The 107,925-nt window shown below is 47.8% G+C and overlaps 6 protein-coding genes across 9 annotated transcripts; 3 read left to right on the top strand and 3 right to left on the bottom strand.

Annotated features, from left to right (window-relative positions):
- Positions 1-9,103: 9,103 nt before the first annotated feature.
- Positions 9,104-14,056, top strand: GSC2 (goosecoid homeobox 2). The gene is made up of 3 exons (XM_044440849.1): positions 9,104-9,461; positions 12,843-13,090; positions 13,572-14,056. The coding sequence occupies exons 1-3, from the start codon at positions 9,158-9,160 to the stop codon at positions 13,671-13,673; spliced, it is 654 nt and encodes a 217-aa protein (XP_044296784.1). The 5' UTR covers positions 9,104-9,157; the 3' UTR covers positions 13,674-14,056.
- A 2,259-nt stretch (positions 14,057-16,315) lies between these two features.
- ESS2 (ess-2 splicing factor homolog) lies at positions 16,316-27,791 on the top strand. Its single transcript, XM_044440884.1, has 10 exons — positions 16,316-16,480; positions 18,498-18,666; positions 19,215-19,310; positions 20,669-20,838; positions 21,403-21,523; positions 22,245-22,381; positions 22,795-22,897; positions 23,902-24,011; positions 26,204-26,319; positions 27,091-27,791. Exons 1-10 carry the CDS (start codon positions 16,331-16,333, stop codon positions 27,374-27,376), a joined length of 1,458 nt encoding a protein of 485 aa, XP_044296819.1. The 5' UTR covers positions 16,316-16,330; the 3' UTR covers positions 27,377-27,791.
- A 2,700-nt stretch (positions 27,792-30,491) lies between these two features.
- LOC123028666 (testis-specific serine/threonine-protein kinase 1-like) lies at positions 30,492-31,547 on the bottom strand. The gene has a single exon (XM_044440769.1). It carries the CDS (start codon positions 31,545-31,547, stop codon positions 30,492-30,494), a length of 1,056 nt encoding a protein of 351 aa, XP_044296704.1.
- Positions 31,548-37,333: 5,786 nt separating this feature from the next.
- LOC123028665 (testis-specific serine/threonine-protein kinase 1-like) lies at positions 37,334-38,347 on the bottom strand. Its single transcript, XM_044440768.1, has one exon. It carries the CDS (start codon positions 38,345-38,347, stop codon positions 37,334-37,336), a length of 1,014 nt encoding a protein of 337 aa, XP_044296703.1.
- A 3,251-nt stretch (positions 38,348-41,598) lies between these two features.
- Positions 41,599-42,438, bottom strand: LOC123028720 (testis-specific serine/threonine-protein kinase 1-like). The gene has a single exon (XM_044440933.1). It carries the CDS (start codon positions 42,436-42,438, stop codon positions 41,599-41,601), a length of 840 nt encoding a protein of 279 aa, XP_044296868.1.
- Positions 42,439-52,452: 10,014 nt separating this feature from the next.
- DGCR2 (DiGeorge syndrome critical region gene 2) lies at positions 52,453-101,457 on the top strand. 4 transcript variants are annotated; one of them, XM_044440659.1, is made up of 10 exons: positions 52,453-52,597; positions 77,393-77,515; positions 89,523-89,648; positions 90,533-90,743; positions 91,607-91,683; positions 94,873-95,049; positions 96,009-96,212; positions 98,932-99,084; positions 99,546-99,782; positions 100,933-101,457. In XM_044440659.1, the coding sequence occupies exons 1-10, from the start codon at positions 52,519-52,521 to the stop codon at positions 101,172-101,174; spliced, it is 1,629 nt and encodes a 542-aa protein (XP_044296594.1). In that variant the 5' UTR covers positions 52,453-52,518; the 3' UTR covers positions 101,175-101,457. The 4 variants fall into 4 exon arrangements, with proteins under 4 accessions (XP_044296594.1, XP_044296593.1, XP_044296596.1 ...); XM_044440658.1 differs by having other exon boundaries at positions 52,454-52,597; positions 90,524-90,743; XM_044440661.1 differs by lacking the exon at positions 77,393-77,515 and having other exon boundaries at positions 52,454-52,597.
- The last annotated feature ends 6,468 nt before the right edge of the window (positions 101,458-107,925 follow it).

Genomic DNA, 107,925 nt, shown 5'->3' with positions numbered 1-107,925 from the left:
GCATCATTCTGAACAATGGCGTGGGACGGGCACCGTTTGCTTGGCAGGCAGGCAGGCAGGCAGGCAGGCATGCAGATCCTGGGTTCGGACAGCGCATGGAAACACAGAAACGGAGCGAGTCAGAAGGGGGCTCCCGGGCCATCTAGCCTGACCCCTGGCTCCAGCTGGCTCCGCTCACGATATTTTATTTATTTAAAACATTTCTATGCCGCCCCATCGCAATAAGCCTCGGTGCAGCTCACAACATTAAAAAAAAAAAAAACCCATACATTAAAACCCCAATACAATAAAACCCCAGTGCCATAAAACCTCAATAAAACCTCAGTGCAATCTCGGCTAAAAAAAAAAAAAAAAAAAACCTAGTTAAATAAATAACTTAACAATTAAAATAAGTTTTAAATAAAAAGGTCTTAGCCTGGCGCCGAAAAACAAATAACGACAGTGCCAGGCGGACCTCTCTGGGGAGCGCATTCCATAAATGGGGCGCCACCGTTGAGAAAGCCCTCCTCCGGGTACTCACCCTCCTGATGTCATTCACAGATGGTTCCCGGAGAGGGGCATCTGCTGCTGACCTCAAGGGGCGGGAGGGCATATATGGGAGCAAGCGTTCCGTTAAGTATCCAGGTCCCAAGCCGTTTAGGGCTTTATAGGTGATAACCAACACCTTGAATTGGGCCCGGACTTCAATCGGGAGCCAGTGGAGCTGACGAAGAACTGGGGTTATATGAGAACAACACCCAGTCCCCGTCAGCAACCTGGCAGCTCTATTCTGCACCAACTGAAGTATCCGGACCGTCTTCAAGGGTAGCCCCACGTAGAGCGCGTTACAGAAATCTAATCGGGAAGTTACCAGCGCGTGTGTCACTGTCACCAGGCAGTCATGCTCTAGGAAGGGACGCAGCTGATGGATCAGCCGAAGCTGAAGGAAGGCGCTCCTCACCACCGCTGTCACCTGGGCTTCCAGAGACAGCTCCGGGTGGAGGAGCACTCCTAAGCTGCGAACCCTTTCCCTCAGAGGGAGTGCAACCCCATTTAGGACAAGTCCCCCATCCCAAGGTCCGAGCCATCCACCAACAGGACCTCCGTCTTGTCTGGATTGAACTTCAGTTTATTGGTCACTGGTCTATAATTGGCGGCCACCTCTGGATCCAGGGATGCCTTCTTTAGGACTGGCCGGGTATGCCCACCATGTGCATGTCTGGCCTATCCTTGAACAACCTCACCAATGGGGCCTCAACCACCTCCCGTGGAAGCCCATTCCACACCCTCGGGGTCCTACAATACAATAACCTGCACTTGAGATCTCAGTGTGGGTTGCCATTAAACCAGGGCTTCTTGCCAAAAGAGGGATTATCTTGTTGTGGGAACCCAGCCGAGATAGCGAACCGTGGTGAAAAGCCCAGAGTTCACAGCTCAACAATAAATGGCTGGGTTTGGACAACCAAGTTACCCACTTTTCAACAGCAGCTCTTGCTTCCATGACAACCCATACTCACCACTCTCTGACAAATTTTACTAGGTCGTATGGCAATGACAAGCATGATTCGAGTGTGGAAAAACAAGAACATCAGCTTGGCAACCAAGTGCAGATTGGTCCATGTCATCGTTTTCCTTATAAGTTGGACAATGAAAAAGTTAGACAAGAGGAAAATGGACTCATTCAAACTGTAGTTTTGGTGGAAGCTCCTGTGCATTCCGTGGACAGTGGGAGTCACGAAAGAGACGGTTCTAGGGCGCATTAAACCAGCCGTGTCCCTGGTCAGCAAGAGAGCAAAACTGAGACTTGCGCATTTTGGCCACGTCATGCGGTTATTTTATTTATTTATTTATTTATTTATTTATTTAGTAAACTTCTATGCCGCCCCATTCGCTGAAGCCTTGGGGCGGCTTACAACAATAAATAAATACATATGATCATATAAAAACAATATAATTGGAAACGCCCTGGCCAAAGATATGAAATCAATAAATAAGCTAACAAAATGCCGTTTAAATAAAAGGGTCTTGGCCTGGCGCCGAAAAACGAATAATGACGGCGCCAGGCGGACCTCTCTGGGGAGCGCATTCCATAGATTGGGCGCCACCACAGAGAAAGCCCTCCTTCGGGTACTTACCCTCCTAATATCCTTCACGGAGGGTTCCCAGAGAAGGGCCTCTCCCGCTGATCTCAAGGAGCAAGAGGGTATGTATGGACATAAGCGCTCCTTTAGGAAACCAGGACCCAAGCTGTTAAGGGCTTTATAGGTGATAACCAACACCTTAAGCTCACCAGGAAAAGAGACAATGCTTGGAATGCTCAGTGGCAAGAGAAAACCAGGTCGCCAAAGAGCAAGGTGGTTGGACTCCATCAAAGAGGATGCAGGCGAGAGCATCATTCAGCTGAAAGAGGTGGCGTGGGATCAGAAAGTGTGGCGAGATTTTGCCTGCGATCGCTTACAGTTGGACACAACTGAACAGCTGAACAACAATGCTGTCTGAACCCGCTTGCAGTGCACCAAAGAAATATCCGCAGAACGTGTCTACTCAGATGCAAGTCCCATGGCTGTCAGGTGTTGCAGCGCCCCCTAGCGACGAGTAGCACAGCTCACCTTGCCGTGTCTGCAGGAGAAGAGCTTGGACGTACCCGCAAGGCTGGAGCTGGTGAAGGTTCTGGAAAGGAAGGTTCTTTCCCAGTTGTCTGTGCTGGAATTCCAGAGGTTCTGCTGGACAACAAGGCATGCCCGGGGAACATTCTTTTTCACTTTACACGTTATATCTGTCCTTTCTTTCTCGTAGCTTGCCTTTTGGTTTCCTTGTTATGCAAGTTGCTCAGGGCAGCTCTCATGGTTCTCCTGTTCTCCGATTTGTCCGCACAACAGCCCTGTGACATAGACTAGGCTGAGTCAGTAGCCAGTTTTGCCTGGCTGTGGTGGAGGAGATAAGCCACAGTGACGTATTTCCCCCGCCACATGTGCTGGGGGATTTGTGTTGTGACCTTCATCAGCCTAGTTTGCCATATTATGTGAACCCAGCAAAGGTGGCTTGTTGTCTGGGTTAGGAAGCCACCCCAGTATGCTAAAATACTTCATGGGTTCTGGCTGGCTTCTTGACCAGAGCAACGAGCCAGCCTTGCATGACGAAGCTCAGTGGGAAGGATAATTATGCAAGTCCTCTCATTAGTGTGGGAGTGAATGCCTAAACTCACACCCGAGGGGGCTGTGGAGGGCACCTTTATTAGTGAGGACTAAATGCTTTCCTCTAGAATCTTTAATTTGTTTGGTGAAATATAGGCTGCACTTGTAGCAATCTGGATCCAGTTCCAAAGGCAACAGTAGAAATGAGAGCTTCTCTGAGCGTGTGAGAAGTGCCTTCCCCTTGAACATGGCATATATCTGGAATTAGGAGAGCGGCCTCCTCAGCAGGTGGATTTATGGCTTCTGGCCGTGTTACTAAAATAGGGCCTTCATGTTGAGAGATACTGTGTCTATGCATATCGGATCCGAGCCACAAAGCACAGAAGGTGTCCATAGGATTATGGTTTGCTTGTGTATTCTCAGAGGCACTCTTGGAAATGGACTACTGGACCAGCCAGGTGGATTCTTGCTCTGATGGAGCAAGGAGAACCTGGCCTCCATGGATGGACAGAAGTGATGTTTAGAAGTACTCTTGTTCCACCTGAACCCTTTAGCTGGATGTGGGTCCTAAAACCTGGAACTCCAATTCTACCCCACCAAGTTATGGGAAATGGAAACACTAATGACCTTTGAGAACCAAAGGTTCTTGAGTAGCTGGATAAAGAACATCCTAGCAGCCCCATCCATTGGCCGGAGAAGGAACAGCTGCTGGGAGCTTGTTTCACCTCACCCTGCCAGAAAGAAGACCTAGAAGAACTTGAAGCTAAGAACTAGTCCCTGAGTTTGCTCTTTTCCTCCTCCCTTCCAATCCCCTTTCCTTTTTTGTTGTGCCTTTTAGATCACAACCCTGCCTTATTATTAAACCTTTTATTCGGTGATCTTCACGTCTGGAGATGGTGTAAATAAATAAAAGCCACAGCAAAGTGCCCAGATAGGTTAGTAATGTGCTGGTTCTGTTCTGGAGCAACTGCCATTTCTGGATGGACTCATAAAGTCTCAGTGGCCTGACCTGTAAAATGGAACACTCTGTATGAGGCACTGTGGGTGAAACTGAGAACAAAGTTTTAGGCTGGATTCTGCAGTTCAAAAGGGCCATGGGAACTGATAGGTTGAGTGAACAGTTTTCAGGTGATGGTTTGGTTCTTTTTAAATTAATTCTTCCCAACCCAACTGTCTTTGCGTTCTTTATCTCTCCCCACCCTCCGTACAGATCTCCCTTTTGCTGGCAAGTAAAGGCAAGTGGCGGGGGGGGGGGGGCTTTTTCCTCCTGCTTCAGCACAGGAAAGATTTTCCAAACCTAGAAATTTACTTTTGACAAATGAACAGCTAAAGCAGATTAGCCTCTTTTTTTGGTGGTTAATCCTTATAATGGTTTTAGAATCTCTTTACCCAATGAGAAAATGATAAAGGCTTCTTTCTATTCTCTTCATCCATATCTCTCACATTGTCTACGGCTTGTCTACATTTTTTCTGCCACTTCTCTTGTTTTATTTTCCTCCTTTTCTTTTCTTTTCCCATATAGAATTGCCCAGAGATCTTATCTTGGTAAACACAACATCGATAAATCCCCTCTTTTTATTTGTCCTGTTCAGGAACCGGGTTCGAAGCAGTGCCTGGCCGATGGGGGATTTGATTACCAGCCGTTATCAAAAGTCCTCTTTGTGAAATCTGGGTCTTCAATCCTATAATTCTTTGATAAAAGAAGCATTACCAGTCTATTTTCCCCAAAGTGAAAGGTACGGGGAGGATGAAAGAAAGCAATCAGCCCTTGGGCTCATAGGCTAAGTGCATGGACCCCTGTTAGAGAGGAGGGGTGGCGGGGAGCAGGGGTGGGGGGCCCTGGAGGGGAGGAAAGCTTTTGTTGTAGACCCGCATTGTGTATGTGGCAGTGGAAGAATTAATCTGCTTCAGCCTTCTGATTGCGGCTGCTAACCCCCACCGCTCCTCCCCTGCCGTCCAGCTCCAGCCTGAAAAAGTGCCAGAGTTGGGCGAATGGAGGGCTGCAACTTTATTTAATGAAGGACAAGCCCGACTGGCAGGCCAGCAAGCCATGGAGCCAGGGTGGAAGGAGGCCAGGCGCACCCGGCAACGGCCTTCTCGTCCGCATCGCACGATCCTTGCCCGGCTCGTGGCCCCCGTCCTCGGGTCTTCTGGGGTGCTGCAGGGCAGGGGATGAGGGGAGCGTGGCTTATTCACAGCCAGAGGATGCAACCCCCACATTGCCCTCTGGCTCAAGGGATGGGCCTCCAGCAAAGGGTGAGGACTCCCCAGCTGCAAAAGCAGGCAAGGGCCCTCTAGCTGTGCACCCAACTCCAGCAGGAGCAGGGCCCACTACCCTACCACTCTTATCAGCCTGGAGAAGCTGTCAGCTCCCTGCTGAGACAATGTCCTCCTAGAATCATAGTCGGAGAACAATCCAGCCATCAGGACCTGCTCGGAGCTATTGGGCCCTGTTCCCATCTTGCTCTACCATCCTGTTTTGAGCTCTCTCAGCTTGAAGGGATCACAGGACTGGGTGGCAAGCTGCATGTCTCCTGCTTGGGGCCAACCAGCGGGCTTTTGGTTGAGAGAAGTCTTCTGGTTCCAAGTCTTTAGCTGCTTTATGCTGTTTTATCGTGTGAGCTGCCTAGGGAGGACATTCTGGCAGTTAGAGGTGGCGGATAAGTCCACCGCCCTCCGAAGCCCCATGGATATCAGTGCGTGCTGTGAGCAGGCCTCCAAGAACGTTCTTCCACTGTTTCTACGGAATCCGCTTGCTGCTGGTAGTTGGTCTCCAGGTGTAGGTGGGTGATCCCTGCTCCATTTTTCATGCACCTGCGTCCAAGGACTTGGAACAACACTACGCATTCTGCTCCCCACAGTTCCCCGACTGGGTCAGAACCCTCCTGTTACTGCCCCACTCCTTTGGCGGAAGGGCAAAAAGTTCTCATAATGACCACCCAGCCTCAGCTTTCAGACGGAGGGATGGTTTGCCCTTCTGAGACAATCTGTTCAAAGGACAAACCCTCATATCTATATAGTCCTCCAAATGCGTCATCAAAACAGCTCCTCTTATCATTGGACCACATTGGAACAAACTTCCCCATCTTTTCTGTGACAGCCCGTCAGATCTTTGGACTCCATGTTTTTTGTTCCAGATTACCCCTACCCAGATCCTTCAAACTTCCCTTGCAGGACTTGGTCCACACACCTTCGACGTCTTGGTAATCTTCCACTCAAACTGCAGATAGAGGATCGCTTTTCTGTGCCTAAACTCATTTGATACAGCATTGTGAGTGTACTAGCGCTGATACAATTCTCTCCAGTGGACTAAGACTAACATAGTTTAAGGTATTTATTTTATTTATTTATTAAAACATTTCTATGCCGCCCCATTCGCCGAAGTCTCGGGGCGGCTCACAACATAAAGTTAAAATACAAAAAATAACAATATAAGAAAATAACAATATGAAATAAGTAAGTAACAATATAAAACAAGTCACCCTGGCCAGATAAAATAAGCAAATACTATTAACAATTAAAATGACGTTTAAATAAAAAGCGTACATCTTGTTCTAGGGAGATCGGAGCTTTCCTCCTCTAGCATAGGCATCTTCAGAAAATGTTCTACGTGGCGCTGCACGCTGGTGTTATTTCTTTATTTATTGGTGAGAAGTGATGTGAGTTGGGGTGAAAAACTCCAACTCCAAGCATAAACTAAGGGAAGGGAGCTAGAAGGGCCTGACCAAGAAAGGGTCTGGAGGTTGTGGTGGGCAGCTTGACCAAGACGTTGACCCTGTATGCAACTCCATATGTGGCATAATTAGGAAAGAAAACAGAATTGCAATATCATACTGCCTTGATCAAAGTCTTTCTGCAAGGTGTGATGCATTTGGAATAGTGCAAACAGTTCTTGTCACTGCGGCTAAAAGATACTGTAAAATTGCAAAAGGTGCGAAGAAGGGCAGCAAAAATGAGCAAGGAGTTGGAGTATTTCCCCTAGGAGGAAATGTCGCAGCCACTGAGTTGTTTAGTTTAGAGGAAGGTGAGTAATGGGAGACAGGATGGAGCTGTTCTCTGGGTGGAGAAAGCAGAGAGGGAGACATTGTTCTTCCCTTCCCATAATATGAGAATCCAGGGTCATCTCATGAAGCTTAATTAGATGGTGTTTCAGGACAGATAAAAGGAAGCACTTCTTTTCATGCTGCATAAGTAAACTTGCTTCCATCTGGGCAAAATCAAGGCGAACCAGGAGGGTGGATTCGTGGTGGAGGGAATTTGCCCATGCGGCCAATGCTGAGCTGGCACACTTCCCTGCTTGCTTTTTTATTTACCCTCTTGTTGACTCCACGGGAAGGGAAAGTCAAGGCTGCAGCTTCAGTGCTGCTGTGGGTTTTCTCCCTTGCTGGGTCCATGTCAGAAGAGGTGCAGCAATTGGCCGGAGAAGGGGGCGAATCCGGTGGATCTTATTTCTTAAATACCACCTTTTCCTGCACTGCTACCAGGACACTGCTATGGCCCATGTGCCAGTTCTTGGACCTGCTGCTTCAGCCCTGGGATGTTGAGCCTCTAATTCTACTTCAGGGAAGGGCTCCTTGGAGAGGTCAAAATACTCCCAGTACCAGCATCTCTTAGTTGAAGACCTCCATGACAATACCTAACCTTCAGAGAGAGACCCCCAAATGTTGGTGGTTGGGGAAGAGAAGGGATTGTGACCACCTGGGACCATATTGGGAATTCTAAGCATCCTCTTAGTTCTTCTCTAGTCCACTGGAAGGCCATGGACAGGCTATAGGATTGCAGTTTTGATGCACAGGCCAACTCAGCAGACCCATTGAGTTCAATGGGACCAATGCCTGGGAAAGTAAGCATGGGACTGCGGTTTTAGTTTAGTATTCATACTGAATATGTATGACTATACTTTCAATCATTCCAAAGCCTCCTTTTCATACAACCCCTCTTTGTGATGTGCCTTCTTTCCCTTTTAGCTGGCATTAATTTAGGGTGAAAATTGTCCCGATGAAATGTTACTTAGCGAGGTCTATTTGATATTTCATTTCATGTCATTTTGAAGAGGTCTCCCTAATTCCAGGATGCTACAATCCATTGGACCCCAATAGGTATCTAATTCTGATAATCTCACATCTGGCCAGCACTGTCTTTCGTGTATCGTTATGCTTAAATTTAATTAAGTACCTCAATCGGTGGTTGGGGAGGCTTACTAGAAGAGGGCTGGTATTAAAACTTCGGAACTTTCCTTGTCCTCTGAATAGCAAATAAATTGGCTTTCAGGAAACGTCCTCAGTTTGCAGAGGACGTTGCCTCTCTGGGTTATTTTCTGTTTTCTATTATCAAGCTAAACTCCCCCATCGCTCTTCCCCCCACCGCCCCCTGTACCCTCATCCCGATATTGTGCAATATGACAGTTCTCTTTTGATGGGAAGACTTTCATTTGGTCAAAGAAAAGGATAATTTGCTTCTCTTTAAAAAAGGAAAAAAAGCAAAAAGAGAAAGAGAGAGGAGTTAATCCTTCTGGGCCATTTCTGGGCCTGAGAAATGGCTTTTCTCCCTCGGTCTTGAACTAGGGGGCTTCAGATACAATGGGGATCATAACCACTTCAAATCTACACTCGAGATAGAGAAATCAGATTTCTTTCCAGAGTCATTTCTGAAGGATTAGCTAAATCTTAGATCCACACTAACCCTTCACAAAGCTGTCAAGATTAGTTGGAATTTATCCTATTCCGGCAGAGGGGTTTTATGGTTTTCTTTCCAAGGAGGATTATAGAGAGAGATATATACGTATAAATTTAGGATACCCTTGCAGGTAAAGCAGCTGAGCTTCGGTGGGCGGAGAGTGTATGTGTCTTCGTGTTCGTCTGTGAGTATATAAACCAAAAAGGCACGGGGAGCGTGGAACGAGAAGGGTTGGCCACCCCAAGTCTTTGGGCTGTGAGTTCTGCTGGGTGCCACTGCTCTGGCGGGCTTGCTTCCTTTTCTTAAACAAGATTTCTAGTTCCGTCTCTGCAGGGCTGGGGCTCTCCCGAGAAGCAGCCGAGGCCAGGATGTCCGCCGGCCCTCCTGACGCGGATCTGGGGAAGAGAACCCTCCAGGCGCCCTGCTCCTTCACCATCGAAAGCATCCTCTCCAGCTCGGCCGAGAGAAGGCCGCCGGTCCTGCTGCCCTTGTGCTTCCGAGGGGTCTTGGACTGCGAGCCCAAAGGGCTTTGCGCGCTGGGCAGCATCGTCACCGGCTCTCTGCGGGAAGAGGAGGAGGCGGGAGAGCTCGAGATGGACGCGGGGCAGTGGGGCTCCTGCTGCTGCTCCCACGGCTCGGCTCACTTGTGGCAGGAGGCCGCGAGCTGGCTTGGTGAGTCCCATCCGGTTGACCTTCCGGGGGGTCTGATGGGACTCCCGATGGAGGGAGGGTCTCGGTTTTGTGGCTGGCTGCGTTGCTATTGTGGCCTGTGGGCCACAGAGCCAGCCTCCCTCCAACCCTGATGCTCCTGGACTATGACTCCCATCGACGCTGAGCACTGGCCACGCTGGCTGAGGGGGATGGGACCTCTAGGTCAGCTCGGCGACATCCAGAGAGGGCTGCACTGGGCATGGCTGACCGACACGTAGCCTGGTGCTTTTCCCGGCAAGCGTGGGGCATTTCTTGCAGGCCGCTCTCCTCCGTGCAGCTCAGGGAAGAGCATACCGGGCCCCCAGGAAGCCCAGCTTCCATGCCCTGATGCGACCCAGCCATCCTCGACTTCGACTGGGTTGCAGCACCGGGCGGCACGCGGCTGGCGTGCTGGGTTTCTTTCACTTCGAGGGCTGGATTACATCTCGGGGAAGCTCTTGTGAGCAACGATGCAGTCATGTAGTCAACATGCTCATTGGAGCATCGGCTACTGGGTGGTATAAAAATGAAACCACGGAATACATAACGGCAAAGGGGTGGGGCAGTGGATGGAGGCTGGGCTGGGCTGCGGTTGGGTATCCACTCCGTTTTTCAGCCTGAATGTCTACGGAGCTATTCTTGGTGCAGAACCGGAGCGTGCCCTCACCCTGCTAGGCCCAACATCCTGGGGAGGTGAGTTGTGTTGCAGGCTCAGATGAAATGCCTTCCCCTTCTCCGTAACATTCTCATCTGCTTCTCTGATGAAACTGACAGCTTTGGAGGGTGGAGGAAACCTTGGCACTTTTAGAGAGCAGAGAAGGTGAAACTGACCAGCTTTTTCCACTTAGGAATGAGAGATTAAAGTGTCCGTGGGGCGGTGGGGGGGGCAGGATGAAGAAGAGGGAGAGCTCTCCCCAGTTGTGTTGCATGCACTGAAAAAAGGGGTGTAGAGAATCAAAAGGGCTCATCAGAGAGAACACACCTGCTCACCGATGCCATAAAAGCTGCAGGAAGGTTAAAATGCCCGTGTCAATCCGCCTTGGGTGCGTGCTGATAAATTAATTTAAAGCCCAGCAACAAGCTCATCATCTTAACCCATTTATGCCTTCCACACAAATCTGCAGTAGCAGAGAGATTCGGAAGTGCTTCAGGCGGTACATGTGCAGTGCTCTCTCTCCATATGGGTGGTTTCATTTATCTGTCGACATTTATTTATTTATAGCGGATGGGTAACAGCTAACGTAAGCATGCCTTTGAAGCCCTTGTTGCAGCCTCTTAATAGCAAACTTAGCTCTCCCAGGGTGAAAACTTAAGCCAGCGAAATGATGCAAGCTGCCCACAAGGAGGCGGGTTCAGCGGGGCTAGGAAAACAATGCCGGGGTGAGGCTCCATGTAACCCTTACCCTCACATTTCTTCCCTTGGCAAGCTTGGAGCTACAAAAAAACCTGACGACAAAGATGCTCCAACAACTCAACAAGGCCGAAGTGTTCTCAGTGGGCATAGGAGGCTGATCCAACTTTTGGGGAAATAAAACAGACCCCTTTCGAGGGAATGGGTGGGAAAAGAACCTGGCTGGAAGCACTTCACACTGCAATATTTTGTTGTAGCTCCCACTTGGTATTATTTGGTATTTGACTCTTCCTTCACAAAGCTCGAGATGCTGAAACTAGCTAGACAGCTCCTGCACTAATCCAAAGGGACTGCACCTCTGTTCTATCCCTTTTCCCCCTTAACCTTCAATGGTTAATTTTATATACTTATTTATTTGTGTCGGTGTTAAGGAGGGGAAAAATCTTTTTTGGTGTGAGGGTTATAAGCAAAAGAAGTTGGTGATGACAGCTGGTCCCCACCCTTGGTCAATCAAAAGTTTTTTAGTTTACATTTTATAGTATATGCTATGTTATCCTTTATGGTTTGAGCCACCCAGAAAGCATCATCTAAGGGGCGTGATAGAAATAAATGCACAAAGTTAAATAGTCTCTGTAAGGAAGATTCATGATGGCTGAATGAGAGCCCCTACGCCTTCAGCTGACCCTGCATTGGCGTCCGAGTTACTACAAGTCACAAAATCCCAAAGACGGCCAAAAGAGCTGTCGAAAGACCTGGCCAAAGGCAGATAATCCACACAGAAGCTTCACAGGTGAGGAACGGTAAGGCAAAGAGATGAGCATTACACAGAGCCGATGAGAAAGCTTCAAACACAAACCAAAACACTTAAACGACTAAGCATCAGAAACCCTTACTGGTTTTCTGCAGATCAGTCAGAGAATTTTCAGTAGATCCCAAATGACCTTCTGCCCCCAAAGGGAGCAGCCCCGCCAAAAATACTCAGCGCTCCAGGCACAAAAATCAGAGCTGGAAGGTACCTTAAAGGCCATCTAGTCCAGCTCCCAGCATATGTGGAGCCTTGATGCATTGGCACCCATGATAGGTAGCTACCGACCCTTAATAAACTCCATCTTCATTTTCATCTTCTTCATTTCTGTACTGCCTGGTAGCTGAAGCTTTCCCTAATAAAAGGATGTGTGTCAGAGATACCTGCTGGACTTGAAGTCTTGAGCATTCAACACCAGCCAGCCCAGGGACCAAGTTCCCGGTTTGGGGCAGCCTTCCAATGGAGAATAGGGCCAGAAATACAACTCCCTCTGGCATTTCAGCTTTTTAGAATGGCGAGAAGGCTTCACAGAGGCTGAGAAGCCCCTGAAGAATGGGAATCTAGCGGAAAGCAGGTGGGAAGTGGGGATGGCCAGGGCTGGCTGGGGAACTGGGACCCCTGGTGGGCTGGAGTTACCTCCCAGCCTTGACGTTCTGCCTCCTTGCTTTAAGGCATTACATGTCACTAACAGCCTGACACAGCTGCTGGGACTTATTTGTGCTGCTGTTTGACTCATTACTCAGTGGAATAATCCTGAATTATTCTGCGAGAGCCAGTGTGGTGTGGTGGTTAGAGGGCTGGACCAGGGACCTGAGGGATGCGGGTTCTAGTCGCCGCTCAGCCCTGAAGCTCACTGGGTGCTGTTGGGCCAATCACTCACCCTCAGCCCATCCTACCTCACAGGGCTGCTGTTGGGAGGATATAATGGAGCTATGTAAGCCACCTTGGCTCACAAGGGGAAAAGAGTCAGAATATAAAAGCAGAAAATAACAGTAACAACTTCACCCGAATGTGGTTAAGTACAAAACACAAGAGTATCTGCAGATTTGGGGGAAGCTTCCCAGATGTAAGGAGAAAAAGATCCTTCGTGTTGACCCTCAAGGCGCATGCCATGTCCTCACTTTTGGCGGACGGAGTGGGACCATCTTGTTTTGCTTGTGTATCGAAGGCACAGCCAGTGAACTCCAAGCCTTCTTTTTAATAACAGACGCCCGCGTTCCCTGGCCCATGAGACTCTTCCATCCTGTCGGCAGGCCGTACAGGAACACGCGCGGAAGCCCGAGCGAGCTGCAGACCTTCCACCAGGCCCAGCGCCGCACCCGCCGGCACCGCACGATCTTCACCGAGGACCAGCTGCAGGCCTTGGAAGCCCTCTTCCACCAGAACCAGTATCCCGATGTCATTACCAGAGAACACCTGGCCAGCCGCATCCACCTGAAGGAAGAGAGAGTCGAGGTAACGATCTGGCTAGGTTGTGGTTGGTTTGTTTAGGATATTTGTATCCCGTCCTATACCAATTGTCTCTGGATGGCTTACAACATAATAAATAAGAAATACAACAATAACAAGATAAAATATGATGGAGCTTTTGTGGCTGCAGAGATAGGACTTTGCAAGGGACTGTAAATTTGCTACTCAAGCATCAGTTTAAGGAATGACTGATACACATTTTAAGACAGAACTAAATTGGACAAATTAATAATTTGGAAGAGAAATGGTTATCCTCCGTTTTTAATAATGACTCAAATACCAACTGTCCATTGTTTTGCTCTGTAGAAGTGCTGTTTTGTAAATATAACGTAATATTTATTCCAAATAAGCTTGGATGTTTTCCTGCCTTGAGTAACATGGTTTGCAGGGTAACAGTTGTTTTCCTGATTCTGTGTTGGACTGCAGACAAAATGTGCCTTTACAAAAATGCTTTCTAAATGCATAGGTTTGGTTTAAAAACCGTCGTGCCAAGTGGCGGCACCAGAAGAGAGCTTCGGCACTCCTCCTCCAAGGTCCGAAAAAATCTTCCGAGGGGAACTGCTCATGACACTGGCTGGAAAAAACAAAAATGAAAAGGCACACATCCTTCGGTTGCTGCTCAGAAAAGTGCGCTAAGAGTTAAGAGAGAAAGAATGGCAATGATTGTCCAAAGTTGGTCTAAACGTGTATTTGGGGGTAGGTGGGTGGGTGGGGAACTATAAGCTCTATGCTGAGACAAGCATTAAAATCCCTCTCATTCAACATCCAATTTAAGGAGGAAAAGATGGAAGAGCTGCAGAGTGTCTTTTGCTTGGTAGCACTAGAAATCCTTGTACTGGAAGGACCCCTACAGTTTGGGACAAATAATACTTTGCAAAATTCAAACCAAACACCTTCTGCTCTTCTTCCTGGCTGCTGTTTGCATTTGCTGTTTGCATTTTGGGGGAAAACTGTATGGGAGGGGGAAGGTTTGACAAGCAGCTGGAAGGGGGTCTTATTTGGATGAAACTGTTTTCTCTTCAAAATAAAAACATCTAATTTAAGCACCTCTTAAAAGTATTTAACCTACTGTGTTCCTTGGGGCTTAGCAGGCAAAATCTCATGCATGTTTAGGCAGGAAAAAGCCCTGCGATGTGTGTGGGTTTCCTCCGTCTTAATGAACAGACAATTACACCCTGATGCTCTGAACTCAGACTGTGAGAGCATGGAAAGAATCATGCTCTGGCCTTTCCGAGGTCAGGAACTTTTTAGCAAATGTTTCTTGGCTCTCAGGACATATTCAGGCATGATCTCTACCAGTACAAAACTGAAAACATTTGGTTTGATTTTCTTGCATAACGAGAGAAGCAAAAATGATGGAGAATGAACAGACCTAACGCTGCAACTTTGTACACACTTCCGGGAGCCAACGTCAAGGATGTCAAGGTTGGGACATGTGTCAAGGGCCTACAACTCAGCAGAGCCTCACTAACTAGCATGCCCTGGACTGACTTCTCTTCCTTCTGCCCTCAAGTTGGTTCTTGCTCTGGTGCAGAGCTGCACTTTGAGGCTGCAGTCCTGTATACACGTCCCTGGAAGAGAGCTCCCTTGAACCGTGCTTCCTGGAAAAGAGCAACCACTTTGGGGCATGGTTAGATATTGCCATGCTGTCTTAGTATGTTTTATACTGTAACGTTTAAGTTTTATTTTGGGAACTGCCCAGAAAGCTTTAGCAAAACGGGCAGGGAAGGATTGTAAATATTAAATAAATTCCAAGACCACAGTCTGGCTTATGTTCAAACTAGCCCTGATTTCTGGTTCCAGTCCTTCACCTTTGGGTTTGGTCTGTTTGATTTACTTTGTGGAATGCTGTAGGTTGAAATTTTGTGGGAAGGAAGGTTGTCAGGAACTGAAGAGACTCCCTTGTGTTGGATCAAGACCTTTATCATTTCAGCCATACTCTGCTGATTCTCATATAAGAAGGCCGATGGGTGGGACATTCAGGACAGATAAAAGGGCTTCTTCATACAGCATATAGTTAATTTATGGAATTCACTGTCGCAGGAAGTAACTTGGATGGCTTTAAAATGGGATCGGACAATCACATGGAGGACACTATCAATGGCTCCTGGTCTTGATGGCTGTGTGCTTCCTCCACTATCAGAAGCAGTATGCTTACATACACCAGTTGCTGGGGAACATGGGCTGGAGGGTGCTGTGGCACTCATGACCGGGTTGAGAGATCTTGTGGACAGCTGGTCGGCCACTGTATGAACAAATGCTGGACTAGATGGGGGCCTGGCCTGATCCAGCACGGCTCTTAGGTGAAGTAGTTGATGGGACCCTTTATTTGAGGAGCTGTTTTGTTCAATTCCACTTCAAACAGAACAAATAACTTGCATCTAGTGCAGGGGTGGGCAGAAGGTAGATCGCTAGGTGTTTTGGACATCAGCTCCTAGAAGTCTGTGCCAGCATGGCCAATGGTCAGGAATCCTGGGAACTGAAGTCCAAGACATCAGGCAATCTACGTTTTGCCCACCCAGTTTGGTAGTATTAACCCCATTGTATAGGAAGGCACACTGAGTCAATGGTTTCGGACAACACTGCAATAGATTGTCCATATAACTTGCACCACAGAGGGGTGGATGGGTCGTACCGAGGATGAAGGGGTTCACAACAATCTTGCAGTGCAGCCTTGTTGGCTTTCAATGAGTTGTTCTCACCGGCACTCACATTCACAGAGCCACGTTAATGTTGATGTGGCCTTTTTAGCCATTACAGCTTTAATGCTGAGCTTTGGGAACTGTCCGTGGTGCTGAACGCACCCTCAGCACAAGTTCATGAGCATGGAACACGCTCGCCAGCTCCTGCAAAGCTCAGAGTGAACACTGGAATGGATACGGGGCCCCCTCGTCTCTCATTGTCACGTGGCAACTGCACAACTCTCAGGGAGGCTCGAAACATGTCCAGAATTTACGGGGCGCTCGTTCCGCCTTGACCTTGACCTAACTCTATGGCGCGGCTTGTGCGACGTAATGCTCGGTCGGAGGAGGGGCTGCGGCCAAGACTGCAACTCCCGTCAGGCCCTGCGCGCTTCCTTCGCGCGGGGCGCGGGAAGGGGCGGGGCCTGGGGATCAACTTCCGGGCCTCGTCGCTTTTATTTCCGGAAGCGCTCGCGCGCCCGCGCGTCTTGCGGGGGTCTGTCGCCCCGGTGCCAGGGCCGCTGGGACCCTCTGTCTAGCGGGGATGGAGCAGGCCGGGCCCGCGGTGGGCTCCGCCGCCTCGGCCAGGGCGCTGGTGCCCGTCCAGGCCACCGCCGTGGCGGTGGTGGAGGAGGCCGCCCGGGAGGCCCCCAAGAGCCGCAAGAGGATCCTGGACGAGGACAGCTACATCCAGGCGAGTGGGCGAGGCGGTGTCTGGCTGGGCTGGCTTCTGTCAGGCCGAGATGCCGCACGGTGGCTGCTTCGTTCCGTCTGTCTGTCTGTCAATTTATATCCTTCCCTTTTCCTTCGTAAAGCTCTCAAAGCGGCTTCCATCATTCTCTCCCTGCTCTCAGTGTTTCCCCACAACAACAGCAACCCTCTGAGGTAGGAAGGACTGAGGGTCTACCTGGAGCAAAGCTCCTTGGCTGAGTGAGGACCGCAATCCAGATCGCCTGAGCCCCAGTCCCGTGCTCTTAACCACACACCGCACTGGCTCTCAGGCCTGGGAAGACCCGGGTTCACACTTTCACTCAGTTCTTGTGGGGTGACCAAGTCATGAGCTCGTAAGAGGAGCCCTGCTGGATCCTGCCCAAGGTCTATCCAGGCCAGCATTTTTTGTTGTACTTAGTTGCCAGCGCACAGAAAACTCACAAGCTGAGTGTAGTAGCACCCTCCCACCCATGTTCCCCAGCAGGTGTGCCCATGTCCATACAGCCTTTGGGGATGGAAGTAGTGTAGGGCCAACAGGACTTTCCTTCTCTGCGAATTTGCCCCCTTTGCTTTTAGCGTGGTCCAAATCGGTGGTCAATGCTAGATTTACATGAGAGAAGAACCTTGTAAGCTGTGCTGGTTTCCTTGTGAGATGAAGGGCTGATTATAACTGCAGCATAGTAGTAATAGCCTCCTGGAAGTGTCTTGCATGGTTTAAATGCACTGAAGAGCTTTCCTTGATCTGGAAGAGGAGCTTTCCTTGATCTGTCCTGAGTTTGCTACCCATCAGCTTCGTGGGAAGACTGCACCAGCTTCTGCTACTATTGGAAAGGGCGAAAAGAGTCTCCCTATCCACTTTTCCCCCACCATGTGTAATTCTGTACACTAATGTCCCATCTCTGTTTACTTATTCTATGCCAACCTGCAACATTCCAGCTCTGACTTTTCCAAGAGGAGTTGTTCTGGCCCCTTGATCATTTTAATTGCCCTTTTTCGACTCTGCAATATCCTCCTTTAGCTGTGGTGACTAGACTGGTTGAGCTATCCTCTCCTTCTCACACAGTTGCTGTAAGGTTAGGCTATTTGTTATATTTATGGCTTGCCTTTTTTCCTCTTGGAAAGCAGTTTATATAATTGTCTTCCAGGTTTTATTCTAATGGTATCCCTGTGAGGTGCAGGCTGAGAGGCAGTGATAAGCTCAAAATCGCCCAGTAAGGCCTTGTGAGGACCAGAACCTGAGTGCTACCTCCTTTGCATACAAAACATCCCAGGGTCAATTAGAATGATATAGTGGTTGAAGGGAAAGGCCTTTTTCAGTCTAAGAGCTTAGAGAATTGCTGCCAGCTAGAGTAAGCTGTGCTGGGCTAGGTGAATAAATAGGGAAGTTTCTGGTGTTCTTATAAAATGCGTCATTTTAATTAAAAGTGTGTATTTCAAAGGTTGAGTCAAGGGCATTCAGCATAAAAGTGTCTTTGAGCTACCAAAGAAGGTGTTTGAGTACTTTGCAAAATGGATGGGGAACCTTTCCACTCCAAGGGTTGAATTGCATTGTGGAAAAGCTTTTAGTGGGCTCTGAGCCCGTGGTGTTCAGGACTGAAGGAAACAGAAATGTGGACAAAAACATAGTTACAGCATACCTCAGTGTATTGTACCTTGATGTGTTTCTTGAGAATCTCCTGCTAAGCCATCCTGAATGGGTGGGAACTACATAACAGCTAGGAAAGCACTGAATTATTGATGGTCAGGAGGAAGGGGGTGGATCATGGAAAGGGATCATGGCCTGCTTGGCTGTAGCCCCCCACCCCCCCATGTAATAATGCATCACTGATGTGCCATGTGCAGTGCACAACTCAAGTGATTGACAGGTCTCCGTTCACACATGGTGATGGTGAAGTCCTTTCCCCAGAATCTACAAAATTGTATCTTATTGCTTTAAACCTAGCACCTCCCCCACACCCCAAGGGTATCAGAAATAATTATAGTAAATTTCTATCTTGCAGAGCTTGGAGAAAATAATCCAAAGGGATTTTTTCCCTGACGTTGAGAAGTTGCGTGCTCAGAAGGACTATCTGGAGGCTGAAGAGAGCGGTGACTTGGAGAAAATGAGGCAAATAGCTATCAAATTTGGCTCTTCCTTGGGCAAATCTTCCAAAGACACCCCTGCACCATGTAAGAATAGGTGCTTGCGCCATTTGGTTTATTGACCTTTATTGCAGAGTTCTGAATATTTACTTTGTGTGTGTGTGTGTAACTTGGAATAGAATCCTTTCTAGAGAGTATGCGCTTCTAATGGTGGCCTTGATACATGCAGCTTTCCGAACATGCAGTTCTGCTTGCGCAGGGAGCACACTTACTTTGTAGCTTGTTTGCTTGCAGAATCTTTGGGGGTTTTGTTACTGCCACTGCAGCGATGTTGGTGGTAGAATATGATGCAGCCCCAGGAGCTTCTGGAGGAGGAGGTCAGTACAGCCTGCCTGACCCCCCCCCCCCACAGTTGTTCCTCAGGTCCGATGTCCATATTGCAATGTGCTTTTTGCCCTGGGAATAGCCTACCTGATTCACCCACTTTGATCCCCACAATCACCCCAAGGTGGTAAAATAGCGTGAGAGAAAACAGCCTCCTCAAGGTTGCTTGGTGGGGAACTGCACCTGGGCACAAGTCCAGCAAGGGTGGCTCTCTGAGCTTGGCCGATCTTCTTTTTTGCCCTTTTGGATAGATGTTACTCCAGCAACTTTTGAAACGCCCGAGGTCCATCCTGGAGACCCCTCTGTGATGAATAAGTCCAAGCTTACAGTGAAAGCCCGAGAAGAAGGTGAGAATTGCGGATGTTTTCACTTCATAATGTTGCCGTTTGTGTTAAGTGTGGAATTTTACAGGAGGAACTATAGGTGAGAGACAGAATGCTCTCTGCGTGCAAAGGCGCCCAGATTCAGAGGCTGGTGTCTCTGCTGAAAGGCTCTTGGGCAGCAGGGCAGGGAAGGATTGCCAACAGAGGCCGTCCTCCATTTTCATTGTAGCGAATGAATAACGATACCTATGCGCAGAGGAGGCTGAATGTTAAGAGGACCAAATCAGGAGTAACTTGAGCCTGTATTGCACTTATGCATATAATTTTGCTATATCATGGCATGTTCAATAGATATCTCTCGACATCTGGCTGTCTTTGCACTTAAATTAAAAAAAAATCCTGTAACTAAATCACTGCTCAAAGCAGCACATACCCCCTGCCTTTTCCCTTGTAGTGAGGAAGAAGAGACATCAAGAAACTTATAGGAATACGGAGAAGGGAAGTCAGTCCTGGAAATGTTTTCTTATTTTAGGCTTGGTGACTGGAATGGAAAAGACACGTAGGGAAAGTAAATTCAGTGGCAACATAAGGAGACGTGTCAGCCCTTAAATTTGAGCATTTTCTTAAAGGAGCATAAATTTGACTATATCTGTGTGTGTTACGGTTTTCTGTTAAGTCACTGTGCAGGATTCTGACATTACCCCAAAGTTGTAGGTTGGCATTATGAGCACAAGAAGCCTCTGGCATGTGTGGTGCCCCCCACCCCCACACACGGGGTCATTCCTTCCCTCTCTTCTTTCCAGGTTGGGGGCAGGCCAATACTTGTGTTCTCTGAACTTGTGTACACTTGTCTTGCAAACTAGGTTTGGGCAGTGAAGGTCTGTTTGTAATGTCCAGGTCTGGAAATCATGGTTTCCATGCCACTTTGGAAGAAGGTACAAAGAGGGAGGGGCCACATGTAAGGCCTGAGGCTCTTTGAAGCCTCACTGGGTCATCCCATGGCTTGGTGCTACATCTGGATTGGCCCATTGTTACCCACCGCAAGGCTTCCGGATGGGGGATGACAGTACTGAGTGCTGATGAAACTTTTCATATTTAAACTTCTAGTCATTTTTGCTTCGAGGCCATGACTTGTTTTTGTTTTGTTTTTTTTGGAACGGGCTTCCTAGAATTGTTCTATATCCAAAGCCACTCAAGTGTCTCAAGGCCCAGTGAAGGCCAGACCTGGATTGATGTCTCCACAGTAACAAAAACTCAAGCGTCAGAGCATCTGATGCCATTCTTGGTGCCCTGTTGGGGAATCTGGCCTTTTGAAGAACCAAGGCTGGACATTGTGTGCTGTCTTTCGGTGTGCCTCTTAATTACCCCCCTGTTTCCATCAGGAGAAACGGAGGAAGATGAGAGCAAAGATGCTTTGCCCAGCCTGGACAACTTCTTGGCAAAACACACTAGTGAGGATAATGCTTCGTTTGAGCAGATCATGGAAGTCGCTGAAGAGAAGGAGAAAGCAAGGCATTCGTGGCTGTACGAAGCTGAGGAGGCATATTCCCAGGTGGGTGGAAGAGATTGTGTTTCTGATCTCCTGAAACGGCTCCGTGCTGCAGGCTTCTCTTCTGTTGGCCAAAGAAAAGTTGCTTTATTAACCTCCCTCCTTTAGGAAAGAGCTTTCAGATGGCATTCTCTCTGGAAGGCTAGCTTGTTAACTCTACCTTGAAGCATTGTACCCTGAAGCATATGGGGTGAAACAGGTCAGGGTCTGGTTGTGGGTTATACCTGAATAGGAAACTGTCTGAGACCTCTAGAGTGGGGTGAGCAGGGGGTAAAGTTCCAGATGTTTGGGCTTTCAGCTCCCAGAAGCCCTTGCCAGCATGGTCAGTGGCCAGAAATGCTGAGAGATGGAGTGCAAAACGACTGGACCTTCCACCTTAGATCTACATAAGGGGCAAACCAGTGACATCTCCTTGATTTCTGTTGAAGGAGGTAGGATATAAATAGAATCCAGGAACAACTGAGGATGTATCTTTGCCATACCAAAGTGTTATTTTATACCCTCTCTGCATTCTGAACTTTGCTTGCATGTGCCCAGAATTGAAGATGGTTCTCAAATCTGTTTCAGAGACATCGGGAGCAGCTGGCACTTCCGTCAGCGGAAGAGCAGCAGGCGTTGACCAGTGGCAAAGCTGGGGTGGAGACATGGGAGTACAAGGCCAGGAATTCCCTGATGTACTACCCGCCAGGTGAGACACGCGCTCTCAGCAGGTGGAGGCTCCCCGATGAACTGGAGTGTGCTGAGCCCTTGCCATGTGCGCATTAATCTTGCAGGGCCATCTTAAGTACCATCTTTGTGTGCATAATCGGTATTTACTGGATAACATTGTCCCTGTTCACAGCTAACAACTGTCCATGGGCAGATCATGGTCCACAGAATGGCAAATCCACCCCCCGCCCCCCAAGCTGTACAGGGCAGCTTTGGGGTCGTTTCCCCAGCAACAAGCCATGCTGCCTGGCTTGGGAGGGCACAAGAAGCTGAGCTTGGCCTGGTGATTAGGCAAACAGTGCTACAGCTTAAACAAGCTGCGGCTAAAACATTCTCCTGTGTTGAGTGGCTTAAAGCAAACATACTCTGAATAACAACATGCCCCTCTGGCTGCTTTAAGCTGCCAGGATCATTTGAGCCTCGTCTATGCAACCAGGCACTTTCTTGCTCTGTCCTAAGCTTCCTGCCCCCTGCTTTTATTGGGCTTCCCTGAGTGCTAATATTTTAAAGGAGGAAGTGGGGAGGAGAATTCTCTGCTTGATCCACAAGGTGATGTCAGGTCAGATGGGCAATGAAAGTCTGATTGCTCAAATGCAGGTGGGCTAACACTTTCTGTGTTTTTTTGCCATAACTATGTAAAAAGAAGAAGAAGAATTAGACACAGCAGCTGCCTCTTCTCTGATCACTTTCCCCCTTTCCAGGTGTTCCTGAGGAGGAGGAGGATGTCTTTAAAAAGCCACGGGAAGTTGTCCACAGAAACACGCGCTTCCTGAAGGACCCGTTCAGCCAAGCCGTGAGCAAGTCCCAGCTCCAGCAGGCAGCAGCCCTCAATGCTCAGGTAGGCCCTGAGGCGCCTGGGGTCTCATGCAGCCTTCTCCACAGCCAGTTCCAGGGACACATGGGGGTCAAAATGGCCTCCTTCATGTCCAGTGTTTAAACTTAAACACACCTTCACTCTCACTTTTACAATTGCATCAAAACAAATCAGACCAAACCAAGCAGAAAAAAGTAATTCAATCTTACAGGTGGAAAGCAGGCATTCTTAAAACACCCCTGTCTTTTAGGAGCATTTAAACAAGAAAGAGAAGCTGAGCTGGGTCAGTTCTGCCTCTGGTTTTGAGGGTTTTCAGTGGGGTTGGTTTTTTAAAAATTGAAAGCCTGAAAACAGTTTCAAAAATTACCCTTAAACGCTGAGTTTTTAAACTGTTAAGTGATTGTTGCTAAGCAATATTCCCTCTCTATTCGATCTAGTACAAGCAGGGGAAAGTAGGCCCTGATGGGAAGGAGCTGATCCCCCAGGAGTCTCCGAAGGTGAATGGATATGGATTTGTGGCCACCCCTTCCCCTGCTCCTGGTAAGAAGGAAGAACAAAGAGAAATGCGGGTGTCTCCTGTTGTGAGAAAGGTTGGGTTGTGGCTTGGTAAAGCACCACGGCCTGAATGGCAAGCCCTGGGGCCGTGCACAAGATCAAGAAATGGGTAGTGGGCAGTTGTGCAGGAGGAGGGGGTAATATTGCAGTGGGGTGATGGTGGGTGGAGCAAAAGATTGTTTATGGGGTAATTATTTACCTAGTCAGTCCTGATACACGATGGTAATAATATGGATGAACTTGAGGGGAAGCTTCAGGTTAGGTCCAGCTTGAATGGTGGTTTGTTTAAGGTGCTTGGCGGTAAGGTTGCTGATTGCCCCGAGCAACTGGACTCTGCAGAGGCGCTGGCATCGCTGAGATGGCACCCCCTTTGGTGGCTCCTTGCACTGCCGGTTTCAGGAGGTTACATCAGGGTGCGCATGCAAAAATAAGGGGAGCATCCTGATGGAACGGCCTCTGGGCACTGGAACAGGCGGCCTTAGTGGGTGGGGGATTCTCTTTTGCTGCCGAGGGAAAGAAGTAGAGAGTAGAGACTTACAGCCATTTGGCAGAGATGCTGCAGCTGCGTTGCCCATTCGGCCTTGAGCAGGGTTTGGACTAGATGACCTCTAAGTTCAAACTTTATGAATTGGCTAAAAGCAGGAGGGGTTCCTATCCAAGCCCTGCGCAGGCTTTCTTACTCCATTTCTCTCTTGCCTTGGTTCCTCCTGTAGGGAACCCCAAGCTGCTTACACAGTCCTCCTCCTCACACTGTATTTTCACAACAGCTCCCGGAGGCCAGCTAGCCTGGGAGGTGGTGGCTGGCCTGATTGCCTCGCAGCCCCCCAGGGAGTCTCATGGCTGAGTGAGGACTCGAACCCGGGTTTCCCGAGTCCTGGTTCAGCCCTCGAACCGCCGTGGTGCACAAGCTCTTTCCAGCGCCAGGGCTTATCAGTGAGCCTGCGCTCTGCTCATTTCACGGGAACTGATCGGCAGCGCTCCTTTTGCAGGTGTGAATGACTCTCCTCTCATGACATGGGGCGAGATAGAGAGCACCCCTTTGCGGTTAGAAGGCTCAGACACGCCGTACGTGGACAGGACTCCTGGACCCGCCTTCAAGGTAATTGGAAGAACCAAGTCACTGAACTGGGGCGCAGAGTGGCCAATGAGGGGCTGAAGGAGCTGATTGCGCAGGGGGATTTGTAAACTTCCTCCCCTTTGGGTAGGAAGACCATGTTTGGGCCACGGAGTCACCTGTTTGCTGCTCTAGCTTCTGAAATACTTGCTTTTCTTGCTCAGCTCAGGCTGGATCAAAGCCCAGAACTGACTGGGCCACTGTACGTAAGCAACGGAACCTCACGCAGGTAGCCAGAGGGGAGGGAGTGGCTCTCGCTGCACAGCAAGCGCTTGACTCAGGCTCTTGGTCCTGTGATAAGTGCGTGTGCGGGGTTTACACGGTGTAGCAGATCGCGCGTCGTTGTGCTCGATGCTGAGCTTCTGGAGTTCCTTCGCTGCTGAAATCCCAGCAGTCGCTGCCCCACAACCTCGAAGCCGCCTCGCTGTTCTCATGCTCTCGCTGTGCTCACTGCAGCAGGCAGGCAACGGGTAGAGCAGAATAGTGTCCCAGACTCTCAAGGGCACATGGCAGGAAAGCCGCTGTTGGAGCTTTCCAGTAACGCCCGTCCTGTGCCTAGAGGAGCGTGTCTCCCCTTCGCCTTGATATGCTTCCTTCCAGCAATCCCAGTTTTCCTCCAGCAGCTCTTGGGCGCAGGCTCAATGTCAGGGTTGTATTTCACGGTTATGTTCTGCAGTCCTCATTTTTGTGATTTGCAGGGAGATGTATGACTCTTGGGTGGTATAGAAGTGAAATGAATGGGATGTTTTAATTTCTTGCCCTTCGAGTCGGCTGAGTTCTTACGTGTTTAAACAAGACAAAGTGTTTGTGCCATCTTCTTATTTCCATTTCTCCTGGTTATTAAGTTTTCATTCCACCTTTGCTCCAAGAAAAGGGCCTTTATTTTCACAATGACCCTGGAGATAGATCATCCTTGAGAGAGATGGTGACTAGTTCAGGTGAGATTGAGAATCCAAGCCTCCCTCTTCCATGTCCCAGCATTCTATCCCAGGTACCCTCTGGATTTTACAGTTCCCATCATCCCTGGATGTCTGTTGTGCTGGCTAGAATTGATGGAAGTTGAAATCCACCAGAATCTAGAGGGAATTATGTTAGGGAAGGTTGCTGTCTACACCATCCCAATTTTTTGCTGCCTGGTTTCGGGCAGCACTGTTGAAAGGTTCAGAATACATGTTTGAATACACGTGTCCATTTTAGCGCTCCAAAGCGCTAACTAGCTCATTCTTTGCTGGGAGTCCTTTTGGCTGCTGTCGAATGTGACAGTGCTGGAGCGGCAGATTCATTGTCCTTCCCTGTTCTAGAGCTCTAGAGTCGGTCTGGAAATGTTAAATGGCTTTCATAGTGCTCATGCTTACTGCCTTGAGACACCATGAAAGGTGGGGTATAAAAGCTATGAATAATAATAGTTTCCATGTGTTTAACTGTAGGCCACCTCAATAGAACCAACATAGAATAAAATTTAAAGAAACAAGTGAAGCAGACATGTATTCCTTAGAAAGCAGCTTTGTAGTTTCCTTGTGGCCGTAGTGAACAGGGTTCTTCATGGGAATAATAGAAGTTTAATCCTCATGCAGGAGTTCCATTGGGATTTCTTGAGGTGGGTTTCTCGGGCGCTGGGAGATGATATATGAAAGTCATGTCCCCCGTTGTTCACTATAACCCAACGGAGCACAAGGAGCAAGGGCGGAAACGCAGCCAGAGATAAATGCAGAGCCATTCTGACTGTGTGCAGCTGGATCTCTTGCCTTGAGAGAGCCCAGTGAAAGCCCTGCACATCTGAGGGCGAGTCAGTATTTGAAAATCACGTGCCCCAAGATGATTCCTTGTGGTCCTGCCAAACTAGTGTGAGAGCCAGGGTCTTAATCAAAGGCCCAGTTCCTCAGGACTTCATAGATTGGCCTGTGAGCCAGTCACTGACTCTCAGCCTATCCTGCCTTGCAGGGCTGCTATGAGGATAAAATGGAAAGGAAGATTATATAAGCTGCCTTGGGGTTTTTGCCAGAGGAAAAGAAAGGGCAGGATATAAAGGGATAAACAAACAAACAAAGGATGCATGTTTTCCATCAACCTCAGCCCGCATCCTCCCTCCCAAAACACAGAAGGGGGAGCTCTGAAGCATGGTAGGGAAGGGTCTTCCACGCACGTGACGGTAACCAAATTGGCTGCTGTTCTCGCAGATCCTGGAGCCCGGGCGGAGGGAGCGGCTAGGGCTCAAGATGGCCAACGAGGCGGCTGCCAAAAACCGAGCGAAGAAGCAGGAAGCTTTAAGAAGAGTCACAGAGAACCTTGCCAGGTAAGCCATTTCAAGCTCGGGTGCCAGGCGAGGAAGAGGTCTAGAATTTTGGTAGCAGGTTTTAGCAACAGCACCTCATGTGGTTTTAGGTGTGCTGCTTCCTCCTCCTTTCTGGCTAAGCTCTGGAGGAAAATGAATGTCCTGCACTCGGGGGGGGGGGCAGCTAGTGGACACTAAAAGGAAAGGGTGCAATTAGGGGTACCTATTCTATTCAGTGAAGAGTATTTCATTTCTTTTTGTACAGAACAGGCACCTGAAGCTGCCATACATGGGTCCTGTTTAGACACAGTGCTGGGCTATTCAGGGAGCTACAAGGGGCACAGCCCCCAGTGTAGCTGAGGGGACGCTTGGAGCCCTTCCCTTTGGATCACAGCCTGCCTTTCATCTGAACCCAGCAAGCTCTGCTTCTTTATGGCCCAGTAGAAAAAAACACAAAAACACAACATCGCAAACTGTGACGGATGACGCCGTCAGAGTATCCACTGCCAAAAGGCGTACGAAATTAATCTTTCATGATAAAACACATTTCCAGCAGTGTGTTTCATGAAAAGCATTTAGAAATAGGCATTTTATCAGCCCATGCCCAAAAAAACACATTTCAATATGAATGCTCATGGATTATTTTAAAATGTGAAAACGGAATGGAACAGGGCTAGACCGTTTAACCCTGCGTGTAGTGCCTCTTAACGAACTCTTCCACACCTCAAATGTCCAACCACTCTAGCACCTGAAATCCTGTTAAACATTTAAGAAATGCTTCTTTTCTTTCAGCCTTACCCCCAAAGGATTAAGCCCAGCGATGACTCCCGCCATGCAGCGCTTAGTAAACAGGACTGCCAGCAAATTCACTGACAAAGCTCTCCGAGCCAGTTACACCCCATCCCCCGCGCACCTGGGAACACCTGGCTACAAGACTCCGGCTGGCGGGTCCCAGACGCCCACAGGCACCCCGGCGCCCAGCACGCTCTCCCACACACCGGTGACGCAGGACCCCGCGTCCATCACAGACAATCTGCTGCAGTTGCCCAAAAGACGCAAAGCCTCTGACTTCTTCTGAGCGGCATGCGCTTCTCTCTTCTCCCACAGGGCCCTGCGTAGCTGAATATGCAGGCAGTGCTGTATTGGCAAGGAGCAGCGAGAAGGGCTGGCTGGATTTCAGAGTGCTTTCTGCCGTGCAGTCTTGCCTTATGCCAGCACTTCACACGCAGCGGGGTGAATGGGAATGGGCTCCGCTTTTGCTGAGCAAGAAACCTCTCGCTGTTTTTCTCTGTACCAGACACACCTGGTACACAAAGAAGGGATAGCCAGGCCAGCAAATACAGCACAGACCTTCTGAAATCCTTTTGGATCGATGGTTTTTACAAAGTGGGGACAGCCCTGGTTGTGTTCGGGGGGCGTCTGATTTAATCTGTACATGTTTTTATTTATTCACTACAACACATCTTTGAATAAAGGGCTGGCACAAGTTTGAATACGTGGGTGGGCCTGCGCTCCGATCGTAACTGAAGGCAGATCCTGGGGAGTGCGTGAGAGAGAGTTTTCAGATTATGCTTTCGATCCACAAAATGGCTGTTCGGGGGCATGATGAGCATCTGTGGATAGTGGGGGAATTCGCATGCTTGGCCAGGGAGGGTATATCCAAAGGGGCATACAACATAATGGGAAACCATATCATACGCATTAGACTGAAGCTATGCCATGCTAAAGCCTTCAGGTACAAAGTCTCACGCCTGGGGCCCAAGTCCAGCCTTCTGGAGTTCCGCTGATGGCCACAGCCCTTCTCTGGACCCCCCCCCCTTTTCCCCAGTTGTATGGTTTAGTTCCTGTATGGTTCGTTCGTATGGTTTCATTTGTTTGTATGGTTTCCATCCCCAAACAAATAGCCAGGCATGCTCAGTCCCCAGAATGCAGTTGGGGGCAAGGGACTGAAAAGGGTGGAGATGAAGCAGAGTGTCTTGGGGTGGTGTACGTGATCAGCCAGTCGTACTTCGTAGTCCAATCTCTTGTTCCAAGGCCTGCTTGTAATTTTTGATCAGGATGTACAATGTGTAGTCGATAAGAGTGGGGCTGGGGCGGGAGAATGCTGTGCCTGCCCCCCCCCCCACGGCCCCCTGGCCTGTTGTGAAGGGTGCAGCAAGGGGGGAACTGCAAAAAGCAAGCCTGCTCGTGGCTGAGGAACACTGTGCCGCTCTCCACCCGTGTGAGCGAGGAGAGTATCAACTTTTTGCTGCGTGAGGTGATGTTCCCCTTGGGACATTCAGCTCTCAGGCCCTGCTCATTCATTGTGAATGGAGTGCTATTGATTCCAGGCTTGGAGAAAAAGGCAGAAGTCATAGATCATCGCAGGCAAGGCCAGACATGGCTATGGGCAGTGTGCTAATGAGGCCCCCTGACTTTCTGAAGCAGGAGTTAGCAACTCGGGGTAGCATAGCTCAGATCACTATTTGATGCCTGAGTAAGTTGCGATTCTTGCCAGTTATGCTGTGGAGCAGAAGGAGAAGGCATTTATGAACCCGTCGGTTGTGTGTTTGCCTTGGTGAGCAGGGCAGGATGGCTTTCAAAGGAAAGGGCCCTAAACATTTGAGTTGCTCTCCTTGATTCACCACACGATAAATATTGGGCAGCCATTGGTGGACCTGCATTTCCAGAAAATGCTGACCCATCCAGCATGCTGGTTGAGGATGATGGGCCCTAGGCTGGAGAAACTGTGGTGTGTGAAGTTACTCTTACCAGAGAAAGTATCTGAGAAGCTGCCCTAAGGGAATGTAAAGCAGAATAGAAACCTTTTGTACCAGTCATTTCCACATGATTGTGCATTCCGACTGAGTGTGTTTTGGACATGAATTTGCTCCTGAAGACCTTGGTGGGGGAAAAATTATGCCTTCAACAGGCATTATATTGCAAAACCAACTTTCTCAGCTATCACTGCAGATCACAGAACCAAAATTGCCTCTGTGCTTGGGGTTAAAATGAACCATTGAGCAATTGAGAACGTTTCAGTCGAATCTTTTCTAGGAAGCAAAATGGCAAATTCTGCTGTGTGAATTGATCTGTTTTGAAAGGGATATCTTCCGAAAATGAGATGCAACGGAAGCACTTGGCATTCTTGTATGCAGCAGCTTTACCCAACCTGGCCAGGGATGGTGATCACTGTAGTCAACACATCTAAGGGTGTGTCAGGTTGGGGGTGATTCTTGTATTCTGCTCAGCAGGCTGGGATCCATTGGCCTGTGGCCATTGGTCATGATAGCTGGGGATGATGGAAAGTGGAATTCAAAAACAACTGGGGCACTACAGTCTTCCCAAACCTTGTAGTGTGAAACATCCTTCAGGAAAATGGTGTGTCAATTAGATGCTGAGCGAGTAGGTAGAAACTGACTCGGCAAGCCCCAAACTTCCCGTATTGAACCCCACTGAGCTGTTCAGCAGATGCTCATGTTCGGTTTAGGGACAGACCCATCAGGGCCTTTGCTGGTTGAGAGGTTTGCTATGCAAGTGACATTAAGGAAGCCATTGCCTTTGAAAAGCTTGGGTTGCCCATTGATACCTCAACATTTTGGTGAGGTGGTAGGAGGCTGGTCACTTGGAGGCCCACAGTTCTCTGGTTAGCACCCACTGAAGTTCACAAACTTTACCTGAAAGGGCTTTTCGGGAGGGACGTTGCAATTTTTTGCAGTTACCTGTCCCTTTCTCATGTGACTTTGCTCCTCCTCCCTTCGAGATGTTAGCCTCTTTTCAAAGGCTGCTCTGCTGGAAACCCAAGTTGGGTGGGCAGAAAGTAGATGCCTAGCTCTTTCAGACTTCAATTCCCAGTATCCCTGACCTCAAGCTGGCAGGAGCTTCTGGAGGTTAACCTCCAAAACATCTGGTGACCTACTTTCTCTCCACTGTTGGTTTAAACAGTTTATGCTTTATGCTTCGCAGGGCTCCTCATAGGCAACTGGTGATTACGGCAAAAAACACCAATTGAGAAAATATTTAATAGAATCGCTTTTCCAAAGTGCTTATAAAGCCCTTTTCCATTTTAGTCTTGCTCCTTTTCCAATAGTGGGCTCCATCCCTCTCTCACCAAGACCTCTGCACCCACTGCCCAGACCTTTGTCCATTGGGTTGCTCAGCTGACCTGTTGCCTCCTTGCTCGCACTGATGGATGTCCTGCAGTCGAGCTGGTGTTAGAGCTCAGATTCAAACTGGGCGATGACCTTATCAATGTCATCATGCTTTTCTGGTTCCGCATGCTCCTCTACTTCTTCTACTGCTTCCAGCCGGGCTGCTGCTATTGACTTGGACTCAACTTTTGGGTTTAGTTCTGCCTCTGTCCTTGGCTCTGGCTTCTGCTCAGCTGCAGTCCGGGAGGACTCTCCGTTTTTCACAATGGACGTTACCGAAATAGCCCTGGACTTAGGAGGCTGCATCCAGATGTGACTCAAAACCTCTTCGATGCGCAGCCGCCGGGCAACATCGGGTTGGAGCATGCGATAAATCAGATCTTTACATTCCAGGGTCAGGTTTTTTGACTTGGGGAAATGCACTCTGTGTTCCTTCTGCAGCCGTAGCATTTTCCGAATGTTCGAGTCGTCGTAAGGCATGGAGCCACAGACCATTATGTACAGGATGACTCCTAGACTCCACATGTCGTAAATCTTGGGCTCATAGGGGATGCCTTGGAGGACTTCAGGGGCTGCATAAGCGGCTGACCCACAGAAGGTTTTGCTGTGGATGACTTTGCCTTCGTCGTCGCGGGACAAGCGTTTGGAGAAGCCGAAGTCTGAGAGCTTGATGTGGTAATCTTTGTCCAGAAGGAGGTTTTCACATTTCAAGTCCCGGTGGACAATATCAGCATCATGGCAATATTTGATGGCAGAACATAACTGGCGGAACATCTTGCGAGCGATGTCTTCCGGCATCGCTCCTTTGGTCTTGATGAACTCCAAAAGGTCCCCTTGGACCCCAAGCTCCATCACAATGTACACTTTGCCATCAGATGTTTCAAAAATCTCGTAGGTTTTGATGATGGACCGGTGATTCACTTTGGCTAAGATTTCTATTTCTCTCGGAAGAAACCTCTCCAGAAAGTCAGAAGGTGCTTTCTTCCGGTCAATGATTTTTACTGCCACATCAAATTTCAGGCGTTCAGAAAAGGCAGATTTCACCTTTGCATAAGACCCTTCTCCTAAATTCCCTCCCATGACGTAGCCTCTTTTTTTAAGGACGGCTGCATCATCCATGACGCTATAGGCAGCTGCTAGGATAAGTTCGGCCACATGGTTGACGTATGTGTTCAGCCACGTGGCGTGCGTTCCATGGCTGGTTGTCATCTGGGGATTGCCTTGTGCTCGGAAGCTGAGCACTGTGGAACTCTGAGCATTGTTTAATGGGTGATGTCTCCGTGTGATGTCACAAAACAGAGCTGCGAGGAATAGTTAGTGAATTAATCTGTCACGTTCAGAGCTCGGACAACACAACCAGAAGCCAGAGACAACCTCATCCTAGATTAACTTCACTGAAAAATATTTTCTACTAGAATATTACTATTTTTAAGAACCCAATGCCTGCTCTTGTTCTGAAGCACCACAAGAGAGGAAAGGAAGGGTTTCCTAAATGGTTTATGGGAAAGGGCATTTGATTCTTGCAGGTAGAAGTTACGTACGTACGTACTTATTTATTTGCGACTTCCTAACAGCAGCAAACAACCCTAAAATTATTTGAATAAGGGGTCCCCCCTCCACATTGCTCAAATGTTGAATTACTTTTCTTAAAGCTTGTTTGGATTACTGATGAAGGTTGACAATCCAGAAGGAATTTGATGGACTACATGCAAATTAAGTACAGAAAATTTCTTCCACCCTTGAGTTGGCATTTCCATTGCAGAATGCATCGGTTTTACATGAGTAACAGTTTCTGTGGATGAGGTAAGTTCTGACTTGGGCTGGCTCCAAACTCCAAATGGTCCTGTGATGCATTGGAATTCCAAGGGGCCCATATGACAACATTCACAGAATTCTATCTCTCATAAAATATGATGCATAGCAGAATAAACAAGGTGTCAAATCCCAGTTTTTCAAGGTCAAGGGAACCAACAGAAGTTAGAATCTCCATCAATATTAGACATCAATACAGGCTGTGATTGTTTACTTCTACCTTAGATAGAAATAAACTCTGGAATACAGATCCACATACACTAAAACAGTTTTTTCGGTCTGGATCTACCCTATATAAATGTGTACATATAAAATATACCTGCCACATGTATTGTCAACAAATTTATTTCCTGACTTATGCCAGTAATGACAGCACTTGTGTTAAGGGTTTGCTAAACTCATGATAAAAATTCCATTTTATCCTTCGACTGTAATCATCCTCAACATCTGAAAACCAATCTTCCCTCTAGCCAATTCATACACTGAAGGAGAAACAGCACTTTTGACCAAATGTAGAATACAGATGCGGATCCTTTTGCTATGAAATTGATCTTAATGCATTTTCCAAAATGTGTCATCTCTTTATTGAAGTCTAGAGCCAAGAGCATTAATCTACAGTTTGTTTGATTTTCACATTGAGGCAAGGACCTTACCTAGCCAATCCTTGCACAGATTGTTCTAGTCTCTGGAACTTAATTATCTTTCCCAGAAAATTAAGAACAGCAGAGATAAGCACGGACACCTGGTCCAGGCTGTAGCCGCTAGCCACTCGTGGGATTTTGCAGGGCTTCCAGTTTTGGCAACAGATTAATTTATACAGTTTTGGAACATAGAACGCCCTTTACTCTTACTCTGTACTCCCAACTTATCAGCATGGGCACAGCATGAGCTGCTCGCACTCCTTGCAAATCAGAGTGTTCAACCCTGTGGATTGCAAACTGTTTCCTTTAAAATCACTTGCACCACAGATCAGCTTATGGATGCTGTAAGTTGTCCTTGTCCCGTAGTATGTCTAGGACAATCTTCTGGACCATTCAGATTAAGAATTAGAGAACACAAACATTACCGTTTGCACCCAGAATTTGAAAGCCTCCCTGACCATTCATTCATTCATTCATTCATTCATTCATTCATTCATTCTTGTTTGCTTTTGGATGTGTCTACTGCATCCCTCTGAAAAATATTTATTTCCCTGAGACGGGGATGAGGGACGCCTTCTGGATGGCACGTGTTAGAATCCAGGTCTCCTTCCCCAGCCTGGTGGCCTTCAGAGGCATTTGGAGAGCAACTCCCAAAATTCCCATCCAGCAGGGCCATTGACTGGGAATTCTGAGTGTTGCAGAGTCTGGAAGGCACAAGGATGGGGAGGGCTGGTTTAAACAACAAATTAGAACTGTTCTGTTTAAAATAAATAACATGTCTTAATTGCAACTGTTACATCCTTGCAGCTGTGCTATTTCTGAGGCTCTTACATATCGGCTACATCCTTTCTTCCTGTTCAGTTGATTTATAGGATTTAGGGTGCCATCGTATGGTCTCCACTCCTAATGCACATGAGTTTCCAGACTAGGAGGGTTTGTGTGTTTCTCGAGTGTGGAAAACAGCACAGCAGCCAGTGTTGGTTGCTGCTCCCACTCTTCATGCCCTGGCTTTTAAAATCTAGATGGCCATTTTTGGCTGTCCAGAAGAAGCATGAAGGACGGGAAGTGCAGGGGATGCCGATAGGAATTTGGGTGAGCCCTGAGCCCCAGGACACCTCCCCTTCCTGCTGTCACACCCCTTTTTCTTCCCACCAAGGGGCAACCCTGTCAAGCAGGACAGGCCGAGAGTCGAGGACAGGCCGAAAGTCACCCAATGAACTCCATGGCCGAGCGGGGACTCGAACCCGGATCTCCTGAGACCCAGTCCAGGCTTCTTAACCGCTACATCACATTGGCCCTCCAGTGTCCATAGTGGAGTATTTCCTTTAAAATCCTGACTCTGTAATTATCATACTAACTTCAAGGCAGGCGATCTTAATTTTGTTATATAAAGTTTCTGATGGCGTTATGGTGGCTTCTTTCTGGAAGCAGGGGCTTGCTCCTTCTTAGGGGCTTGGGCTTTGTTTCGTGGGTTAGGAGCAAGATTTGAAACATGGTTAGTAATAATAAAGATATTTGTATGAATTATATGTGTATGTATACAAATATTTGTAATGAAGAAAAGGGACTGCAACCAGAAGGGGCTTTTAATCATTTGCTGTGTTACAAGCGACTGTTTGGTCCCCTCCAGACCTGGTACTGTTTTTGATCAATGGCTTCATTGAAGACTTCCGTATTTTCAAGCTCTCGGGTAACAGCTAATGAGGAAACTGATATTTGTTATGCTTGCGTTGGACTTCCTAGGCAAGGTGTCCAATCCCCTTCCTAGAGCCTTGTGGAGCATTAAGAGAAATGAGTTTAGCTGCTCTGAGTGGCAAAGAAGGAACCTTGAAAAAGGGGTCTGTCATTCCGGAAAGGTTCAGAAGCAACGTCGCAATTTGGTTAGTCTAGCAACCATTTATTGGTGTTGTGTAGAGGCACCCCCACATTCCAGTGAGGCTTCCGTAACCTCCTGAATTTAGAACATCGCCGGCACCCTGTGCACCGGCCGAGGAGTGCAAAGGTTGCCTCTGTGTGAAACACTTCGGTGGCTGCTTAAGGAAGCATTTTTTGATCCGTCGTCGTGCTGGGGCAGGCCCATGCATCTTTTCATGTGTCTTTAAAAAAAAAACACAGTCCGTGAGTAGCTAGTTGGGTATTCACATGATTACTGAAGTAAACGGCATTAAAATGCATGATTCTATGTGCTAGGTCCCACATAGAAGTGTTTGGCATTAAGGCCACCTAGGTAAATGTATTTTGTGCATATAGTTATGATGGTGCTCTGAAATACGCGGCTTTAAAGTGTCAAAGTGTCCATGCTCAGAAGTTCTGATTTTCTTTTCTGTTTTTAAACATCAGGATCGACAAACAGCTCTCTCTTTCCTGATCCTTTTTCTCTCTCACAGCCGCCTTCAACCTGGTGCAAAACGGGGGCAGTTAGTTGTGTGATCACCAGCAGAGCCCACACAGGAGATTTCAGTCCGGGCTTTGAAGTTACCTAACCACGCTCCTTCACCTGTTTTTCCCCCACCTATTTCATTCCTTCCTATGAAGAGAGTAGGTGAGCCTTCTTAATGTACCTAATGAAAGATAAGTGGTCTCAGGCAAAGGAAAAATCATTTTCCAAAGTGCCTTGAGTGACCATCAAAGTCTTTTCTGTAGGCACCCGAAACCCATTTCTATTCTCATGAGTTTTTGTTTCACGCACCTTCCTCCCTTCTTGTTTTCTTTCTTGGATCTCCACGGGTGGTGGAGCATTCTCAGAGATCTGCTGTCAGATCCTGGGTGGTTGCTTCTTGGAGGTGTTTCTTGTGCTGGAACTGTTGCAGGTGGCACAGCCAGCTCATTCTGCTTCTCCACCCTTGGCCCTTCCACGTCAGGGGCATGCTAGTCTGTCTCTTCATTTCAGGAAGAGCAAGAGGGATTCAAATCCACTTTCTCTGGCTGCACCCCCTTTCAATCAATCAGTTGCTGGTTGCATGGCTTTTTATGTCCTTCCTCCCTCCTGCCCCCTTGTAAAAGGTTGAACCACCTCTCCAAAGATTGTGTATCTGGCAGCATGAGCTTTCTTTGCCACCTTTTGGGCCCATCTAAGTCGCCCTTGGGCAATGGAATAGCTCTCTGGAGAACTCTGAGAGATCAAGAGGAACTTGGGTTGAAAATGTTGGATACCTCTGCAAATGTTTGATAAGGTGGAGCAGTTTGGGGGAAGGACGTTTCACCCTGCATGTGGAATAGGGATGCCAGCCAGCGTGTGAGCCATGCAGATGAGGCAGCGGGTGCCCATCACCCCGTTTCTCCAAGGGTTGTCTTGTAGTTTCTGTCCTGTGCGAAGACGTGCGGTTTTATTTATTTCAGGGCAGCTCCGGATTTGAGGAGGGGCCCATGAAGAAGAGCCCCTTGGAGCGATTTCTCCTCCTCACCCTTGCCGCCTGATCATTCTCCTGCCCTGGCCCAGGCAATGGAGGAGGAGGAGGAGGAGCTGGAGATGCCCTGCCCCTTGCTCCCTGGCTCTCTGCTCATCGAACAAGCAAGCGGTACCCATGCTGAGAAAGAGGAAGAGGAGCAGTTGCAGCTGGGGACCATGGTGCTGAGAGGGCAGACTCATCAAGAGAAAGGACCCACCAAGGGCATCTTGCCCAGGAGCCTAGAAAATGCAGAGCTGGCACTGGCTGACACTCTGTTGGGCACTCCCAGGGCATTGTGGGAGGTTTAAAATAGCAGCCTGTTGCTAGTGTGATCCTCCAGGGCAGCCGACTCTCAGAGGCCCAATCGATTTGTTGGCCTATAGGAATTTAGGGACCCCATCTGCATGCTTTGATCAGAAAATCCTTTTTAAAAAAACCCCCACACACATTTATACTTTTAGATCATAGTTTTAGTTGATCTGGATCTTCTTAAACCTTAATTTCACTGGTATTGCCGTCTTGTTTGGAAGCACCAGCTCATTCATACCCAGGTGTACCTTTTCTGGCAGAAGCTGGCATCGCAAAGAGGCAGTCAACTCAAAAGGGTGCTACCTTTTTGCAGTGTGTCTTTGTCACCGAAAGTGGAATGACAGTATAACAGAGAGGCCTCTCGTGTGTTAGATGTTGCAGAGTAGATCTCGTGGTATAGCACAATGCCAACCCAAAAGGTGGAGCAGGCCAAGCCTCTGATCATGGCAGGATCAACCTACAATTATCTTTCATCTGGAGAAGACGAGCAAGGCAGGCACAAGAAATCCATTTTCTCTCCTTCCAATTGTGTGCATCCGACCAATACTGGGAATTGCAGGGGGATGTTATCAGCTCTTGTGGCTTCCGAGACAGAAATCTGAAAGGACATGATGATGGGCAAGCCGTCCCTCCCTGCTCACCCTGCTTGACTTCAACCTCTCCAAAGGCTTTGAGAACATTTGACTTTAAAGAAGTTATTGGAACTGGTGCTACATAAAGTCACGATTCTTCTGTTGTAGGATTATGGTCTCTTTCAGAGAGCAGTCCTTTGCATCTGGTCAGAGAGCTTGTCCATGTCGGCATGTCTTTCTTCTTGAAGAACTTGCTCATTGTGAGAGGGCTCTGGACCGGATTCTTTCCCATACACCATCCTTATCTGATTGGCGGGGCGGTGGTGGGAGCATTCACCTGGCTTCATCAGCATGGTGTCCGAAACGGATTTGGGATTCTGCATCCAAGTGTGCATGAGAACTTCGTCAATGCACAGCCTCCGGGAGACGTCAGGCTGGAGCATCTGATAAATGAGATCTTTGCATTCGACTGTGAGCACTTTCGATCGGGGGAAATGCACCCGGTGCTCTTTCTGCAGCTTGAGCATTTTTTTGATGTTCGAATCATCATAGGGCATGGAGCCACAGACCATGATGAACAGGACCACGCCCAGACTCCATATGTCGTAAACCTTGGGCTGGTAGGGGATGCCTTGCAGGACTTCAGGAGCTGCATAGGCAGCAGAGCCGCAGAACGTCTTACTGAGGACCACCCTGCCGTCTTCGTCACGAGTCAACCGCTTGGAAAAGCCAAAGTCGGTCAACTTGATGTTGAACTCTTTGTCAAGGAGCAGGTTCTCACATTTCAGATCTCGGTGGACAATGTCCAGCTCGTGGCAGTACTTGATGGCACTGGCTAGTTGGTGGAACATCTTACAAGCCACTTCCTCAGGGATGGCCCCTCTCCTCTTGATGAATTCCAGGAGGTCTCCTTGGACACCGAGTTCAGTCACAATGTAGACTTTCCCGTCAGAGGTCTCAAAGATTTCGTAGGTTTTGATGATGGCGTGGTGCTTCACTCGTGCCAGCATCTCAATCTCTCTGGGAAGGAACCTCTCCAGGAAGTCACGGGGCGCTTTCCTCTTATCGATAATCTTGACGGCCACGTTGCATTTCAGTCGGTCCGAGTAGGCTGATTTGACCTTGGCGTAGGACCCTTCTCCGAGATTGATTCCCATAATGTAGCCTCTCTTCTTCAGGACCTCAGCATCGTCCATGGTACCTCCGGCAGCCTCTAAGTGCTGAGTTCACGTTGGCTGAGCATCGTGCGTCCTCGCTCCTGCCGCCCCATTTGTGCGCCTTCCAGGGTGTTCCTCTGAAATGGCCCGGCTTCTCCGAGGCTGGATGCCACGGAACTCCCTGCATTCCTTTGTGATGTCACAGAGCGGAACCGTTGTGGGTGTGAGTAAACATGCGCTAGGTGGGCGTAGGTGAAAACCAACGCTGATAGACGGCGGGGGCAGAGATGTAGCGTTCCTATGTGTCATCTGAAAATGGGGTAGTGCCTTGCCTTCGGGAGCTTTGGAGAGGGTCGTGTGATTCTCCCCTACGAAGAAAACAGGTTGGTATCAATAAGAGGAAAGCATTTCATCTTTTCTCCACGTCTTCCAGTCCCCAGTACTGTAGCCTCCAGTGTCCCAGGCCACCAATTTGGAGGGCTTTAAAAAGGGGGCGGAGCCAATGAAATGGAAAATCAGGCCATCAAGGGCTACTAGTCCTCATGGTGATATGCTTCATTCTGCATTAGAAACGGTATGTTTACACAAGCCAATTGCTGGGAAACACAACAGGGAGGGTCCTCATTGTACCCAGGTCCTTCCTGGGGATGGCTGGTTGGCCACTGTGTGAACGGGATGCCCGATGAGGTGTATCCGGGTCTGATTCTGCATGGCTGGCATGAAATCCAGGCTGACCTAGGCTTGGGAGGACCAGGCTGTCCCTTCCCTCTGCTGACCGCTGCAGCACTCCTTGTACACAAGCAGGGGAAGGTGAAGCTGAAGAGTCAGCCTGAAGTATGTAGAGGTGTACCTTAGACTGGCCATGATCTTTGCTGGAAGGTGTTTCTAGAAAGACGGGATGGGGGTGAGGGGGTGGGAACCGCACGCTGGTCTCGCTCGGTCTGATCCAGAACAGTTTCTCTTGTCACCTTAGCGGGAGAGCAGGACCAAGAGGCTTTCTGCTTTCATTACAGGTGCATCAATCTGGCAGCACACTATAATTTTAGAAGGCATTGCGGTACAGTAAGATGCACGAGAGCACAAATGACGATGCGTTCCCTGTTCCATTTCTTCCCGGTCTTAAGGTACCCTTGAGTGAAGGAGAAGACGCCCAGCTGAATGTGTGCAGCATGCAGATAGCCTGCTCTGTGTCTCTGGGGGCTCGTATCGTGTCGCGTCTGGGTGGAACATCAAAGCTTTGATAAACAAGGAGTTTTTGTGGCGATTCTTATTAATGGAAGCAACTCTTTCAAGCTCCAAAAGTTGCCAAGAGCCCTTGGGAGATGCTGCCTTTGAGAAATCCACAGATGAAGAGGAAGGTTATATTCCTCTCCAGTGGATGGTGCTAAATCTTTCCCACCAAAGCGGATCTTTCTTCTCCATTAAGCTTCAGGAAGGTCTTTCAGGAGAACCTTGGGCCAAATTTAGAGTTCTGCTTGGCCCAGCTCTGTGTTTTTCTGATACAAAAATCCCTAGACTGGCAAAACAATCCCCAACTGTAACAAAATCTTAAGGAGAACTGGTGGTGGAGCAGTATTGTATAGTGGTTAGAGCATGGACCTTAGACTTGGGGAGACTGTGGCTCAGATTATTCTTCCTTATATCCGTTCCAGCAGGTTGCACATAAGAGGAAGAGATGCAAAGGAAAACCTTCCCATCAGTCTGGCTGAAAAGCTAGCCAACTTTTCCTTCCATCCCATCCTTTGTTCCTTGCTTACAGGCTATCTACCTGCCCAGCAGGTAAATGGTAGCCATGAGGAAAAAGAAAAGAGGTTTAGGAGCTGCCCAGCTGGTGGCAATGGTGGTGAGGAGAAAAACTCGCTGATGGAAGAGGCTCAGTTTATTATCCTCTATTCCGTGTACATCCACTCTTCTTTCTTGGAAGGAACCCAATGTGACTTACATCATTCCCTTCCTCTGTACTTTATCTTTGCAACAACCCTGTGAGGTAGGCCAGGCTGGGAGACAGGGTCCGGCTCCAATCATCCAGTGCTTTGCTAGGCACAGTTCTGTGTTTGCATAAGAACTGCAACCCCGATCTCTGGAGTCCCAGTCCACACTGGCGCTCTCACTGGACAGGTCTTATTCAAAGGGCCCTCAAGGCATGGATTCACCAGCACCGGTCTTGCCCGAGGGGTGTTTTCCCACCTGTGCCAGACGTCTAGTCTTGCAGCTGTGCAGCGCTCAGCATGCGTGAGAGGCACGACTCCGCGAGCTCCTACAGGGCTCCCCCTTCTGCCCTGCGTGGGCGAGCCCGTGCCTCTGGATCCTCGGAGGACTCTGCAGCTGCCCCCTTGCCTTCTGGCGCCACTGTGCTTCCTGAGCCTCCACCCACACGCCTCCCGTGCCAACTTACCCTCCAAGTGAACTCCCCTGCAGCCTTCAACCAGTTTGAGTCATGGCAACATTTCGTCATGACTCTGCAAGTGCATCTCTCGAACTCCCCTTGGGGCTGCGCAAGAGATGAACTGGGCAGGCGAGGCGTGGAATTCGAAGAGGCTTGGAGGGGCTGCTTCTGATCGCAGGCGCTGGGCAGGTGGGTGGAGGGTCTCTCTGGTGGAAGAGGAAAATCCAAGTGGGCCTCATGAAGAAAAGGAACGGGAAGGAAAGCAGCCCTTCGCACTGCAGGAACAACTTGCGTTGCCGCATCTCAAAAGAGATACTTTAGAGGGGGAAGCGTGGCAGGAATGGGCAACCCAGATGACTGGGAGACCTGGGCAGCACAGATCCTCCGAGGCGTGATTGCAGGATTGTGGCTTTGCAAGGGGCAGAACGGGCCAGGAGGGGGAGGCATGGCAGAAATAGGCAAAATTATGCATGCTCTGGGCATGTCCTTGTGTTGTTTGCCCCCAATCAGTGAAAGGGTTGCTACTTGCATCTGCTGGGTTTTCTCTTTCTCACCATTTCGTTTTCTTTTTACACTGAATAGGCTCTTCGGGTGGTGTCGGACTGTAACTCTCTGGGGCTGGTGGGACTTGGAGTCCAATGGCAGATGTCACCCTCCACCCGCTTTCATAATGACTTGCTTAGAATACACACCGTTTAAAACATGGCAATGACCTCGAGTGCTTTGGCAAAAAGGCAACACAGAAGCATCATAAATAAATATATCCAACAGTAAATAAATACAGATCTCATCAGGAGAGCTGTGCCGTGTAGCTCAAGGAAAAGAAATTCACTTTTACTGCACTCTGCAAAGCAATAGGTACTCCTGGTACATTTCATGTGTGCTCTTTACCACCCAGTTATTCTCACAGTCTGTGTGACTTCAGGCGCTTTCCCTGCACCCAAACATGGTTCAGCACGTCTTCAATCCGTAACCGATGAGAAACATCAGGCTGAAGCATGCGGAAAATTAGATCTTTGCACTCGATGCTCAAATACTCTGGGAAGAGCACTCGGTGTTCCTTCTGCAGCCGGAGCATCCGCTTGACGTTGGAGTCATCGTACGGCATGTACCCGGAGACCATGACGTACAGGATAACACCCAAGCTCCACATATCATAAACTTTGGGGTGGTAAGGTATCCCCTGGATGACCTCTGGAGCAGCATAAGCTGCAGAACCACAGAAGGTCTGGCTGGGAATGATTTTGCCGTTCCCATCCCGGAAGCACCGCTTGGAAAACCCAAAATCGGACAATTTGACGTTCATGTCCTTGTCCAGCAGGACGTTGTCACATTTGAGGTCCCGATGCACCACGTCTAAGTCATGGCAGTATTTCACAGCACAGCACAGCTGGCGAAACATCCTGCGAGCCACTTCCTCCGGAAGCCCGCGGTTGCTCTTGATAAATTCCAGCAGGTCTCCCTGCACCGCGAGCTCCATCACGATGTACACTTTCCCAGAGGTCTCGAAGATTTCGTAGATCTTGATGATTGAGCAGTGGTTCACAGTGGACAAAATCTCCAGCTCCCGGGGCAGAAATTTTTCTAAGAACTCCGTCGGAACTTTCCTCCTGTCTGTGATTTTTACAGCCACGTTGAATTTTAGGCGTTCCGAGTAGGCCGATTTCACTTTAGCAAAGGAGCTCTCCCCAAGAATACCTCCCAAAATATAACCTTTTTTCTTAAGAACAGCAGCGTCATCCATAACGCCAAGGATGGGCATGCCAATGTCCCATTGGAATGTTATTCAGTGGCTCATTCCTTTGTCGGCTGTGATGGTCCTTTCAGAGGTGTTTAGTCTGGCTGCTGGTGTCTCACTAGCGGGATTATTATTGTTGTTGTTGTTATTGCTGATGTCATTGGTGATGTCATAAGGCAGCACTGTAAGGGGCTTGGATATGTGATTCAGGGATCTGAAGGAAGAGCAGGGTTGGGCCCAAGGCATCTTGCTGAGTCAAAGGTAAGGTGGCTCCTCTCTTATTGCATGTGCAGAAGCTAGAGAGCTTGTTGGCCCTTATTTCCATCCTGATGACAGGGAAAAATCTTCCACTGCACCTGAGTGATGGTTTGACGGGACGTTTCAAAGTCCTGGTCCAGCATCCATTATGACCATACGCAAGTCCAAGAGTCTAAGCACGCAGGCAGCTGAGTTGATCTTCAGACTTCCCCGACCTTGTGCCTTCCAGACCTGTTTCAGCTGTAGCACCCAGAAGCCCCACTCAATGGCCCTTGCCGGATGGGAGTTCTGGGAGTTGGGGTCCACTGCTTCTGAAGGCCACCAGGTTGGGGAAGGCTGACCTGTATTAACTGAGCTGTTCTGCTCATTTTTAGCTGTCCAGAGCAGGGTTTTGGGAAAGCTCATGGAGCTTGGTTGCCCATTCAGGACCCAAACCATTCCAAAGTGTGGGCAAAAACAGTTCCAGAAAATAGAAACCCAAACACGTGGTTGAGATTCAGACTGCCAGTCCTTCATGCCGCGGTGCTGTGGGAAAGACCCCTTGCGTGTTTGCCAGCAGGAAAATGTCTCTCTTTCTACATCTTACACAGGCTGAGAATATAGAGCAAATTTGGGAGACATACAAAGTTAGTTTGCAAGCATAAAAAGGAGACATTCTTATAAAACAGGAAAGCAAGCTTGACATTCAGTTACTCAATGTCTTATAATTTACTGAAAATTTATTTTTGTTGATCTCTCTGCGTGACTAAGCACAAAACATAGAAACAGAGTGAGTCAGAAGGGACCTAGATGGCAGAAGGGCCATCTAGTCTGACCCCCGGCTCCAGCTGCCTCTGCTCACAACATGCCCTTACTAGACCCCTGCACTTTTTGCCCCTTTGCCCTTTATTTTTTTTTAGCAAGCCATTCTTCAGCCATCCCATCCTGCTGGCTCTTTATTTAGGCCTCATTCAGTCTATCCACTTAATCAACATTGACTTGTATTATGTTTTGCAAAGTTTGTTCCCACAAAAATATTTTTTTCATCACAGCACGGAAGAAAGCAAAACAGGCTTGATGGCGATGATGATGATGAATAGAACAGCTGCAGGAGCAAGGACCTTGCACGCCCCAGTTGCAGAATATGTCGCATAATGATTCATCCAGATGAAGGGATTCAGGAAGTTTTCGTGTGGCTTTGAAATCATCCCTGTCAGGAGACCAATTCTTGGTGAAGGACATACTTGATTACTCTCAGGAGAGACCAGCAAATTGTTTATGTGTGTATTTAGAAAGGGGGTGATTTATATTTTGTTTCCTCACGGCTGTTGCTTTTTTATCGAGGCTGCAGAAGCTTTGCTTGGCCAGCTGGCTGAGGAAGTAACCAACTTGACCCCGACCATCTAACTGCCAAACGAGGGGTGTATTATTAAGAGGCGGTGAATCTTAGGTCAGCCTCTCTCCTGTTCCTTATAAGTCGTAATCATCCATCACAGAGAAGGATGCAGAAATGATAAGATACACACAGGAGCGTGGCAAACTAGAAGGGATGGGAACATAGAAATGCATGCTGTTGATTAACCAGGCAATCTCCGTGCGTTCTTTGACCCTGGGCTCTGGATTGGGGATCCTGGCAGAGACCTCTTTCTCCGGCCCCAAAAGGCATATCCCCAAGCAGTCTGAGTCTCCAAGGGTGCCAGTCTAAGATTTTCTTTTGCGCCTCATTGCATGGGTCGGGGGCAATTTTCCTGCAGGAGGGAAATTGAGAGAAGCACGGAAAAGCACAAGGGAAGAATGATGTGGGAATGGAAACGGGAGAATGCACATTAATTCTGATGGAGTGGGAGTGATTTTTGCCATGGTGCAAATTAAGGAATGGCTTTTAAGTTGCTTGAGTGAGAAATGATTTGGCCTTGCGCTAAGTGAAATTTAAATAAGGCCTATTTGTTCCTTTCTCATTTTGCATGGAACTATAAATTAGCATATTCAAACTGTAGGTAGATTGTGTCTTGGGCCCCAAATCTTTTAAAAATGCCTAGCAACATCTCTGCTCTGCACACGCTGATGTGACGATTCAGCCATAGTGCTCCTTATGAGGATAATGCGTCAACGATATATTTATGGATCTTATTTATATGTATTGATTTGCCGGAGCACAAATCATTCTGACTGTCTTTATCAACCTTTCTTGTTTGGATATCTGTCACTGAGAAATCATTGGGTTGGATCTGGGTTTGGCATGCTTAAAGTGGACACACCAAAATAGGTAGGTTTAAATTTGTGGTTACTAACTAAGGTCTTACTGAGGATGCTAATTTAGGTATGGCTAAGGAAAGGCAGGGTTAGGAGCTGGCTCCCCAAGGCTGCAGCTCCCCATCTTTCATCTGAAGCTGTGGGAGGCCAACAGCCCCATATTCCTCCTGTCTATGGGTTCCTGTTCAACTTCAGGGTCCCTGGTTTTTTTAATTTTTATTTTTATCTAAAACATTTATGTCCCATCCTTTCCAACGAGCGGCTCAGGGTGGCTTACAATGATTTAAAATATAATATTACAATAAGACAATAATTAAAATGGTAGATATTAAATCAACACAAAACACTTCATAAACTAAGAAAAAGAAAAGCAAGGAAGAAAAAGAATAGAAGATGCCAACTGTGGAAAAAGATCTTAAAACATCTAAACCCCTTAATTATTAAAAGGATGGCTAAATAAAAAGGTCTTTACCTGGTGCCAAAAAGAGTATCAAGTTGGCGCCAGATGAGCCTCTCTGGGGAGCGCATCCCATAGTCAGGAGAAGGCCCTCCTCCGTGTAGAGACCCTCTGTACCTCCTCCAGGGAGGGTTCCTGGAGTGAGGCAATCTTAAGGGCCACGAGGGCATATAGGGAAGGAGACATTCCTTCAGGTATCCTGGTCTCACGCCGTTTAGGGTTTTATAGGTTAATACCAGCATCTTGAATTGGGCCTGGCCTTCAACTGTGGGAGCCAGTGTAGCTGATACGAGAATAACGGCCGTCCCCCGTCACCAACCTGGCACTCTGTTTTGTACCAATTGAAGTATCCGGAGCATTTTCAAGGGCAGCTCCACCTAGAGCGCGTTACAGTAATCCAGCTTTACAGTTTATAGTAACGCAACTGTTGCTCTTGGTTGCATCCGATTCCCCGGCTTACCCAGCTTTTTGCCCACACAGGTTTCCTCTCTTCCTAGCTTAATGAATCTTGCTGCACGCGGGTTTTTCCTGCAATCGGATGCTCTGTTCCCTCCTGCCTATATATCCCTTTTAACAAATAATGCTGTCTTTACAGACACACTCTTGTAAACACACACACTTCAGAGCATATGTAAAGCAGCACTCGCACATCTGTGACGAAACCTGGAATGAACTCGCTGTCTATTTTCATCCTGTCTTTGCCCTTTTGGAATATCAGTTATTGTGAAGCATTAATGGCGTTTGGGGTCCTTCTTTAGGGTCTCAGCTCTCTGATTGCGGACTGGATGCATCTTATCTCGACCATGCATGCAAATGCACCTGCACAAAAGGTATTATGGGATACCCACTCTCAGGTATCACTTTCACCTAATGAGCAAAGCAAGCATAAGCTTGGCTCTTAAACTGGCAAAGGGCAAGCTATTACGGAGGAAATGTACACCCTGTGCAAGACACGGGGTTGAGCCGTCAGCAATGCCTGAACATTGATCTTTGGCACAAGAGCAGAAGTGTTACAAGCATGTCTCGGAAATGTTAGAGCGGAAGCCACTGCTCACGATTTCAAGGCAGCTAAACATTTCAAAACATTTGCAAGAGGAGTATAAGAACCAGCAGTGGCAAATGCCTTGAGATTCAAATAAACCCCCCACTCCTTACAAAAAAAATCATGACAGGGCAAAATGCGGGGAAGCAGCAGAGAAAAGTATAACACACCTGAATTAGGCAAGCTGGGAAAAGAATGAAGCCGGGTGCCAAAAACTAAGACCCGGGGGGTGGCAGCTGGAAAACCCAAGCGAAGGCATTCCACAACGGTCCTTCCTTCAGCCTCTAGTCATGTTGGACTTCAACTCCCAATACCCTCTTCCAGCCACGCCTAACATATCTGCTCCAGGCATGGCTATTCGGCCTTTGTTTTGGGCTGCTGTTTCCACATTTGCTGGCCACTGGCAGGTGGCTAGGATGGCAGAAGCTGGAATTCATGCCAACTGTCCAGGCAGGCTGGCACAACAGCCTTCGAACTAGAGCTTTATTAACTTTGTGCGAGCCATTCAGACTTGCTTTACAGTACGAATGCAGCAACCGCAACAAAAAATCAAACGTAGTTCGAATACTAGCCGTTCAGGCCGTGTGATTGTTGGAAAGAAGCTGATTTCAAAAGCGAGAAAGTCTTTTCTCCTAAACTCATGCTATGCATCTATGCCTCTACGTTCCCTAGAAGACTCTTTTGCTGGAGAAATAGGCCCAATCCTGTAAGTGGCTAAGGAAATGGCAGTCCAGCAAGACAGTGTGTTGAGGCAGGCTGGGTAGGGGTGTTGGAGAAATCCTCAGTGGATTCAGACGTTTGGAGTTCTGTGAATCTGCCCTGTGGATTCTGCAGCAGTCTGACTTTTCCCGAGTCCAGTTTTTAAATGTTATTTTATTTTTTTATTAGAACATTTCTATGCCGCCCCTTGGAGTTTGTGCTATAATTCACATTAGTATTCACAAATGCACATGGACAACCAGGGCGGTGTAGTGGTTGGATTACTGGATGGAAAACCCGGGGGATCTGGGTTCTAGTGCCCCTACAGCCATGGAGCTCACTGGATGACCTTGGGTTAGTCACTGACTCTCAGCCTAACCTACCTCACAGGGTTGTTGTTGCAGGGATAACTGAAGAGGAGGCGAACCATGCAAGCTGCCTTGAATACCTTACAGGAGGACGGAATGTGGGGCTTGATGTGCTGTAATAATGATACCACATCTGTGCCCTTGTGCGTTGGCACTTTTTGTATTTTTGTATTTATTGGTAATTTATTATGTTCTATTGTATTTCAATGTATCTTATTGTGTTGTAAGCCGCCTCGAGGCTTCGGCAAGGGGCGGCATAGAAATGTTATAATAATAATGATAATAATAATAATAATCGGAATCAGTGCAAGAAGAATGACATTCTAATTGAAAATACCATTGATTCCATCAATAAGTAGTCAGTGGAAGAAAGTGACAGCCAGGAATCCATGAAAATGAGGCCAAAGATATTTTGGAAAATCTGTATATCCTTAATACTGAATTGGATGGACAGACAGAGCAGGTTCGATGCAGTGGAGGTCATTGTGCCATGGCTGAGAACAGACTTTGTGTGCAAAATGTTCCATCCATGCATATTCGGTTCCCAGTGTCTTCTGTTTAAAAGGAAGCAGGTAGCCCTTCATGGGACAGAGCTTTGCTTGTGATCCTGCAGAATTCCTACAACCCTTTTCCAGCCTCTCCAGATGACAGCTCCCAGAAGCCTGGCCTCCTTGGCTAATAGCCAAGGTTTTCCGGAACTGTAATCTAAAACATCCATGGAGCACCATGTTGGGGAAGGCTGGAGCAGATAACAATGGGATGGAGGAACAAATGCTCCTTCCTAATTCACTTAGAATAAGAAAGAGGATGTCTGTCTTTCTGTGTGTCCATCCGTACTGCAACATCAAGACTGGAAAAGCAAGAGATGTGGCATGCATATGAAGGAGACCCTGGCAGGCTGCACTTGGTGTGAATTTTGTTTTGTTTTTTCTGCACATAGTGATTCATTTTAATTTAAGTGTATCCGTGGCCTGGGCTGGAAGAGGGCAGTAAGGTCTTCGGTCACTAGGGGGCAGGTTTTCCTAACGACCCCATCGCTTGGAAGTCCATTCTGTTTGGACCCCGCTGCAGTGGGCATCCCTTCCTCCAGGGACAGACCCCTTCTGCAGCAGACTCTGGGCCCACCAGGGTGAGGGGTTTGCCTAGGAGCGCCCTTGGCCCATGGCTGCCCTTGGTGTGGGCAACAGTTCCCACTCTGAGCTGTGTAACTTTGTCTTGAGGGCTTAACTGTCCAAAATATTCAACCTGGGCAAAGCTCGGTCTGTTTGTTAGCATCTGTATGTTTTCAAAGCCTGAAACTCAGAATCAGAAAAAGCCTGTTGAAAACAAAAACAGAACACCACCTGCAAGCCTGGTGCTTTCCTTTGTTCCTTGCTTTGCTTCGTTATCAGTGCGCCCAGTGTTGCTGTTCTCTCCTACTCTGTGGGGACGGTTTCATAGCCACAGGGGAAGCCAAGCTCTGAGACGCAACAGCCAATAAGCAGCTGTTGGCCCGTGCTTAGGAGGCGGCAGTGGCCACGGGTTGGTAACACCTGTGGGGCTCAGAGAGGCACTTGTTTCGGAAGGCGCACGAGATAAAGCACGCAGCTTGATGCGTGTGGGAGCTTGGAGTTTTGAGATATCGTTGGCTGGCCGTGGGGGTGGGGAAGCGGCTGTTTTGAACATCTGCATGCCATTTTGGTGGCCGGTGGGAGATGCTGCGCCTAGGTGCAGAGCCAAGGGGTTGCATGACTCTGTGCATCAAGGGTAGGCAAGGTTGGCCCCCCACGCCTCAGCGGGGGCCCAATGACAAGAGCCCCTGGAATGCCAGCAATGCTTAAGGGTTGTTTTGCCCAAGGTCCTTCAAAAAAACTGAAGCTGGCATTGTTTTTGCAGCCCCAGAAAGTGACACTGAGGGGCTGAAAAACTGAAAATCCACAGGATTCAGGAGACCCTCCCTGCCAAAGTCTGGAGGCATCGTGGCAAGCGTAAAACCATAGACTCTTGAAACAGTTGCACGGCTTCTGGGATCCTGTGGGCACCTGGTTGGCCATCATGTCAACAGACTGCAAGGCTAAATGGACCCTGGACTGCATCCAGCATGGCTCTTACGTTCTGCTGTCAAGGTTGCACATTAGTAAATAAACAGAAGAGCCAATCCAAGATCCTACTAGTGCAGATCCGACTAAACCTATTGCTGAAATCCCTGAGAAATGCACATCTGGCCTTGCACTCATTCCTGTAATGTTTGAAAGGTCCCCAAGAATGGTGCAGAGAACAGGATCACTGGCCGTTAGATGTTTGGAACCCTCCTTGCCTGTAGAAGGGCAGCATGTCTGGGAGAAATGTCTTCGCCTCATGTTCTCCCGTTTTGCTAGCTTTCTCTCTGCAGAATGTTTTTTAGGCAATGGAGCAGGAAAACATGCCACCGTCTGCTTTTATTCTGTGCCTGGAGGTTGCCTGCTCCTTCGTGGGTTAGCACAGGTGTGGGCCACACCTCAGAGGCAAAGAGCAGGTGTAAGCAAGTAGGGATTTAACACAGTGTGGTCCTGAGGCACTGGGTGCATCAACCCTATGGCAGCCAAGCAGGTCTGTGTCTTATCAGTGTCTGCATGGAACTGCCTTCAACTCAGGTTCCTAGAAGTACTGTGGGGCAGAAGTATTATTTCCCATAGAAAATAGGGAGCATGTTGTTCTGTCTTTCTGTCCATCAGCAGCAAAACCATAGAATCTGGACACCTGAAGCTTGGTAGACATACCAAAGGGACCTTCTTGGTTTTGAATGTATGGGTTATTTATTTCCAGGCAAAATGGTTTCATTTCATATGTGGGTGACGTCTTCAGCTGCTCTGCTCTGGGAAAGCTCTCCCCTTTGTTCCTGCTTTCTGTGGCTCTCTTGGACGGAGCCCTTGGAGGTTGCCTGTTGCTTCTGGGTAGGCAGTTGCTGTGCTCCCAAAGAAGGCAGGTGCCCAGTCGCAATCTGGGCTGTTAAAATCCCTGGCTGATAATAAGGTGCATGGATTGAAAGCCTGAGCCATTTCTGCTCTGATGTTTTAGTGCAAGGGTATGCTTACAGCCCGCACCATGCCCTGGCAGGCCCCCTTGTTGATTCCCCCCCCCCCCACACAGTTTTTTGGTCCAGCTCTCTGAGGAGTACTAGGAGATGAAATGCAACTACTCTTGCTGTTTCCCACAATGCCCCCAGCCTAGCATGATGCCCATGGCATGGTGGGAAATTGAAATGATGGCTAGACTCAGCTACCCAGCACCGCTTGGAGTAATCCTGGCACAGGCAGCTCAGTCTTCAAAGCTCGTTGGCAGGGGAAGGGGCGTCTTGGACAGCCAAATCCCCAGCGAGCATTCACAGAGGGGTGCCTCCGAAGATGTTCCAAGCACCCTCAAACCTGCATCCTGCATGTACTGGCATGCCTGATCCTGCTTACATGTCTTTGGCGTGTTGGATGCATTGTCTAATTTGAGCGTCTAATTCTTGCATCCTCTGCTGTATCAAAGAAGTTCTACCATCTCCATGGCTACAACCCACAACCAGCCCACACATGTTAAGGCGAGTGGAGGCAGGGACTCCTTTGAGCTGCAGAGTTGTCTCAGAGAAGCCTCTTGGCCCAGGGTGTCGGTTCCCCTTCCCCCAGTCTGGAGCCCTCCAGGCCTGTGGGATTCCCAGCAGCCCCCCGCTAGAATCAACCCCCATTTTCTCTGGATTGACAGTTCCCTGCCCCCTTGCCTGTGGGCTGTGGGAGCCCTGGACTTCGGCTCGGAGCTCCAGCCCCTTTCGAATGCCCAGGACTGCACGGAACCTCTGGAGAGCTGTGTGCGCGTATGCCGGTGGAGATTTGCTGGAAACAAGCACTACATTAGCTAAAATATTATGCCTAGATGGGTTTTGGTTTATGTATAATCTGGAGAAAGCCGCACACAAACTGTTCACATACATGCATTTTCCTTTCAGCTTCTTTTGTTCTGTGGAAATTTTAGCACTGGCCTGGGATGGGAGAGCCCAGTAAAAGCAAGCCAGTGAGCACCAGTATGGTGTGGTTAAAAGAACTGGTTGCACTGGGGACCCAGGTGATCAAGGTTCTAGTCTGCACCCAGCCATGAGTGACCTTGGGCCAGTTCCTAATTATTAGGTTAAGCTACCTCACAAGGCTGTTGTTGGGATTAAATGGAGACGAGAAAGACCAGGACAGCTGCTTTGGTTTCCTTGCAAGAGGGAAAAAGTGGGATATAAATGCAATAACAACCATTTAAACCATAGGCGTGATTTCCCGCCATATTTTGGCCGTATTTTCACATAACAACCAATGCTTTCTGTTCTCTTTGTTGCACTCCAGCATGCCTGAAGATGGAACTGAGGATTTCTCACTTTGGGCCAGTTGCTGACTCTCAGCCTCGCCTACCTCACAGGGTTGTTGTGAGAAAAGATGGAGGAGAATGATGCGAGCTCCTTTGGGCACCTTGCAGGAACAAGGTAGGATATATGCGTGTGTGCATAGTAGAATTATAACACCTTAATAATATAGCAACCATTTAATTAGCAAGAATATTTATGACAGTCCTATCCTGCTTCCTTTTCGCTGAGGTAGCTTACAAGCAGCTGCCGCCGCTAATAATAGCATTAGCGATAATAGTAATAATAATCAGGTGTGGGTTCCGCCAGCCCAGGACGCGCCGCGCTCCGCCCCTCATTAGCGATGCGCCCATGCAAATTCGCCGCCGCGGAGCTCCTCCCCCGCCGCCCCATTGGCCGCAGGCTCGGCGGCGCGGGGCGGGGCGGCGCTCGCGAGCAGCCAGGCGGGGGAGGGGCGCGCGGCCGCCATCTTGTGCGTGCAGCGACAGCCGGGCGGGCAGGCGGGCGGACGTGCCCCTTGGCCGAAGCGGGTGGCTTGCGGCGCCGACCCCGCGCGCTTCCCCGCGGCCCCGGACGGAGCAGCGCAGCCCGCGGAGAGACGAGAGCCGCCGCCCCCCGGCGCCGCCGCCGCCGCCCCTCCGCGGGGCTTTATGCTGCTGCGCTGCGGAGGATGCACGGAGGATAAATGGTGCCCAAGGCGGACAGCGGCACCTTCCTCCTCCTCTTCCTCCTCGTGCTCAGCATCACCGAGCCGCTGCGGCCAGGTACGGGGGCGCGGGGGGCCCCGCCGCGGGGCCGCCTTTGCAGCGGGGCATGGCGGTGCGAGGGGGCGCCGGGGCAGCCGCGGGGGCCGCGTGGGGGGCGGCGGGGGGCCCCGCGCGGCGCGCGTCCTCCTCTCTGGTGGGGGGGCTCTCTCCGGGGGGGGTGGGGCCAGGGTTGGGGGGGGGGCTCGCCTGCCTCTCTCCTCTCCCGAATGCGCTGCCGGAGGGTTGCGCTGCTCTGAAAGGGGGCGAGCGTGACCTCCAAGGGGGGGGGCGGCTTTTGTGTCCCGGCTGGAGAGAGCAGGCGCCCTCGGTGGTGGTTTTTGGGGAGCTGTGGAATAGTCTGCCTATGCAGGGTTGTGCCTCGGGGGGGGAGTCGAGGTCTGCGAGGAGTTGTTGCTATTATTGCGCTGCGTTTCTGCCCTGCCTGCTTTGCTCTTGTGGGGAACGCAGCCGGCTTACAGAGCTCCAGTTTGCCCTCCCAACAACAGCCCTGCAAGGTAGGGGAGGCAGAGTGGCAGTAGCTGGTCCAAAGTCACCCAGTGAGCTCCGTAGCTGGGTGGGCTCTAGAACCGGATCTCCAGGGTCCCCAGTCCAACACTATTAACCAGCATACAGTACTGGCACTCACTGGCGTGCTTTTATTGAAAAGGGGGTGGGCGTCCCCCCCACAATAGTGGGAAGCCCCCTGATAATGGTGGGAATAGTAGCTAGTACTCAGGGATGAGGAGGGGAAGGTAGGTCCTTCTCATGGTTGAGGAACCTAAGAGTTGTCCTCACTGGTGAGGGTGAAGGTTTGTTGCTACCTATTATGGGACCATGTGTGTCCGCATGGAACCAAAATTTGGGCAAAGCATGTGGAGACATTCCCTAAACTGGTGTATGATAGTTCCTCTTGCCTTTTTATCGGAGTTTGTTTGAATAAGAGTTCGAGACCTATCTGTTGATTGCAATAAAGGCAGTGGAATGCCACTCATTTTGGAAACGAACTGTGCTGACATTAGAAAAAATGTCTCCAAATGTCAGGGCAAAGGTATGGTCTCCTGAGGGTTGTTCAAGAGATGAAGGGGTAGGAGAATTTTCCCACTGCTTGGGACATGGCAACTTGTTGGTTTTGTGCTGGTGCATCTTTAACAGGTGAGGAGGGAGGTAAAGATTACCTAGGAAGAGAAGAATTGGAGCTTTGTTCAGGTGAAGGGGAGGAAATTGAGCTGCTGGTGTTTCAGGGGCTTGGGTTCTGGTTAAGAAGTGTGCCCTCAGAAGAAAGATATTTCTTAATGCTGTGTGGTGATGGACGCCAGGGTAGCTGGAGATGAGCCTATGTTTCTTGGCTATATGAGAATACAAAAGGGGGCCTTCCAAGTTCTGTATTGTGGAAGTAACAGGTCATCCTAGCCTTTTCCCTGTTGCAGTGCTATTTTCAGGCTAGCTGTGCTGCATTGTGGTTTGGAGTTTGAAAGCTTCAGAATTGGCATATTTGTTTCCAGTGCCAGTAGGTTGGGGAGCCGTGGAAGGGTGCTGAGCCCTTCGTTGCATCTTAACAGTTGGGGTGAGGGGGAAACAGCGATTCTTGTAGCAGTGCTTTGGGTGTAACACTCAGTTGCTGCATCTGTTCCCCTCCCCAACAAATTTATCTTCAGAGTACAGCACAAGCCAAAAGCTAAAAGTGTATTTTTTCAGGTAGCCAGGTTAGGGGGAAAACTGCCAGTTCTGTCCACCCATCAGTGTAAACCGAAATGGTCTGGCAGAGGAATGCAGAAAGAGCTTTGTGTTGCAGTGGGATTTTAATTGACTGATTAAACTGGCTTCTGTCGCTTCCTTTTTCTGTAATGCAATTTGGCAGCTTTTGGAACTTGTGGCTGTGAAATTCTCAACCAAATTTGCTCCTAGGTGGTGAGAAAAATCATACTGTATATAGAAGAAATTAGTTGGATGGCATTGCCTCTCTTGCAAAGATACGCTGCTTTGAAAGAGGCTTGTATCAGGAGAGGATGTAAAGGCTTTGATGTAGCATTTCCTGAGTAATGTGGCAGAGTTACATAAGTGTTCATTGCGTGTGCCTTGTTGGCATAACCAGGAACTGGGTGAAGCTTCAGGTTGCCATCATTTCAGAACTTCAGGAGCATTTTGAAAATTAACGTGCATTGTGAAAATGCTTTGCTGTATTATGTAACCTTGCTGCATGCAGAATGTAATAGGTTTTTATTGTTTGTACTCTTGTGAATAAGAATACTGGCTAGAACTTGGCTGACAATCTTGGTGAAGCCTAGCTGTGGCTTGTTCGTTACTCTATTGCATCAGTAGTCTAACGCTTAGCATAATCATAACATCGGGAATCTTTGCAACAGACTCTTGTCTTCAGGTAGTTTGTTTTGAAAGAGCCTTGTGTATAGTTGCAATAAGAACTTGGTCGCAGCATATATTGGATTGTGAGTTTAATGCTTGAGACAGCCAAAACAGTAAGGGAAGATAATTTCTACAGAAACACAGAATGTCTACAGAGCTTCCTTTCTTGTGTCTGACAGCTAGCTATATGTGGAAAAGGGAATTTTGAACCCACAAACTTTGTGTATTGGGGAGAATTATGCAGCAGTTTTGTTGAAGATGCCGCTGCAACTGTTCTTTCTACCAAAGAGACAGTCTGGCTTTTAAACTGAGAATGGCTTTGCCTCTTTAGCTGTACAAGGGCTGAAAACTCCAAAGCAACCTCTGGCAACTTGCAGGATTCGTGTAATATTAGACCAGGATTTTCATTAGATCAGGACCTGGGTCCTCGATAAGTGTGTTATATTTCGTTATAGGCAAAATCATTGTTTAGCTTGTGTCATTAATGTGATTTTGCTGCCCTAAGTTAATTGCTTTTTTAGTGTTCATAGCTAATATCTGCCTTTCCCAGCCTGGTGCCTGGCAGATGTGCCAAACTAGAACTCCCATCTTCTGTAGGGACTGTGGGCAATACCCATGTTGGCTGAATTTGATGGATTAAAGTTGCAGTTGAGCACAGCCGGGGTTGTATGATGGGCCGGGGTCGGCTGAACTAAAGAAAGCAGGGGCAAAAGTAAAGAAGTCTTGTTATCTCTTCTCTGTGGTGCTCTTGGAGTTTCTTAACTGACAAGGTTTTGCGTCCTTTCTCCCCAGTCCTTCTGCTCTTACATGAAAAATACTGTTATCTAACTCATCAGCTGGACCAATCAAGACCTTTGTTTTTGATTTGATGGAGGAGCCCTTTCTCGAAGAACTTTCTCCAGCAAAGTTCTGGTACCAAAGGTCCAAGGATGTTGTGTTTTTACTGGTATCTTTAAATGACTTGTACAGTGATATCTGGATTGGCATTTGTCAGTTCCTGGTAAGATAAGCTGTCAGGTCCTCTTTTGTGTTCTATTAGCACTGAAAGTCTCTTGTTTTCTAGATGGGGTTGTTAAAGTGGAGGTAAAGATCTGATTGAAGTAAAGTGGCTGTTAAAACCATTAGTCCTCCAGAATTGCAAAAATGTGGAATGTGGTCATTCTTTTAAAATAAAAGTTTATGTGCTCTGTCACAACTCCACAACATTCTTGTATTATTGCCTCATGGTGCCGTATAAAATAAACTGTCCGACCTCTGTAAAACTATTGGAATCTTTTTGTTGATGGAGAGCTGAGCTTAGGAATTAAGAGCAGCATTGCTTTGGAATGGAACGGCCTTCCATTCAAGTAACTGTTGTAGTATGGCTGCCATGTGAATCCCCTTTCTATACAAGGCCTTGAATTCAACTCATCTTCTGTGTCCACTCACCTACTTTTGGCATGACTATCCTACAGAAATCATCTTGGTGTATCCTCTGGTGAAAGTCTGCTATGATTCCAGGAGTTTTGAATCCCACAGCATGAGGTGTGCAGCCCAGTCCGTGTGTTTACTCTGAAGTCGATTGTGTTTTATTCAGCAGTGTGTATCGAGGACAAACTTTGGTTGATGCCTCTGGTGCAGAACTCTTTGTGCTGCTGAGCAGCACCTTGCGAAGCCCAGTGGGGTGCTGAGATCTTTCTCAGCTAGGCTGCCTATGTTTCCTTGAGCTAAGATGCCAGAGGATGAAGCTTGGACCTTCTCTGTACAAGCACATGCTTGCTCCCTGAGCTGTAACCTTGGTCATGATTAACTCGCCTCCATGGTCCTCCCTGAGATGGCTCATCTGGGTTATAAACACAGTCCTTGCCTACTTAGCATCAGCTGCTCATGGCCAGCCAAGCAGGTATAGGATTGCATTCTTGTGCTCTTAACCTCCTGTTTCCTGCAATGCAGGTTTGCTTGAGGGTGTAAGATTCAGTGCTATGTTCTTGGCATAATTAAATATGAACCATGAATGGACATCAAACACAAAATGATTCAAACCTCTTATTCATTGGGCTTCAAGCGTAAATGGGCAGGATCCGCAAGTCCTTGACATAAGGAGTTTGGTCCCCCTTGCACGATCATGTCTGTGTGCTTTCCCCTGCTTTGCTGGGGCATTCGGCAAGGGGCGGCATAGAAATGTTATAATAATAATAATATAATTCTTGAGAGAGGAGAGAATGAGAGGCTGACCAAATGAAAAGTAGGCTGGACATCTTTTACGGTTGCATAGAAGGTACTTTTGGTTAACCTTATAAATAAGTCCACAAAAGTTAACTAGCCCACAAAAAGATTTACTGGCCTGCGAGAGTGCGGCACGGGAGGGGCATGGCCCTTCCAGGGACATGGCTGCTTTTCTCTGCTGAGCTCCTACATGGCAGGCTTCCCTTTGCTGGCGGTTGTCTTGGTTTTCTGTGTGGGTGCAGAGCCGGGTCAGGACATCCTGTTCCTCCGTTTTGCTCTCCTGCCTGCATGCGATTCCCGGTTGCCTTTGGCTACCAGGTGAGTGGCTTAAATATAAGGGCACTTTAGGAGAGGAAAGGTTTTTTCACTGAGGCAGGAAAAGCTGCACTCAAGAAGAAGGCTTTGCCTTCCTCTGGTCACCTGCAACACAGGTGAAAGAAGAGGCTCATGTGCTAAATCAGTGTGAAGGGGGCTCCATGTTGGATGTTTAGATAACAGATGGAACCTGCATCTGAAAGGTTTGAAGGCTGCCAACCTAAATGCCTATTGACTTGCGGCTCAGCCACTCACTCTGGATTCAGCACATCCATTCCAAGAAATTGAAAAAAGCATCTCTCAGGAGGGAACCTCCTGTGGGTTCTTGCCGAAATGCCCTTCTTGTCTCTCTCTCACTCCAGATGATGCTGCAGAACTTTCTTTGTGGGTGGTGCCGTAGTTCCACCCCGCATTTTCATCTGTCATCAGCTTAATGATCTGCATCCTTCTTTTCATGAAACTCTGTACCTTTGCTAAGCCACTCCTAGAAAGCAGTGGGCATTATTTATTGGGGGGGGGGGAGAGATGCCTTGGAGAGGACCCCTGCCAACGTGGGGGCGGCTCTTCTTTGGTGAAGGGCAGCATGAGTGAGGTAGCAGTCTTGGGGGGGGGGGGAACTGGCGTGCCTCCTCTCTGAGCCTCGGAAGAGCTCAGTTGCTGCAGGGTGTTGCATCATACGGTGTCTCCTGGGGTATATTTGCAGTGAGATAAACTGTCCTGCCGCACTTACATCATGATAATTCCCCCCCCCCCCGGTCCCCCGTGCGCAAAAAATGTCCCATCAGGCTTCTCATTACGGCAGAAGAGAGACAAATAGGTTGTGTCAAATGCACAAGAAAAATGCAGATCAGAGGGGCCTTGTTGCTGGCTTGCACGGCGGTGTTTGGTGCGGTCGAGCTGTCCATGGTGACACAGTTCACCATTTGTCCACCCTGAGGCAGAGATGTTGGTTGTTCACTTTGCTGCCAGGGCTTTCTGCAGGAAATATCTTCTAGGTAAACTGCATAATTAGTAAAGTGATCATGCTTCTCCAAGTTTAATAAGTCCAGAGATATCTTAGTGTGTGAACTCATTCAAAGAAAAAAGTACTCAGAAGTAAACTTTATTTTGAACTATTGGGAAAGTCACAGCAGTTTCTGAAGTGCATGTAATTTGAATTCCCCCACCCTTCTTAAAAGTCAGATTTCTCACTGGTTTTTCAAGACCAGGGTGAAAGATCATTTGATTAAACAGGCATTTGATTAAGGTTTCTGTCTTGTTTGTGAGCCTCTTCTGGCTGATAGAAGAGAATGAGAAGTTACCTTCTATTGAGTTACACCCTTGGTCCATCTAGCTCAATACAGGCAGGAATTTTTCCAGCCCTGCCTTGAGATGCCAAGGATTGAACCTGGTGCTTTCTGTATGCGGCGCATGCATTCTGTCATTGAGCTGTGGTTTCTCCTTAAATTGTAATAAATGACATTTAAATACTGTTAAATGCTGTCCTTCCTGCATAGCTGTAATTCGAGTCACCTTTGCTGACCTGGAAAGGTGCAGGCCTGCAGCTGGATGGGTGACCAGATGTGGAAGCCGAGCATGGGTTGGGCTCAGCAGCCTTCTGTCCCCTCCCCTCCAGAGAAATGGCTCTGCAGTGTGTGGTTTTGGCCTGGGTCCTTGTATACTCCATTTCTGTTTGGGAGTAAAACATTCCTATTCAGCCTTTTCTTTAATCTGTGCTAACCTTATTATATTTTTGTGTGTATTTCTTTTTCTTTCTTTCTGGGATTAGTGTCCTTTTTATCTCCCGCTATTTTTTACAAATGTATATATAGTATGTGACTCTGAATAGTGGATATATTTTGCTGCGCCAGCTGTAGGTTTGTCTCACTGAGAGTAAATCCTTGCAAATTTGGAGACTGCACGTTTGTTAGGCTGTGCACGTAGGATATAGTTTGCCACATCTGTCTCATTTCAAATGATTCCTGGAATCATTCGATTAATAACGGGATGTTGCAACTTATTTATTTGATTGGCAGAGCTTTGCACAGTTCACAGCAAAGCATAGCAAATAGTGCTACCTTCTGAAAAGGGTGGGCCATTGGCTACAGCTTTCTTAGGATAATCTGGCCCTAGGGAAAATGGCTGCTCTCTCCGCCTTAGGAGATGGGCGGGCATGGGGAAGTCGAAGGGCCAGCTGTGGATGCTCTGGACCGTCCTTCGTCCTTCTTATGGGCCACCTGAAGGAAGCTTGGTGGATCATCATTTGGGGATCTGTGGCATACATGGTACCAAAATGGATAGACCAAGCGGCAGGTTGGTGCCTTATAAAGCAGCAAGGAATTGTCAGGTAAATAGAGAGGTTAGCTCACAACCAATCCTTTGTGTGCAAGTTGTCACAGGAAATATTTTTGTGTTTGCCTTCCTTACACTGCAGCCTTTGCTTATGGTAATTAATATTGGCTTTAACTAGTTTCAGTGAGAGACACATCTTTTTCCCCCTTGAAGTTTCTTCCTGTAAGATTAATGGGGCTTGAGAATGCTGACAAGTTTGATTCAGTGCCTAAAGTGATCAGGGCAAAGCCGTCTTTCATCAGTCGATTGTGTAGAACTTTCAATCAGATTATTATAGCTAAGGGCAAATGAATGTTTTACATATTTCTTCGGAGAGCTATTAGAATTCAATAAGGATTTTGGAACAGGCCAGCTTTTAAAAATATTAATCTTATTAGCAGCTTGCAGCACTAGGACACTCATGGAGGGTCACTTGGCATTTTTAGTAAGCTTTTCATAAGGCTGTTTAATAGCCCATTGATCTCTCATTTTTATGGCTTTGCCCCACAACGTGGGTAATCAAGGTTACCTGGAGGAAATAATTTGATGTTGTTAAAAAATCGTGTGTCTCAGCTAATCATCATTAGCTACACGGTTTGCCATTGCAGGTATAATTAAACATCGATTTCAATCTCGTTTTCTTGTTAATCTGGATATATTTTGGGTTCCGTTTTATGTGCACTTTGCAACATTAGGTTCACAGAGGCCCACAATTATTGGCTTGTTTACCAGTCAGAGACAATTTAGGGTTTCTGTCATCCCCCTTCCCTTTTGTTTTTTGCCATTCTAGGAGTGCTGGGGGGGGGGGGGAGAAGCGGGGTTGACTATTTGTGCATGATAAAGGAAATGCAGGGGATCCTTATTGCTTGGAAGGGGGTCCTGGGGTTCCTCACCTGCCTAAAAGCACAAAAGCAGCAAGACCAATGGGACAGGCAGGGGTCTTGTGCAGCGCTGTATCTTCCTCTCACCAGAGAGCAGGGGGCATTTACCTCTGGAAAGCTAGCGTGTGGATGTGTGTTGCTGTTAGTCGCAAAGTTGTGTCTGACCCATTGCGACCCCAGGGACAACATTCCTCCAGGCCTTTCTGTGTATGTGTAGTTGCTGTGGCTGTGTCGTTGCTTCTAAATGCAAACTAGACTAGGAGCTGACCCTCACTCTTGTGCTTTCCCTTCTTTCCAAACTATATAGCTCTGCCATCTTTATCCTGACTTTTAAAATTATTTGCTCAGATGAATGTGACTAGATTGTATAACTTGATTTTCCAAAACCGGCAACTGCCACATATTTGAAGAATTCTTAAGTGCACAGCAACTGTTGTGTGCTGAACAGAACTGTAAAATAGAATATTTATTATACTGGGGTATTTTCCCCTCTCACTGTATTGTTCTTCCAAAAAATTTTCAAGTTCTGTACATGTGGTCTTTCAGAAAATTAATTAGCAACATCGTGCAGTATCACTCACATTTTCAAAGACGTAATTAACTTTTCCTAGCTGACTCACCCTACAAAGGGAATTTGTGAATACGTACATGTGTAGCGCATGAACGCAGATCTCTGTATCTGTAAGTCAGTGTCTGGTTGCATTCAGATAATCTTCCAGCGATGCTTCAGAAGTGTGGGTGGTTAAGGCTTTGACTCGCGGGTTATCTGCTTCGTGCCATCTCCTTACGGTAAGAGGAGATTGGGAGCTTCTGGTTCACAGATCTGCAAACTAGGATTTGTTCAAATGGTAGATTCCTTGAAACAAGGATGCCAATCCAGTGTCTGACTTTTCTTATGAGCAGCCCTGTTTTGCTTCCTAAGCCTATTTTGGTGCAAACCATGGCATACCTGCTAACCAAAAGCAGAAGTTTCTAATCTCCTTCCCCTGCGCAGAAAGGAAGATGGAAGACAGGGAGTTCCTGGGTCTTAAATGGAGCAATCCCCCCTCCCCATAAAGTAGGGCAGAAGGGTCTAAATGTGGCACATCACTGGAAATTAAAGTATTCTGAACAACCCAAGCATGCCAAATGATATCCCAGGCAGTTTTAGGGCACTGGAGAATTTCTTCATCATTTCCCTTGCTCTCTGTGTCATAACATGGGGTATTTTGAGTCAACAGTTTACAAAGCATGTTAAAGGATACAGTAGCTGGTGCTGGATCTTCAAGCAGAAGCCAAAGCAGCATTTCATGCTATTTTTTTGGCAGGACTTTTTTGTGTGTGCTTCTGCTCCAGCTTTTTTGTTATGTTAAAAATATATTAAACTTTATTTGCCAGGTATGGTGTATAGTGCAGCCGAGGGACTCGAGCAGTTTTCACTCTTGCCAAAATATGTATATTCATCTGGGCCAGAATGGCTTCTCAGGCGTCGTCATCACATCTCCCCTTTTCATCGGAGCCCTTCTCGCAGGCCGTAAAGATTTATCCTTTAATTGTGTTAGCCTGTTGGGTGCTGTTGTATACACGGTGTTAGCTTGTAATTGTTAAAATGGGATGTTTTATTGTTTTATTAGTACGCCATTTTAGGAAGGTTTGTTCTGAAAGGTGGCCCAGACAACATTTTAAATAGCACCGAAATACGAAGATGATTATTCAAGATGCTTTTGTTTTTTAAAGAGAGCCGGTAAAGCATGCACACACCCGTTTTTGTATTGCAGCATGATATTAAAACAGGATTTAAACTCTATCAACAATGGGTGGTAATTGCAGATGCCTCTTCTAAGCAGATGCTTGTTGGAAATTGCACCGACCTGGGTCTGCATTGTGAGAGGCTCTCCACAGACGCAGGAAAAGATTTGCTTTTGTCGAGGTGTTGGCTTGCACAAAGTGACCCTGAGTTCAGTGGGTGCATTGAGTGCTGAGAAGTATTCCAAGTGTGTGGCGAGTCCTGCCGAAGCAGACTTGGATGGGTTCCAGGGCTGCCTCGTCCTGACCACCCACGCCGTGCCCGAGAGGCAGGTGTCAGCTTGCCTCCTCCCCTTAGTGATAGAACAGGACGTAGTTACAGGCCGTCCTTAATGGCTCTTCCATGCTAAACCTGAGCTGGTTTGCTTTTTCTCTCTCCCATTGCAAAATAGGCAGGGATAGTAAGCATTAGGGCGACGCGGCCGTCCACAGAGAACCTTCGGCCACCATCTGCCCCGTGTGAGGGATCACGGGGAGCTGGGTGAAGCTGTCCTTTGGCCTCCTCTGCTACCAGGTGTCCTGTGGGCAGGATTCTGACTTTCCGTGCACTGATATTGCAGCGCTTTCTTAAAACAAGCATTCTGGTGTCCCTTCTGAGCTTCTAAGGATGTGTTTATCCTGGAAGGCAGAATGCAATTGTAATAAGAAACTACAGCAGGGTACAAAGCATAAGAGATGGGGTCTGTGCCCTGAGGAGAGTACAGTGCAAACTGTGACTCAAGTGAATGTGGCAGATGAGATGTGGTTAGGGAAGGAAGGCCTGTTTGTTTATTTTGGTAAGGACCAGTAATGCCTGTACAGTTCTTAGTAGTTGTTCAGTCTGTTTCTTATTCCGTTGTCTTTCCCTCACTCTGCTCCCAGCTTGCAAGAAACCTTGCCCTTCTAGTGTCTTGTCAGGAGAAGTGGGTGTTGGGAGATTAGCTTTGTGCAGCTTGGTCCTACACACACTTGCTAGGATTTTAAGTCAAGAGTTTAGCTTTCACCAAAGCATGTATGCATTGAATTGCACCTTTCCTGATTCCTCAAGGCTGCTGCTTTTGAGGAATTTAAATGCTACAACTGTGGCCATTATCCCAGGTTGTGTTTAAGTCACACCTCCAGCGCTGTGACATCTCAAAACCTGGAAGCTGAGACTGAAGAGGGTGAATTTGGTTGAAATCATGCAACTGTTCTCTCGCCTCCTGCATAAGTGCACCTGCAGCCTTTTGGCTCCTGCTGAGCGTCAGCAGTTTTTAAGGGTCAGGAATTTCGTTTATTAAATGAAAACGAACAAACAAATGTGGACTGAAGAAACAAGCTAGATTCGTGCTTCCTCTAATATGCGGCATCAAACGTGCATATTCTAATCTAACTTGACCAGTAGATTTTCAGCCATGGAGTGTTTGCTCATCGGTTGTCGGCTAACTAATCCTCGGTGCTGTGGGTTGACATTCTTTGCGTAGCCCTGTGCTTAGCATGGATTTCTGCAGTCCTGTCAAAATGGATTTATTTAACCAAATACTCCATAGGGAATGCATGCAAAAGAAGAAAACTGTTGACAAGCATCACTGTTTACTGTGCTGGAATCTAGGAGGATGCCCTGTGGCAGTGGTGGCGAACCCATGGCACGCACGCCACAGGGGGCACGCTGAGCCCTATCTGGCCACGCAAGCCAATTTGCGCCAGCATTGCTCCAGCAGCCGAGCATCGGATAACGGCGCCCATAGGGGCCATGCGCGTTCTCAGAAAGGAGTAGCAGCGCCAGGCGATGACGTCACAAGGTGTGGCTCATTAGCTGCCACTTGTCCGAGCTTTCGCATGGCCTGTAAATGCCAAGGAGAGAGAGAGAGAGAGAGAGAGAGAGAGAGAGAGAGAGAGAGAGAGAGAGAGATGTTTGTATCATTGAAAGCTCTGTTACTGTGTTTTTCTTTTAAGACAGATGTTAATGTATGAATTGTTTTTTCTAAACTAAAACCTCAGCATCATGTTTTACTGCAGTGTTCGCACTTTGCCATAAATGAGTGGGTTTTGGGTTGCAGTTTGGACACTCGGTCTCTAAAAGGTTCGCCGTCATTGTCCTATGGTAAGGAAATAACTTAATTTGACATGTTGTCCCTTTGCTGAGGGAACCATGTTTGTTGCCTCTTCGCTGCGAGGACGGGGATTATGGTTTTGGGATTAGTCTATAAAGTGCTAAACAGTATGGATCCAAAGGAACTTGAAGGAGTGCCTTTCCTCTTAACCGGTCTGCCCAGTCAGTGGAAACATTTAATGGCATGCTGCTGGTGATTCCACATGGACTTGTAACCTGATTGGCACCCACCTGGAGAAGAGTCTTAACTGTGGTGGCCCCTGTTTCTTTCCAATTCACTGCCTCTCTAGGTTTAGGTTCTTTGCAATTCCCTGCCTCTGACACTGTGTTGTTTTGGGCACTTTATTTCAAGAAGCATTCTTGGACTGACCAGGCATGTTTTTTTTTTTTTTTTTGGTTGCTGATATTATGTTTGAATACAATATGATATTCTTTTTATCCTTTTATTGATCACTGTTTTGCAGTGTGTTTAGATGTGAGGCAGTATAACAAAGTGTAAAAAAATAATAACTGAATTGTAAAAAGGCAGCTTTGTTGTATGTCTCCCTCCTGAATAACCGAGAAACATAATACAGGTGTCTAATTTGAGATCAATAGAAGCATTTGAGGAGTGCTTAACAAAGCCAGGAGAAAGAATACGAGGTTTATCAATATTCAGGTTTGCTGATGTACATTGTGAAAGTGGCAACAGTAGCTTTGCCCTGATGTTTGATGTCAGTAGCTAAAGCGCACACGCGAAAAGAAAAAAAGAAAACAAAAACCAAGGCTCACAAATTACTGCTATAATTTAAGTATGCTCATGGTTGTGTTTGGAGATCTTTTTTCCCCTGTATTGACATACCGTAAGGAGACGTTCTAAACTGTTCGTTGGTTTCAATGGGGAAAAATTCACCCAAGGATGAACTTTTTAGGTATAACTGTTGCAAATAAGAATGGATAAATTTATTAATTTGCAAGTTCAAATTGGCTGGCTAATTTGAACAAGAGCATCCACGCATATCTTCCATTTCTTCTTGAGTAAACACCACGGGGCTGCGGTTGAGGATTATCTGTTGCCTTCTTCAGGGAAATTGCTTTGTAGAACCAGTAAGATAATTCCTTTTGATTAAGGCCAGCTTGATGTGGTTTTAACATCTCGAGCAAGCTTTTGTGTTCAGTGGAGCCATTCTCTGGCCTGAATATTGTGCCTGGAGGCAGTGGGCAACTGGGAAAGGTGCCGGTGGGTATAAAGGGCGAACCCAAGTCTGCAGGCCAGAACAGCTTTTAGCTGGGATGCAGAAGCTCTTGTGACTTTTGAGAGCTGATCTTGAAGGATTGCCTTTCAATATGGGCTTGGAAATTGGCGCCCTCTCTCTGTCTTTTGCATGGGTGGATGGAGAAAATACCTAGTTTTTTAAATGAGAATTCGCCTGGATGGGCATCTTGCGGTCTAGAGAAGTAGCTTCTCCCCTCTCTCCCCTTGCACCAGTTCCTTCCTCTTTTCCTTCTCCCTGACCTCTTCTGAAGTACTCTCCAGGGGACCTTAGGATTGCTCTGTTCATTAGATGAAAAGATCTGTGTGCAAGGCATGCTGAGGTGGAGGTCCAGTGAACATTCTGCTTTTCAGAAGTGCCGTCAGGTATTCAAAACAGATCCTCCCAACCTGCTCCCATTTCCCCAAGGAGCTGTCCCATGATGGCAGCATTGAAGCCACCTCCCAGTGGGCCAGAGTAGAACTAAAGCTCCTTATAGATGCCCATCCAACCAGCCTCCCACAGCATAGTTAGATGCTCTTGAAGGGCAACATTCTTTGGCAGTGAGAATGCTGCTTAGATGAGAAGCTTCTCATTGGAGGGAAGGGTCTTTCTTACCGTGCTTAGACCTCAGAGGTAGTCCAGTGAGGTCGGGCAGTGCCATACCTTTCTGCATGATCTTTGGTCGTGTAGATCTCTTGCAGCACAACTTCTTGAGAAGATGGTTCTCAAGAAGTCTCCTGCCCATGGAGCTGGTCTTCCTTCCTGCTCTTGGAATAGCTGCTAATGTTAACCTCGGGTCAAGGCCACCAGCTTTTCTTACCAGAAACTGATCCTGCAACGTTTTGTTGTAGCATTCCCTTATTAGATTGAGAATACGGATGGTAGAATCTGTCCATTTCAGTCATGAGCCCTTGTTAAATGTAGCTGGGCCAGTAAGAACCCTTTGCCAAAGTATAAAGCAAAGCCATTTTTTTTAATTACATTTCATGGAGGGAGGTAATGGAATGAGTGTGAAAGTGTGTAATTCTGATTCCCTCATGGTTGGGGTTAGTGATTCTGGATCAAAGCTGAATCTAGATTGCTCTCCCTTGGCTTTTTCTCTCTCTTGTCAGCTCTTTGCTCAAATTTTTTTCCTTTGTTTGTTTGGTGAAATGGCATGAGGTAATAGCTTCTCAGTGATGCAAAGTAAGCAGTTCATTTTGTGAGCTGTACTGGCATTTTGGAAGGAAGGGTAGTGTTTGATCGAGGATTCTTGTGTTGCATAACCTGCTGTGCTGTTTAATTTGGGCAGCTGTGGCTTATTTCTTTTTTCTTCCCTTGTACTTGGGGATCTTTAAAAGCTTAGAAAATCCTGCCCTCTTTCAGCGTGAGAAAAGGTCTCTTTGTTCAAACCCACGGCAAGCCTTCGGCAGTGGAGGGGGCAGCCTGAGGAATTCTGCACTAGGGATTCAGTGCACACAGCTAAAAATGTCCTTGCCAGTCCTGATGTTCCGCCAAAATGACAGATTTCTTTAGCTTCTTGTGTGGATCTTACTGGTGCTGCGTCCAGTCAGAACAAAAAGCAAAATTGCAAATGCTGAGTTGAAACTGGGAACTTGCAAGAACAGGGCAGAACCGGGGCAAATCCAGATTCGTTTGTGTCCTTTTAACTCCTTTGGACTATGTTCCTTGGATAACTTTGCTGGAGGAAGCTGTTGCTCAGGATTTGTTCAGGGTTCATTTGGAAGGCAAATAGAGACTTCTGCATTTTCCGTGAATAGTGCAGAGGCAAGACTGAGCAAACTCTTCCAAGATTGTATTTAATTTATATTTTATTTTTGTTCTGTTTATTTTATAAGTTATTTAATACTTAATGTTGCTCTGCTGTGCAGTAGTTGAAATGCTCTGGGCAGTTCTCAGGCTAGAATTTAAAACCATAAACTATAAGAACATAATAAAACGCATACCTGGATCTTTTTTGTAAAAAGAAGACAGTGTGGTATGCAGGTTAGAGTACTGGTCTGGGACTCAAGAGAGGTCCCAGACCAGGTAGGCCAGTTACTAATGCTGCCCAGCCTACCTCACAGGGTTGTGAAGAGGAGGAAGGGGACTACGTGAATTGCCCTGGGTTTCTTGCAAGTGGAGAAAAGGTAGAATGCCAAGTGCAATAAATAATCTACCACACAAAACTGACTCCAGTACTAGGGTTTGAAAAACTCAAGTGCAGTTTTAGAAAATTGAAGGTCTAAAACATGTAAGAGAATAAAAAAGTCTTCATTTGCCCCTGAAAAGCTCTTTTGTTATACTATTCCTGTACATGGCTGGAAAGTCAAATTCATAATTAACAGTATCATAGTTGAATTTTTTAAAAGCACCTAATGCAGTGAAATTGCTTAAGGAAAAACAACAACCTTGTATATTTGACCTGTGTCAAATTAATCAAACAGAATGCCAGACCTTTAACAGTGTCATGTTTACATTTTGGATTTTTTTGTGGTGTTTTACTCTACTACCTTTTCCATGAAATTCTTCTGTAAAACTGCCCAGAGAGTTTCATCTATTTGGCAGGATAGACATGAAATGGATGGCAGGGATCCTTTGCTTTTGCACATGAACATAATAGATTGCCTTCTTCCGTAGGTGTCAGTTGTGCGTGTCAGATCCTAGCCATCCTAGTTCACCTGAAACATGATGTTTATGCGACGTTTGGTATGATGCGTTGCTGCAGTGGCTGATTGCTCCTTGGAGGACACAGCCCGGCAGAGTGGCCTGTCTGAGCATCGCACCGCACCGCACTGCAATGAGTCTGAGCAGATCTTGTGCATCACATCGTGGGTTTCCGGGCGTTTTAGACTCCTACAAAGGAGTCCCCTTACATTGCTGGATCTTTTGAAATCGACCCCGGGATTAGCAGTGGTGTTGCAAGTTTTCCAAGCTGTGTGTTTGTGCACTTGGAGCAGATGAGCTAGGCAGCAAGAGAGCATGGCCTACCTTCTGAGGTGTGTTTCTTGGAAGGTAACCCTGCCAAGATGTGGAGCACTGGCGGATTTGTGTGCCTTTTGTGTGCATTTCAGATGTTCCCATCCTTGTCCTGGGTAATCCTTGCAACACTTCTGTGAACTAGGGCAGTGTGATTAAGCTCCACATTGCAGAATGCAAAGCGGTGCTGAGGCGGAGAAGCGTCTTGTTCGGTGCTGCCGCATGATTTGGTCGACTCCATGTGCACTTTGTGCTGGTGGTTGGAACCTCGCAGGCGGCTTTGCCTCTGAACACCGGTTTGCTGATGGAGCAGCACCATTTCCACCTTTGTTCCAGACTTCTGGAGACATCTGCTGGAAGCAGGATGCTGCTTCAGTTCAGTTGTTTGCTGATCAGCAGCTGCGGTGCGATAGGGTTCTGCTGGTGCTGCAGAGCAAGGGGTCAGTGGAGCTGTTCAGCGCATTGCGGTGTAGTCCGCAGGCCTGCTCGTGCTCAGTCTTTTGGCGGGTGGCTTTCCATGCTCCCCCTGCTGCCTGGGACAGTTGGTGCGTGTGCTCCTTACCCACACAAGGAGGCTTGCCACTGGCATGTAGAAATGGAAACAACCGGAAACCTTTCTGAAACCATGCAGAGGCTGATACCAATGCAGCTGAGTTTTGGATGGCACTGGTTGGGACTAGGTGTAGGGACCCTAAGCGGCCCTTGCTTCTCTACCCAAATAAGTGAGCTTTCTTTTAATCTGGAATGTCTTGGTTTGCTTATGAGGAATGCTTGGTTCTGAAGATGAACAGCTAGTTGCTCCTTGTGGTTAAAATAGATGAATACTCTGGTTTTGCTTGTTTGTTCCTTGTTTTGCTTCAAATCGAAGGACAGTTGACCTTTCTGGTACTGACGCATTTAAGTCTCCTGCTCTTTTTCCTTTTGCATTTCAGTTTGCAGGTAACTGACTAGCTCTGGTGAGACTTCTTTCAGGTGAAGTGTCTGAACTGGGGAGATTTGTTATAGGGTCTAATGACTTGTTCAGCAGCTCCTTCTCCTCTGTGCTTTTGGATTTAATTTTTTTGTTATGGTTTCCCCTTTTTAACCTTCCTTCCTTCCTTCCTTCCTTCCTTCCTTCCTTCCTTCCTTCCTTCCTTCTGTTAAACACTATTTTGGAATATAGCTGAGGGCTGTGAGAAATGTGTATGTCACTGGATAGATCTCCCTTTCTCCTTTAGGCTTTGGTAAACAGCACTGTTGCATATTTTGAAAACTTGGAATGCATACAGGTTTGTTTTTAAACATACTGTTTTTATATGGCTAAAATGAGCCCATGTGTCTCCTATTTCTAGACAAAAGGCATATATTGGAATGGAGAATTCTAGAGAACAGGGTGTTTTGAGCATCTAAATGGCTTCCAGGAGCCTGGAAGGATGTTCCTGTTTTTCATTACCTAGCTTTGCCCAGGATGACACTGGCTGTAGGTACCTGGCATTTCAGGGATGATGGATGTTTAGGAAATGATGTGTTGGGGTGGAGAAAGTTAATAGCGCATCTCCATAATGCTTGAACTCTGGGTTATCTGATGAAAGAGTTGCACAATGCGCTGCCTGCCATTCATTTATGGGACGCCTTGCAGCAGGATGTGATCACTAGAAATAGGCGGCACTCAAATAGTTCAGATTCAACTCTGTCCATGAGCAGATCCCTCTCCCTCAACTACGGTAGAAGGTCTGTTTAGGAGTTCATAGAGTTCTGCTCTCTCGAGTTTCAATAAAAGAGCTTCAGAGGGTTGGCTTGAATTTGCCAGCCAGAAGGAAAGAGGGAAGGGACTCACAGCAGAAATTTATTTATTAATTAAATTTATCTCCTGCTAATCAGTAGTCCAGCAGGACTCTCTAAACAGGTGTCTGCTTCGCAGGTGTGTTGGCGTCACAGGACTGTTTGCATGTGGGGCTGCAAGACAAGTTCTGGTAACTGAAGAGGCAGAAGTCCTGGCAGAAGGCTGCTCCCAGCATTGCTGTTGGATGAGAGAGGCCTCAGGCTGCTTATTGCTTGGCTTCCCAGTTCAGGAAGAACATGAATGTCTTGGTGAGGGAAGCCTCATTCCTGCAGGCAGGGGTGGTCTTGTGTTGAATCTCTCACCGAACTTGGAAAACGTTACGCATGTTATAAGCAATAAATAGTCCACCGGGGTTTGTTTTAACTCTTATGCAAGCTTCCCCAGCCTGGCGTCTCAGATGTCTTGGACTTCAACTCCCATGGGCCATAGCCAGCCTGGCCAGTAGTCAGAAATGCAGAATGTTGTCGTCCAGAACTTGTATCTCAACTTCACAGCAGCAGCTGAATTGCAGGGTTCAGGGGATTTTGTGGCAAGGGCAGCAGTGGAAAACCGAGCGTGTGGGAGACATCCCATTTCTTGCTCCTTATCCTCTTAATTGCCTAATCGTTTCTTTTTTTCCATATATGCTTGCTTCATATAGTTTTTCAGCTCATTCCTGAACAAATCCTGAAGGCCTAGGTATATTGGGTTACCCCCTGAGGTAATCTTATGTGGGCCAAAAGAACTCCTTGTACATCAGTTAAACAAAGCTGGAAGAATTTAGAAATCTGTCTTAAACTCAGCAAGCAAGCCCTCAGTTCTCATACTGTGGGTTGACATTTGGCTTGATGCAACCTGCCTAGAATGCTGAGCTGCCTTTCATAAAACCTGCTGGCAGGAGATCTGCCAAAAACTCTCTACACAATCCACACACCTTGGGCATGGAACTAGTTAGAAATCCAGCCTTTGACTGAAAAGGAGTTGACTTTTCAGTTGACTTCCTCAGGCTTGCCCGTTTTCCTAACTATGCGGTTGTTCAACAGGCATGTTGTTGGGTTTGGGAAGCTTCCCCTTTTCTGAAGGGATCACATGGACCTTCTGGAATAGCTCAGAATATGCATGTATTTTATTTATTATCTGATTTCTAACCCGCCCTATTAGGCTTGCTGGGCAGGTTATGACAATACAATGATATAAAGCAGTATGAAAACAATAACACTCCAAGGTGGATCCTAGTATCAGATGCTAGGGCTGATAATCACTGGGGTTCTGTACCTTTCCAGAGTCTCCAAAAATTAAAATCTCAGAATCGGAAAGTAGTAGCTAGCATCTTTCTCCAGCAAATAAGCACGGACACCGAAGAGTGTTCTGCCATTTATCACAATGCAGCTGCTAAAGTATATTTTTCAACTGTCAACGTCCTGTTGAAAGACAATGATCGTTTTTGTTTCCTGGTTTATCTTTAACCAAACAAACATGGCCTCTCCTGGCTTTTAAATCAATGGATTAAGTTCTGGAGTAAATGAATACTGCATAAACCAGGCAAGAGTGCAGCGTTCAGCAAAGTAAAATCGTGGGTTGCTGAGATACAGGAGTCCTCTTCCATACGGCATTTGTGGCATCCTCTTTGTCCCTGTTTTCTGTTGTGAAATTCAGAGCATACGCCCCTGATAGCAGCTACCTGTTTCCTTTTCATCTCCCTCTGGTCCTGCAGAGGCTGCATTGCAGTGCGTGTCTTGCTCATAGGCCACGCTGGGGGATTGGAAGGAGGTAGGCAGAAAGAAGCGGTACCTAGAAGGGGCTGAAACGAAGCCTTGTTCAGCAAGAGCTTGACTCTAGGGATGTTTTGGTCACAGCTTTGGTCTGGGTTTTCTGCCCAAATGGCCAGCCCTAGCTTGATTACTTGCTATGGCTGGAAGAGTTTTCTCGCCTTCTCTGTTTCAGTAAACAGGTCATGTCTCTCTTCACAGGTGAAATTCATGGCATGATCTCTGAGATACAGAGGTGGGAATGCGTGGGGTAGATTTATGCTTGCATCTTACACACTTCTCTCTCTTTCTCTTTGTGTGCATGTACAGGAATCAAATTTAGGTTTATAAAATTGTTAGACGTATAAAATGTGTGTTTATGGGTGTGCCATGTACACACATGTACAACAAAACATTTTAATATCCACCCTGAACCATGGGATAGAGTGGGGCAGAATATAAAACATGCTTCGTTTGTAGTTCCCTTTGTGGCACGCTCTAGTTTACATAAAGTAGGATGCTCGGGATAATGTGGGGAGAGACAATAGGCTCTGGAGAACATTTTAATGGCAAGCCAAGCCTGCACAAAAGGGCCCCTGGAACCGGAATGGAACCCGGCTTATGGTCCTTAACCTAAGACATGATGACCGAGCAGCTTTGAGGCTGAACTGTGAGGCAAGTCAATAGGAGCTGGGAATTAGGTGCTTTATGTTGCATCATCCCTCAGAGATGAAGGGGCAAAGCTTTGGATTGCCCAAATGGGGGTGGGAGGGAAATGCGGCATGAGCGCAAGAGGAAATACGATAGGCAAAGATGTGCAGGAGCCATAGCCAGAGACTTCTGGGGAAGGGCCCCATGGATAAGTGCTGCTGTGCTGATATTAGAAGTCAGAACGGGTTTGGTTTTAAGGGAGAACTTGCACATACGAAACTAGGTGGCAGGAATGGCAGGAACCTTCGGATGTGGGTATTTCTGACTTCGTGCTGTTAAGGACCTTTCTGGGCATGGAATTTCTCTGTTACTCAGGGCATTATGTCAAGAAAGCTAGGAGTGCCGAAAGGTTCAGATTCTTCCCACCAAATGGCTGTGGGTTCCTTGTGTTAGGCTCCAGAATTAACATAAAATAAACTGCAGATTGCCTGGTGTTCTAAGTAAATCTCAGTTTCCTTTCCGTTGGCCCTTGGGTGCAAGGAGGGAGACGTGGGTTTTGTGAGGCTGGAAGGCTTGGGCAAAAAAGGGGTAGCAACCGACTTGGAGGACTGTACCAGAGTGGCAGAGTTAAATAGACACTTCCCACTTTCATAGTTGGAACTTTTGGTATCCATCGTTTTAGGCCCTGCCGTACGTTACAAGGAATACGGGGGTGAATAGCTATGAATTTAATAAACATCAAAGTGCCCTCATTTAGAAGTTATTTCAAATCCCCCTGGAAGTGATGATGATAGACTTTCAGCGTGGATTGGACATTGTCTGACGTAAGTGGTGGTGGTCCATAACATTTGCCTTTCTTCCCACTTGTGGCGCATTATTTACCAACAACCTGTTCTCTAAACTTTGCATTTCGGCTTTTCCTTGCCCATGGAAGTGAATGAGATTTCTCACCTCATTTTATTGTGGGAGGAATATGACCATTTTGGGAAGAAGCACACATGTGCACACGCCCCTAAATGGGTCAAAGGTGTTTGGGCCTCGCGGAAACATCTGTCATTGTATAGAGCAGTCTAGCAGGTCTGAGTTCTTAGTGTCTTCGTGACCTCAATGTTCATTCTGAGTAGGTGGCATGTCAAGCAGGATAGGCCTATTTTTAATTCCCTCCTCCAGCTTGAGCAGCTTTGATGCTCCTCAGGACAAAACACTTGGCAATATCACAGAAACAATGTCTTAGTATAGATTTTAAGTTTGAGTGTGTCCTGTTCCATCTGGGGATTTTGCGAGGGCTCTTCTGTCCCGCAGCAGATCACGTTGAAGCGTAATCACTTAAAAATTCATTTTAGTTTTGGGGAAGGGGGAACTGAGATGATGCCACAGTTAGAAAGCTCCTTCTGTAATTAAAAAAAAAAAAAAATCCCCTGTTGCCACAGGGCAAGGATTGCATGTGACTAGAACAAGAACACTGTACGCTTAAGCAGCACCTCACTGATTGGCATGAATCTGTATTTGATCAATTCCTTCTTAGGAAACTCACAGTGCGCTTTGGAGAAGGGTAACAGTGCTGGTCCCACAAGCTTTAATTGATGTGAACTGTAATGAGATAAGCCTTCAGTGCTTTGCTGTGAGCCATGGTCTTGGCAAGTTTAATGAAAGCAGTGGCTCTCCTGGATGGCCACCAAAGGCTGACTGCAGAAACTACCTTTTTGCAGTCCTGGCCTTTGTTTTCTCAGCATTTCTTTTTATTCCTGCATTAACCAACATTACAGAAATAATGTTGATTATGTGTGTCTCTTTTGCAGTTAGACAGATAGACCAGTTAAGAATACTCAATAGTTAACTGCACTGAGTTCTGTTTTTACATGTTCATAGTCTAGGTTAAAACAAAGCATCATGAGCTTCTTTCAGAATAAATTACAAGTCTCTGGGCTCATATTGTATCCTGATAATTTGACATCGATGTCAGCAGCCCCGTTGATTCTATACATTCCAGGCGTTGCTTTATTAAGCCATTCTGCCTGCTTTGGAGTCATTTCCAATATTTGTTAATGGGAAAACTAGCAATCATGCCTGCCTTTCGGCTCTGTCCATCTGGCTCGCTACTAAGGACAGCCTGATTTAAATGCTTTCAGAATGCATGTAATGAAGCATTCCCTTGCTTAAGAACTCAGCTGCTTGCAAGAGCTGACACAAAATTGCATGCGGAGGAGTGTATGCCCACTATGGTTATATATGGAAAGCGTTTTATTTTTAAATTAAATGCATATTGTTTGTTTTAGTAGATTAAGGCTCCATATTCTGCCTGTCTTCCAAAGAGCTCAAGACCAGAGCAAGGTCTTCTCATTGCCCTCCCCTCTGATCTGCACAGAAACAGGCTGAGTTTGGTTAGCTTGAAGGATGTCGCCTCACGTGTGTCATGGCTGGAACTTCACTTCCTGGCTCAGGCTGTACTGCAGCAGCCACTGAAATCACAAGTCGTGTGTTTTGGGAGCAAAGTTAACACATGCACTTGGAATTTCTGAAAGTGTTAACTCTCTCAGCATCCAGGGCTGCATCCAGGCTGAGTCACTTTGACTTATGACTAACTGAATTCCTGTTGATTTCAGTGGCACTAGAACAAACTTAGTCTGGATCCAGCCTCGAGAATAGTATATGTCACATCATTTACTCCTGTCGTCATGGCTTTAGAGAACGAGGTGAGACGCTCTAGTTCCGTAGTTTGCATTCAGAAATAAGTTTGGGCACATGGATGCCTCTCACTGGATGCATGGAGAGAGACTAGTGAACAGTGCGCACACCTGTTCCATAGAGATCCTTGTGCACCCCAAGATCATGTGCTGAGTGCAGCTATATGTGCATGGAGAGGGTTTTTTTAAAATGTTTGGCTGTCCTTATCTTGCCTTGACTCATGGCTGGTGTAGTGCAAGCCCAGTTTGTATTGATCCCTAAAGGAACTGCTGGACTAAATGTGTGGCAATTGCTTGGCTGCCATGTTCGCGGAACCCTGGACTAGAGGCGCCCCGGTGACGTAGAGTAGGAAGCAGGAAGGCAAACAGGGTGCCCTTTTTTCAGGGCACCCTGTCCTGAAAGGGCTGTCCTATCCGTGTCTGATTTCAAGTGAGAACCTCAAGAAGAGAGGGCAGGCATGTGACTGCTTTCACTTCCTCACTGCGGTGCATCGCCATTCCATTCAAGATTAGGCTTCTCTGTGCAAGATTAGCTGTGTGGTTTTCCCCCCTTTTTTGGGGAAAAGGTGAGGTTGTTTCTTCTTTGGGAGAAGGCCACACTTCTGAAAAATCAATCTCCTTTCTGCAGTTTGTCCTCTGGACCTCCAGCCTGTAGCATTCTGTTGACCTCTGTTTGATTTTCCGTATTTAATTTAGAACTGTTTGCTCCCTTTGCCTTGCTTGGAAAATCCCTTCTATAATGCTTGGCAAGCTTTTTATTTTTTTCTCTGCAAAGGGTGTGGCTTCAGATAGTTTCCTCTTAGAAAGCACTCGCAAACTGCACAACTTCTGCACACATTTACAGAGTCGCAGATAAGTCGCTTTTGCAGACTGATGTTCTGTGTGTTCTTCACGCAAGATATGCCTGTGGAAAGGCACTGGGCTTTGTTCTAAATAAACGCGGTTAAGATTTCGCTGAGTGTGTGTTGTGCGGTACGTGCATTAACACAGGGCTAGAAAAGCACTTCAGGCTTTGTGCTAGCCTAAACACGCAGTTCTTAAACGGGCAATCTCAGCTCCCCACAACCCAAGCCCTGCTGTGGAATATTTTCATTATGAGCGTGTAGCAACATTTCTGTGGAGGAAAAACCAGGAGCCGCATTTTCCCTCTGAGTCTTGCTTCAACACAAACGAGGGCTCTTTCCACCAGGTACTGATTGCATTTCGATGCTGCTGCTCCTTCTCCAAGGAGCTTTAGAGCACGTGAGTGGGTTCTTGATTTTATTCTCACAACAACCCTGTGAGGTAGGTGAGCCAGTGTGTGCACGCTTGTGACTCCCTGAGTAGGTTTCTAAACCCTGATCTCCCCAGTCCAGTTCTAATCACACCACCTTGGCTCGTATTACTGCAGGTAGTAATCACAGGTGTGTGATTGAATGTTCAAGGTGCTTCATATGCAGTAGGCCAATTTTACAATATCTTCAACCAGAGCTTTGTCTCTTAGTCATGTGCCATATATATTTGTTCCCATGAACATGGTGTTTGGGAAAAGCTACTAAAACTGTCCGGGGTAATTTTAATATCTGTTTGAGGAGGAGCTACACCGGTTTTTCCAACTATATTTGAAAAACAAAAAAATGGATAAACTTTTATCCTAGTGGTGTCGCATCAAGACCGAAGTGCCGTTTTCCTCTTAGGCATCACATACATTAGCAGGGATACAATTTGGACTCCTACCAGTTCTGGGAGACCTGGGTTTCCAAGGAGAGGCCTCTTTTAGGTACCGTTCAGTCTGCAGTCTTCAGCAATCTTCTCCTTGTTTCTTGCAGAGCTGCGCTGCATCCCAGGGCAATTTACCTGCCGCAGTGGCTCCATCCAGTGCATCCCATTGAACTGGCAGTGTGATGGATGGCCCACCTGTGAGGATGAGAGTGATGAGATTGACTGTCCAAGTAAGTGCCCCCCGAACAAACCGTGAGAGCCGTCCAAGCAGGGGAGTCTCAGCTGGGCTTGATAGGGGGGAGAGAATGAAGAACTCAATATTAGCTGGGATTTCTGCAAGCCAGAGCTGGCTCAGGAAGGTTGCTTGAGAATTTTTATCCAGCATTTTGCAGCTTTAACCCGAAGGGCTGTTTCTGCTAGCCCCTCGACCACACCTTATATTCAGGAACTTGACCTGAAAAAGGTAAGTTGCCTTTTTTCTGGGGCTTTTTACCCAGCCTGTGTTTAGGTTTATGAACGAGCCAGGCTCTTATCTATATTTCTGGGATGGATGTGCTGCTTATATAGAAAACTACATTAGATGAATCAATGTTTAATATCAAGTCTGAAAGTCTGCAAACATGCACAGTTGCCTATTGGTTTACTTCAACTGCAGTTGTAGCTGGAAAACCCAAATGTTGAGTAGATTCTTGGCAGGGAGCAAGTACGCAGCCTAGAGTTTAGTGTAACCAAAGAGTCTGGTAAAATTACATAACAGACGTGCTATTTTATCCTTGGCACAGACTTGGCTGCTATTTTCTTGTATGCAGCATTTGCGTTGTGCTGTCTGTACAGATGGAGAACTCTGTTTGTCTTGGCATAATGATTTCAGGCTCAGTTTGTAGTAACACAGCCGTTTCTGGGTATCCTGGTTTAAGTAGAACATATTTGCATGTATATATGCGTAATAACGCAATCTGAGGAGAGTGGACGAGGAATAGAGAACCTCTGCGTATGTGACAGTGGTAAGGCTGTTAGTATCGGGTGGCGCATATGATGAGAAGGTAAATAAGAACTTGACAGACAGACAGTGAGGATGTATCAGAACACAGCAATCTGGCTTGACGGATTTCCTGCCTGTTTCTAATCCGTTGATGAGCAGTGGACAGACTTGGCTTTTTTTGTGGAGTTCTCGAAGATGGATTACAATTGTACTTTTCTAAACCGCTGATGAAATTTATGCAGAACATGGTGCTAGCACATTCTGTGCTAAAAATTGCATAAATTGTAATTTGCAAGCATCTGTCAAATTGTGTGACTCATGCTGGAGCCACAAAGTCTTTTGCACGCTTGTTCGTGTGGCTGTTCTTAGTGGGTCACAAATGTGCAAATTGCGGACTTCCATGGACCGCGAGTTTGTTCGACTTACATGAGTCAGCAGCAGCCATGGGGGTTAAAAAACCGGTATCTGGGAGGTAGAATTGGATTTCGCACATCCATGTAGGTGGATTTTGAGAAAAACCTGAATCACGTCTTGGGTTAGGAAAGCAGAATTGTGTTGTCTTGAAATGTACAAGCTAGATATGCCACAAATACACCTAGTTGCACAACAGTATTTTTCTCTCAGCTGAACAACTGCCCCTTTTAAATCACGAGATTCAGAGCGTAATCCATTGGTCAGCGTGAAGTGAATGAGCCAGGATGGTTCAGTGGAGTTAACCACCTGAAAGTTAACCGCTCTGGCACGCTTAACTGGAACTGATTTGCCGGAACTGACAAGCTCCTAGTCAGTGATACCAGTTTTGTTTGCAACAGTTCAAGGCGAAACCATGGTTCAGACAGAACATAATGTCACCCAGCTGTTGGCTTGGCCAAAATGGCAAACTTTGGTGACACACTTTCCAGCTGTGTGGGAGGAGGATAGAGGATGGAAAGTTCCTCTTTTTACCCTGTTTTCTGCACGGTAAGAAAACGGGGTAGAAAGGGTGCTTTTCATGCAGGAAATGGGGAACCTGCAAGCTGAAACATCGGCAGAGCCGTCGGTTGCACTCTCTTGTTTGTGTTTCAGTCCGGGATACCGGCTATATTGGTTTTTGTTGCAGTAAACTGGAAGAATGTTGAACATTAAGAATAACGTTGCCATTTTATGTTTATCTTTTAACTCTGATTCAGTTCTATTTATGTTAAAGGACCACATAGTGTCAAGTTTTGGTGGCATGACATTGCATGATTTCACTTGTCTCTAAAACTCAGGATGAAGGGTGCAAGATAACCTTTTTGGTCCTGTCGGCTTCAGAATGTCCGGAAATCTTTAATCTATTTAGGTAACAGCTTCTCAAGCCGAATGTGGTCACATTCAAAGCCCGTGGGAAACTTTTTCTGAGGGACGTTGGTTGCTCCAGAAAACCCGCTGTGTCATCTGCGTGGCTTTTGATGATTTTGCAGCAGTTGGTTGTAGGTGTGCGGTCCAGTGGTTGGCATTTCAAACATCTGTATTGGAGAGTTCAGAAATGCCAAACTGTTCCACCTGTTCTGTTTGCCAGACCAGAGCGATCTTAAAAATATATTTCTTTCTACGTTGTCGTCCCAACCTCTCTGCCGTGCTGCAGTTGAGGGTTTAATGACATGCTAGCAGTGGAGGCCGAATGGTTGTGGGTGTGTGATCATATTCATTTTTCAGTTGAGTGCTAAGTGCTGTTCATTATTTCTCTCCCCACCGTCTCTCACTACTCCAAATGCATTTTTAACAACCCCATTATATTACATTTCAGCTTAACGTGAAGCCCTGACACTCAGATACTGCTTTTGGTTGGCTCCTCCCTTTCGCCAATACCCGGTAGTGTCTGGTCCAGCGATTCCGTTTCGTTGGCTGCTGCTGACTGGATCGTGTGCTCGTCATTACTGGAGGGGCTTTCACAGCATGTGCACACGACCCCTTGTCACTCCTAAGTCTTGCTGCTCCGCTGCTTCTTGGGAACGAGTGAGTTTGCCAGTCCAAACAAGCTAATTGCAGTGTGTGTACTCTCAGACCCAGCGGTTGTGTATTAATACGCGGGCTGTATCGTCTCATCTTCCTTTGACGCTGCAGATGGTGATCCAAGTCCTCTGGCCCATTCGCTTGGCCAAGGCATCTCAGCTGCCTGCAGTTTGAAGCGGCATCCTCAGGGTCAGGCTGGTGTTAAGTACTGTTTGGCCGGACATGTTTTCTCCCCAAAGGTCCTGCGTTTCCCCATCCACCTTGGCTAGCTCTTTGGTTTGTTAATTCCAAGGGGGTCTCCATTACTTACAAGGCCCCCCCCCCCCCGTGTGGTTTCGAAACCTTTTATCTCCAGCTACCAATTATGGCCTCTCAGCTGTGTCTTAGGCCCGGATCTTTGTCCAGTTTTTTGCCTGACAGATGACATGGCCTGCCCGTGTGCTTTCTTGTGTCACCTACGATACCAGGGCCCTCCTTTTTCCTTTACTTCCCCTGCTCCTGAGGAGAAGCCATGTATTCTTCCTAGCATCAGTGGCAGATGGGCAGATCCCTCCTGTGTACTGCTAGGGTGATTCCTGTTGTTCTTGATGGGCTTATAATGCATAACCAACTTGATGGGCCAATGGAGGACAGAATTGGGTTTTTGTTTTTGGCTCCTGTTAAACAGCTGGAAATATTTGTGCAAATTTGGAGCAGAGAAGTAGCTTTAGTACAGTCTGCAAACTGTGTAAATTTTGCAAACCTCAGCCAACTTGTTCTTGCTGTTATTATTACCACTGAATATGACATTACACTTGCACACACGCTTCTTTGAATATTCTGATAGTTAATTTCAGATTTGTGCAAAACTCGCACCTCCACTCTGCAATTGGTGCAAATTTATGCCGTTCTTATGCGAATTGTGGCCTGTTTTAGTAATGGGACACTGTTTCCTGGCTTGATTTGAGACAGACTGAGTTGGTGGGAATCAGTGCTGACAGAATGAAATCCTTGGGGCTGAGTGAGAAAAAGTATTAGATTTTCACTCTGTATTGGATTCCTTTTTGCTTGGTGCCACTGTAAGCACAACTGCAGCCCTTGTAATTCTATTACAGTGGAACTTTTGAATGTAGGACTCTTGGTGAGATGTGGAACAGGTCTAAATTTCTCTTCACCCTCTGATTGCTGCAAAAACTAACAACAAAGGGTCTACCCTGTTTGGATGAGATGCCTGTCTCCAGGCTGTAGCATTTATTCGAGTCTTTTTCATGAGAATCTTTGCCATCAATGTTTTTGCCCGTCACGCGAGCTGGTTGGGAAGAGGCAGCTTGGGGCTTGCAAGAAACTCGGGCAGAGATGGCTCTGCTTGGATCTGCTTATTATTGGTTTTGCAGGTTTTTTTTCACCTGTCTTTTCAGCCAGGAAAGGCTGTTGGGCAGCTTTCAAAGATGCATAGTGGGATGGTCCCTGCTCTCAAGCTTATAATCCAAAAGGCACAAGACAGAAGAAAAAGAACTTGGGTGGAAGGTGGAAACCAGGAAACTTGGGCATCAATTCATAGTTTCAGAGTTCATATATTTTACTTCAGTATGAAAATTTTGGGTCTAAGAGGTCAATGAATCCATCTTGAACAGTGTTAGCTTTGTCAAGCTACGGAGACCTTGTTAAAAATTATTGTTATAAACAGCTGGGGGGGATGTACTATATCAATCCCCCCCCCAAATCCTCTGTTCTACCAAGTACTAATGCTAATCAAGAATGCACCCCTATGAAAGGAATAGAGGCAAATGGTTTTTGGGAGGGTGAGGCAGAAGAAAAGAAAAGGGGAAAGGTGGAGGAACCAGAACTTTTGGGCTTTGGATTGTTCTGGTGAAGTGTGAGTTTGGGGAACTTCATTGGGAGAGTTGGCTTTAAAAAAGTATTTATTTGGAGAAAGACTCTAGGCAGTTTAACAGCTCTCAAATGGGGACTTGGGTTATCTGAGTGCTAGTCTCTAGTTGGCCGTGAAGCTCACAGGATGACTTTGGCCAAGTCGCCTACCTCACAGGGTTGTTGTCATGAGGTTCAAATGGAGAGGAGGAGAATCTTGCAAGCTGCCCTGGGTTCCTTGCAAAAGCAAGATCATTGGGATGTAAATGCCAACAATGCCAGCCCAGGCTGCTGAGCATTTTTCCAGGGTTTTCGGTTCTGGGTTTCCCCAGTGTAAATTAAACGGCTAAAGTGGGGACAAAAGGAAGATGTCATCAGCACCTTCTACAGACCAGGGAAAATTTAACTGGCGTTCCCTTCCCTCCTTTGCCCACCACTGTCTGCCCGATGGCTTTCTTCCGACGTGCCGCTGCTCTCATAAGCAGCCTGCTTGCATGCGCTCTCTGTTGGAGGGCTGAGCTGCAGAAGGAGGAGCAGGCAGAAGGTGCCTGGAATGCTCCCCTGTTCCTCCAGGAGTCAGGCAGGCGCTCCGCTTGGAACGCAGGCCTTCCGTTTAGGCAGGGCCCGGCTCTACCCCTCTGCCAGTGGGAACTTGTGGAGGGCATTCCAGCGAGCCGCGGGCAGCCCTGCCACGGTAGCCGAAGAGCCGCCATGTTAATTGTCCACAACAGTGCTGGCATAGCGTGTTCCTGGAACAGGGGCACTTGATTTGGTCTTCCTGACCGCCAGACATGTTCCTTGATGCCAGCCAAGGCAGCCTCTCCCTCTCGCTCCTAGTTTTCCTTCTGAGTGCTGGAATTCCTTTGGTGCCAAGTGGGAGCCCCTGCCTCCTGCCGTCTCAGTTTCCCACGAGTGCCTCCGGGCAGGTGACTTATCCCTCGGGACCTGCCAAAACCATCAAATGGCAGCCACTTTGTGGCAGTGCCCAAGGCAGCCTCCGAAACGTCCAGAGTTACCCATAGCTGCAAGTGCTCTGTAATCCCACTCTGGAGCATTGTGGGAACTTTAAATGGCGGCTCACAGACTTAGCTGCTCTGAGCCATCAGGAAGCAGTGTTTGAAGGCACGTGGCAGCTGGGTGGGGTCAGGGACCAGCCGATGCTTGAGAGATGGACCTCTCCTGGGTTCCTTCTTGGAAGGGCTGTCATCACAGAAAGCTGCCTTTCTACCTGAGTCAGGCTCTGGGTCATTCTAGGCAGTCTCAGCAGTGGCTGTCTAAGATCTCTGCCCGGGGTCTCTCCAAGCCCCTGCTGCAGCTGCAGGGTACTTTTGCTTGGGCCGTGACCTCTCTTCCCTTCCTGCAAAAGGAGGAAACGCAGCCGTGCCCTGCCTTTGTCCTGCAGCAGCTGATAAAGGTATCTTTCAGGCAGCCTTCCAGGTCCTGTCCCTGTGGAAGTTCTGTGAAGCTGGGCTTTTTGTTATGTTTTGTAGGAACTGCAAGCCAGGCAGAAGGCATGTGGTTTGACTCTTCAGGTGAAGCCGCATCCTGAGAGCTGCTCTTTCATTTCTGGTTCAAGTGGCGTGGAAACCGCAGCATCTCCTGGTTGTCAGATTTGGAATCCTTGCAGCAGAGCCTCAAGCGGCTGCTTCTGGGTTTGCAATGCTTGCATTCGAGGGGAGGAAGCAAAGCTGTATTAGCAAAATATGGGAATATCTCATTGCGGCTACATTTCCAACTCCACCTTCCTCAATCTGCAGCAGAGGCACCAGGAGAAGTGGGTACAGCCATCCCCAGGAGAAGGGGATGGTCCGATTGGGCCTGAGGTTCGGCACCCCTGGCAGGGAGTGTCAGCCTCGGAGCTGAGAGACCCATGTTCAAATCCTCACTCAGCCCTTAAACAAGTGTTTGCTGTTTACTTGCTGTGCATGGAGGACCTTTAAGGGTTTTTTTCCTTACTCTGTAAAAATCAAAGACCTTTGATGAGAGGTGTAGGGCTCACATGTGGAATATTGTGCATTGTGTCCTTTGTGCAGTAGAGAGAATTCTGCATCCCAGGCTAGTGTTATCCCTCTGCCACATCCAGACGGTTGGGTGACTTGCGCACTCCTGCTAGAAATAATTGCTTTTGCGATTCTTGCTTTTCTGTGAGAAAAGCAGGCTTTCTGATGTCAGACCTGTCTGCTTAAAAATGACTTTCAAAGGATGCTGTGGAAGAGCTGGTGCAGGCTGGCCGCTGGCTGAATGAAAATTTTCCAAGAGCACGACAAGGTGCCCGTTTTGGTGAATGCACTGGGCTGAAATATGCCAAGAGGGGTTGAAGGGTAATGCAGGGGAAGTGCCTTTGCTCAGTGGTGGGGCACTTGCTTAAAACAAAAGGGGAATTGGGTGGTAAACAGTGGGAAAGATGCTTGTGGGATTGACATTCTGGAGAATCACTGCAAGTCAGGATGGACGGGATGGAGGTGGAACGCGCGGAAGCGTAAAGCAGGCTGACTGGGTTTAAAGTGGTGTCCCGTAAGAGTCACTGGCGAGTAACACATTGCTGTTTTGTGATGTTGTGGTTTGATTTCAGTGGCCTTTAGCTTTGGTTCTCCAGGCTGGGCGAGTGGTCTCTCTCTCGCTCGCTCTCGCTCTCTCTCTCTCGCACGCACGCACGCACTGCTGCCTTTCCATGGAATATTTCAGAGGTGGTTTAAGTGTGCATTAAATGACCTCCTTGTTTGGGTACGGCTGTTGCGAAACCTCAGGGACATGCTCAGAGGACTCACAGTCACTAGCGAGACGGTCCTGTCTTTGCTGGCACATCCCTCTTGCTTCAGAAGGTGGGGTGCTCAGAAAAATTGCTCCCCCCCCCATTGCTTAAGTTTATGGGCTGGGAGACCTCTTGCCTTCTATTTTTTTTCTTTTGGGAAACCCGTTGTTTTGCACTGTCCTGCTACTCTTGAGCTTCTTGCGTGATCCCACTCTTGCAATTCTGCATTTTTCACACAGTCTCATTATCGGTTCCTTTTCTGCTAGAGGGGACTGCTGGCAGTGAAGCTTGCCTGACACTTAGTGAATGTGTGTGGTGAAGCTGAGTGAGGTTGACTTATCTTGCTGTCACATCAGAGCTGAGGAACTGCGGCTTCTGTTGACTGTCCCATGAGCTCGGAGAAGCAAGCGTGATCTTCTTCCTCTTAGTCAGGGAACAGCAGTTTTGCAACTCATATGTGTAAGCAGTCCATTCAGCACAGAGTGGGGTAACCATTCGACTTCTGAATGCTTCCAATTTATCTTGGTTAGAGGCTTAAGTTCTTGTTTGTCTTTCTTTGGATATTTTTTTCCAGTGGAAGAAAGGATTGGTCTCTAGTCTTTTAGTTCTGTATGGCAATGGATGTATTTCTGCATGGGATGTCACCGGATGTGATTAAATGCGGCTTAGTTGACTAAGCGATTAATCTGTTGATTAAACATTTGTTTTGCATAAGGTAGAATCATTTTTTTAAGCAAGAAGCATTCATCCTTTGAGACAATGCCCACATTCTTTTGAAAGTGCTTGCCTATATATGATTAAATCCAGGGCGTTTTTAGTCCATGGAAGATGGACTTGTGGCCTTCCAGATATTTTGTGCTCCAATTCCCATAATCTCTGACCATTGGCCTTGTTTGCTGGGACTGAGGGGAGCTGAGCTCCATAGCATAGCATGGTCTGGAGGCACACCAGGCGTCCACCCTGTTGAAGCTAAGCAGGTCTGGGGCTGGCCTGAGCTTGGAGGGGAGACCACTTGGGAACCGCATGTGGCCACTTTGAGTTCCACAGCGGGAGAAAGGTGAGATGTAAGTATAATTAGCAACTAAACATCTTGAAGGAACACAACTGGGGAAGGCTGATTTGAAGTGGTTGTTTAACTGACGAAGCATGTAAAGGTACCCTGCTTTCTGCTAGATTACCTGTGCAATATGCTCCTTATCAAAGACCCCTTTCCTCTGAGAAGGGCTCAGAAGGTGAGAATAAGGGCAAGGATCTTCTCTGGAGTGCCCCACAGTGTTACTGTTTTTATTTATTTAAAACATTTTTATTCTGCCCCCATCACAACGAAGCCTTGGGGCGGCTCACAGCAGAAACAGAATACATAAATAACAATAAAACAATAAAAAATTTATTTAAAAACCTCCGGTGCATCTTGGCTAAAAATTTAAAATCCTATAAATACAAATAATTTAACAATTAAAATAAGTTTTAAATAAAAAGGTCTTAGCCTGGCTCCGAAAAACAAATAACGACAGTGCCAGGCGGACCTCTCTGGGGAGCGCATTCTATAGGTGGGGCGCCACCACAGAGAAAGCCCTCCTCCGGGTACTCACCCTCCTAATATTCAGAGAGGGTTCCCAGAGAAGGGCATCTGCTGCTTATCTCAAGGGGCGGGAGGGCATATATGGATGCAAGCGTTCCTTTAGATATCCAGGTCCCAAGCCGTTTAGGGCTTTATAGGTCATAACCAACACCTTGAATTGGGCCCGGACTTCAATCGGGAGCCAGTGGAGCTGACGGAGAACTGGGGTTATATGAGAACAACACCCAGTCCCCATCAGCAACCTGGCAGCTCTATTCTGCACCAACTGAAGTATTTTTCAGTGCAGTGTTAAGACTGCCTCCTACTCTGACATCTGGCAGCACATCATACAAATTTAAACAAGTTCTTTTTTAACGTATTATGTTTACATTACACTTTCTTTGCTGCAAGGAACCCAAGTTGGCCTGCATGATCCTCCTCTTTTTCTCCCTTCTATTCTCACAACAGCCCTGTGAGGTAGGTTAGGCTGAGAATCCATGACTGGCTCAGAGTCCCCCAGGGAACCTCATGGCTGAGTGGGGGGCTAGAACCCAGATCTCCTGAGTCCCAGTGCAGCTCTCCAACCACTAGGCCACAGTGACATCTGTTGATCGTTTAAAATTGTGAGTGTGTATGTTTATGTGTCTGCTGACTGTTGATTTTGTACATCAACAGCCTTTATATTGTCGTATTTTAAAGGTTTTTTTACTTCTGTAAACCACCCGGAGGAGTTTGGCTAGAGCGTGGTATACAAATACAATGAATGAAATGGAATGGATTGTGTCACCCAGGGGTGGTGCACAGGTGATGGGAGTTGCCTCGCCTGAAGACAAGCAGGCCGGGCCTGACACACCTGGAGGTGGGAGCTGCCCACAAGTTCCTGTGCACCCTGCCTTGAATTCCACGATGGCACATGGCATGGTGCTGATGCGCCGTGTAACCATATCACTGCACAGCAGAACTTGCTCTAAAGTTCATGTTTTCTGTGAGCGCATGTCCTGTTTTGCATATTTGGCGCGTACAGTCATTCTTTGGGTGGAGCAGAGAAAACCCTATGGCTAGAGCTTGGGAACAGGATGGAACAGATCTTCTGTTGAGCAAGAAAGCGAGTACCCTTGTGAATATGGCCTTCATTACAGCCGTCCAGCATGAGAGAGACAGGACATGGGTTGAACGGAGCATCATGGCATCAGAAGAGACACCGCATGCCAGCTTCTGGTCAGCAGCTTGTTCTGCTCGAGTGACACGTGGGGAAGGCTGGGTGGAGACGAGGTCAAGGGCAGTCCTAAGAATATGGGTGATGCCTCTTTGCACTAGCTCAAACCTCGGTTTCCACAAGGGCAAGCCACTGTAAACTGCGGCTTTGGAAAAGGAAGCACCATGCAGCCTAGTGTTCTGTTTGTTCTGCGCTCCTCTGTGTCTTTCCTGTGTCTCCCTGCCCCTGCACACACACTTTGACATATAATTTCAAAGTAGCACCTTGTTCTGATCCCCGCTCTTTCTAGTGGCGCAACAGCTTGTATTACAGACAAAGGCCTTGGTGTAAGTGAACTGGGGGTTGTGAATTGGTGGTCTTGAGGTTATTTGCTGAGAAGTTGACTTCTGGGGACCCTGTGAGTGAATGTCTTGTAAAACACCCCATCCTAGACAGCCCTGCTCAGTTCTTTTGTAAACTTAAGGCTGTGCCTTCCTTGGAATTGCGACATCACACTGAACAATGGGTAGCGCAACCCACGGTGTGTGAAACTTTCTTCCAGTCATGGTTTCTGATGATTATTTGACAGTAGGCTGTGGTCTGCAGCTTCAGACGTCTCCTTAATTTGGTTTGCTGGCAAGCAGGTCTGGCTGTGCTTTTCCGTTGCAACATCCATCTGGTGCATTGCGTGCACAGCGCCGAAGCTTGGCAGAGTTGGGTTGGAAATGGCAGCCAGCCATCTGTGAAAGTAGCAGACCTCATCAACTTTTTATTTATTTAATAATTTTATAGATCATGTCTCCACCTTCCAGGCCCACGGTGTGATGTGCAATAAAAAAATATTGCGACTTACCAAGACAACATATTATTAAAATCAAAGAACAACAAGACATAGGTAAAAGGCCCATGAAACCGATTTGTTGCCTCTCTAAGGCAAAAGGGGAAAAAGGCAAGGAGTGGGGGGAGCCAATCTTACTTCTCTTGGGAGGGAATTGCAGAATTTGGGTGCTAGTACCGAGAAGGCCCTGTTTCCAGTACCCACAAATCTAATGTCTCTGTATATAGTTCAGTCTTAAGTTACTTGGCAGGTTAAGACTTCTTTTTAACTACTCTGTGGAAAATATTCCAAGTCCCACAAATTTGAGCAGAAGGTATTGTATTGGTATTAATTTTCCACAAAAACTGGAGAGAGAAAAAAATCCTTAACTTGTTTTTGTAATTAGAATAATACACAGTATGAGACATATACAACAGCAAAGTAAATTTAAGGATAAATCAGCAAGCAGAGTATGGAGCTAGTCTTAAGGTCAAGATCTCATCACAGCTGTGAGATACTGACCTAGAAGAATCAGGGGAAATGCTGACTGCATCCAGTCCGTTTCTGGGCACACCTTCTGTTTATATGATATTTTTCATGTCTAAGCAAAATTAATGAGTCTCCATAGCGTTTCTGACAATAGGTCATTCTAAATTCTTCCGGCTGTCCCCTGTTCGGGGTCTTTCTGCCATTCCCCCGATCTTTTTTTGTCTGCATCATGCATTTTACTGCCTAGGGTTGGAGAAAATCCCCACTATGCAATGGGACCTTTTAAAGGAAGACATTTTTGGCCCAGGCACTGACCTTAGTATCTAGAAATCCTGTTGTGCAGGTGCTTCCCTGCCCTCCAGATGTTTGGAACTACAGTGCTCATCATCCCCAATCACTGGCCATGCCAGTTGGGCCCAATGAGAGCAGTAGTTCGGAATATCTCAGGGGAGCAGGTCGATGGGAGTGCTGATGCAAAGCATCAGTGCTAATGCTTCCTTCTCCTTTTCCCCCGCCATTTTTGATCGTTCAAAATAATGAAAATGGTGCATTTCGGAAGCTCATCTTTTGCACGTGTCCACTTTGTTCCTGCACTGAGCCCGTCTCTTCTTTGTTCTAGATTTTACAGGTGACCAGCGAATGTACCACGTGAAGGAGAATGTAGATTCCAGACATAACCGTGGAAGAGGAGGGGACACGACCCGCTTTCACACAGTCAACGTGGCCCAGCCGGTTCGGTTTAGTAGTAAGTTGCGGACTTGGGAGCCATCATTTCAGGTTGTAGTTTGTTGGTTACAAGCAAACCATCATTAGCTAGTTGACAAGGGGGAGGGGGTTCAGGTGTACAGATGAGTCATTGTTAAGCCAAAGAAAGTGCATTGTATAATAATCTCTGAGTCGGTCATTGGCTACAGGAGCTAATCCCAGAAGATGCCAGAGCGAAGGCCAAAAATAAGATCGGTGGGTTTTGCAAGCTCATTTGTGCAGAAATAACCTAGCAGTGCCCCTAAGACACGGGACCGTAGGAAGCTGTCTTACTCCAGGGCAAACTGCTCTCCGTTGAGTTCGGTTTGCCTACACTGATTGGCAGGAATCTGTCCTGGCCGTTCTTGACGTTAACCCGGGCAAGAAATGGAGCCCCAAGGCAGGTGTGTTTGGTTGTTTCCTCGGTTGGGTGCCTTTCTGCCACCCGATGGCACAGATTACCTGTTGGAACCGAGGTCCTTCTTTGTGGTCTCTGTCCATCACAGATATGGGCGGGAAAAGGTGGCTTTAATGGAGTTCTTCTCGAACAAACGAAGGGAGCAAACCGCTGACCCATCCCTCGCTCTTACCAGCCACAGACCCATGTCTGGGCTGTCCCTCCTGTGGGGCAGGAGGCTCTTCCGTCCAAGAATGCCTTTCACATAGAACGTCAGTGTAGGCTGCAGCGCTGCTTTTTTACTTTTCGCAGTGGAGGGAATTCATCTGGGAGGGACAAAGAACGATGCGATTCCCCAGAGCTTGGGTTTCCATCTTAACAGGGACTGGACTGCGACCCTTTTCAGAAGCTACTCCAGTGTCCTGCAACCGGGTTGCGATACTAACTGGGAGGGGAACTGTTTCCCTTCTTTCCTTCATGTTTCCTAGGGAAGTGCCCGTCGGGATGGCATCACTATGAGGGCACCGCCAGCTGCTACCGGGTGTACCTAAACGGCGAGAACTACTGGGATGCCGTGCAGACGTGCCAGAGGGTGAATGGCTCCCTGGCCACCTTTACCACGGACCAGGAGCTCAAGTTTATCTTGCAGCAGGAGTGGGACTCCGAAGAGAAGGTCTTTGGGAAGAAGGACCAGCGCAGGTGAGGGGGCAGAGGGTCCGAACTCCACCCTGGAATGAAGCTGTGCCTTGCTTTGTATCAGTGTGTTGTTTGTTGGCTGCAAAGGGAACAGCAGGTGGCTTGTGGACTAGCACTTAGTCGGGTTACTGCTAATACTTTCTAGACGTCCTATTTTCACCAACACTAGGCTTCTACCTTCGGCTTTGGCAGTGCTTTCTTCTGTCATGTCAGTATCTTTGGACTGAACAGTGTTGGAGAGGTTTGCTGCCTGTTGCCCCGTGACCTCTCTGGTCCTACATGCTTGTGCAGGCGACATCCGAACCATTCATTTCAGCAGGCTTGGAGTCACTCCAGGAAGGTTCACAAGTGTTGCATGGCTGTGATTTGATGTGCAGCCTCTGGGATCCTCTTGCTTTGTATTCTTGATGAAGTAACTCCACCTTCTGTGTGCGTGTGTGTGTGTGTGTTAAGGCCCACAGGCTGATGGTGGGCAAATTTCCAAGGTAATGCTCCAGCCTACCACCCATTAAATTATATTCCATGGATTGCCTGCTCACTGCGTGTTCATACCCTTCTCTTGAGATTAAATTATGGTTGTAAGCATTTCACAGCAATATTTGGATGGGGCTTGTGTTTCTTTGCGTAGCCACAATTGTTTATGTTAATGATAATTGGTTTTCATCATGTATATTGGAAAATAAGGACCTTTTTCTTTTTTAAATTAAGGTTTCATGTATAAACAGATGCTTTATGACAAGAGTACCAATTAAGGCATCATTCATTGAGCGTTTTCAACTCACTTCTAAGTATTAGCATTTCTTTTTAACATAATGTGCTTCTGGAGTTTAACAGGAGCTCTTTCTCTCAAATTTTCCCACTTGCAGGTTCTGGGTTGGATATCAGTACGTAATCACCAACCGAAATAATTCTCTAGAAGGTCACTGGGAGGTTGCTTACAAAGGTAAGAAGCGAACATCTCCTGGCCTTGTAACTAGAAACTGAAGCTGGTTAAAAACGTGGGTTTCTGAAGGCTCTCTTGGAATGCAAACAGTGGATGCCTGATAAGGATTTAATAATATCTGGAAGGCCTTTTCCAAACCAGCAGGTTGTGATGTGATAATCCTGACTCTTTGCTGAGCTGCCGCACACAAACCTGCCTTCCTGTTCTGTCCTCCCATCTGGTGTTGTTCTTGCTTTCATCCTTGTTTATGTTAATCTTATCTTCTGGCAACAAATACTGCATTTTTCCATAACACTGTAGAGGCCAAAGGCTGTAACCAAGACATAACTTTAATGATTAGATGTCACATTTATTCCTAATAATTCTGTATCACGGGACATACCTGCATTTCCAAATGACCAGTTTTGTTCTAATTTTAGCTATGAACCTCTACTTTTAACCATGCCCCTTACTTCTCCCCTGAAGTTTTTAATCATTTAAAAAAAAAATAGAATAAAATGGTAATGAAGCATAATGGAGTGCTAAAAGGGGGCTTTGGGGGGCTCTGTAGCTGCTATGGAATTTTAAAAGTGTGCTGCATTCCATAGTCCTTTAGAGGCCTTTAAAAAAAATTTTTTTTTGGAAGACAGGAGCCTGCCAGAGAGAGGGGCAACCCCCCCCCCCCATCCTTGGGCCTCCTGAAATTTGCCCTCTCCTGCTCTGCTAGTATGACTTTGCTTCCTAAGCGCCGTCCCTTCTCTGTCCTCTTTCTAAGGCTGTTTGCAGTTTCTAGGAACACATTGCTGCCAAAATTGCTGCCATCGCTCCTCGCAAGGTGAGCGTGTGGCACGACGCAGCCAAGCCACCTTGACACTTCGACTCTCGGTGCGCCTCCCTCTACTCCCGTCTCCCTGCAGTGCCTTGTAACTTTTCCAGCCGCAAACGGTGTGTCTGTCTTCTTCCATCCACTGGCCACTCTGATCCCACTTCTGCATTTTTGATCACCCGCTGCCCCTTCTCTTTTGGCTCATCTTACTTTGCTGCAAAAGATGAGGGAAAAAAGAGACTCTATCTCAAGATGCTGTGAAAGTAGGACTCCCTTAAGAAGTCCAACAGCATTCCAGTGCTGTTCAGAGCTTTACTCGGACTGTAAGAAGAGACAGTACCTGTCAGGGAAATGTCATAAAGCCGCAAGCCTGTGATAACATAATACAAACTGTCGCTTGTGCATACTTGGCCATCTTCAAAAGCTTTCTAGTTTAAGATAAGTCCAGCTTGCTCACTGTAGCTTGCAGAGACTTCCCCAGCCCTACCTGGAGATTAATCCTTGAACACGCTGCAGCTGCATTGCCAGTCCAGCACCTGTGGGCTCCAACCTGTAGCCTTCTGATCCCAAGTTAGACAATATCCTTTGTGCCTCTGGCCCTTTCGTGTAGCTCTTAAAGAAATTATTAGTGCTGTTGAGCTCTCTCAGTTCCTGGGGAGCCAGTCTAAAGGATTGTTATGTTAATATGTTGTTGGTGCTTCAAATGTCAACACACTCATAGAAAATATAATCATGTATTCAGGATTTGGTTTAGCTCCAGGACAAGGCTGGCATGTATTCTGCTCCATTTAGGGTTTGGATAAGCAAGCAACTTTCACACCCGTCCAGATTCTCTAGATGCCCCCTTGAGGCTCAACTTGCCTTCTTTCCTGAGTTTGTTCAGGAAACACACAAAAAATGATATTTTTTAAATTGTTTTGTTCAAACTGCATTTTTAAAGGTCAAAGAAATGTGTACCGTTCCCCCCTCCACAGAGGGAAGGGTGGAAATGTGCAGTTTTAAAAGTGTGCATTTGTAGAGTGCAAATTCAGCTTAAGAAATTTGTGAATATTTCTGCAATACAAGCTCTTTTACTCATCCCAGTCAGGGTTGTGAATGGGACATACTTGCATGATTTGATTTGAAAACAACATTTTCACACATCCTCAGATGTGCACTCGTCTCACTCACGACTGCAGTGCCACCTTTTGGTGGAACGGCTTATAGATCTTTTTCATTTGAAAGAAGATGCTAATTTGTAAGATGTGGCCTCAAGAAATCAATAGGAAGGTTTCCAAATGGATCTTCCCCGACTCTCTTTTGGACAAGAGCACCAGATTTTTAGACGTTAAGTATGTCTTCAAGTTTGCATAGCATTTCAAGTTAGCCTCTTATTGACTTCTTAAATATTCTTTTTTTTTTTTTTTACAATTGATAAAGCCTGCTTTGGAAAGAAATGCAGTTTATAACACCTCTCCTCCCAATAGCAGTTAAAACAAAAAGATCAAGAGCTCAGGGTATAGGTGCCTGATTTTGTAAAACTCTAACCATAAAATATGTTACCATATTTTTCCGACTATAAGACACCCCCATGTGTAGGAGGCCCCGCCGCTTTTCTTACCGATCTCCTAGCGATCAAGCTGCTGCTGTGCGCGCGCTGCCTCCCTGTCCGTGCCAGTCTCCCCCCGATCACGCCCACGATCGTGCCACTCCCCCCAGTGCACCCGTGGTTCTCTTCTCAGCCCCCCATGTATAAGATGCCCCTCCATTTTTAGGTAAACATTTTAAAGAAAAAGTATCGTCTTATACACAGAAAAATACGGTACTTATTTTGTATCCTGGCATTTTGTTCAAAACAGGAACTCCAAATCAATGTGTTGAAGTTGAATAGCCTGAAATTAGCCAGCATTTTAGTATCTATAAAACGGGGGTGTGCAGCCCCCAGAGCTGCATGTGGCGCTTGGCCTAATTTAAACAGCTTTCTGCAAGTGGTCATTTCAGGGCTCTGGCCAGCGTTCCCAGTTCTTCCCCCAGCAACCTCCTGGGAGAGAAGCATGAAGAAGAGGCGGGGTGGTGGGGAAGAGCGAGGGGAGACAGAAAATGCAGTGGCAGAAGAAAGAAAAGGTGCTGCTGTTTTCTTTTGGCTGTGTGCCCCCCCCCCCCAGAGGCCCCCCCCCCCCCGCAGGTCACCCCCAAGTGAAGAGCGGCTCTGCGGAAAGAAGATTCCCCACGGATGTAAAACCAACAAGGTAGGTTCTGCCTGGCACCCAGAGTTCCTAGCTTGTGCGTCATATCGAAAGCTTCCACTTTTCGTTTCCCAGTGCGAACATAACTCACATGTACATTTTATCTGGAAAGCCAGTGTGTGCACAAAACACATTCTGCAAAATGTTCTCTCGTTTCAGGCTCGTCAGAAGTCTTCCTGCCCCCCAACCCTACATTTAGTACATCCGTATCCGAAAATGGAAACATCCTTTGTGCACAGTTTCAGTGCTCCCACTACCCGGCCCTTCGACACCGTGGTTTTCACAGCTGGTATGCTGAAAACTGCTATGAGAAATCTTCGTTCCTTTGCAAAAGAAGTGAGTCGCCTGTTCTGGTTTGCATTCTAAGGGGTTGCAGTCCTGCACATAGGCCCTCGAAGCATGTAGGGACAGAGTTGGGTGCAGATGGACGGCCGTCGAAAGTGTTTGCACCGAGCAGGGAGTGGGACTTATGACCTTATAGGCCCCTTCCAACTCGACTGTTCTGTGAGCCTAGAAAAGGCGATATTACATATCTGTATTGTATCTAAAGCAAGCGCGATTGCATTGTATGCGGGGAATATGGGGAACCCATCCAGTGGCTCTGTTCTCGCATAATATTATGCCGCAGTTCCGGAAAATTCTGTGTACTGCCTGGATCTAAACACAAATCTTCAGGGGCTTTCCTCTGGATGTTCCCACCAAATAAGCTGAGGCAGGTGGTTACTACAGAGAGGCCTTTTTGGTGGTGGCACCAATCACCCTCCTCAGAAAAGGCTTGCCCTGGCGCCAAGATTGTGCTCTTTTCAGTGCCAGGCAGAGACCTTTGCATTTCACTCTCAGTTCTTCCATTTGGGTTTTCAAATGTGGCTTGCGTTTTGAATTCCTTTCCTGCACTTGTTTTCACTCTTAGTTTTTCTGTTCCGTTTTGATCTTTTAGAGGTTTAATCATGTTACATTTGGGGTTCTAATCTTACTGAGTTTTGGCTGTTGGGAGGTAGAAACTGGGGGTTAATTAAATAACACAAAAGTGTTCCTTCTGCTTAAGAGGCCAGTGGGGAAAGGGCTTCCCTTCCCCACCCCAGAGATCTCTTCCCTGGTTCACGAAAGCTGCTGTCGAGAGTGCCGAGCTTGCTGCTCAGCATCACCCACCCTGCGCAAAAACGGCTGCTCGCTTGGGGCACGTCTTTTCCCAAAGAAATCACAGCCCAGCTTTCAAAAAGCTCTCTCATCCACAAGCTGCTTGCAGCCAACCGTCCAGCCATTTATATTCTATTTTGCTTCTCCTTCTGTTTCAGGCCAAACCTGTGTGGATATTAAAGACAATATTGTTGACGAAGGCTACTATTTCACCCCCAAAGGAGATGACCCCTGCTTAAGCTGCACGTGTCACAATGGCGAGCCAGAGATGTGTGTGGCAGCCCTGTGCGAGCGGCCCCAGGGCTGCCAGCACTTCCAGAAGGACCCCAAGGAGTGCTGCAAGTTCACCTGTATAGATCCTGGTAACTGGTTTAACGCACAGATCTGCATCTCGATGGTGTGAGCGGTTTCTCTCCCCCTCCTGCCCCCCATTAATTTCATAGGAAATTCTGTTTCTCACCAGTGACTGGTAGTGCCTTGGGTTTATCCATTAGATTTATTTCCTGCTTTTTCCTGAAAGGATTCCCAGGCAGCTTGAGATGGCTTAGGCTGCAGGGGACTCGTCCAGAGTCACCCGGTGAGTTCCATGACCGAATGGGGACCGGCACTTGCACCTCCCAAGTCCCAGTCCAGCACGCTAACCACTGTTCCACATTGCTTTCTCTGCAACCTTATGCTCGCATCAGCTTGTTTCCACCTTAGCTTGCAGAAATTATGTTTGGGTCCCTGTGAGTAGCTTAAGCTAAGAATCAGTGACTGCTCATCAGCTCTGCAGATGGATCGTTGCTGTAACGGAATGCCTGGAGTCAATAGATCAATATGTTTCTGGGGACCCTTCTTGTGAGCAAACCTGTATCTTGCACATCTTCTTTGGGGGGGTCCCCAGAACTATTGACCCACCACATGGGGTGCAGAGGGAGTTGCGGGTTCTTCAGGCCATTGCCTCTTTCTCTGTTTGGTGTGATGCCATCTTTACAAAATAACCAGGAGGTGGTGCTGTTGGTTTTGCTGCTCCTGTCCTCGCAAATTTATTCTGACTTGGCTTCTAGAAATCTTTTACCTGCAAAGCAAGGCAGTCATTTCCTCCTTTGGTCTTCTCTCTAGCTGGCTAGCAGGGGCATTCATTTGCCTTACTGGTGTGAAAAGGGAGAGATGCTGACTGCCAACTGCACTTAGGTTAGCCTGTGTTTAAATTAAAGATCTGGGTGGTCTTGCTGGGTTGCCTGGAAAACGGAGCAGCTTGTGGATATATTTGGATTCTTGGAATTGGCTCTCTTCCAGTTGTTTAAAGTTGAGCTAGGTGGGCTGTTGCACTCCAGAAGTTTTGGCCCAGCCAGTAGCTCCTGCCAGCACAGCCAAGATCAGGAGTTACGGGCATCGCTCTCAAAGGGCTTCTGTTGTTTGTTCTGGTGTGGAGAAACAAGTCATTATGCTTAACCCTTGTGGAATTCTAGCCAGTCTCCTGTTGGTGGTCAGAAATGTGAGGCTGGCTTGTGACTTCATGAAGCTTCTGGGGACCTTTCCAGATTTTTATTTTCCTGTGTGGATTCTTATTTTGAGGAATCAAGCTGGGTAGAATAAGGGAACTTCCTCTATTCTAGCCTGAGATCAAGAGGTTCAGTTTCCCTGGACTGTTAAGCTGCATAACGTAAACTGAGAGAGATCCTGTCATTTCATTGGGAAACTGGGACTCAGCCATGATGACCAGTGGGTGACCTGTAGCCATTCACAAGCTCTTGGCGTAGCCCAACTCTTCTGGTTATTGTGAGCAATTTTGAGCGTATCTGGAAGCCAGAGCTCTTGCTTTCTTTTCAGGTAACGTTTTCCCACCAAAATGGTGCTTAAGGCAGCTGTCAGTCTTAAACCCAAGCTTAAAACAAAACTGAATTAAAAAATGAATTAAAATCAGAACAGAGAATGTAGGAAGCATAACACAAAACAAACACACTGAAATCACAGTAATCAAAGAAAGAAACAATCCCCAACCCACCTCAAAGCATTTCTGTGCCAGACCAGCTTACGTACCAAAGGCTTGCTTGAAAGACAGTGGATAAATAGCTAAACAAATATTCTGTGTTCTAAAGCGGAGGCATAGATTGGCTTACGGCTTAAGGGTACAACATTACCCTTTGCAATGGCCGGGTGCTTTGCATTCGCTTCCCGGGATTTGGGATGTAGACACGATTCCTTCTGGGCCTCCGTTCTGAGACATGAATGCCTGTTCTTGGGCTTGCATGGACAGTGCATGACCCGAACATGGTGCCTCTTTCCCCGCTTGCCACATGCCTTGTTTCGTTGTCATGAAGATGCTTCTTTGGGGCAGTGTGTGTCTCCCATTCCTTTTGCAGGTCTATGCCGGTTTGATACTGTTTAAGTTTTTAAAATTTCCTCTTTAACCCAAAAGGCAAGCACTGCCCAACCCCATGAAATCTAGTCTTGGTGTTCTGTTGGAGCCTGACAGCTTTCCCTTTTTCTCTGGTCTAATTCTCTAGCAAAGAAATGTCATTGATAGATACATGGAGTAAGCCATTTCCAGAGGTGCTTTAGGTCACCAATATTTTCCTTTGCTTGGATTGCATTCTTCTTCCTTTTTTTTTGGTATGCAGATTTTCTACTTCTGGCCTTTCCCCTCCCCTCCCCACTATTTTTGTCCTTGCTATAGCCTTTAGCGAGCTCAGTCGCATTCATTTCTGATTTGATGGAAGGTCCTGTCATTCATAATACTGCCCAGCTTCCCCCTTGCTCGTTTTAACTTCACAGCAGCCTAAGGCTGCAAGTGTCACAGTGAAAGTTGGAGATTTCAGCCTGGATGCTGGTTTCCTCCTTGACCTTTTCTGAAGGATCTCCTGCTCTCTATGTGCCCACCTTAACACTAAGATCTTGGCTGTACCCTACCAAGGCTTGGTCCAGAGAATGTCACGTCACCTTGTTTGTTTATTTAGCGTTTTCATATGCCGTCCCAGTCGCATAAGCCTCGGGACGGCTTGTTGTGGGTCTTTTCCTCCCACATGGCTTAGAAGAGGGAAGCCCTGGGGGTTTTATTCCCAGATCGACTTGACACCCCTTGGTTTCCTCTTGCAGATGGCAACAGCTTGTTTGACTCCATGGCGAGCGGCATGCGGCTCATCGTGAGCTGCATCTCATCTTTCCTCATCTTGTCTTTGCTGCTTTTCATGGTCCATCGGCTGCGGCAGAGGCGCAGGGAGCGCATCGAGTCCCTGATCGGAGCAAACCGTAAGCGGCTTGGCTTGGTAGCTTGGGGCCACACCTGGGCAGCTGGAGGGTCCCCATCCAGGCTGCCCTGCATGGAGTGGGTGATCCAGTTCATTGATTGCGAAGCGTCAGATCCCGCTTGGGGGTGAACTATCCAGGTGGGCTTTTTCATTGCCATCGTCAAAACTGTGAAGTCCACTGTGGGCAAGAATAAGACGTTGATGCTTCTGGTGGGGAGGAAAGGGTCCAGGGAAGAGGTTGGGAAGCATCTTAGGTGGAGCCTTCCATGGCCTGATGGCGATGCCTGGATGCTCTGGTCACCTGTGTAGACCTGAGGCTTCCCTACCTGCTTCATGGAAAATACAGTAGCTTGTTGTCTCTGCCCTAGGTGGGCGTCTTGCAGAATGAATTCCCTTCTCAGCAGGGAAGGCGATGGTGTAATCCAGCCTTTTTCTTTTGGCACGTGTCTTTTCCTCCTGTAGTGCATCACTTTAACTTGGGCCGAAGGATGCCTGGTTTTGACTATGGCCCAGATGGTTTTGGAACTGGGCTTACTCCACTGCATCTTTCGGATGATGGGGAAGGCGGAGCGTTCCACTTCCACGACCCTCCTCCACCCTACACGGCTTACAAATACCCAGATATTCAGCATCCAGATGACCCACCGCCACCTTACGAGGCTTCGATCAATCCGGACAGTATCCTCTGTTCTCCTCCAGGTGAATCACTAGGAGGTTCTCCATCTTACAGTGTTGCCCCGTACAGTGCTGTTTTTCCAAGAGTTGGCTGGTATAGCCCATTTCGCAGCAGTAAATTCTTTACAAGAGCAGTAGCTTCCACTGGGTGGAGTTCATATTCCAAACAGGGAGGCTAACTCAGTGCCTTGCTGGAATTTCCCAGTTTGCTTTCCAGTAACTCCAGGGTACGGCCCTCCAGTCCCATACGACTTCCATCATCCTGTGCTGGCTGGGCTGATGGGAATGGGAATTGAATAACTTCTGGACGTGTACAGGCCCCTCACCCTCTTTGAAAACAGTCCTGAGGCAGATCAACCCTTGGTCCGACTTGGATGTGAAGGAGTGTCCTTTGTTCCTTGGCTAGACCTGAATTCATGCCTGCCAGGCTTGGAGGAAGAAAGCGTGTCCGTGAGAGTTGTAGGAGGCACCCTGATGGCTTTCAGGGCCAGCGTGTGAGCCACAGATGTCTGGCTGGTTACCGGGTGAACTGGCACACCAGACGACCTCCCCCCAGTCAAGTTGCTTTAATGTGCCATGTAGTCCAAGGGTCCCTTTCCATTGGATCATTGGCCGCATTAGAGGGTGTTGTGGGTGCTTTCTCAAAATGGCTGGCATGTGCAGGTCGGGAAGCGCATTCATAAAATAAACTGACTGGCTGAGCTGCTCATTTCCCAGGCGGCCAATGGGTCAGACTGAATGAGAAGTAACCTGCCCAGGAGCCGAAGTAGTACTTGCCTCTGGGCTGCAGAACACAAACCCACCCTTTTGAGGCCAAGCGAGGGCAGTGCTGGGGAGCAGCATTTCTGTGTGCAGCAGGGCAAGTTTAAAAATAAAATAAGTGAAATAGACATCGGGAAGGGGCAGGGAGCCTGGTGGGAATCAGGGGCATTTGTACCCCAACTGCCCCACTGCGAGATCCCAGGCAGAGCAAGTGCGGCTGCTTTATGCTGATCATTCCCTTTTCTTTTCTCAGCCCATGTGTCTCAAACAGGTCACAAGACTCCTGCCTTACTCAGGACATGCCGCGCTGCAAAAGCAACCTCGGGGTGAAGCACTCTGCACTCCCCAGAAGCCCACGTGATTTGTGGGGATGTTTCTAGCTTTTAATTCTCCCTCGCCTTTTCCTTTCTAGATGGCATGCATTCGCAGACGGGGCAGAACAATCAGCTCTCGCTAGGGAACGGGGACGTGTCTCCGCCACTCACAGAGGAGTCCCTTCCTCCTTCGGTTGGCCCTTCCCCAGTGGAACTGGCAGACTCTGCAGACAGCAGCACCCTCCTGGTGCCTCCCGGTACACCCTTAAGCGAAAGCACGCCGGCAGAGACCCTTTCAGCCCCCCGCCACAGTCGCTGTTCTCTCAATACCATTGTATAAAGGAAAATAATGAAAGGAGAAAAAAAAAACCCTTACTGCCGGTCAGAAATAAATTTTGCACAACTCTTTGCACAGCAGAGGTATGGACGGACACGAATCCATGGATCGAACTCAGAAATAAGCTCCACTAATTGATTTTGGACACTACTTTTATGTTCTAGTTTAGAATTGTGCCTATCGGCTGTTGCTGGCATTTCCATTCTGGCTGTGTCACCCTCTTGAAAAAAAGGATTATGAAAGCTGCACTTTTTCTACTGGCTATGGAAAAAGAGCAGAAGATGTTCTTTTTCTCTCTTTTTAAAAAATGGTTTTAAATGGGAAGAGGAGCGTGGCTGGTGCTTTTGTGGTCTGGGCCCCCGTATAAATCATGGAAAGGAAACTCACGGGATGCACAGATGGAGAAGTGACTTGGATGCTGGGGTGCTGTGATCGGGGAAATCGGATGCCGGACAGGCGGGTTCTGAGCTCCCAGGTGCTTACTCTTCAAGCAGAAACTGGGGTGCTCCTTGGGTATTTCTCCAGAAGACAGACAACCCCAGCAGATAGAAACACGGGCCAAAGAAAGAGAGTGACCCACCCGTGTGGGGGCATGGTGCCCGATTGTCCCACTGCTTCCGCCACCGCCTGGAAAGAGGGGTTGCAGGAGTCACGGGCTTGTTGAAGAGTTGAGCTTTCCCCCAGGGATGGGTAGGAAGACGCCGGTGTCACACTTTGCCGGCAGCGACCTGTTTGCTGGGTGGTGAAACCACAAGCCGTTCACTGCAGCTGTTAAGTGCTGTGGCCCGTGACAAGAAATGCGCCTCTCACACACGTGCTGTTTCGAGACGTTTGGTTTTGAGGAAGAGGGGCTGTGGGAAGGACTCGCTTGAAAGGTGGGGTGGGGGCACCAGGAGCCTCGGGACTGGGCCCCTTTTCATTTTAATCCTGGTTTTCATTTCAAGTAGCTTAAGTTGTTTACTTTCTGCTAGGGGGTCCATGGAAGTCTTACGTTAGCATTGTAATAGTAGGCCGTGTGAAGAATTGTATAGGTTTTGGGTAGCACAGCATTGGATAAGCTGCTGTTGCATCACAACTTGGGATCGGAGTTAAGGCAACTTCTGTTTTTCTCTGCCCGCCTCTGCCTTCGGACCTGACACGGACAACGTTGATGTGGGCAGCGTTGCTGAAGTTCAGCATGACCCACTTCGGGATAGGGGTTCGTGCAGCTAGTCGTGTTCTGACGTATTCCAAATCGAGTGTCGTTCCTTGGAGTGTGAGCTCCCCCCCACCCCTGCCCCAGGAGAATACTGGAGAGGGCTTGTCGATACTTCTGAGTGGAACTCAGCCACCCTCAACCCGTTCCCCAGCTGTGGAGACTGCAGCCAGGTGTAGTTGGAGGAGGTTTGTCACTTGCCTGCCTGACACGCCTGTGTTCCTGCTTCCTTATGAAAGGCGGAAGGCCTAGAGGGACAGGAGGGGACCGCTGGTGGCGACGGCCAGGCGTGGCTCGTTCAGCCGGGCTGGTTCCATCCCTGGCTTGCCTGGGAGCCTTCCATTCCAGTTGACCTTTCCTTGCCCCTTTTCATTCTCCCCCCATAGGACCCATAAGTGGAGGGCACCACCTTTGCAGGCTTTCGCACAAAGGGCAGGATCCACGCTGGCGTTCCGCCTGCGGTGGTGATGCTGTGCTCCTGGAAGCGGTGGAGCTGAGATTCCGAACGGTGCACGAGAGCAGAATCCAGTGCAGGCTGGAGTGGGGTTGCGCCCGATGCATTCTGCCGTTTGGCAAGAGTTCTGCGAGGGCTGTCCTGAGTGGATGGAATGGCACCGTTGGGGACTTTGCACTGAGGTGTGATTATCCGTTGTGTCTAGCTGAAGAGCCGCAGCTGCATCTTGGCAGTGCGGTCCGTGCTTCGCTGGCTCCAGTCCTTGGCGACTCCAGGTGGGACCATGTCTGAGACCCTGGAGACCTCCCTCCCTCCCTCCCGCCAGACAGACTTTCTAACGAACCACATCGACCGGTGGTCCCCTCGCCGTGCGGCAGCTCTGTAGGTTCAGCTGTTAGGTGGGGATCACTTGCAATCCTGAACCCACCGGAGACGGTTTCACCGTGTGGCAGCCCAGCTAATGTGCAAGCACATTGGGGAATCGCTGCTCGGGGATCCTCTTTCGGGGGGATGCGGCAGACATGGTCCTTTGCCCGACACCGGGTAGGATCCCGCAGTTTGACATTGCCCCACAGGGAGACCTGTGTGAAAAGCAGGCTTGTGAAAGGGGCCCCGCATGGAACAAGCAACCATGGGAGGAAGAACGCATTTTTATGCCATTTGTGTCTGGTGGCTGCAGCGAAGCGGCTGGGAGGCTGCCGTGAGGTTCAGGTCCACAGAAATCTCTCTCCTTGCGCAGTTGCAGAAATGGCCCTGTGACCATGGAGGGGGGGAGCGGATTTTCTCCGCCACCCCCCCTCCAGGTTGTCCTGAGCAAGCCGGATGGGCGGGAGCGCTCCGTTGCGCAGCACTGCTTCTGGCTCGCCCGGGCAGCCGTGGCCCGAGATGCACGGCCAGCGTTTCTGAAGTATGAAAAATAAAAGCGGGTTTATGTGCGTTTTTAGCACGCTCATACGTTTTATACATTGTGCGTAGTGACTTTTTTTAGTTTTATATGTGGGTGTGTCTGTGCGCGCGCGAGAATGTCCGAGCGAGTGTGAGGTGCTTTCGACCTCAAGCGGAGGGCGGCGGCAGCAGCAGCGTGGGGAGGAAACCCGATGCTCCTGCAGTGGAGTTCGGCGTTGGGGTCCATTTGTGCATGCCTGGCCCTGGGAGCCTGAATAACATGGGTGACCAGCCAAGCGAAACGCTCGTAAGTAGCAAAGCTTTCACCGGTCAGCTTCTATTTACTCCCTGTGTCGCTAGAGCCGAGCATTTGCTTTTGTTGTCCTCTTCCGAAATGCAATAATGAAAGCTCGTTTGTGGGGACGGGACGGGGAATTGACTGAGCACTTGAGCACATTGTGATGCGCGGCTGTGTGTACCTTGCCGCGGTGGCTGGCCGGAAAGCCACACGGCAGCTCTCGACACATCACCCAGGAGGCATTTTCGTCGCGGTGGGTGTTTTCCCGAGAGCCAGCATTTCATTTTCTCAAGGTCACGGGTGTAATTTTATCTTGTGTAGCTTCTTGGAGCAGCAGTGGGATATCAAGGCCTGTTCTAACTTTGTTGCATGGGCAGCCGGCAGAAGCAAACTCTGGTGTGAAATGGTTCTTCTTGGCACCGAGCTGCCCCTGGTTTGTCTGCCATTGATGGGGGAAGCCGCTTCCTGTAAGTGCTTCAAATGCGTTTGCAACTCCTCTGCTCACTTTGAATTTCCTGCTTGGATTACTTGTCTTGAAAGGCATGTATCCACACACAGACCTCTTGGGTAGTAAAGCTTGGCGCCACAGCCTTTGTAACTGGAAATGCCACTCCTCAGACTTCAGGACCAACTGCAAGAACCAGTGGTGTCCAAGCGCAGTTTCTCACTCATTCTTGCGATAAGTCGGTGCGGGACTAGTGATGAGTTCCCTGTTACGGATACTAGAAAGCACTTTGTGGGGAAAGGTGTGCCTGGGCTGTGGTGGTGGTGGTGTTGTTTAATGCTGATGCTTCGCCCAGTGCTAACATTTACTTAAAGGATGGGGTTTGCCGGAAGGGCATCCATTGCCCTGAAGGAAAAAAGAGGTTGCCAATTTTTGCTCCTTTATAGCAAGGAGGTAAAAACCCTGTACTATGAAACACAAACTTATCACAGACTTCCGTATAGGGGCGTTATTCATTTGCAGGGGTGTCTGCCAGAATACTTCAGGCAGCACCAAGTCAATGCAACGTTCTGCAATGTGAGAGTTAACGGCCAATTTAAACCCTCCCCATTGAAATAAATGTAAAAAATGATGCTTAATGCAGCGTTTCCCAACTAGGGGTTTGCCAGTGTTGGATTATGACTCCCATCACCCCCAGACATGTGGATGTGCCTCCTCCCTATTACTTAGGAGGCGTTCCAGTAGTAGCAGCAGGAATGACCGCCTGGACAGTGTGCTCAGGGAGTTTCACTGCTGCCGCTTTTCGCTTGCCATCTCTGTCCTCCAACAAGCGCCAGGCTGATCTTGAGAAGCCTGGACCGCATGAGCTGCGCTGAAGGATAAAACGTGACGGGGAAGGAACCTCTCGGTAGCGCAGGATGCACTGAGTCCTCAAAACGAGGCTTGCTCAAAGGCAGGAGGACCAAGCTGCAGATGGAAGATGAAGACGGAAGGCCAAGCCGTCTCCTGGGGAGCACCCCCGGGCCCTCGCTACCATCCCAGGCCGGGCAAACTTGAACTCTGGAGCCACTGGAAGAATCATACATGGATGTATGAATGGGGGAAGCATGGGGCTATAGCTAGTTAACCCTGGGCATGCTGGGAGTTGAGCAGCGGGGACCCAAATTTGAGAGCGGCTGGCGATCCATTGTGGGCCCCTGTGACCCTCCAAAACCAGAGGGTTACAGGCATCCAATCAGGCACGGGGGAAGCAGAATCACTCCCGCTCTTCGCCATCAGTTGCCTTGCATGGGGGCTGAGGCATCTTCGGGGTCAGAGCTGGCCTCTGGAGTCCTCCAGTCCTCATTTAGCTCTCCTCCAGCAGCCATGGAATGCCATCTCAGATAAGGCCGCCCTCTTTTTTCTTCCTCTTCCAGGGCTACATTATCGAATATTTCACCTTCTGAGCCACAGCAAGCGTATTTTCCTGTCCTTCGTTGTGCCGTCTTGATGGCAAACCCTTCCCTCTTTTCCTGATCTAAAGTGTAGTGAGTTAAATGAGCAAGATTAGGCAAAGGATTCCATGTGTTCTCCTCCTGCCCCGCCTCCAGTTAACTACTTCAAACACAGCATTTTTGGCTGTTCACCTGTCAACCAGTTTATAAACGTTTTAATTAGTTTAGTGATGTTGCAGCTGAACTGCTGCATGGACTGGGGAGTGACTGCCAGAAACCATGGGTCGCCACCCACAACAACCCAAAAATGCAATTCTGGTTTGATACGGGCAACTCTGCAACAAGTTTCACAGGTACTAAATTAACACCTGTTTTGACTGCTGTGAATTAAACTGGCATTCCCCTGGAAGAGCTGGACTTGGCGAGCGGCATTTTGCTTTTTGGGCACTGTTAATTTCCTGTGGGAGGGTATTTGTGTGCGTGCGTGTGGGTGTGTGGGTTGTTGGATGGGGAGGGTTTGATTCCATGTCAATTTTGTTTTGGTCAAGAGTGGGAAGACCTTGCTCTGTGTGGGGTCCTGGATCCTGCATGGGCACGTGAATTCAAACTATTCTCACTTTAATTCCTCTGTGTGTGTGTGTGTGTGTGTGTGTGTGTGTGTGTGTTTTCTGCCTCCTGATTGGGTCTTGGGTCCACATGGATGAGTGGCTAACATTCCTAAATATGCCTGTCCCGATCTGGAGAGCTGGGACCGCTGGGACCGCTGGCTGCAGGCCTTCTGCGGCACTGCACCTTTCCTCTGTTCCTTTCAGCAGGGCCAGAAAAAGGATGGAGAGTGTTTCCCCACAGCGTTGGTTGATGTTGTGGCTTAGGCCAACTGAAAGCACCTCCACCTGTCTCAGGAACCAGAGCTGGACAAGCAGGTAGACTTTGTGTTCTGAGACTATGTTGTCCGTTCAGGTCCCCCTTGCCCCCGCCCCAAGTTGCTATTTTTCAGAAATGAACTTTTCCAAGCGTTGGTGTGAGCTGGAACACCCCATGGGGAAGGGCTGTAGCTGATGCGAAGAGTTACGTGTTCCATGTGAAAGATCGCAGATTCAGTCCAGGTATTTCCAGGTACTCTGGAGAGCTGTAGATGATGCGAAACTAGGTAAACTTGGTATTAAGCCATTTCCTATGATCAAGTTTGTAGTATAGGCCGAATGCCAGATATCCTGTGTGCCTGGGAGGTGTACACGTGTGCGTGCGTGTGTGTGTAAGAAAGAACAATTCAGACACTGCTTTTTACCTTCTTTTGGAAAACACTTTCAGCCAAAGCTGTGCCTGCAAACCCCTCCTGTGTCAGTGATTTGTGACTGAATTTAACTGTTGGTATGTGTAAGAAGATTTTGATATTCCATGAAATAATATGTAGAAATGAAATTGGTACAGGTACTGGAATGATTTGATCCCTGTGACATTTTATGTTTTAATGTTTTGATCTTTCTTTCCTTTTTGTTTTGTTTTTTTTAAGCAGATGGAGGAGGAGGGTGGGATGGGGGGTGACACTAATCTTTTTATTTTTCTCAAGATGCTGTGAGATACATTACATCCAAATGCCAAATAAATTGTGTTCTGTAAAGAGGAAACGGCAGTGGAGTCTCCGTGGTTTTATTTTTAAAGCAGAGCTGAGGAAGCCGGGTCCCTCTGCATGTTGATGGACCCCAATTCTTGTCATCCCACACCCTGTCAAGAGGTACCAATGAAAGTCAGCAGATCAAGTTTTGGAAGGCTAGGTTGTCCACCCCTGCTATATAAGGTGATGGATGACTCTCCTAAACTTGGAAACTGGGTTTTTCAGCGATTCCTCAAAGAAAACTCGAATAAGCTGGTGGGAACTGGGTTTGGGCAGAAATTTTATTTTACATCCTGTATTCAGCATGGAATTTAAGGAGGTATATTTATTTTTCGATTTATATCCTACCTTTTTCCTACAAAGGGCTCAAGGCAGCTTACATCTCCTCCATCTTACCCCACAACAACAGCCCTGTGAGGTAGGTTGGGC

Source organism: Varanus komodoensis, unplaced genomic scaffold (genome assembly GCF_004798865.1).
Source record: "Varanus komodoensis strain SLA01 unplaced genomic scaffold, ASM479886v1 scaffold38, whole genome shotgun sequence".
Classification (NCBI taxonomy): Eukaryota; Metazoa; Chordata; class Lepidosauria; order Squamata; family Varanidae; genus Varanus; species Varanus komodoensis.
Note: the sequence above shows the minus strand (reverse complement) of the source record. Positions and strands in the feature narration are given on the sequence as shown.

Excerpts from the sequence above, each read along its gene's own strand:
- GSC2 (XM_044440849.1), top strand. The coding sequence starts at position 9,158 with ATGTCCGCCGGCCCTCCTGACGCGGATCTGGGGAAGAGAACCCTCCAG. Across the intron at positions 9,462-12,842 it reads GGAGGCCGCGAGCTGGCTTG|ACGCCCGCGTTCCCTGGCCC; the intron begins GTGAGTCCCATC and ends TTTTAATAACAG. Across the intron at positions 13,091-13,571 it reads TGAAGGAAGAGAGAGTCGAG|GTTTGGTTTAAAAACCGTCG; the intron begins GTAACGATCTGG and ends CTAAATGCATAG.
- ESS2 (XM_044440884.1), top strand. The coding sequence starts at position 16,331 with ATGGAGCAGGCCGGGCCCGCGGTGGGCTCCGCCGCCTCGGCCAGGGCG. Across the intron at positions 16,481-18,497 it reads ACGAGGACAGCTACATCCAG|AGCTTGGAGAAAATAATCCA; the intron begins GCGAGTGGGCGA and ends TCTATCTTGCAG. Across the intron at positions 21,524-22,244 it reads CCTGATGTACTACCCGCCAG|GTGTTCCTGAGGAGGAGGAG; the intron begins GTGAGACACGCG and ends CCCCCTTTCCAG.
- LOC123028666 (XM_044440769.1), bottom strand. The coding sequence starts at position 31,547 with ATGGATGATGCAGCCGTCCTTAAAAAAAGAGGCTACGTCATGGGAGGG.
- LOC123028665 (XM_044440768.1), bottom strand. The coding sequence starts at position 38,347 with ATGGACGATGCTGAGGTCCTGAAGAAGAGAGGCTACATTATGGGAATC.
- LOC123028720 (XM_044440933.1), bottom strand. The coding sequence starts at position 42,438 with ATGGATGACGCTGCTGTTCTTAAGAAAAAAGGTTATATTTTGGGAGGT.
- DGCR2 (XM_044440658.1), top strand. The coding sequence starts at position 52,519 with ATGGTGCCCAAGGCGGACAGCGGCACCTTCCTCCTCCTCTTCCTCCTC. Across the intron at positions 89,649-90,523 it reads CCAGCCGGTTCGGTTTAGTA|GTTTCCTAGGGAAGTGCCCG; the intron begins GTAAGTTGCGGA and ends TCTTTCCTTCAT. Across the intron at positions 99,085-99,545 it reads GTCCCTGATCGGAGCAAACC|TGCATCACTTTAACTTGGGC; the intron begins GTAAGCGGCTTG and ends TTCCTCCTGTAG.